Below are 144,179 nucleotides of genomic sequence, written 5' to 3' on the forward strand. Positions count from 1 at the left end.
AAATAACCTAATAGTTACAGAATACTGCAACGAAGAAGTTAACAAACATACCATACAAGGAACCTTCTTTCTACAACCGAAGAAACAATGCAGAACAGAAGTAGGAGACATTATCATTCCAACACCCACAAACACCTCAATGAACGACCTGCAAACGCCGTTCGTACCATTACCAGAATTACGACAGCCCATTAGAGAAGAAGAAAGACGACTAGACCTACAAAATGTGGACTTCAGCGACATCAAGGACGTCATCAACAGTGCCAAGTTCAGCGTGAGCGAAAGCAACACGGACGACTTCATTTACGTGGTGAAAAATATTAGTGTCTGGACCATTTTACTATATGTTGTCATTCTTTTAATCATTGTTTTTACTTTATATAAATTTAAACCTTATACAAAGTGTATAGGACGAAATTCTCTGAACCCAACTGTGTCGTCTTCAGATAATTTCTCTCTTGAGGAGGGAGGAGTTAAGGTGGAGCAACCAATACAATTAACCTTTGTCAGCGCTACCCCTAATTAGGTCTTGACGTCAATGCTTACTTGTCAATACTTTATTATAAATAGCTGTTAAGAATTAGATTTAAGTTAATATTGTATTAATTATTATCTTGGACGTTACTCTGTTCGATTAAAATAAATTATTTTTAATAATAAATCCAGTCACTCCATCTTAATTTGCGTCAGTACTTTCGCTCCGTCGCATCTTAGTCACACGGGGCGGTGAGCAGGGGCTGCGGCGGAGGGTCCAGCAAAGCTCAAGCATTCCAAATACTCGAACTTGGAACCAGTTTACGACTTTGTCCCGGTTGCGGTGGAAACTGGTGGACCCTGGTGTTCTGAGGCGAAAACCTTTATTAAAAATCTGGGGCGGTGGTTAAGAGAGCGAGGTTTGGGTCCCCGTTCTGGCTCATACCTGGTCCAGCAAATATCATTGGCAGTACAGCGCGGTAATGCGGCCAGTATTTTTGGAACTTTTGCGCCGGGTACGTGTCGTCTTGGGGATTAACGGGGAATCGTAGGTAGTTTTAGGTTTTTGGACAAAGCTTATTGCGGATTTTATGTTGTACCTACATTAATGACGAAGCCTGTGGCGGAAGTGAAAACACTTATGTAAATTGGACGAAGTTTGTTGCGGATTCTGTTTTGTATCTATGCTTTTGACGAAGCCTGCGCTGTGGATGACATTGACTTGTGACTTTTAATTTATGTCTGGTTTCAAATTCCTGTTTTAAAAATAAATGATAATTCAATATTTACAAAAATATGCTCATCAGGTCCACTAAAGGTAGTTTAACATGTTCTTATAATCCATAAGAATTTATTGGGACACTATTCTGCCCTAAGATTTGTAGATGGAAACAACCCTATTCTACAAAAAAGATTTTGTCACCGATAATCGCACACGATCTGCAATACATTGCTGCATTATTGAATTTGTTGCTCCTACTTAGCCAGCAATTGACTAAAATCGCATGCCATTTGCTCCAAGATCTGTAGAAGCCATAAGGTGTATTTACTAAAATAATATATGTATTTTGTTTTCACATGACCAGGGGGCCGATTGTTTAATTTTGATCGCTTAATTTCGTGTTTTCCCTGTAATAATATCTAGGGATTTATTGAAAACGAGTGGTAAATTCCACTGGATTTCCAATTTGTATAGGTCCTACTTCAAAAATATCGTTTCGCTGTTTGTGTTGCTCATGTTGGCTGATAATTGACTTGTGATGATTTTGAATGATAAATATTTGATAACGTTTATTTGAATTAGATTTGTAATGTTTTACAGTTAATATATTTTCCTAGCGTTAAATAGGTATCAAACAAAATCAATTGAACATTAATGTTATTAAATATTTATCATTTGTAAGTCAATTCTGCCAGCCAACATAAGGAAACAACTCAAAATTTGTATTTGATTTATTTGCCACACATGTGGATAAAATGCAACTTTCTCATCAGTTTTTGAACAATCAAGAGGGCCATGAGAGGGCCTTTCCAGTTTGGTGAAAATAATTATTTATTATTGTTTCGTTTGGTCCATTGCTTTAATTCATTTAGTAAACTGAAAAGTAATCTTAGAATCGGAGAGCCTACCGTCAACATCTAACAATCAAATAAACGTTCGTTCGTTATCTGCCTCTCTATCGCTCTTGCAAATTCGAGTGGCAGACAGACAGATATCTATTTTAATTTTTTCTATATGGCCTTCAGAACTTAAGACCAATGTGCACAATCTTACAATGCGCCTGATGGCCTCGTGCTTCATATATATTAAAGATTGCGGTCATATTATTTTCAGGCTCCTATATTAGCTAATAGTAATTTTGGAAAATATCAGAAAATTGCCTTAATTTTTTTTTTCTATATTTGAATGTCAAATGGTAAAACTAAGAAAATACTAAACATAGAACACATGAAAACTTTACCTACTTCATATTTCGAAATCTGCTGCACAAATCTACGTGAAATGAAATAGCCATGACAATGCGTTAGTTGTTTGACGTTTAGTTTAGGTAGTTTTGACAATTCACGATTGAATTAGCTGGCAGTGTTTTTGTATTATTACCTTTTCTAATAAATTGTTAATCAAAATCCAGCAAACATGGAAGAAATTGGTATTATATTACCTGAGAAGGTAAATGAGCTTAATTAAATTATACATTTTCTTTATTATTAAAATGATTTGTGCATTTATCCAAATGTTCGCCTTTGTAGGATGACATTACTACTGATGCCAAAGGACCGTTTGCAGGACCACAAACCTTCGAAGAAATAGAATCAGAAGATTTATACACTAAATATAAGGTAAATATTATATTCTTGATTTGAAATATGCATATCATTCTAGTTAGTAAATGTAGGTTAACTTTTACCTACTGCATAAGACGCTTAACATACAACCGTACCGTACAAAATACTACATGTATAAATGCATAATGTTAACCCATGTCCCCCTGGAACTGGCCTGTATACCAACATAGTGTTGTGCTTGGTTCTATTCTATGTATCACTATTTAAATGGTGACAAAAAAGATTGCAGTGTTACAATTATAATCAGTAGTATTACATGCTAAGAAACATCAAGGCAAGGAAGACAAGATCGTAAAAAGAATTATTTAGTTAACTGCCTGTTGTTACCTCGACTCAAATGTATTTTCTTTGTTTATGTCTCTGTTTCTGTATGTAAACTTTGTGAAATGTGTTATAAACTATATTTGTACTGAATTATTTTATTGCAGAAACTTCAGCGCATGTTGGAATTCCTGGAAGTGCAGGAAGACTATATTAAAGACGAACAAAGGAACCTCAAGAAGGAGTATCTCCACGCTCAGGAGGAGGTGAAGCGCATCCAGTCTGTCCCGCTGGTCATCGGGCAGTTCCTTGAGGCTGTGGATCAGAATACAGGCATAGGTATTTATTGTGTTGTTTGTGAGTTTTGTGGCAGTTACATTTTCTTTACATGGAAGGGTGTTTATAAAAGAATACTTAAATTGTTTTTGCCATAAAACATACTTCTTAACACTTTCTTAGCCTGCAAAGCTTGTTGAAGGTGTTATAGGAAATAACTATAACACCTTCAATAAGCTTATATGAGAACATTATATTTTGTCAGTTGCCAACAGGACATTGGTGGCATAAAGACAAAATAAAATTTGGCTTTGTATGTAAATGATACTGAAGAGTAATAGAGGAGACAAAATATCTCATAAACATTTGTTAGGGTTTTTTTTTTACATTTTGCCAGTGATTTTAACTTTAAAAATAATTTAATGCTTGAAAGCTCATTGAAGGAGTGAATGAATCCTAAAGGATATTTACATATAAATATTTATTTTACTTATCCGCTAACAGTGGGCAGCACAACGGGATCCAACTACTATGTCCGGATCCTGTCAACCATTGATCGGGAACTCCTGAAGCCTTCAGCATCTGTGGCCCTGCACAAGCACTCCAATGCTCTGGTTGATGTGTTGCCTCCAGAAGCTGACAGCTCCATCTCCATGTTGCAAGCAGGTATGTTTATTAATGTGACAATATCTTAAAATTGGTATCCACTTCTATTTTAGGTCAATTGAGAACATTTTTACTTATAAGAAAGACAAGTTGTTTATTGTAGATGTGCCTCCGCTGAGGCAGCGCGCGCGTTTTCCTCGCCTGAGCGCGCCGCCTCGGCCGAGGCACATCTACACTGGCCGGTTTGTGCGTGAGGAGATTGCCTCGCACGTATGCTCGCTCTGTGTGGACCCGCCTAATCAATAGATACTTAAGAGGAATTTCCTCTGAGGAAAGGGGATGGCCACATCTCCATACAAATGTAGTCCCCATTTTCCTCTCTGGATATACAGGATATATGCCCCTGATATAGCCCCCTCCAGACTATGCGCATGAATCGCGGCGCGACTTCGCGGAGAGAACATACCGCGACGTTGACGTAGACTTCACACTCGCACAACTTCACGGCGATTTCGCAGTTTGGTTCGCGGCAAGATGGCGCCGAAGCGTCAGCTGATCGGATTTAGTTTGCGGCAAGGCACTGATTCAAACTGGGAACTGTCAAATCGATTTTTGGTTGATCAAGTTCGCACCGAATATAACCAAGTAGCCGCCATAGAAGGTTATGACAGTTTAACAGATTAACCGACTCGTGAGCGAATCGTGGCGCGAGTGTGGAGTCTTGCAAGTTCGCGCTTCGCTTCTCCTTTGACGCGGGTCAAATACCGACAAAAAACGGGGACTAAGGCGCGAAGGCGTGAACAATCTGCGAAATCGACGCGAGGGCCATCCACACTCGCGTTCGCGGCTTCGCGCCTCGATTCGCACATGATGTATATTAACAATAGCTATACCCCAATAATAATCCCTACATTTGAGTCCTTTCGATTTTTTATTATTGTAAAAATTCGAATAAAGTCAAACAGGATAGCCGTGGTTGTTAGCTACAAATTGTGTCAAAATATTTTCAATAATTTTAATATTTTCCAGATGAAAAACCCGACGTCCAATACTCCGACATCGGTGGCATGGACACACAGAAGCAAGAAATCCGCGAGGCAGTAGAGCTGCCGCTGACCCACGTGGAGCTGTACCGGCAGATCGGCATCGAGCCCCCGCGAGGCGTGCTCATGTACGGCCCGCCCGGCTGCGGCAAGACCATGCTGGCCAAGGCCGTGGCGCACCACACTACTGGTGAGTAGTTTTCTTTTACACCGTATCAGCAGCAAACAACCGTATGTCCGGCCTAGTTGTAAGTGGCCAGCCCATTCCATATCATTTATTTTTCTTATACAATACAATCATTGTGTCAGAAATTACATTAAATACAATTTATAAATAACAATAATAATCCATGTGAATTAATACTAAATAACAATAAAATTATAAATACCTTAAATTACATGTAAAATAATTCAGCCTATGGACTCTTGCAATGCCAGTGACGTCACAAATGCTGTTGACAGGGTTTAGAGACAATTTCAGGCCCCTCACAGCCAACATAGAGCATCTTTGGGAGCTTTCGGAACATCACTCACAACAGAAACAAAATACATACGAAAAGCGTGTATTATAATTGAGTAATTGCAAGTATTGTTAATTTCCAGCTGCGTTCATCCGCGTGGTGGGGTCGGAGTTCGTGCAGAAGTACCTGGGCGAGGGCCCGCGCATGGTGCGCGACGTGTTCCGCCTCGCCAAGGAGAACAGCCCCGCCATCATCTTCATCGACGAGATCGACGCCATCGCCACCAAGAGGTAGCTAAATTATTACAACTAAGCAAAAGCGATACAAACAGACGAGCTTCGGTTCGAGATAGCACCCCAGGCATCATCATTATTGAAGCTCCCAGAGAAAAATCGATACGAGACTGCACCTGATATTCAGGAAATAGGCTAATTTTAGCTCCTTTCTTCAAATGTTGTAATTCTTTTAATTCTTCTGCTTTATATAACAAGGAATAAATAATAAATATTATGAATAATAAATTATCTTTACTGACACATGCAAATTGTTCCAGATTTGATGCACAAACTGGTGCCGACAGAGAAGTTCAGAGAATCCTCCTCGAACTTCTGAACCAAATGGATGGTTTTGATCAGACTACTAACGTCAAGGTACCTACTTAGGGACATTTATTTTAATGGATTGTACCCTTAAATAAATAATATTTTTGTCTATAAATAAATACAATATTTCAGGTTATAATGGCCACAAATCGTGCCGATACGCTGGATCCTGCTCTACTTAGGCCTGGCCGTTTGGACAGGAAAATTGAATTCCCACTTCCCGATAGGTAAGATATTCGAATATGTAGAATAGAATTATTTATTCAAAAACATAATCAAGACAAATTACATAATATAACAAAAACATAAAAAATATAAAGTGCCACGTAATGGCAGCATGTTGCTGGTGGCTTCCAGCGTGCAGCGCTGATATTCCAATGAGATTCCTTACAGTAACTAATATATCAATGGTTGTTGAATTGAAAATAATCTTTTTAGTTTATTGAAAGTAAACTTTTTAGTTTATTGAAAATAAACTTTTTAGTTTATTGGAAATAAACATTTCAGTTTATTTTCTTGATGATCCATTCCGATCTCTGGCTTGGTATAGCTGCTGATACACAAAACTTCTTTCGTGTCTTAACCGCTCCAAGTGATCTAAATTACATTTTGATTGTCATTGCTCACGTAATATCGGTCGGACCCGTGCGACTCGAGGGATTAAGATATAATCCTTCTTATAAAGTAGTCTCAGATGATCAGTAGGAGTATTAATCATGAGTTATCATGTTCCAGGCGTCAGAAGCGTCTAATCTTCTCGACGATCACAGCGAAGATGAACCTGTCGGAGGAGGTGGACCTGGAGGAGTTCGTGGCGCGGCCGGACCGCGTGTCGGGCGCCGACATCAACGCCATCTGCCAGGAGGCCGGCATGCACGCCGTGCGCGAGAACAGGTGCGTGTTCCCGACTCTACACTAGCACTTAGGTTATTTATTTATCGTAATGTAAATTTATTTTTTATTTGACGTTATTTCATTACAATTATTTTATAGCAAAGTCGTACATTTATTCAGTTGTAAGCTATGCACGCGAAGTCTACAGCTCAGTTTTTATTACTTTGCCTAGCGCTCGAAATGCTCAAAACTAACCACATTTTTTTTTGTTTTTTATTCAGGTATATCGTGCTGCCTAAAGACTTCGAAAAAGGATACAAGAACAACATCAAGAAGGATGAGAGTGAATACGAATTCTACAAATAGATTTAAATTGTATTCGTGTAATTGTCGTAAAATAATTAACTCCAAGTAAATATATGATTAGGTCACTAAACAAAGTTGTTTTTTTTTCCGAAATCAGATTTCATTTTTTATACGGGATTTTATCGCCGTCTTTAGTTTCCTTCGAACACTCATCTACTACTAATCGAGGCGATTCTAAAGAGCCAAACTCAATGAATGGGTGCATTTTTGCATTTCTTTATGATAAGGTAACAATAAAACATATTTTTCTCAAAATCTATATTTCATAACAATCTTATAACAATGTGATATCATAATTTTACAAAATATTTGGCATATACCTTACATAAATTTGAAATTGATACAAATAAATTATGACATTCTGATGAAAAACATCATGTCGCAAGAAGACAATGGAAATGATTTGTGATGAATATCTACATGTTATTGTATAAATACGAGCAAATATTGTAAATAACAAACGTACAGGTGCATTCAACGTGCTTTCAACAATCTAGGCTGTGTTAAGGCACTAAGTCTAGGTAAGGCTCTAGTCTATCTTAGTAACATCTAGCTGCCTACGTTTTCGACTTAAATATGTATCATTTAGTCACAACTCTAGCTTTCTAATTCACATACAAACTTTGTTAGTAGTGTTACTCACTAAACATTTAGGCCAAAATAGCGTGGTTTGTTTTTACATACAAAAAATACTCGACTTCGAGGTTAAAGAATTGGTAATCGCTTACTAGTTCGTATGACTGTTAGTTTTTTTTTTCACAAAATACCTAATTTCAATAATTAGTTATTTATGTGAATTAATTTTAATTTGTACTAGAGAAATAGTCATCAAAAATCTGGCAAGTAAGAATGAAATCTTTTGTAAAAATATTAGGCAGGCAAAACTTCGTTTAGTTAAGATAAAATATCATAATCAGGTTCATAAACATCACAGTTTTAAGGCCAAATCGATTTAAGTTATCCTTACTTCTATAAAAATACCTGTGGAGTGGAAAGTAAGGGTATTTGTGACTGTCTGTTTATTCTTATTGCTAATAAAACTGGAATCAACTTACATAGTCGCTAGATAAGTTTTGCAATTGACAAATAAAACTTTGAAAACGTCGGCGTGGGCTAAGGACGATTTACGCATAATTTATACAACATTTTCATTTCATACGAAGTTAGATTTTTTTAATAAATCAATTTAAAAATAAAGTAAATGTTTTCGGGTCAATCATTGTCTATGGAAACATAGTTTTAAAAAGTATATGTGATAGGCCACCTCTTTGTTTCATGTTTGTCTATTATTTTATACTTATCTAGTGACCTATATTTCGAATTAAAAAATATATAATTTTACTAAAATATGTAGATATCGAATACTCCTACAAGAAACAATAATCAGTTAGGGCATATGGTCACTTAAAGCCCTTCCATCTTTACCCGTGGTCGGACGTGGCCCGACTGAAGTTTGATTAAAACTTTTTATCTTAAATTTAGCTGCCACTGAATTTGATGGGCTAGGATACTGGTTCCATAAAAAAAAAATTGTTTTATACAAAGCCCTATAAACACAACATTTGAGATTTTGGGCTCAGCCTTAAGTCTAAATATCGGTTGATATGACCGTTTTGTAAATTTCATTTAATATCAAGTATAAAGTTGAATATAAAAATAAGAAAATAGAAATTTAAAATACTCGTTCCGGAATGTTGAAGATTAATCGACGTTTTTAACTTACGATTACGCATAATATCCACTAATATCGATTTATAATTTAGTAAGTTAAGTACAACAGCAGCCGTCATGCTACTCAATAATACTGATTCATTTTTGTCATCTTTTAAGATACTAATTTTACAAGACACGATTCGGTTAGAATAGAACCTAAATAAGTGTAAAATGCTTGTTTTAAGTCATTAAGGTATGAATATAATATTATAGTGCAAGAAAAAAGTATAACATTCCATATGGGCGTGAGTTATAAAAACGTAATAATATTACTTAACGCTTAAAGGCATACACTAACGCATAAATCTACAACAAACATGTATCCAACAATTGTATGGCATAAAAACACGATAAATATATTTTCAACGATATATCGATTACATGTTCAAGAGAGTAATTAAATAAAAGGAATGTTTTCCATATAGTACATGAATCGGCGATGGAATGATTTCACTGGAAGAAAAGACGCGGAAATTACGTATTTGAAAATTGTAAATACGTTGTCAAGATTAAATTGTTATTTTCAAGCTGCTCAAAGTGCTAAATTTAGGCTACAAGTGGATTTTAGAAAAGAAAGATACAAAGCGAAGTAGAAGAGAAAATATATATGTATCAAATTTTAATAGTACGTTTTTTTTTATGAAATACGTGAATCATGAATCCAAATCTAACTTGATTTCGGACAGTTAGAATCAAGAGTGTTTGAATAGCGAAACGATTATAATTAATTATATCGACTACCAATAGTTTAGTATCGAGTAGATTTCACACTGTTCATGTTTGCACCGTTCTTAACTGAAAATCCACTGTTATAGACAACACTTACCGGTTTTACGAACCACAATTAACGGATTGTTGTTCAACAACAACACAGCTAACAAATCACTTATCTTACAACACAATTTTAGGGTACGTAATTACGATTATACATGTTCTCGGGGCAACAGTCCCTTAGTTGATTGTGTCTATTTGCATTGGAAGTAAATATTTGCGTCTTTCCATTTCAAAAATCTACCTTATACATTTGTATCATAAGGCACCTATTGATGTGGAAAGTCACATTTTAGATTATAAATATATTATGGAAAGTAAACTTATATAGGATACCAACATTTCAGGTCTATACGTAATTCCCGCTTACGATAGCTAAAATTCGTAACGATTATTTTGTACAAAAAACTAAAATTACACTTTGCAAGTTGCTTCGTAACAACTTTGGTTTGTCATGATCGTTGTGGGAACGCTAAATGCAAGGAAGCTGCAAGCTCTACGTCACTTCGATAAAATAAATACGTCTTTTTCGTGTCGAACTGGTGGGCATCTGGTTAGTCGTTAGGAATATCTTAATTACCTGAAAAATAAAATAATAATCAGTTATGTCATACATTGTTTCCGCTTACTATCGATGAGACATTAACATTTAACAAGTTCCTTTGAAATCTAACCTTCATACCTCAAGAGAATCTTGCTAAATATTAATTATTTTCTGAATTGCGAAGCATAAGATATTTATGACACACGAGTTTCGAAAGTTGTGGTCACTGCAGTCATAACGTGTGGCGCCATTTTGAACGGCTGACTGAGTGATGCCATCTTGCCGAGCAAATTGGCTTGGTTGAGGCAAAGTTACACGAGCATGCGGCCACACGAGGCCGAGCGTTTGCCGCGCGAGGAAATTTCCTCGCGAGGCTGCTCGCTCTATGTGGCTCTATGGTATTAAATGTAAATAGACTTCCAAATTATAAGTTAGTGTCATTTTAGGTGCAGTAGAAAATTATGTAATTTTGTTATTGACACATTTACCTATTTTTATAAATCGATTCTTTTCGCGAACGCATAAATTTCATATTTTGTATGTTGTTAGAAATTAGTCTAATAAAGCTTAATACACTCTAAATTTTTGGCTCCATTACTGAAATTCATTCTCGTTTTCGTACCTATAACGTTTAGATTGGTTAGATAATCTGGCGATGAGCAGATTCACACAGACGAGCCACCTCGCGCGGAATTTGCTGCGCGAACTTTAGCTTTTTTTAACATGACGTGGCTTTAATGGGATATCGAAAACTGTGTTTCTTCGACTGATATGCTTGTGTCGTGTATACTCACACGTGGCGGTGGGCCTCGGCGGCGGCGGCATGAGCGGCACGAGCAGCGCGGGCGGGCCGGCGCGGCGCAGGAAGGGGTGCTGCAGCAGGCGCGCGGCCGGCTGGCGCTGCGCCGGGTCTATGCTTGTGTCGTGTATACTCACACGTGGCGGTGGGCCTCGGCGGCGGCGGCATGAGCGGCACGAGCAGCGCGGGCGGGCCGGCGCGGCGCAGGAAGGGGTGCTGCAGCAGGCGCGCGGCCGGCTGGCGCTGCGCCGGGTCTATGCTTGTGTCGTGTATACTCACACGTGGCGGTGGGCCTCGGCGGCGGCGGCATGAGCGGCACGAGCAGCGCGGGCGGGCCGGCGCGGCGCAGGAAGGGGTGCTGCAGCAGGCGCGCGGCCGGCTGGCGCTGCGCCGGGTCTATGCTTGTGTCGTGTATACTCACACGTGGCGGTGGGCCTCGGCGGCGGCGGCATGAGCGGCACGAGCAGCGCGGGCGGGCCGGCGCGGCGCAGGAAGGGGTGCTGCAGCAGGCGCGCGGCCGGCTGGCGCTGCGCCGGGTCTATGCTTGTGTCGTGTATACTCACACGTGGCGGTGGGCCTCGGCGGCGGCGGCATGAGCGGCACGAGCAGCGCGGGCGGGCCGGCGCGGCGCAGGAAGGGGTGCTGCAGCAGGCGCGCGGCCGGCTGGCGCTGCGCCGGGTCTATGCTTGTGTCGTGTATACTCACACGTGGCGGTGGGCCTCGGCGGCGGCGGCATGAGCGGCACGAGCAGCGCGGGCGGGCCGGCGCGGCGCAGGAAGGGGTGCTGCAGCAGGCGCGCGGCCGGCTGGCGCTGCGCCGGGTCTATGCTTGTGTCGTGTATACTCACACGTGGCGGTGGGCCTCGGCGGCGGCGGCATGAGCGGCACGAGCAGCGCGGGCGGGCCGGCGCGGCGCAGGAAGGGGTGCTGCAGCAGGCGCGCGGCCGGCTGGCGCTGCGCCGGGTCTATGCTTGTGTCGTGTATACTCACACGTGGCGGTGGGCCTCGGCGGCGGCGGCATGAGCGGCACGAGCAGCGCGGGCGGGCCGGCGCGGCGCAGGAAGGGGTGCTGCAGCAGGCGCGCGGCCGGCTGGCGCTGCGCCGGGTCTATGCTTGTGTCGTGTATACTCACACGTGGCGGTGGGCCTCGGCGGCGGCGGCATGAGCGGCACGAGCAGCGCGGGCGGGCCGGCGCGGCGCAGGAAGGGGTGCTGCAGCAGGCGCGCGGCCGGCTGGCGCTGCGCCGGGTCTATGCTTGTGTCGTGTATACTCACACGTGGCGGTGGGCCTCGGCGGCGGCGGCATGAGCGGCACGAGCAGCGCGGGCGGGCCGGCGCGGCGCAGGAAGGGGTGCTGCAGCAGGCGCGCGGCCGGCTGGCGCTGCGCCGGGTCTATGCTTGTGTCGTGTATACTCACACGTGGCGGTGGGCCTCGGCGGCGGCGGCATGAGCGGCACGAGCAGCGCGGGCGGGCCGGCGCGGCGCAGGAAGGGGTGCTGCAGCAGGCGCGCGGCCGGCTGGCGCTGCGCCGGGTCTATGCTTGTGTCGTGTATACTCACACGTGGCGGTGGGCCTCGGCGGCGGCGGCATGAGCGGCACGAGCAGCGCGGGCGGGCCGGCGCGGCGCAGGAAGGGGTGCTGCAGCAGGCGCGCGGCCGGCTGGCGCTGCGCCGGGTCTATGCTTGTGTCGTGTATACTCACACGTGGCGGTGGGCCTCGGCGGCGGCGGCATGAGCGGCACGAGCAGCGCGGGCGGGCCGGCGCGGCGCAGGAAGGGGTGCTGCAGCAGGCGCGCGGCCGGCTGGCGCTGCGCCGGGTCTATGCTTGTGTCGTGTATACTCACACGTGGCGGTGGGCCTCGGCGGCGGCGGCATGAGCGGCACGAGCAGCGCGGGCGGGCCGGCGCGGCGCAGGAAGGGGTGCTGCAGCAGGCGCGCGGCCGGCTGGCGCTGCGCCGGGTCTATGCTTGTGTCGTGTATACTCACACGTGGCGGTGGGCCTCGGCGGCGGCGGCATGAGCGGCACGAGCAGCGCGGGCGGGCCGGCGCGGCGCAGGAAGGGGTGCTGCAGCAGGCGCGCGGCCGGCTGGCGCTGCGCCGGGTCTATGCTTGTGTCGTGTATACTCACACGTGGCGGTGGGCCTCGGCGGCGGCGGCATGAGCGGCACGAGCAGCGCGGGCGGGCCGGCGCGGCGCAGGAAGGGGTGCTGCAGCAGGCGCGCGGCCGGCTGGCGCTGCGCCGGGTCTATGCTTGTGTCGTGTATACTCACACGTGGCGGTGGGCCTCGGCGGCGGCGGCATGAGCGGCACGAGCAGCGCGGGCGGGCCGGCGCGGCGCAGGAAGGGGTGCTGCAGCAGGCGCGCGGCCGGCTGGCGCTGCGCCGGGTCGCGCACGAGCGCGCTCTCGATGAAGGCCAGCAGGTCGGCGGGGCAGCGCGCCGCGCCGCGCGGCCGCGGAGGCGGCATGTCGCGGATGCGACGCATCGCCTGCAGGAGAAATATAAGTTTAAATCAAGATCAAGGGTGGATGATTGCACCAATCCCTCTGTCAACGTTAAAACGTTTCCTAAATTTTATTGTATGGAATGTTTTATAATTCACTACTGAGTGAGGTTGATCCGTCTATTAGGGCCGGTTGCACCGACCGGTTGGCGTACTGATCAGCGTCACTCAGCAAAGAACTATGAACCTTCCCATACAATCAAATTTAGCGAACGTTTTAACGGTGACATAAGGTATAAGGTTTTGTGCAACCGACCCTAGTGTGATTGATGCAGCTGGCACTAAGTCGCCTCGCGAAGCTAATTGCGCGAAGCAAATCAGCTATACAGGGTGATTCATGAGACGTGAGCAGGACTAAGCCTACAAAATCAGTAAATGTTAATGAACCGTTCATCATCATATTTAAGTAAAACAATCTCGCTTTATTTCTGTTATTTAACTTTTTGGGATGGACAAATTTGATAATCTACAATCATGGACACCCTACAACACTTAATTAAGAAAGATAAAACCTCTTTAACCGTTATGACAGCAGTTTGATTATGAAGAAAACAAAATGTCACACTTAAGTGAGATACGATTTTTCAAAAGTAACCAGACTCCGATGACATTCAATTTGTCACTTGTTATGGATAAAACAAAGAGGGTGACCATACATGGCGTAAATAAATTAAAACATTTTTTTGAACAGTAAAAAATAAAAGAACGTTATCTCACACATACTGGTACGAAACAGTTGCTTATATTATAACTTACTGAATGCTCAAGCTTGATCCTGCTCACGTCTCCTGAATCACCCTGTATGTATATATATATACCTCACTTTCGGTATGCTCGAAAACGACTCGTTCGCTTGCCGCAAGCAAGTGTTACCGTTACCGCGGACATATTTTATTCGGTGATCTTCAACCCTTTTATCTAAGAGTTGTAAATTCATACATTTGTTTTATCAAAAGCAAAGGAGGATGGGCTAATTGGCCCATTTTACCAATAAGGACAAGCGGTATGTCACCGGATAGATTATTCAAGGATATAAAACTTTTACTATGGAAGGTAGTTTTTTTTTATTATAGGACATTCTTACGCAGATTGACTTAATCCTACGGTAAGCTCAAGAGGGCTGTGTTGTGAGTACACAGACAACGATATATATAATATACAAATACTTAAATACAGAGAAAACACCCATAACTCAGGTACAAATCTGTGCTCATCACACAAATAAATGCCAATACCGGGATTCGCACCCAGGACCAAATCTTGGTACGGAAAAAGTTATCGCCGCAAAAAGTTGTGTGAGTAGAAACGTCTCAGATCATGAAGATTTTGTTAGTGTCGATGATTTTGTGTCACGATATTTTTAGTTTTTCTTATGTTTTTTGCGTAAATTTTTTTTTAACGAGATTTGTCAAGTCACACCTTACAAAAAATGGAGTATTTATCCTTATTGGTTCATGGGCCAGTGTCCATACAAATCTGCCCATCCTCCTTTACTTATATAGTTTGGTAAACCCAAGAAAAAACTATACTCATCTCTTTTTTGGGTGCTAATTCTCTCTATCTAGGTATGTTTGAAATGTATCCCTGGTCAAACTGTATGTCTCTGTTTTAGAAAATGTAACTAATATAATTGGAAAATACACTCAATTTTAAACAACTTATTTTTATTATAAAAATGTGAACGAATATCTAAATAGTTGAAATAATAACTCTGATAATGATCATTTGAATTGAAACTATTACAAACATCTCACTGTTATCAAAATAGTGTTCGTAAAATTTACAGTTCATGTACATTATTACAGATGCCAGGAAACGGCAATTCGTGGATGATACTCGACTTTATCAGACGAAGTGAAACTGACCCGGCAATGAGAGGAATTCCCGTGGAGGCATAATATACAGGGTTGAAAAAATTAAGGGCCCTGGAAGGAAAGTGCCTTAAAACAAGTTAGCACATCAACTTAAAGAAAACATTATTCCGTTTAAAGATTTATTTCTCAAAAGAATAACAATTATTCACTTACTAGCTGTGCCCGCGGCTCCGCCCGCGTGGAATTCGGTGTCTGTTATTAAGCGGCTATTTCGCCCCTAATTTCTCTCCCTCTCCCATGGAGGTGGAACTTGAAGTAAAGTTGACAGATGGATACGCTAGAGGACTATAGTCCAGATAAAATATTTTAAAATTAGGTACCACTTAAACTACACTCCAAAATCAAAAGTTTTTTTCGCGCTTATTCAAATTTTTGAGGTGATTTAAACGACATAAAGTAGTAGGTGTATATCGGACAATACAGTACCATTTTTGTATTTTTACGTGCTTGACTGTACCTATCCAAATCATGTCCATGACAAATATCATCCAAATCGGTCCATGAAAAGGTAAGAAATATACACATAGAAATCCATACTTCCTAACATACTTTCGGATTTAGGCGTAATGTTAGTTAGAAGTAAGATGAGAGGAAAGGAGAATAGATATCAAAATCTTGAGGCCGAGCATTTGCATTTTATTTACAGTTATGTTTATGTATGCACACCCAAATATATACATACAATTATATCTACAGATACATACAAATAAGTAGGTATGTAAAGTATAATTATTTACTTAACATTGACATTTTACAATATTTCTTTGTACACCACATTGTAAGTCTCCCTAGCGGGTATTAGCACGAATAGCTCCGTGCAGCTGGTAACGCGCAAACACGCCACGTAGAGCTGCCCGTGCGAGAAGCAACCCGTGCGCAAGTCCATGCCGGCGGCGCACAATGTCTGCCCCTGCGACTTGTTAAATGGTCATGGAAAAGCAGACGCTCAAGGATAACTGTAGGTGCTTGAAGCGGAACAGGAACTTGCTCAGGATGAGGGGCATGCGCGGGATGAACACGGCTTCTCCGGCGCCGCACCCCATCAGGATCTGCGCCTCGATGAGATTTCGCTGCAGTTGCACTACTTTTAGCCGGGTTCCGTTGCATAACGTGTGCTAGGAATCCTGAAGCACTCGATGAGTTTAGAAACTCCACCGGGTATGTTGTGACGTTGCCTTCATCCAAGACAGTGTTAGAGGAATTATATACTGCATGTTCACCTTCGATTTCCGCGCATTAACTGCCGCTGCCTATTCCTTTTTTTTGCGTGAGTATGGCTCTCTCACAAACCCAAGATTTCTCACGCTGCGTCACCTGTGTCAGGTCTGCGTTCCGAATGAGGTTTTCACGGACGGAAGGAACGATTCTGCATAACGTCTCTGGTAGTCGCGGCTACGTTTGAAATCACGATCGTCGCTAGTTTCGAGCGATCTCACAGATTGTGTCCGATGTCTTTGGGATCGCAACGGAGACTCGCGCTGGCATGCCGTTTCAGCCGAAAGTGAAGCGGCCTGCCTGGCTAGAGCGCCACTGAGTCTCTTACCGTGGTCTTCCTCAGACTCCTGAGACCGTGCCCCTTGTAGCCTTAATGCGTTGCGAGACTTTCGCGAAAGATTTCATTTTTTCGGGAAGGCATTTAAACGCGTATAAAATGCGAGTTCGAAATCGTTTGACATTTACTCCGCAAACGTCAGAGAAAACTGTTTTTGTTTTCAAAGTACCCACCTTCGTGGCCATCATTAGGTGCTTAAAGAAGGCTATACGTATGAATATGGATGCGATATAATTACGATTAGGTATAATTCATGACGGAGAAAATTAATATTTTTTAAAATAATTATGCAGTTATGCGCGTGTTGATTTTACCACTAATTCGTAAGTATTTAAGTAAACTCATTTTTAGTTTACTTGATTACTAAAAGTTTACTCAGTTCCTCAAAAGATGGCACTGTGCAATGTGTGACAATCAATTTACTGTTAAATACAATTAAATTTGTTGATATCCGTACCCCCTCTTCTAAATTTAGAGTTAATGTGGCAAAATCCTTTCTCGGAGGTTTAATTTCAGCTCCATCTGTTAGTTTAGCACTGTCAGTTTAAAAGTTTGCACCTCCTTCAAACCAAAAAAAAAAAACCAAGAAAAGTTTGCACCTTCTTCTTTCCTTTTTTGTAGCGCCATAAGACTCAGGTGCAAGTGCTCGAGTGTAGTGGCTACCCCCCCCTTGAATTTTTTTAGCCTATAACTTGGCCGCGGATTTTCTCGACAGATTAGTAAAGTTTGCATCAAAATCCGTTTAGCCGTTTTCACATGATGCGCGGTTAAATAAACAGACAAACAGAAAAACAGACAAACAGACAAAAATTCTAAAAACTGTTGTAACGTGTTCTGTTATCGATTCTAAGTATCCCCAGCCAACTTTTTTTCGAATATCTTCCATGTACAGACTTTCGACCCTCTTCAGCTTTATTATATGTATAGATGTATAGATAGATAGAAGATATGAGAAAAAACAACAATCTATTACAAATTAAATTAGTGAGCGATAAAAGTAAATACATAAATAATGGTGCCGCGCTAGTAAGTAGTAGAAAAACAATCTAATATAATAAAAGTGGTGTGTGTCAGGTAGAACAAAACATGCAAAAAAAGTTCAAGAAGTGTGGTTGCTATTGCTAGGAGCGTACCGCGCTGCGCGATGCAAGTCGCAGTCAGAATTATTATTTATCAAAAGAAACTAAACTGTATTCATTTTTTTTTATCGCTTGTCCCAGGAATCGAACCAACTAAACATTTAGTCAAGAAACATTACGTCTTACAATCGTTTGTTGAGAAAATATCCAAATCGAATATTTTTATTCAATACTGAATATTTAAGCAATTTTTTTACAATTTTAAGTCAAACAATTTACACCATCGAATTCAGCAAGCATTTTCCGATCCAGCCTTTTTTACTTTTTTATCACTTTTAAGAGGCGTTTTTCTGTTGTTTACTTCAAACAGTTCTCACCGACTCTAAACTTAGCGTTTTTGTTAAAAAACCACAAACAGCTACAAAAGTAAAAACGCCTTAAGCGTGAACTAAATGGTTTTGACGTTTCTTTTTTTTAAATTAAGTAATTGGTCCTATATAAATAACCTAATTTTATTTTTGAAGGAAAAAGTTGCGCCAGAAAAGACCGTTTACCGTCACCAATGACAGATGATGATAACAATGAAACACTGTAGTAGTGGTCGTTCAGGTGCTACAGCTATTGCCTACTTTCCAGCTTGGTTTTAGACCATCTATTGCCATATTTCCAAACAGTGGCGTGAATACACTATTTTCCCTAACCATAGTCCTTGTTCTTACCTGCAAGGGAGGCTCGTTGAAGAACGGTGGTTCCCCGTCAACCATCTCCACCATCATGATGCCGAGCGACCACACGTCCACCTCGGGCCCGTACGGCAACCGCGATATCACTTCGGGCGACATCCAATATGGCGTGCCGACTAGGGATTTACGTTTTGGAAGCTCCTGGAAATAATAATTGAGTTAATATCATCAAAAACATAGACTACTATATAGAATATCTCCGTAATAGCATATTTAGAGCTTTCGCTTTGATTCAGCGATTTATAAGACAGTTTTAGTAATAACAAAGACAAAATAATGCTAAGCTAAGACACGTAAATTAATGTATTGAAGTTGCAATATTGACCACTGGGATAGATGGCGCTAAAAAGTCCGCACATTATGAAGTAACTTGGTTGTGAGGCGCTAATGTTGCATCTACTTCACCGTTCAAAGTTGCGACCAAAATTATTTACAATACTTTACATGTCTCAGTCATTCATTATCCATGGATAGTAAACAACATTTACCCCCTTATTCATAAACATGTACTAAAGTTACGATGCCGCTAATCATCGTTTGTCCCTTTCCATCATACCAATACGTCGGAAAGGGACAAACGATTATTAGCGGCATCGTAACTTTAGTACACGTTTATGAATAAGGGGGTTAAAGTTTACCTGAGAAACTTGAGCACAAAAGCCAAAATCAGATAGTTTGACCCTGCCGTCCGCGGTGAGAAGTATCGAGTCCGACTTAATATCCCGGTGTATCACGCCTTGCCCGTGGAGGAACGCTAGAGCCTGAAAAATAGAAATTAATGTAAATATGTTAACGTACAAAAACGAAAAAATCTTAATCTTTCTTTTTGGGCTCCAACAAAGTCAGGTAATAAAAATCACATGTAATCCACCTGCGGACGCGATATCGCATACGTGTTGACCTTAGAGTTTTTGACATTATCATTAAAAGGCACTTGATAAAAATAATCCTTCCGCTAATCAGAATAGATTTTTTAAAATCTTCGTCGGAATCAGAGGGCTCATACCTTGAGACACTGTTTGGTGACGGTGGCGATTTGCTCCGGGTCCATTCTGGCTCTGGTGACCACGTCGGTGAGCGCCCCGCCGGCCATGTACTCCATCACCACCCATAGCTCGTCGCCGACCAAGTACGACGCGTGCATCTCCACGATGTGCGGGTGCGGGTAGTCGCGCATTATAACCTGACAACAATAACTTATAACTTAGTCAATCAAACTTATCAATGTAGATAGTGAGAAAGGTACTAGGGGTCAGGCAGCCGCCCCGCATAAAGTAGAACGATCAATCAAACAACTTAGTAGATGACGAAAAGACCTGATTGTCACAGATCCTGGTGTTTTTGAGCCCTTTCAACTCAGAATCACTAGCATTAATCCTCAACTAAAAAACTGTCCCAAAAATTTGTATGGATATTGTAGTTTTCACTACGTCACGCAAATACATATATGTGAATATTTTTCATACTAAAACGTGACGTAATGGAACAGACATTTTGAAACACCTTTATTAATGGTAGGATGAATAATAATGCAGTCGATTCTGAGCAGAATGAACCCAAGAATGTCCAGATTTGTAAACTTCAAAAATAATTTATCCAAGTAGGCTTAATAACAAGCACTTTTGACAATGAATCTGGTTTTTAATATTTATTTATTTAAAAAAACGACTCGCTTGTTTTAGCATGGAAAACAGTCGACCGGACAAATCCGGTCCTTTAGAAAACAGTCTCAGAAGATCCTGTCGCTTTATGTAGATTCTACGTCGAGACTCGTTAGCACGATGTAGGAATTGTAATGTACGATACAGCGACATCTAGCGGACGATTGCACCAACTCACCACTTCGTTAAACAGCAGCTCTCGCCGCTGCTGCTTGCGCAGGTTCATCATCTTGACGGCGACGCGGCGGCGCGTGCGGGAGTCGGTGGCGGCGCACACCACGCCGGTGGAGCCCTCGCCGATCTTGCTGAAGCCGGACAGCGTGGAGCGCGGGTCGCCCTCGCTGACTACAAGGCGGAGCGCTGCACGGAACTAAACAAACTTTTTTATTACGATATATTCCCCCCCCGATTTTCTGATGGAAACATTTAATCGGCAAAACCTTTCAAACGACTAAGTAAGATGTACCTCTTAGCAACTATAGCAAGTTTAAAAATGCTTGTAGAACATGAATTTGATTGTGCTATCGTTGGGGTGCTGAAGTGTCTCAAAGTCGATTTGATTCCTTGTCAAAGTTAGCAAACCTACGCCAGAGGTGGTGACCATGCGATTTTCATATAAAATTAAATAACTGTCTGTAACTTATCATTAACATTAACAAACAAAGAAGTATAAACCGAAATCATACACATTTACGATTACAAATTACAAACATTTGATTGTACGCATATTTTATAAACACGGCATTACACCTGCAACAAAGTAATATGACACAAGTGGCGATGTTGAAACGGACATATGCCACAACCTGCCCATTAGCGCAATGCGTTAAATTTAACTAGAAATTATCCAATTTCCTGTACTTAACCACTATTGAGTTTGAAGCACCTTGCAAACCTGTTTTAAATTAATGATACCACATTTTAAACTTAAATGATAATCGGCGAACCTTATATCTTTGCAATAACAACAAATTGTTATTTAACAGTGTAGTAATTCTTATTGATGTAATAGAGGATTTCATATTTTAATAGAAAATGTAACATAAGGGGAGTGTAGAGAGAGTTTTAATGAAAGTAAGACCATGAGTTTTAATTGTTAAGCACTGAGATTTCAAGCTAATTTAGTTGTACTATGAACGTTCTAAAGTAAAATTAAACCTAAATGGTTCAATTCCGCGATGGTACAGTCACTTGTAATAACATCTTACACTCTCTTATTACCCTCTCTATGAATAAAATTGTTTCACATAATTTTGCGCATCTGAGCAAGATATTATAAGTACCTGTTCATGAGTCAACCTCAGCTCGTGCTTGGAGGCTGCGAGCGGCAGGTGCGCCGCGCCCGGTGCGCCCGGCGCGTGCGCAGGTCGCGCGCCGTATGGTTCACCTGTTGGACAAAGCATGGTTGTAATGTATGTTTATATATGTGCAATATGTTAGCAATGCTTTGTAATTTTAATCACATATAAGTAGTAGTAGAAACGTAAGTAGTAGTAGTAGACAACAGGATGAACAAAGAGTGCACGTAACGGAGATGAAGATGTTACGCTGGTCGGGAGGAGTTACAAGGCTGGACAAAATAAAAAACACGCATATAAGAGGCACTTTTAAAGTCGCGGACATTCGGAACAAAATGCGCGAAAGCAGATTGCGATGGTTTGGCCATGTTCAACGCCGTTGCGATGACCATATTACAAAGAGTGTAACCACCGAAGGCACTTTTCAGGAGCTATCGGACCGGGTAAAATCACCAGATCCGGACCGGATCCGGTAAAATAAAAATAGGCCTTGGATACAGCACGCGCTGTGCATTTTAGATGAGGAAAAGCGACGGATGAGAGGTATGAAGTTGAACAGAACAAAAAACGAATGAACACGTTTAAATTTAGTGAGATAAAAATATATTTATTATGACGATATGACTGGGAACAGGAGAGAATTTCTTCTTCTATCATGTTGGTGGCACACAAATCCTGTAATAGAAATGCCATGGAAGGCATTTGTAATTTATGCTAAACAGAAGGTTAATTTATTATTAGGTTTATTGATAATCTTTAGTTTACTCCGATTATATATATATATGATAAAATATAGATTCTTTTCTATTCAAATTTAAGAGAGAATCTTTTGTCTTTACAATTTCATCCAATCTTATGCAATTTCTTTCATCTTCTGGTAGGTGCTTTTTTTTTATTCATCCCCCGATGGTTTTAATCCTACACTCCATTATTTTTGCATGAGATCGTCGCGTCGTATTTCGTTCCCTATAATTTGCCCTCTATCCCTAAAAATATTTTTTTTTAAATCATACAGTCTAATACTTTTTCGCACAAAAAAAATGAGAGCATGATAATATTGGAGCGCATTTAATATAATTTTGATTAAAAGTAAAATATCTTCTTTTGTTACTAGAATGGATGTCAACGTTACAACGAATCGGGCCGGATCCCGTGATAGGGATTTCAAACCGGATTGAAAATCGATTGATTTTCATTCGTTTGCAATCCTTATTCACAGACCTTGCAATGGATCAAATATTTTTAATGCATTGCCAACTATCAATCAATCAAATGCTCAAAATGCTGCAATGTAAAAATCACATGCAACATGTTGGAAGGTGAGTAGTCTGACCAAGATAAGTTGGCAGCGATTTTGATAACCCAGACGGTACAAGTGTCAAGTAAACGTCATAATTTTATAGAAGTTTGACATTTAAAATAACCCGTGCACCATCTGTGCTATCAAAATTGCTGCCAACTTATCTTGGTTTGGCTCTAGAGCCCTTTATTGGGTAAAAATTAAAATAATTATACTAGTTTGAATGTTACTAAGACAATGAGAAGATTTAATGTAATAAATTGACATTAATTATTAAATTGTTAAATAATAAAACTCGGCAGTTAATTACCACTTGAGATATCAAATAGGTGGGTCCACACAGAGCAAGCGAGCGAGCACGTATGAGCGGGGCAATGTTCTAGCGCACAAACCGGCCAGTGTAGACGTGCGTCGGCCGACGCGGCGCGTGCGTTTTTCTCGCCCGAGCGCATGGCCTCAGCCGAGGCCATGCCTACACTGGCCGGTTTGTGCGTGAGGAAATTGCCTCATGCGTATGCTCACTCTGTGTGAACCCAGCTATTAAGGTTAAATTTGGAGCAAACATAATCTCTCATTAATTGTCATTTTAGTTTCGACAGTTGATAAGATAAAGGTAAACAAATTCAGCCTACTTAATGAAATAATGATAAGTTTACCATGCCATGAAGCAGTGGAGTCTAACTTAAATTATACACCATAGGGGTGGTAGAACAGCTAGGTAACAAACCACCAACCACATATATATACCATATACCAGAGATACCAACTCTGTTGCATACCTGTTCTACCATTATGGTGAAAATATTGCCCTAGTTTTGGGTCCAATGTTTTAAAGGACATGTGTTGGATTGATCCACTGTAATACTCCTAAATGATTGATATAATAAATAATATTCCTTACCCATATTGACATTATTTCCATTGAGCCCTCGGTGCATGCTACTGTGTGACATCTGCTTCGGTGGGTGGTTGTGTTGATAAGGTACATTGGCATTCTGCACATTCTGGTAGGTCATAGTAGCGTGGTGGTTATCATTCAGCTCGGACACAGGCCTGACTGTGGCCTCATGGGTGTGCTGAGCCCACTCCGTAGGTGACTCAGCTATCGGCTTATTCAGAGTATAATTGCTGTGTTCTCTTCGTAAACTGGGGTACTGTGTTGGGGCTGGTGGTACAGGTGGGGACTCTTCAGGAACTGCTGGTGGAACATTAGGCTGGTTCCGGAAATCCCTTCTTATTCTAGGAGGACTACTACTTCTCAATGAATTTGATCTTGCAACATTTGATGTTTTGGGCAATATAACACCATTTTGCACAGGTTGTACTGGAAGGTTTGGTAGCACTTGTGATGGAGTGGAAATTAGAGAGGATACAGAGGCAGTTCTGTGGTCACCTCTTACTATGGTTTTTAAGTCTAGGATTTCCGTGGGGGTAATTTCTGAAGGATCTACCATTGGCAGTGGTCTGTTTGTTGATTTAAGTATCTGCAAAATATAAATTTTGATTAATTATGATCTGTATGGAATGTAATAAGTACATATTTAAAATATTAAGATATGTATACTGTTTTACCTGATTGTTTCCAACAAGAGATGCCCACTGTAGTGGTAGACCAACAAATTTGCCCTCTCGTCTATCAAAGCCAGTATGGACTCTGTGTTCAAAATTACTGGGTGGTGAAATAAGAGGCTTCTTCTTTTTCTTAGAAAACATACTGCTCATTTATATTGCTGCAATAAAGTTTGTTTATTTGACCAAACACGTCAATCGAAGACTCTAATCGAAGCTCTCCAAGCGTGTTTACTTTTCATTAGACTCGGTAATAACAGAAAGCACCGGAAATACTTTATGTAACGAGAAAAAGAAAGCTGGAAAATAGCGTAGCAATACTTTCTAGATCAGGTGCGTAAACAATCGATTACTATTCATGTACAACCAGATGAGCTATTGTACGGAAACAATGACCACAAGTGTATGTCAATACGAACCTCAGATATCCTAAATACTTGCACACTTTGTTGCTTGGTGAACACAAACTGAATACCAAATAGTCTACTCCATGGAAACCATGACATTCTTAGCGGCCATGTCGTTGCGTATCAAACAAATTGAATTAACGGGCTATAGACGGACTTTATTTATATTAACGTTTCACTGTGGAAATGCTTGATTTACATAAAAACATGACTCTTGTGATAACTATTAAAATTCACGTCGTTCTATCACCCAACCAAAACTGTCACGCAAAACCTCACAAAACGCAAAAAAGCGCATTCCGGGCTAGAGTTGTACTTACTCATCTTGAACCGGTTTTTCTGTCTATAGATTCTTGAACGCATTGTGGACACGATCGTGCCCAGAATTCTCCACTTTGTGGAAAAGTCTAATAAGGGTGATTGTTATGCTAAATTATGCCTTAATTTTATGAGGTTAAAGTGAGGTTTAGTTCAGTGTTTTACAATGGTATTACATTTAAGGATGACCATAGAGGTTCAATAATATAGAGATGAAATGGGGGGGGGGGGGGCAGAAACCGAACGAGATGCACTTATGGAACTTTAAGTAGTAGTAGCAGAGAAAGCGCTAACATAGTTTGTCTTTGTCAGTCTCATTTTTTTTTAATCCCCTCCGCAAAATTTAGTATGCTTTATAGTGGGCAACAAACAAACCGACCAAATTACGTAGTTTGTTTTGGTATGTTGTCGGGAATGTTATAACGTGGTTTTAATTTTGTCGCATTGCGTATGTTCCGTCCCTCACGGGCGCACGGGTACAGCGCATCTGCCATCTATGAGAGTCAAAGAGCATATAATCACTACGTTCTAATCAGGCTGACGCAACTAGGAACAAAATAAGTTTTGTATAGAACTTGTTTCGCAAATCTTTGCCAACGAAGAAAAATAAAACGTCAGTGCTATTTATTCTGTCAAGTTTACATCAAGTCAACTGTCAGCCTAATTGTTTTGTTTGTTATGAAGGCTTCAATGTTTTGTTCGGGTATTTCGTGCAATTTCTTTATTATTTAGTGAAAATATCGAAAATAGTGAACCGTGATCAGAGTAAAGAACAAGTTTGTTACAATGCCACCGAGAAAACGGTTTACTAAGTGTGAAATATGTGGCAAGCGAGCCACTCGACAAAATCACGAAAAAAGGGATTTTATGGCGAAATTTCCCTTGGATAAAGACCGGTACGTATTGCTTTAGATACTTTTGACCTTATTTTGGTGCAGCAGGCTTTAAACACATAGAAAATTTGATATTTTATATTATTTTTAGTTGTGAACTAGGGATGTACTAAAACTATCGATAATTGTATGTTTATTTGTATATCAGTGTAAGTAATTAAATAAAATATGTGAAGTTTCCTGAGAACTTGCATGCAATATGACACAAAATTAATTCGTCGAAGATTTTCAGTGGAAAATTATCTATCATCTATGCATTAATGGTCATTATTTAACATATTTTTTTTAATCTAGTCATTATTTAATATATTAATCTGAAATGTAAGTAAATTAATCTCTCTTTTTGTGATCAATAAAAAATATTATACGACATTATTACACAAATTGACTTAATCCCATAGGAAGCTCAATAAGACATGTGTTGTGGGTACTTAGACAACGATATATACATATAAATACATAGAAAACACACATGACACAAATATGCATGGTCATCACATAAATAAATGTCCGTACCAGGATTTGAACCTGGGACCATCGGCTTCATAGGCAGGGTTACTGCCCACTTGCCCAGTAGGCCAGACCGGTTCTCATGATTAACAGACATATAAATACATAAAAAGTTAGAGCATTTATAAACGGCTGTTGATAATTGGATGCCAAAAAACATGATTTATAGATGCATATTAGCGCTAAATAATCAGTTGATCATCTCATTAGCAAACACTTGGAATATAAACTGTACATAACCAAGGCTGTATGTTTTCAGATGCAGGCAGTGGGTTAAATTTGTTGGTAGCGAAGACCTGATACATCTTCCCATAGAAAAGTTACATTTATTGAAACATGTATCTGCAGATCATTTTGAAAATAGTGCTTTTAATAAAAAAAAATAAGAAAAAAAATAGTGAAGGATTTTATAATTACATTCTGAGTGTAACGAGGTATTCTAAAATAGAATCCTAGCGTAGTGAGGGATTCAAGTGTTAACGCCTATGGGTGGTATTCCACCTATGCAATTTCTTTGTCCAATGTGTATTGCGTCTCACATTTTGATTAATGACAGAGTGAGACGCAATGACATTGGACCAAGAAATTGGATAGGTGGAATACCACCCTAATGTGGAAATATTTTTGCTACCACGTGATAAATTTACATACTGCTTTTCACATCACCTATGAGGAAATTATTATGGTACAAATAAATAAATAAATTTAATTAATGGTAAATAAATTAAATAATTTAACCTAAGAAGTATGCAAAAAGAGGAAAAAAAGTGATCCCTCCTAGTAGGGAAAAAAAGTGCTACTTTGATCCTTCCTAGTGGTGAAGAACAAAAAGGTGTTCTAAAAAAAATCGAGTCCACATTAAGCTCGACCACGTATTAGTCCACTCATTTCAATTTCAATTTCATAGAACTATCCACTATATAACATACAACTTAAATGTGGACTCGATCCTAACTTGATTTCGAGTACAAAATTTGTAGACAAGAGTCTATATTTCAACCCTCCCCATTTTATCGATATCGATAAGAAACGCAAGCGTGTAGCGTACTACACTATTTAAATTGCTTATGTTGGTACTATGGTTCTTTGACAGTTCTTTGTTGTACATTTTGGTAATGATTTGCGAAACAAAGGGATTCCACTCGCTAGTATGGAAGTCCCGTCTCTTAAAACGTAGTGATTATATGCTCTTTGGTTCTAATGAGAGTGACAATGACAGATGAAGATACTATAAAAGCATGTTTGATTGGATTAAATTATAAATTATTTCCAATTGCAGTAGCAATATTAATATTCGAAAATGAAAGAAAAACGGAAGAAGGATAAGCACAAGAAGAAAAGTAAACATAAGGATAAACGTGAACGAAAGCGTCATAGCGTAAGTAGTCCGATACAATTACGAATAATAAACTTACTAAATCAAAAGAATAGTTATTTATACATTTAGTCTCTGATTTTATTACAGTCCACTAGTTCCAGCAGCTCTGGTGAGGATGAATGGGTGGAAAAACAGCCCGCACCTAACCAAAGTACTGGTGAACGAGAAGATTGGATGGCCATGACAGGTATGATGAAAACATACACTAAGGATGATATAAGGAAGCCAAAACAAGAAGAGAAAAAACACATTGATTCGTACAACCCAGCAACTAGCAGTAGAGAACTCAACCCCTATTGGAAAGATGGTGGTGGAGGCTTACCACAAACTCCTGAGAGTTTCCGGAAATCTAGACAATTTCTCAAACCTGAATCAACAGATCTATATTCTAGATCTTCTAGTTCAAAAGAATCCTACACTGATACAGATTACAAAAGAAAAAGTTGCAGTTACAGTAGCTCTTATAGTCACAAGTCTGGTGGTTGGAGAAAAGAATCCAAAAGAGATGAACATAGGGATTCAAAAGAGGAAAATAGGAGTAGCTCAAGAGATGAAAGTAGAAGAGATTCTGAAGATTACTACAGAAAGGGCTCGAGAGATGACTACAGAAGGGACTCAAGAGATGACAACAAAAGGGACTCAAGAGATGATTATAGAAAAGAGTCACGGGATGGACACAAAAAAGATTCAATGCATAGAAGAAATGACAACAGTTGTAATGAAAGGGAGAACAAAATAAGAGATTTTAGAGATCAATCCCCTGAAAATAAAGACAAAGAATCAAATCCTGTGGAACTGAAGCAAGATTCTAAACAGGATTCACTTTATTTAAGTGATGAAAAACTGAACAAGTTAGCTGCAAAAATTGTAAAAGCAGAAATTATAGGAAACACAATTTTAGTTACTGAACTTAAAGCTAAACTTGAAGCAGCAAGAGAATACAGGAAACAGAATCCAGATGCAGGCAAAGAGGAGGAGGAGGATGATAGAGTAATGCTGATGTCTACTAACAGTATGGGTAATAGTAGACCTTTGACCAAAGGGTCAAGTGGGGACCCTAGGAGTAAAGGGGGGAAGAGAAAGGCTGAAACACATGTTTCTGGAGAAAGGACTAAGTACTTTGGGAATGATGACAAGTATAATCTTAAGCAAATGGTGAGTGTCAAAATAGATATTCTCTTTTTTTCGAAGTCTACTATAGTATTTTAAAAATTAGATTTAGATTGCACTGACATTATTGAAAATGACAAGATATTTTGTATAAATACTGACCATACCTAACATTTTCTTATTTTTTGTTATTAAAAAAATATAATTATTAAAGCTTTATTTGTTCTACAGTCAGATTATTGTTATTATGTTTATTTTTTTAACTTTGATTTGGGGCTGACAGCAGATCCCATCTGCTGGGTGAAAGCCTCCTCACTTTTTCTCCACTCATCCCTGTCTTGGACTTTTTGGAGCCAGTCTTTTCCTGCGACGGAGGAGATGTCTTCTATCCACTTCTTTTTGGGCCTTCTTCGGAGCCTCCATCCTGCAGGTCCGGTCCATTTTGTTGCTACTAATGTCCATCTTTTGTCTTTATATCTGGATACATGACCTGCCCATTGCCATTTTAGATGAAGAGCTTGTTGAAGAGTGTCTGTAAGTTTGGTCTTTTGACATATTATTTAGCTTCTAATTTCCTGTATTTTATTTTTATTACTTCAGTTCCAAGAAGAGAAATATGGTGACAATTATAATGAAGATGCAGAGCTCGCTAAAATTGCATCCAAACACAAGAATCCAAATGATGATCTGGAAGATATATTCACCGACGAGATATCCAAAAACAGGAGTGAAGCTAGGGAGACTGAGAGAGAGAAACAGAGAGCTATTCAAATGCATAGCAAGATGGAGAGATCTCTGGAAGGATGTGAATATTGCCTGGATTCTAAGAACATGTTGAAACATCTTATGGTTAGCTGCGGGACTAAGGTGTACTTAGCATTGCCTGCAAAGAAGTCACTCGTGAAAGGGCAGTGCATTATAACTACAATACAGCATTCCACATGCGTTACTGCTGTTGATGAAGATGTTTGGGAGGAAATCATGGTGAGATTTAATTGTAAAATAACAACCTTTTATGGTTTTTGATAGGTATTGAGCTCAAGCTTAGTATTTGTGAGCATTTAAACTACTTATTATGAATTCAAGATAAAAAAACAAACATATTTGTTGCCAGTTGACCTGTGATATTCATATCTTTTATTGTTTTTCAGAATTACAGACAAGCTCTCACAAAATTCTTCAACTCCCAAGACAAAGATGTTGTGTTCTTCGAAACAGCAACAAGGCTACATAAATTCCCACATTTGGTCATAAATTGCATACCATTGCCAAGAGATGTAGGAGACATGGCATCAATCTACTTCAAGAAAGCACTTCTGGAATGTGAAGCAGAATGGTCCGTCAATAAGAAAGTTGTGGAATTAAAGGGGAAAAATATAAGGAAAGGTGTTCCTAAAGGGCTACCATATTTTTGGGTTGATTTCGCCATGGATCCTGGCTTTGCCCATGTTATAGAAGATCAGCAGCTGTTTCCAAGAAATTTTGCAGAGGTAATTGTTGTTTATGACTTCAAAGAACTGAAATTGTTGAGCAATATTGTGCAACTACAGAAAATGTATAAAATTGCTATAATACTTCTTTTTCTTTTACAGGAAATAATTGGGGGTATTCTAGACCTGGACCACTACTTATGGAAAAATCCTAAAAGGGAACCAAGTAATGAACAAAGGCAAAAAGTGCTAGAATTCTCAAGAGATTGGAAACCATTTGATATAGTTAGTAAGAATAAAGTGTGACAGAGTATTTGATTAATGCATGTTTATTCAAATCCCTAAGTATTATGAGAATTTCTTCAGTCTACATTTCATAATATTGGCATATCAGTCTTACTAAAAAAAATAGCAACAATGGAATGTTCATTGATGTTTTACCCTCATCAAAATCATTATCTACTAGGTGTTAAAAAAGTATCAAACAAATATTTATTTTATCAAGTAATTTATTCTGTTTGTCATGATTCTTCTTTCATCATTTCTTCTATGAGCCTCTGCCTCTCAGCTGCCTGCCTCATTTTAGTCATCACTAGTGATTCATAGTCCCTATCTGAAACCAGTGAGGGCCCTGGAGCTTCCCGCTTTGTTGTTAGTACAGGTTTGTCATTTAGCCACTTCAATGTGAGCGGGTTCTCAGGTAAACCTAAAATAAAAATTAAAATATTAGTACTCTCACCATATATCATGAGGCACCTTTACCTGTGGAAAGTCACAAATAAAACTTGGGTATATTTTTATAATTACTGGATTCTAGTGCATTTAAAGTAGTAAACATAAAAAATTACCTTTCTCAAATTCAATGGCCATGTCTGAAGCCTCTTTAGAAGCAAACTCCACTAAAGCACTTCCCTTTTTCTTAGGTGATACAATTAATGCTACAATATCGCCATACTTTTTCAAAAACTTTCTCAATGTTGCTTCATCATAGCCCCCATTGCTTTCATCTGTTTTATCTGCCTTCCATTTAATCTTGATTCTGTTTAAACTTGAGTCCCACACTGGTTCAGTGAGACGGCCGAGGCTTCTCTGTATTTCTTCCTTGACCCTCCTCTGTTCTTCTTGCAGAAGTCTACTACCTTCCTTCTGCAATCTTTGTATTTCAGCAGCCAGCTTTTGCTCATCTGTAAGATTGCTCATTCCGGACCCAGACATAGCTTCTCTTTCTCTCCTTTCAAGATCTTCTTTGAGCTTCTGCCTCTTACTGTCGAGTTCTTTATGCCGGAGTTTTGCAGCTTCTTTAGCGCGCAATACTTTGTCATAAGCGGATCGGGCGGCGGCATCGGTAAGGATCTCCAGAGCCCTTGAGAGCTCGTGAAAAGCTTCTGCTGCTTTTGGGTCATCTGGATTTTTGTCTGGATGGCACTGTAGTGCTTTCTTGCGGTATGCTTTCTTGATCTGAAATTTAATGCAGTGATCATCAGTAAGCAGTAAAAACAATGATTTCACATTTCTTAAACATAAACCATAACATCATCACATGACTTCTTACCTCGGATTCTGTGGCGCTGATAGTAAGATCAAGGATAGCATATAAATCGACATCCTCAATTTTAGTTTTTGCCATTTGAATGTTTTTAATTTAAATAAATACACTGCTAAATGGGAAGCGGACCTAAAATTTCAGGTTGGTAATTTGACGGAGTGACTGACAGTGACATTGACATTAGTAGTGATGTAGCCACGAAATCGTAATACTGATCAAATTTGATTTCTTCCTAATTTTAAAATTGTATAGTGGCCTTTTGTTCTATTTTATTGTTATCATAAAACCATAACTGACGGGCAGACCGAACCATGGCCTTCGTGCGGTCCGAGGCCTGTTCGATCGTGTGGTAATTGTTCTCCGTACATCCATTAAGGACGCAGCTATAGGTAAGAGCGCGAAAAAGATATGCTGACCGTCTCGAGACCGTGGGCCGATACACCCGTCTGCTAGAGCTATTACAGAAAAAACGATTTAAGCGCCAATTACATCCACACTTCCCGATAACAGGCCCGAAATCGGGACTGATAATCGTTTTCCATTTCACGGAATATCAGCATATTGTTATAATATTTTTCACATAGCTTGGGTTTGGTGACAGCTGTTATCTCAATACAATTTCTAACTATGGAAGGTAGAGTCAGTGCCTTTACCTTCCATATTAAATTTCTAACCTTGTTCTAACCTGACAAATACTCTGAAATTATGACGTTTACTTAACACTTGCACTATCAAAATCACTGCCAAATCATCTAAGTCTGACTCTATTGTACTGGGGCCTACCGCAAAAACCGAAATTCGCAAATTGCGGGGATCTTTCTCTTTTACTCTCACTAGGACCAAATTAGATAGACAAAAAAAAATGAACTTTGATTTTTGCGGTAGGCCCCCTGACATACCTAAGCTATTTAAGACCATTTTAAAAATATCTTGGCTTTTTTCATCTTCAAGTTATTTAGCTTATCTGTAACTGTCATTGTGACATACTTCTAACCTAAATATTATTTTCTGTGGCCTTAATACTTACGTGCTTGTGGTATTTGAAATAATTCCAAATAGACTTTACTAATAATTACAACTTATTACTTGCCTTTCATCCTTAATAAAAATCCAAAATGCTGCCACGCACTTTACGTAAGTATTATAAGAAAGGTTTTGTACAATTTGGTTGCTGGTATAGTTGAATTCGTCCATTCTATTGTAAATAATATCTTTTATTTAAAGGACAACCTGTAAAATATGGACTTGTATCATTAAGAAACAGTTCCACAGCAACCCAGGCGGCTGCAGCTCCACAAAATGTGCCTGAAGGTAGGTAAGATACACTGTTCTGCAAGTTGTATGAACCTACTTCCTAATATTTTAATGTAATAAAATGATGTATATAGATAGCATCATCCTGTTTTCATACTACTGAATCATTCCTATATTAACTATTGAACCCCATTATTTTTCTTGTAGAAGCTAACACACAAAGAAAAAATCCTCTGGATAGTCCTGACTTCTTCCAAGTGCACAATTTATTCACTGTGAAGGATTTGTTTGATGCCAGAGTGCACTATGGTCACAAAGAGGGCTCCCTCAATGATTACATGCGGCCATACTTGTATGGTTCGAGACTTGGCCACTTGATATTTGATCTGGATGTTACTGCAGAACATCTTCGTAAAGCTCTCAACTTCACAGCTCATGTTGCCTACAGAGGTGGTATAATCTGCTTCTTTAACAGAAATGCACTAAACGCACATCTTGTTGAAAAAACTGCAAAAGAATGTGGTGAATATGCTCATACTAGATTCTGGCGCGGAGGTATCTTCACAAATGCTAACCACCAGTTTGGTGCGGTCACAAGATTGCCAGATCTCTGCATATTCTTCAACACACAGAATAACATTTTAAATCAACACACAGCAGTAAGAGATAGTGCAAAGATGCTCATACCTACCATTGGCATTGTAGACACAAATTGCAATCCTAATCTAATCACTTACCCAGTACCAGGGAATGATGACACTCCAGCAGCCATTGAACTATATTGCAAACTATTCAAAGGTGCCATACAAAGAGGTAAGGAAGCAAGAATGAAATTCCTACAAGAAACCGAATAAAAACAAATGACTTTCAATAACATTTATTTTATTATTTAGAGTAATAAGGAAATAAATGATATGTAGTTACTTAGTTAAAACAATCTGTTAAACAAAATATACAGTATAACACAATGTACCTATACAAACTCTGATACAAAAAATGCAATAAACTTTTATAATAATAATCTTGACTTTGCTTGAAGCTCAAGAACCTAAACCAAGATGTCCTCTTAATTTGGAAATCACAGACTTATGGAAGGGTAAATCTTTTTTATATACTGCATTTTTGTAGCTCTAAATTTATATCTTATCAAAAGATCCAATCTATTCTCTAAGCTTAACTCTCATAAGGTTATGTAAATTTTAGTATCAGTTTAAATTGATATAATCATAATTCATCAGGTGTAAAAGAATATATTACCTATAGTTTATCACCTAAAGTTTACCATTTTAAAAGTCTGAACTTTTAAGATAGACAAGTGTCAATTTCATTATTACTGTATTCAGAACCCAAATATGTAGAATAAATCTTTATATGCTTTTTGTTTTCTAATAGTTATCACAAGTTATTTCACTCGCGAGTCCTTCCATTCTGGCCCGCAGGACGCAAGCCAGAGATTCGAAATCTTGCAAGGTCCTCACGGTCAAAAAGTTTGGAGACCCCTGGTCTATTCTAAACCTTTTGCAACAGTATTGCAGTAGTCATGAACATGAGTATTTCATGATCTTTTTGAGCGTTATCCCAGGAGGACCTTCCGCATCATATGAGGATGAGGATTGCTGTCTGTTTCCCTACTCTCCCAGCTTCCAGTGATGCATTTGGAGCTGCACAAGTACTGCAGAAGTGGGATTCGGTATTTACCGCAGAAGTCGACGAATTTGATGTGCTCCACACGGTTGTCGAAGAACACGCCTGAAATAATATGCAAGATAAGGTAAAAACTTTTTACTAGACAGCTTGTTAATAGACGGGCGTACCAGGCCGCGATCTTGGTTTAGTCCGCATATTTCTTTTTCGCTCACACTCATAGCTGCGTCCTTACCAGACGTACGGCGAACCACCTTCCACACGATCGGATCGCACCAAGGTCGCGGCCTGGTAGCCCCGTCTATTACTGCCTTAAAAAAGAACAGTTGTCGCGAAAACTCACTTAACGTCAACTTGACAACAACACAATATGGATTGTATCGTCCGAAAAAAAAAGTAAGTAATAAGTAAGTAAATCTTATATCTTTAAACGAGCAATTCTTGTATATATATATATATATATATTTCCGGGATCTCGGAAACGTCTCTAACGATTTTGCTGAAATTTGGTATATGGGGGTTTTTGGGGGTAAACAATCGATCTAGATTAGTCTTATGTTTGGGAAAACGCGTGTTTTCGAGTTTTCATGCGTTTTTCTTTCGACGCAGAATATGGTCGCTAATTTCGTGTTGCCGGCCACTGTCCGTCTGGTCCAGCGGGTTAAGACGCGGACGGCTAGAAACGAGTGTTACGGGTTCGAATCTCGCCCGGTGATTAACTTTTTATTTATTTATATATGTTCAAGTTCATATATAATTTTTAAATTTTTATTGTTTTAGACAAGTTTAATTTAGTAAAAAAATGTAGTTAAGATTATCACCTATACACCACCATATTACAATAAATAGTTATAAGTCGCCCAGGTACTATTATTTATTGCACCAACAATTATACATTTTACATACATGTAAAACTACAAATGTTTTTTTTAACGTCTTGCGTTTTTAGGGTTTCGTACTCATTATCGGTATTAGCAAAATAGAAGGTAGACTTATTATTAGGTACAATACAATTAGTATCAAATATATATTGACAGCCACAGTGGCCAAATATTATCGGAACACGTCCTTACTTCTATGAGTTATATGATAACAAACTGTGTGTTACGATATATTTGGCCACTTCAGTCGACACTACATATTTTGATGTTGACTGTACGGATATATCATGTTTTTCTTCATATCCTCATGGCTGAAGGACGTGACGACTGGACACTCTTCACCGGTCCTCCGCTTTATCTTGGGCCCAGTTCTAGCCTGTAAATGTGGTTTTAGTCTCTGACGTTTTTCTGTCCGCCCAACGCATGGCCATACGTCCATCCTTACGCTTCCTGGGCATGAGGTCAGTGATTATGAGCTCTTCCAGACTATCTGGCCCTGTCCTGCTCAGATGGTCGAAGAAACCAAGTACACGTTGGGCGCAAATAGTGGAGAGCCTCGTTTTAATGGTTAGTTCGTCGAGAATAGATGCATTTGTGTGGCGCATATCATGTTAGAAAGGGAATACATTGAAATCTAACTATATAATGCCTCGACTTTTTGATTGTAAAAAATACTCACCTTTGCACTTAGGATTAACGCAGCACTGCGCTGCGCTTAAATAGTTAATTAGGTCCCTCGGAACCTCTCCGGGCAAAGTTGGGATCTCATGTAGTTTGATGGTTCGGCCAGCGAGTTCTAGTAGCGAGGGGGGCTGCAATGTCATGTCTCGAACGAACCTCACCACGAGAGGGTTGTCTCGGAGACTGAGCTATAAAAAAAATTTAGGTAATTTGTAAATTGTGGTATTTCATAGAAATAATTAAATACACTTAAGGACAGAGAATGAAATCAACACATGTTTTTTATGATATAGGATGCAAGCGAGCAGACGAATCACCTGATGGAAAGCGATTACCGTCGCCCATAGACACCCACAACACCTGAGGGGTTGTAAGTGCGTTGCCGGCATTTAAGATGAGTGTACGTTCTTTTCTTGAAGGTATAAATAGTTATAATGATGGAAATGGTAATTATAAATAGCTGACTGTCACATTATAAAACGATTATAAAATCGCCGAAAAGTGAAGTGGTCTCTTTTAAGGTCAGCGCAGACGCATCCGGTGTGAACAGACCTATAGGCTTTCTGAATTTGATTTTATCTTGTGAATTCTAAGTAGGGAACTATTTCTGTGGTTGTTTATTATTTTTTACAATTAAAAGCGAATTTTTTATCGTTGGCCGATACCGCTTTTAGCTCGTGACAAGTTGTTATTATAAATTCGTTAAAAATATTATGCTTCACTGATAAACATCGCCTTCTCGTATAATTATACATTATAGGTAATATAATAAGTTTAGCGATCGAGCATACGTAGTCGCTAACGTAACCGTGAGTGTCTACTCGTGGTACGGCTACAGCGTACAGCACATAATTTAGAAATTTGATGTATGTTTTTAGCCTTTTACGATAAATGTGATAAATGTTTCTAACATTCTCGTCCAGCCAGTGACATCACACGTGCACGATAACGGGAGCAATATAACGCGCAATATATTGTGTTGCAGATAGTAAATTATTTACTAAGTAGTTCACACAATTTCTTTGCTAGTTTCCTTAAAATATTTCATTTTACGCAGTTACCGCTTGCGATTAATCGCGTGCAAGACAGTCACAACTCGAACTGCGCGTTTCTCTAGACTAGACAAACAGGGCAATGTATTAATCGTTTTACAATCCTCTTTTATTAATGAATGATTCTATTCGTGGTTGTAAAATATATTTAAAAAACCCAACAACAACGCTCTATGCCAACAAAATCCATTTTATGCCAAAAATGTCCTACATCATTTTGGAAAAGAGCTGATAGGTACTTTTCAAATGTTGGATCGATTTCTATGAAACATAGCTAAGCACCACCGCAGGAAAATTTCCTTTCTCGTGATAATTTTTTTAGTTATTAAGTTTAGGATTAAGTAACATATGTCCCTTATTGTATGCCCTAACAGGGTATCATGTACCTACTAACTCTAAAAAATAAGATCTTTATGTACTGATGAACATAATAAAGCAATAGATTAAATAAATAATGAATAAAAAAAACCGCGTCGAAATCGGCCCATCTGTAAGAGAGCTACGATGCCACAGACAGACGTTTCTTTGCGTCGTTGGGGGTTTAAAAAAAACGAATAGGTTTAATTAGCGGTACAAAATTGCCACAATTCAACGCTTAACATTAGGAATAATTTAATGATGACAGAATGATGTACTTGACCACTGGTGGTTCCTGAGAGCATCCGAAGATAAATAAATAGAACAACCATTGGCTTAAAGCATTTAACCAACTGGAGACGCCTTGTCTATAAATTTCTGTACATAACAGTCTGCCCATGCGGGGGAGGGGTGCGTCAAATCGTATAAATAGTCATGTCAGATTAATGTTCCCGCCGAGGTTTTCGACAGCTTACGCTCTTAAAGGCGACTCCGGTTGGTTAAACGCTCTAAGACCGTCGGTCCTTCACAATTTTTTTTCGAGCGTTCCCTTGTCACTGAAAGGTCTTTCAGAAATCTTTGGTCTTATCTTATAGTTTTCGGGGGCCCTTGCAGATACACTTCGACCCATAGGGATCTTTTGTGTAACTACCCCCTTAGGAAAGATCCCTCAACTACTCAAGAGCTTTTCCGACCATATGGTCGATGGTGATGGAGATGCCAGATGATTAAGCTCATGGGTAGCATTTTGAATTCCTTTGGTTCCAGATAGGCTGCTCCATAGTCCTTCATTCTTTGTCTGGCGAGGGCGTGACATTCACACGTCAGGTGTTTTACTGTATCTGCCTCTTCGCCACACATTCGACAATCGGTGTTCTCAGAGTGTCCCATCTTGGCCAAAACTGCTTTGACCCCGTAATGGTCAGTAAACACCCCTGTTATCATTTGGAGTTGTCTTTTGCTAAGTTGCCATAGTTTTTTGCTCCAACCGGAGTCTACTCCTTGCATAAAGAGCTTTGAGTGCTTTATACCTGTCAGTCTGACCCATTCTTTTTGATGTTTGGATCTTTGGTCTTAATCGCAGAATTGTTATCTATCTGAAATGGAAATAATAATATCATACTTATTTACCTCTGTTAGACATTTTAACTTGATGATTTGAGTAGGCAGTGTCTTAAGTTTGTTTCTGTGGATGAGCAGCGACCGTAGCTGGTTCAGGTTTGCTATGCTATTCGGGAGCTGCTCTATAAGGTTGTCGCTCAACACCAAGGCCTGCAGACCCGTCAGCCTTCCAACTGCATCAGGGACTTCGATGATTTGGTTTCCTCCTAGTGAGAGAATCTGTAAACTGCAAAGACATGGCCCATTAGATTTAGATAGTGTTCAGTGGAGATATTGCCACTTAAATCATTAGAGCTATTTAGGGAAAACTATAAGAAACAAGAAGAAGTACCTCAAGGTAGGTAGTCATTTTGTCAAGGAAAGTTTTTGTAGTGACGGTTAATGATTGCTTCTGGGTATCTAGTTATTCCCCATGTCATATACCATGGCGGGATTCTACTTAAGACGGTCATTAGGCGTAAACAACTAAACAATACGAGTAGTGATGACAACAAAAGATACCCGGCAAACTTTTCTTGCGGGGCGCGGCGTTGTCTTTTGTAACTGTCCAGGCTTGATCCTTTTGTGTTATTATTTGACAGTCATATCAACCTTTTAAAAATATTTTTAAACTAGTTGTTGTTGGACTTGTAGGGACTGTATCCTATCACATACTTACAATCGATCAAGGCTAGACGTTATTAAATAGGTAAATACCTAATTAAGTTTTTACTGTTATACGCAAAAAAAGGTAATTGTTTAAACTGTCTATACGACTTTTTCTTTTTATTATTGAAAGTTTTTAACCTTTAACATAAATATTTCGCTCGCTCGACCCGACATTACTTCACTGTAGGTAATACCACCATACGCTGACTTTGAAGAGCAGAGCTCGTAAATCAATTGTTAAACAAAAGATCAACATTATGGTTCTCTTTGTACAGTTTCAAGTGGAATCCCGCCATGGTAAATGAAATGGGGTATAGCTACATATATGTAAAGGTGCGAAGTGAAAATGCCGTGTTAGAACAGGTATGTAAGTTTCGTATCGGCACATTTATATTCTCGTCGTCGTTCGTAAATAATTATGGTCATTTAAAGGGAAAACATATTTCCTTATGTACAATTCACATTTATGAATACCTACTATTATATCCTTTAGAAGACTCGTCTGTCCCAGCCCAGATAACGTAATATCCTTAGGTGCTATCATCGTGTGACATGACTGTGCGTCTGGCGAGATAAGAACCCGCGAATAATTTTACTTATAGCCTGATCCAGTTTCGCAAGTCATTATGTTATGTTGTTCACACTATTGGTCTTTGGAGCTGATGTTTACGTATGTTTACCTACTTTAAGAACCGGGTTAAATCGATACATATTATTTATTAGGTACCTACGTACGTAATACGTAGTAGATATGGTGTTTATTGATTTATTGAGAGTACCTAATTATATGTTTTGACGTGTGATTTCATAGAATAATCGGAATCCACAAACATATTAGGTACTTATAGATACTTTAGCGTCATCCATTAATTAAGTCACACGTTTACTGGGAGGGACGGTGTCAAAATGTGACATGAGAAAAAAAGATAAATAAATATCTTTACAGGCCGCTTGTTGTCTACCTCTATCTTTAACGAGTTTCATTATTCAATAAAGCTATGGTAATAAGCACTCAAAGGTAATTTGTAGCCAGTGGCGGAGCGTGAATTTAGCCGTGGGCGAAGAATGCTTCTGTGGCCCTTTTCTTTCAATGTGACAAGGGGGAGGCAGGAGTCACAAACTTTGTGACTTCACTTTAACTACATCTGTAACCGAAAATGTATTTATATTTTTTTTATTCGCTGTATTTAAACAAAATTGTAACGTCATACCAGGGGGGAGGGGTTTGCAAAATATAACCAGGAGGGGGGAGGGGTTAGCAAAATATAACCAGGAGGGGGGAGGGGTAAACCTATAAATTCGTGTGACGTAATTAATAGAGGGCCCCTTTAGGAATCTCATTGGCAATGGCAAAGGAATCTTATTATACCATTGTGCATTGTTTTAGTTTTCACGCTTTTGGTTCATGTTTCTATCGTGATAGGTAGGTATTATCTTTCTATCAATACTTTCCACCTGACTTATCTGGGGATTGTGAGCAGATAAATAGGAGTTAGATAACGATTTGTGTTTAATTCATTGATATACCTAGACAGGTGACTTTACCAGCTCATGAGCTCAGGTTATATTATAGGGATTATGCATATTCATAGTTTATAAAACTTACAAATTTACATCTCTTATCGATTTAGAATCAACCTAAAATTACGCATACAACAGGGTGTGCGCACCCTGATGCCAATCGTTCACGCTCCTTAGCATAGTTATCTCTATCACTCTTCCAGATTAGTGCGACAGAGACAATTGCGTTTCGTTCGCTACGGAGCGCTAACGATTGCCATCTTGTCTACGCACCCAGGTTGCCTTGAAGAAATCGCTTTTTATCTTTACAGGCCGCTTGTTGTCTACCTCTATCTTTAACGAGTTTCATTATTCAATAAAGCTATGGTAATAAGCACTCAAAGGTAATTTGCAGCCAGTGGCGGAGCGTGAATTTAGCCGTGGGCGAAGAATGCTTCTGCGGCCCTTTTCTTCGAATTTGCATTACCAAGGCAATTAAAAGGCCCGTGAGGCCTCCTTAAGCGCGAGGCCGTGAGCGAGGGGCCGCTTTGCCCTCACCGATATAGCTAAAGTCAGACCAAGATAAGTTGGCAGCGGTTTTGATAGCCTAGACGGTGCAAGTGTCAACAAAACGTCATAATTACATAGAAGTTTGACCTTTTAATAACCCGTGCACCGTCTGAGCTATCAAAATCGCTGCCAACTTATCTTGGTTTGACTCTAGGCTACTGTTTGTAGCAGGGCGTAAAACTTATTAGTATTTTTGGTTAGGAAGACCGTCACAGGGAAGGACTCTCGTATTTATATACGTACGTCGCTTAGACACAGTCCGTAAGAGAGAGCTTCCCTCCTACTGCTCCATCGTCTTTCTAGAAGTGGAGTAGGGTGTACAAACGCTAAAGTTAGAAGCGACGAAAGAACAGGTCTTCACCACATTGACCTTATGTACACGAGTATATTCTTTTGTCTAGACGCTACAGGTTACGGGCGGTTCTCAAATGGTACCTGTATCTGGTCTGCGTGAAAGCCATAGCCATAGCGTATCTTCTCACCATAATATGACGCAAGAAGTTAATACAGAACGTAAAGTATAAACATGTTTGTTTAAATTAGCATGGACTACACGCTGTGCCAGTCACGTCGTTTTGTGAACCCGACTCATGGGTACGTATTAGAATAACATTCGCTGTAACAAAGAGCTTCACTTCTCGAAAATGTAAACATTGTCTACTGTGAAGGTAACCTATCTATTAAGTCAGTCTTAACCAATGGCTGCTACTTTGTCGCTTAGGAATTAGAAAAAATCTTATTTAAGCAATGGGTGTGCTGAGGTTCCTTTTTTTGGACGGAGTGGGAATGCTTTTACGCACAGTGTGTGGCCCTCTGGCCCTACCCCAGTGGCGAATTTTGCGTAGCCTCGGCCGTCATCGACCACGGGCCCCTTATTAATTACCAGCTGCTCTTTTGTCAGCACATTTACCTATACTTAGATTGCCGCCCTAGGCCCGGGCTTACTTGAGCCGAGCCTTAGGGCAAATCCGCCACCGCCCTACCCACAAAACTCACTCCGGCGTTTCTTCCTCTTTGCCGTTCGCGAGGGCGCCATGGGATCGAGAATATTCCAATATTTTCCTGTGGTTCTTAACTCTTCACTTGGCTAAACTTTTTAAGTATGTCAATTTACCCTACACACAACAACATCCTACTTATAAATGTGAAAGTAACTCTGTTTATTTGTCTGTCACCTCTTCTCGTTCAAACTGATGAACAGATTCAGATGATTTTTTGTAGAAGATAGTAGAAACCAAAACCAAAGTAGCCGACGTAGTCCTGACAGCCGCTAGGCTTTAATTGGACTGGGCCGGACATATCTGCCGTACGCCAAACGACTTTTAGTAGTAGTAGTAAACTTTTTATTGTACAAAAACACATAATAAAAGGAACTTATAATAAGGGAAAGCTAAGTACAAAGGCGAACTTATCCCTTCCAGGATCTCTTCCAGTTAAACTTTGAGCAGAGATGAGAGGGTCACGCAAACTACTAGTGGACACCAAACATGTGCGGCGTTACGGCAGACCTCGAAGGAGATGGCGGCACGATCTTGACGTCTTTCGGAAAGATTGGCCTAATACTGCCATAGACCGAGACGCGTGGAAGAAAGAGAGGGAGGCTTTTGCCCAGCAGTAGGACACAACAGGCTAACAAATATGATTAATAATAATATGTCCAATATGTTAATATGATGAACACGATCATCTGAAGTGTTAAATAAGACCTAACATTTCAGTTATCTATGTCGGGTGACACCCCTGACCTATGACACTTTACTGTAACAATTTCGCATGCCTTTCAAATTGGCAATAGTGTCATTAGATAATTGTAAACATCTTTAGCAATAAAATCTGTAGTAATAAAATCAATCATTTAACTACGCAGCCTTCCACGAGTATTTACAATGTAAATATGTAAACGATACAATGTCTCAATAAAACTTGTTGTATTGCGATGACTAAACTAACCTCGTTGCGAAAACACTTCTGCTAACCCGTTTTATTTTAACCCTTTGTTCAGCTGCAACAATATATTTTTTTAATAAAATTGTCACACGTCATATCAAGAGACCTAAACTTTTTTCATTATTTTTTAAACTATTCTAAACATTTGAACGGCCTACATATAAAAAAAATAGACAATTAACGCCTCTTCACCTCTTTTAAGTCCTGCTAAAATTCTGCTTAAGAACAAAATATACTACCCATATGATGTCATTAATAGAGATCTTTTTTTGCATACCAGTATGTTACATACATGGACCCTGGAAAGGGTGTAGCAATATCCGATTGTAATTTTATACCTACTTCACGCGTCGAATGATGATCCCGATGACAAACCAAGTCGCTTAATTATAAAAAAATATTGAATATGCATGTTTTTACCTACTTAAATGTTACATTTGTAAATAAATTAATGTGCGCTATAGCGCACTATGTGCGCTATTGGAAGTAGGTATACCTACTTCCAAAAAATGTCTGCAAATATTTCACGTGACAGCTGCAGGCTGCAGCTCATTGGAAACGCGAGGTTGTGTGGGGGTCCTTAGTTCTCTATTTGGCATAAATACAAACAAGCCTCTTATCTGTGTAATGATAAGCACTCTGCTTATAGTTTAGTATTGAATTTAGGAACAGTACCTATTATACCTACCGAAAATTCTGCAGTAAATTGGTTCTGTTTGTTGGTAAGTGTTAGGTAATTATACTTTTTAGGAGGTAAAAAAGTTTTTACCATATAAGATGAAGACTTACCTGTTGAGTTTCCATATATCCTTTGGTATATTGACTATATTATTTCCGCCCATATAGAGATAACGCAGTGATGTTAACTCCATTACTTGCTCTGGGAAAGAGCTGAGTTGGTTCCCGCTAAGATTGAGTTCCTTTAAGGTGTTTTTCGCGGAGAAGAAGCATTTTGGTAGCGATTCGTTGGTGAGTAAGTTGTGTTTGGCTATGAGGGATGTCAGCGGGCAGTATTTCAGCAGGTCAGGGAGAGTCTTGAGCCTGTTGTGACTGACGTCCAATATCTTCAAGTTGCAAAACCTGTTTATAGTGTCGGGCAATGCGCTGATTCTGTTGCTGTATAGGAGAACGATCTCGTAATTTTCTGCGCAGTCCTTCTCATCGACGATCCCTTTTAGTTCCAGTGCCAGACCGTTCGTGTCTAGCAACTGGTTGGACAGGTCCAGAGTCTTTTGTTCCCTACTGTCGCTATCACAGCTGTCGGATGTGTAGCACTCCATTTTGTAAGATGTTGACAATAAATTCGTTACGTTCTGCACTGAAGTGTTCAATCACATTATAATTATGAGCTACGGGTGTATCCGCGCGCCTTAGCTCGAGGCGCGCGCGCAACTGCCTGTGCCTCCGCGGCCGCCTCGCGCCCCTCGCGGTGCGCGGAGGACAGATCAAGCGATCAAGCCGCCTCGCTTTGATTACCTAATTGAAGTTGGTTGGTGGCCCTCTAGACGTGTGACTATGCGAAGAGCTGAATAGCGTTGTATCATGAAGGTCATGTGCATCGCCATTCGTATGGATATGCAATATTTTGTGTATTCTAACCTTGTTTGCGCATTAGGTACATTACATAGATGAATTAAATTGGGTGGGTGTTTTACTTACATACCAACTTTTTTTGTACGCTCACTCTTAATATTTTAACTCTATCTGCCAAGCTTATACACGGTTTTCTTACTTAACAAGTAACAGGTTTTATATTGGTACGAATACGAAACGCTGGTCAAACATTTATATTTAATTTTAAACCTAACGTAAAACCAAAAATTGCGCGTTTTGGCGTTTTTGACATTGACATAAGGTCGAAGGACAATTTTTGGATCACAGGGATCACATTAATTAGGCATAGTTTCCACGAGAAAATGATGTTAAAAATGTGACAATCATGCTAACTGGACTTTACATACGAACGTATTGTGATTGTGAACACTTGCCCTAAAATACCATAGACAATATATGTACTGCTTTATCACAGGAGTAAATTTAGCAGAATACTAATGTTAGATGGCGCTGCAAGCCTCTAGCTTTCATGTGACGTCATCTTCGTTCAATGATCGAACGTCCGAGCGAACGCCGAAACTAGCCGAACTAGTACAAGACTGAAGAAATCAAGAAACTAAAAATCTGTCGTTCACCTTAGTGATGTAAATTTTGAAAATTCAACAAAATGATAATGTAAAAGCTTAATAAGACAATCTTGTTTTGATTTTAATTGTATCTTAGTGATATTGTTTTGACTGTAACACCCATAACTCTGTATTTCGTCGGCAAAGTGAGAGAGTTCAGTGCGAGTGCAAGGGTGGTAACGAGAAATGTGAAGTATCTATGAAGTTCAGGATTCTAAAGCCTTTTATTTTATACCTATAATAATGAGCGGACGCCCTAGGACCACGTCATTCGCCGAGGGCAGCAAATCCGTTCGAAAGACATTCGATAATCAACCACCAAAACCACTAGGAGGGGTAAAAATCAGCAGTAAGTATCCTCTACCTAACCATTCTTTTGTCGGCCATCGTGATTTCCTACGCCTGTGACGTATCAGAATACTGACAATTTCAAATATGGCTGCAAACTGCCACAATTCATCCTAAAATTAAGGTTGTGTGTTACTGTAATTAGAAATAATCAATATCTGGAGCGTTTTGTGTCCGAAGCATATCAAAAATGGCCACAGCCTGTGGTTCGATTCTGCCACATATGCCTCGGCGTGACAGTTAGCACGTCAAAATAACTTAGTTAAAAAGTGCGTAGTATTTTATAACATCTCTGGAACAAGGGAAGATGTATTTCCGTCGCCGCCTCAATGTCTCAGGTGGCGGCTGTCGAGTCCATTTTGTGCAGTTGCTAAGCAATTTCTGGTTAATTACTAGTAATTTTACTATCTCTTTGAGGTTACTTCATGACGTAATTTAAATAGTAGTACAGTATCATTGATATACTTTGTAATAAAGTAGGAATACGACATTAACTAGGCGCATACTATATAGGTATTTGACAGCTGTAGCTCTGATGTATCTGCATAGGCTAGACATATATATCATGGGCTAACCCTACCTTTACATTACATTACATTTTCAAACCAGACCAGTAGGGCTAAGATGGTCAGCTCTTTATCATTTGTCACCATGCCTGTCACGTTCTAACAAGTATGTAAGTGAGAAAGTGACGGGCATAGTGACAAGTGATAAAAATGGAACCATGCTGCCACCGCTGATAGAAATATACATGTATGATTGTTTTCAAAGTGGGATTTCAGAATATTTAATATGTCATAATTTCTTGTAACCTCCACTAATTTACTTAAACAACTTGAGTTTCATGGATACAACCCTATTAGCGGTCTAACACAGGATAATTTTATCTCTTACAACATAATGATAATTATTTTGAATTTATTAAAAAAATGTTTGTTACATTTGTTACACAAGATTGAACTGAATGCATGATCATTTTGTCTTTCTGTGATACAACTCTTGAGTTCACAGATATAATTTTGTAGTATTATTGAGCTGGGGTTAGGTAAATTCCGATTCATTTTCTTCCTCCCAAACCTAATAATCCTTTCAAGGGCAGGCAGCCAGTGAAAGATTAATTAAGTGAACTGAATTTGAAATTTAACTTCTCATTAGAACAACTGAAAAATATGTAATCCTAATGAAGTCTGCATTCTACCTGAACTGATAATATTAATTATATATCATTTTGCTTTTCATTTATAAGCAATTATATAATCTTAGACATAATAAGAATGCATTAAGACTGTTACTGCTATATTTTTGTTTTTACATCCTTTGAGCAAGCTAAGCTATGTGTATGCCAAGTAAAATACCAATATGGATAACACAAAGTTATTTCCATTTTTATTTCCAAATCTACCTTCTATCGAACCTATAATCAACCCTTTTTTTTATGAGAGCCCAGGCCGCTATATGAATTTGCTTAAAGGTGACATTCGGTTGGTAAGGTTATGTATCTATACCAGGATCACCTTTCAGGCTACATAAAGAAGCCTGCATCCGCAGGTTGAGTATGGCTGATTTATCAGTTTTGTTAGCCAGAACTTATTTGATTTACATTTTCATTGAGATCAGTGGCAATCAGTTGTTATAGATGCTTGACCACTAAGCACTGAAGTTAATATAGGGAATGCTCTCAGGACTGAATTTGTATGGCCCAAACTGGAAATTCCATTGTTTCCTATACAAAATCAATCCAGAAAATGTCCTGGATTGATTTTGTATTGAAAACGAGTCATGGAAGCACACCCAAAATAAAGGTATTAAATATTGTTGAAACGGAATGAAACTATGAATCAAGATGAGGAAAATGCACTGAGTATGTGTAAATATCTATTTTAGATAATGTGATTTGCAATCCTATTTTTAATTAATTAAGCAGAAAATGTTGATATGAAATCTGGGTGGATCAAACAAGCACTAATCACTAGTGGCTCTGTGAGCTGTACTCCTCACATACCTCACAACCATAGCTTAAACCTAATCAAACATGTACCTCGCCTTTTTGAAAAAAAAGGCTTAAAAAAATTATTAATCATCAAGTCTGCTCACATAATTTTACGAGGAACGGTTGAGAATTGTGAGGAGAACATGTGATGTAAGCATTTTTGCCCAAGTTGAAATGGAGACCTTCGCTAACACTCCATCAATAAAGATTATTCAACTTAGACATTACAGCAGGAAATTAAAAAAAAGAATCCTCGACATTATTAATGTTGAGGTCTCAATTCTGATAAGAAGAGCATGAAGAATCATTTTTAAAATAATTTTATAATTGTGGTGACTAAAAATATATGCAAACAAACTCAGATCTTCAAATTCTCATGTACTTGAAAATAAATTCTGTACCTCCCTCAGAAAGCCTATTGGCACATTGGCAGTAGCAATAATAAGTATGGATTTGGAGTGTATATGGGACCATTGGGATGAAATAGGGTAGGCAATAAGATAAGGTGTGTAATGGGGTATAAAATAAAATAAAATGTCATTGAAATTATCAAGATCTAAGATTCTTTACTACATTACGCTCATGCACTCTTTTAAGCGTGGGCTCATCATCCTAAATATGACAAATAAATAATATTAATAAGCTACATCCATAATTTCAATATTTATTAATAACCACAATTTTATTAATAACATTTAATTCAATTTCAAATTAATATATTGAGTGTTTCAAATAAACCTTAAAAAACGACAAGCCCATTAACAGATAACGGAAACAAAAACCATAGCCAGGAGTAGCAAAACTCTCCCTCTTTGGTGATATGATTGCGGCTCTACTCTTGCAACTCGCACTTAGCTCTATAAGACCACTGAAAACATAATTTGCGGCTCTTTAATAATTCTAATATTGGCGATTTCTACTCCAACTGGCTTTTTTCTCAAAAGTTAGCCGACCCCTGCCATAAACCACACTTAAAAAGGTGGAACTTATTCCATGCATCCTCTACACTTAGCAATTAGCAATTTTGCTTATTTTAATTCATGTGTTTATTGTAATAATGTAATTATCGGAGATATAATATCATCTGAATAATTATCTATGTTACGATCGACGTGCAAAATAGAACAAAGAGAAGGATTTACGAAAAATATTTTGTATGTATAGAAACAACTGAATTTATTATTTCTAAAAGTATACTTCTGAGAGAGCATTGCTCTTAGAAAGAAAATCAGGAGACTTAAATCTCAATCATACTAAAATTTCGTGAGATTTGACTGAAACCACTTTTCCCTATGTTTGCTGGACCCCGCAGCAAACATAGGGAAAAGTAGTTTTTAGGGTCACAAACTACATGATGTAGTTAAAAACTCAATAGTCCATTAACACAATTTGATCTGCTGAAGCTTTTAAGAATGATTGGGTTACATAACATTAATATAAAGATTCATTCCATCGCGCCCACGGCACCAAACCTTCACACACGCTACTAATCAGAGTTGATTGTGCGTGGCTTTACGAATACAAGTGGTGGTGATTTATTAGTAAAAATTCCTATTGGTGGGCTAGAAAGCAGGCTAATTACCGTGTATTTACCAACCAATAAAGTTAACAAAAATAATTAAGTAGGATAAATTTATATCTATTCTGCACGAAAATTTTATATAAATAGTATGACTCAATATGACTACCCATTTTGGCGCAAAAAGTTACTAGGCGGGTCCACACAGACCGAGCATACGCGCGAGGCAAAACGGTCAGTGTAGACGTGCCTCGGCGGAAGCGGCGAGGCACGTCTACAGTGGCCGTTTTGTGCGCTATGCTGGCTGTGTGGCCTATTGAACTTCGGACCTTCCGAGTAACTTGCCGTTTTTACAAGATTTTATTTAACTTGCCCTGTTAGTATGTAGTTAGTTAGGGTCAGTTGCACCAAACCGTCTGTTACCGTTAAAACGTTCGCTAAATCTTATTGTATGGGAAGTTTCATAGATCTCTGCTGCGTGACGTTGATCACGATCAATCTGTTAATTGTGGTTGGCGCAACTGGCTCTTAGTGCTGGTTTAGTTAGTGTGAGTCAAATCTTGGAAGCTAAATTTTACCCAATTCCCGATTGAGCTGAAAATTTGCATACATATGTAAGACGGGTGTCAATGCAATAGGTATGAGGTACCATCGAGCTGATCTAATGATGGAGATAGGAGGTGGCCATAGGAACTCTGTGATGAAATAGCGCGACCTACTTGTGTTTGGGGTTTTTATAATTGTCTCGATGAGTATTAGTTGCCTTGCCTGTGGTGATGATCTTTTTTTCTTTCCGGCCGATTTCGACCATGGCGACCACTTCGACTCCTAGTTAGCTCGGAGCTCATGCGCCCGAAGATGGCTGACATAGCCGATCTTTGAGGTGAACCCCCGCGCACATTGAGGGCACGTGAGGACACCAGCTAGGTAGTGGTAGTGAATGGACGCAGGCTGGCGCGTTTTCAGCTCGTCGCGTTTAGCGTCGAGGTCAGCTTTACGTTGCTCCTCGAAATCGCGCACATTGCCCTGCACCAGCCTGCGCCACTCAGGACGATGTGCTGCCAAACCTTCCCACCACCACCACCGAGAGGCGTCAATGTTGCATCTTTTCATGTGTCGTTTCTGAACATCTTTGTATCGGAGGAGTTGTCCGCCAACTTTCCGCTTACCCTCCTCTAGTTCAGAATAAAAGAAAAGTACAATCAGCGACAAAAGCTTCAAAAATTATTTTTTCGCGAAAATCTTATTTGTCGTTATTCCAACGTCTTGTAGGAGACTGCGATCGATTGCGTTCTCCCGAAGAATAACATCCCCTAATAAACAAAGAAAAAGTTTCCTGACTAGCCTATACATAGACCCCAAAGAAATATTTTATGGCCGCCTTTGGTTATTTTGTAGTAGCGTGTTCGAAAAAAACTAGGTTTGTCGATGACAGGCTGCGTAAAAAGTGCCTAAGAAAAACACTATTCACTAAAGTATCTTTTATTTTATCAATTTATTTACCTACTTACACAGATAAACCACAAAAACCGGCCAAGTGCGAGTCGGACTCACGCACCATGGGTTCCGTACAAACCTGTAGGTATATAAGTAAAAGTTCACCCATCACGACAATCGAGTCGTATCAATTATTAAAAATATTTTTATTATGTGATGTAACTAAAAATATACGGTTTTCGCGATTTTTCCTTTATCTGTGCTAGAAGACGTTGCTTCGTACCAAATTTCAAGATTCTGAGTTCACGGGAAGTACCCTGTAGGTTTTGATTCCCTTGCCAGTGTCGAAAATTTGCGGCATAAACGGCTGCATCTTTTGATTGCGTTGGCTTAGAAGTTTGATTTTTTCCAAGGGACAGTAGACCTGAGTATTTGATATAAATTTCAGCTTGATACCTCCACGCGCTCTGAGAAAAAGGGTCTTGACAGACAGACAGACGGACGGACGGTCAACAAAGTGATCCTATAAGGGTTCCGTTTTTTCCTCTCGAGGTACGGAACCCTAAAAGCCAAACCAAAAAACTACTTACTGGAGCTAATAATATCAGGTCAACTTTTCGGCTTGCACTGGTGGAAATAATTTCACCTAATTAATGTTAGCTCGACTACAGCTAAACCTTGTTGGATCTTTTGTAGATATTTTTGAGCTCTTGACCCGTTCAGATATTCCGCTGAAGGCAGATGGCTGCCGCTGCTAACTCTTGCTTCAATTTCACGCATTTCATTTAGACTGACGTAAAAGCGCATGTGCCAATATTTTTTCAATCTTCCTAAACAGACAATGGTGATTGACGTCAAAGACATCTAGAGACAGATAGACGCGATTATGTCACGTTACATTTTAATAATAATGTATTAACCTATTATTATTATTAGCTGATACCTATATCATCTAAGCATCTCCATTAGGTAGATAAATGTGTTTTTTTAGTGGTACAAGTCTTTACTGTTATACCGTATTACCTAACCACTTAGTGACAAATACATACGTGGGGTTCAAAACGATATCATAAGGTAAATACTAAAGTGGTTTTTGAAAGAGAATATATATTTGTAATGCTATAAATCCGGAAGGCGCGCGATAAACACCTTGTTTACCATCTCCATCGAAGGTAATAAGAAAATTACCAGATTTATGTGAAAATTGATATGTTTACGTGAATCTCCCACAGGCCACCAGTCAATTTGCTTGTAGGTACCTACACATCTAATGCGTAGATACCTACCTATGTAACGGTATTTCATTGTTTTGTTTGTATTAATATAAATATCCAAATTATTCGGTCTTGGTACTATACATGCTTTGCCATGCTGTTAGTGATTTTATAACGCTCCAATTTCTAAAAGATCGTAAATGATACAGGAAACAAAGACATATTTTTTTTATTTTAAACATTCGTGCCTAATATTTGGATGAAGATTATCGAAATATAGCGCTGTTGACGTAGTTTTGGCGTTTAAATATGAAATCACTGCAGCTGCAGATGATAACGATATAATTTAAATCGGAACTTCAAACATGAGACGTCAACACACGCCACGTCTTGCAAGGGTTCCCCTTTTTGAGCTAGTTTTTTAAATTTGCATGACCTAGTTCTGAAATTGTGTCAGGAGTCTCGCTGACTGTCTACCAATGCACGCTGTAGCATTGCGGACGGGCGCGCGTAAAAAATTCATCGGGCGTACGTTTCACGGTTAAACACCTCGACGGACGCGCGATTGCATTTTTAATGCCTCGGCAACGCAGCTAGTGTGGCCAGATCAAAATGTTCGAAATCATTATTCATTAGAAATGATCGTGAAAAATATACTTTCGTAAATTGACGTCGATAAAGTTTGTATCTTTCAGATTTAAATAAGTATTTACTTATTTTTAATTGGTGATTATTACACATTTAGTGCCTGTTTCACGATATCCAAGTAAAGTATTGGATAGCTAATTAACAAATAAATAAACCGCCAGATAAAACTACCATAAGTTATAAAGGTGTTTATCTACCAGTTAAGCTAATTTGAAGATTGTGAAAAGCCAACGATGATTTTATTTGCCAGATAAGTGGCAGGTAGCTTATTTAATACTTTACTTTTGACATTTTGTAACAGACCCTTAATGTACAAGGCACAAAACTGGCAAAGATCAGAACTTACAAGGATATCAAATTATGCTTATACTTTTGAACGCCATATAATCAGTATTTAGGTATATCCTAATCTCGAAAATACAGACTTTTTGTGTTATAAAAGTTGCTTGTGTCAAAAAAGAAACTCCCAAAATTCTAGATTCCTGTATTTATATGTGATCTGTAGGTTTACCGATTTTATATAGATCTGGCAACGCTGAACGCAACCTTGGCATGCAGTTAAGATTGTTACACTTTTGCAAGCGTTCGACTATGTTAATTTTAATGAAGGTTTATTAATGAAAAGTTTTACGAATTCGAACGGTTCGAATGGAGCATTCATTAATACCTACTCGTTTGTATAATGAACGACTTAATGAGTTTACTTAAGTAATGAAGTTTGCCAGAGTGGCTTGTTAAAGTAGTGGTTAAATGAGATAATTCACTGGCCGGGAAAAATCATAACTGAATATATACCATATTTAGCCACTTCACATTTTCTTCCAATATTCCCAGCTTCCTTCAAGACGTTAACAGTAAATTAGGAAGTTCCTAATCCATTTATTCAGCATCTTTAATATCTTGGGTGGGATTTTGAAGCTTGCAGAATATTTATCTTGTAAATTAATCATAATAGCAATCTTCATAGTCACTAAAGCATTTCATAAAATAGTTGAAAGAGGCAATTAGGAAAAAGTAAATTTTATAGCCTCGTAACGTGTTATAAATTTAATTATTTTAATTAGTTAGACTTCCGCGCTATGCAAAATGCTATTTGCAGTCAAGAATGTGGATTTTGGTGGGGGTTTTAAGTAACTTACTTGTAGTTACCCGTGGTTGAATGAGCGCTGTTCAGTTGTTTCGCGGAGTAGGTACGTGTGGGTGCTATCGCGCCGTTATCAGTGGCGTTGACGATCTCGCTATCTCGCGGCCGGCGTGACCGCGCCATCCGCCATTCGCGGAAGAATCGCGCTAACGCACTCTCGGTTTTCGAGTCTCCTTTCGCTAAGCACCGGTCACAGTCGAGCGACGTGGTAGCAGGCGGTGCATGTTGCAAAATTGCCGATTGGTTCATTAACCCACTTCCTCAGTTATTCGCCGCCTGTATCCGGTGCTCGTTTTGAAAACAATCCGTCGCGTCAGTGCTCTCGGTCTGCCATAATGTGATGCTGTGCTGTGTGTACCGTAAAATTATACTGTGATGTGGAAAAGTGAATTTGGAAAAGTATCAGAGCTAATGCTCTTAGTGTTGCGCGTTCTTTGCATTTTGTTTCGATACAATGTTGCGACGCCGTGGCATATATACTGTCAATGCTGATCCCGACGATCGGCCTAAGTCCTCTTTACCGCTACTAGTCAAAAGATATGGTACGTTTATTCTTTGCCTGTGATTAAATTGTTTAACCTAACATAGTTATTTTCACAACGTAACAGCTTCCATCTTTGAATCAGCTGAGTGGTTACGTAGCCCATGTGGCATGTGATGCAAACTTTTTATGTTCAATAGACTCACATGTTATATATATGGCAGCAGTTAGCCTCTGTTAATTACGCATGTTGACTGTTTTTACATTGACTGCGCTCTATTCCAATTGATATATTTATAAGCACAGACTGGTAAACAGCCGACAAACTATTGGTAAATACAAATTAGGGATGGATGTAAAATTTAGCCATAATTAGCAAGTATTTTGTAATTTTAACTTCTAACAGGGTAACAACAAGACAAATGACACTTCCTTATCAGTTAGTGATAAATTGATAGCATTCGTTTGAATAACATACAATAAATACGTCAGTTCATGTAATAAAAGTCATAATTGTTGTTACTGAAGTATCTACTTACTTACATATTTCCACTGCAGAATTTAATAGCGGCAATAAGAAACTATGTTACTATCTTTGACAGGTATTGATAAGATATAGAACACAACGAGTCTAGTCAAATAGTACAGTTGATCTAAGGAAAGCTAAGAGAATCTTTCTTGAAATATCGATTGGAAGTCCGCGAGTTCATTAAAAATGCACTCCTCCTTGACAGAGTGGAGCACGTCGACATCATTTAAAACCGCTTTATTTACATCGCCCGAGTTTATCATCGAAAAGGCGATGCTTGACCTACTTTCTGTTTTTTTTTATATCGGAATGCTAATGTCGCAGTTTGTGACGGATGTCGATGTCTTGTTGTTGTTATCTGTTTCTTCATCTTTACGTCGAAATCGATACACCAAAACTGATACAAATGGAATGATCTCAATGGATGACATATCTATCATTGTATGAGTAATGTCTTAATACAGAAATTTGATAAACACCTTCATTTATACATATACATATACTGTCATTCATATTTTTAATTAATCAAAGGCATTGGATATGGCTAGTACGGACTTTGACCAGCTGCTTGTTTTATGATTGAGCTGAATGCATGCATACCTAGTAAAATTCCTGTTAAGGCAATGTTATGGTACCGAAAAGACCGAAAGTGGTCATACTATATTTATAACACACACAGTTCTCGTTCGAATAAAGTATCTAAAAAGAATTGTCCAAAATTTTGGCTAAACCAAAACTATGTCAGAGGCGATACACGTTATACTTACAGTTTACTTGCAGAATTTACACATTTGTTTTTTCCGAAACAAAAAAGGCCAAATTGTTTTCTGAGTATTCGTTCCAGGGTGCCTAGCCAACGTGCCAAACGTTTACGCTGCGTAGCTAACGCAAGTGTCTTTGTAGCACTAATATGTAACAGTGATAGAGAGAGATAACTACGCCACCCTACGGAGCGTAAACGATTGGCACGTTAGCTAGGTACTCTGATATATAATTAAATTTTCATTGCATTAATTCCATGAATAAATTTTTCTTCACCCAAAATAACTGGTTTCACCTACTAATTTTGTAGGGTTATATTTAATTCATCAACAACTGTCCACGTACCCTAGGCTCGCGTAGCTACACTGGAGACATTGGTCTGTTTAAAACGTATACCGGTCAGTAGAAGTACCGTCAAGGGCAACGTTGTATCGAATTTTGAGGTCATCTTATACCGACCGACACAAATCACGCGTCAATAGATGAGACTGAATTGTCACGCTTTTGCTGTCGTTGCGTGGTCACCTCTCGGGAGTAAACACGCTACTTACGTCACACGGTCTCCTTTGGAAATTCGCCCAGAATTTTCACACAAATATACCAGTACGTTAATCATATTCGTGTGTTATAATTAAAAAAGGCATTGCCTCCGGTACGGAAAGCCAGTGGCCTTTAAATAAATTTTAAATACGTTTTAACTGGAATTAGCTTTGTTTTAACAGTTAATTAATGTGATTACTGTTTAACTAAAAGAAATTATAGTTTATTCGTCTGGCCAAGGATTATCCAACGAGGTAACATGAAAAGGATAATAAAATCTGTCGACTACCTTTCTTCATTGTTATGAAAAGTTTCAGAGACTTGACCCGAAAAAAGATACCTAATCGTTTCGTTATCATGCTTTTCAAGATCTTAACTATCAAGATAACTTCATTATACGAGGGTCATGCCAAAAGAAATTAGATACTCAAAAGTTACCGACTTTATTCTTTATTACAGCTATCTATTTTTTCGAAGTAGTCACCGTGAACACGTATACACTTTTCCATCCGTCTAAACCACTTAGAAAATACCGATGACCACTCTTCTTTAGATACCTCAGAAATTTCATAATTATACGCAGCCAGGGCATCTTCTTTGTTCTCAAATCGCCTTCCTTTTAATTTTTCTTTAATTTTGGGAAATAAGTAAAAATCGCAAGGGGCTAGGTCGGGGGAATATGGCGGGTGGGGCAAGATAGTCACGTTTTTTGAGCTGAAATAGTCAAGTGTTCTAGCAGAAGTGTGAGGGGCAGCGTTGTCATGGTGCCAGAGCAGGTGCTGAGTTCCCGATTTCGGCCGCTTGTCACACCAAGCTGACAGTACTCTGGGGGCACAAACTGTCACATACCATTCAGAGTTGACTGTCCTTTGATCTTCTAGCACTATCGTAGCAATATGTCCCGTCTTGCAGAAAAATGAGGCAATCATTTGTTTTTGTGTACTTCGGGTTCGGCGACATTTTGTTGGCGTCGGCTCATCTTCAAAACACCATACTGTGGACTGCCGCTTTGTTTCGGGGTCGTAGTTATATAGCCATGTTTCGTCACCTGTAAGTATATCATATACATTTTTTTTCTCGCCAGCGTCGAATTTATCTATCATAAATTTGCACCAATCTACGCGGCGGTCTTTTTGCAAATCGGTGAGTTTGTGCGGCACCCATCTTGAACAACGCTTATGAAGGGCCAGATGATAATGAATTATAGTTTGCAATGCTGCTGATCCAATACCCAGCTCACGCTCGAGCTCTGCATATGTAATTCGTCGGTTCGCACGAACATTTTTTTCCACAGCCTGTACGTTTTCTTGAGTGACTGCGGTTGGCGGCCGTCCGGTCTTCGCCTCATCTTCAAAGGTCTCTCGTCCCCTTTTAAATTCAGCAAACCAATTAAAAACAGTTGCACGTGAACAAGCAGACTCGCCAAAAGTTGAAACTAAAAGTTCAAAACACTCTTGAGGTTTTAAACCTTTTTTAAAATCATAATAAATCATAACACGAAAATCACGTCGAGTGAGCTCCATTGTTGCGAAAATTTCCCTCCAAAATTACCCAGAAAAAAAATAATTAAAAAAGGAATCCTAACATTTTCCGAGTGTTCCATATTTGAATTTATTAGCAAATAACCTACCTTTACAATGGTGTATAACTGGCCAGTATCGATCAAATGACCATAGAGTATCTAACTTCTTTTGGCATGACCCTCGTATTGCCTATTTGTTTTCCGGTAAGCAACACATCCTGCTGTATTGACAATTAGGTTAGATTAGCTCCCTATTTAATACGGCTTCCACGAACCAATTAACTCGTTGAATGCCTCCTCCGTTGATTGTCTAGATAAACGTTATCATGCGGGAATATTATATTAATTGGAAAGGGAACCAAACTATACCTATGTACATACAAGGTTCCATTTCAAAATTACCTTATGTTTATGTAGACATTTTTTCTAAATAATAAACCTTTATTTATAAATGTGCAAGGTTTAACGCGGGTGGTATTATAACATAAAAAATATACCAACAGGTACATAATATACCTAATAAGGGTTTTTATACAAGGGCCAGGGTTTCAAAACGAAACGAAGTTGAGTTGAGTTAACGACACGCCCGAGAATTTTAAGACCTAATTTTTTATGTACGGTCACGTCTGAAAATATCGATACGAAAAAGTGCCAAAAACATGTATACACGACTTTATTGCCCATATATTAAGGTAGTGTATACATATTTTTGGCATATTTTTTGTATCGATATTTTCAGACGTGACTGTACAGGTCGTTTCACGAAAGCTGGCACGAATGGAATGAACGAAACTTTCATTGTATGAGTGACACATGTATTGGTATACAGTCAGAGCCGCCATTTTAGTGGTCAATGTCGTACACACAGTCACACAGACATTTTCATTCAATAATTGGTGCCAGCTCTTGTGAATTGACCTGCACCGTTGAACACAATATTTTGCTAAAACAGCAGCATGCCTAAAATTATAAATAAAATCTAAGTAAATACATATTGGTTTTTGTAGATTTTTGCCTAAGAGTCAGAATAAAAAAATACACAGTTGCATAATATTAATTTTGTATAAATATTCCTAACACAACTGCTGTTAGGATCCGAAAGACAGGGCTTGCGCTTCTTATGAAGTTGATTTCGATATCACTGGCAGTCATTTAATCGATAAACAAAAGCGCTGGAGTAGAAAAAGAACAAACCACTGTACAGACTTGTTTCGTTACAAGACAGTTAAAACAATTATAACTTGTGTAGTGTCCGTTTATAAACATCGTTGGAATACTTTCAAAAGGGAAATAGTTTTAGCGTCCTTTTAAACTGCTGATTCATTAGGGCATGTCAGCGGGCTGTATTTTGTGAGCCGAAAAATGTACGCTAATACCGACAGGCGAACTTAATATTAAACAAAACTATGGGGGGTTAGGTACACATTGCTCTAATGTATGCATAAGCAGCCACACTGCCCCAATGCACAAAAGTATCTAAACATGTACCCTGAAACCTTAACAATTTAGCAGGTTCTGGTTTCAAACGCCTCAACTTTCCGCGTGTGGGCCGACTGACAGTGAAAAGAGCTAATGCGAAGCATTTTCCGTGTATTCCCATTGCTTACTGAATCGATTGCTAAGATCTACCATTCTAACTGTGACCTCGAGATTAATATGCGTAATCGAACAACCCATTCATCCTGGTTCGCCGACCGCCCGCCTATGCAAGCGATTGTAATCGGACCCGAGGTGCGATGCGTCATAGCAAGCTGCCGCGACCGGTTCGTCCTATTATCTGCAGTTAGTCTCTCGTCACAGCAGGTTATGGTGGAATTTGTAACCTATAGCGGTAAAGGTTGGAAGTTTTAGTTGCGGTAGAATTCCATGAGTTAGCACGTTAATAATAATAATCACGCGATGAGTATATTGTCTTTTTAAGATTTTCCTCTTCATATTTAGCATTAAATTATGCGTTGATATCAATAATCAAAAGAATACATAAGCAATTAATTATCATATATATTTTCTATTTTTCTTTCAGGATACTATACTTTATAACTTTGGTCTTCTTAATGCTTCTTCATTGGACATTTTCTCTGTCCAACTCCAGAGTTAAGCTAACGAAGTTCATATTTTCCTCTCTACACTTGCCTCTAATACGTCAATGCGGTATCGGTGAACCTTATTTATTTGCAATAAGATCTAGTAATTGTCTATTACCCATGTGGACGAAGGACATTGCATGTCAAGTCTGACACTATAAAGAAGTAAGTTGGTAGGCAGCCTACATCGCCCGGTCCACATGGGCTATGACCGGACTCAATGGAGAGTACGAAGGAAACCTATTTGGTCGCCATCCTCAGCAATCACTTATTAATTAATCTTTCGATCCACGTTGAACTCCGTTGTTTCTTATCATCCGCTTAACTCTCAGTTGTTTCTTATCGTCCGCTTAACTCTCATGTATTACGGCAAATCACTCCCGACTGTTTGCCGCGGGACTAAACGCGGTGTCGTCTTTCAAGAACAATGGTGTTGCCAAGGATTAGCGAGAAAATGCATTGTGCCTATTGTTACTATGTAAACCTACTACATTACATACTCATTTTACTCTTGCAGTATGTACATGATACGCTATTCGCACTGGGAGCGTTGTTTGAACGCCTTTAGATCGAATTAGATGTTTTGTTGAATTTAGCAGTCTACGTATAAGTAGTAAGACTCCTTACGGTTGTCCTCCCACGCGTGATATGACAAACATTGGCGAAATGTTAGTTACGAAACATTTATAGCATCACTCTTCATTTTGCCTGAAATCGCCCCATTACTTGCTTTAGTGTATTCTTATCGTATTGACTTTTAGAATTTTTAGATTCTTCAAAATGTTATCAGTAATATTTGCAGAGCATTTTAAAAGTATAATATTACACTTACCTTAAAATCTAGTTTCATTCAAGTGGCATTTCAACCGGCGACTCCAAACTGCTATCGGTGCCAACGCGCTTGTTCACTAAGCTATCTGGGTGCTACGACCTGTTCGGGACAATATTTTTTTTTATCGCTTTATTCTTCGCGTTGCTCACATATCACAATGGTGTAAACAACCAATCTTCGATCCACTTCTTCGATTCTTGCGTGTTAATTTATGTTTACCGATGCGTTCTCTCCAATGTTGCCTTATTAATCTTTCGCGTGTTTAGGAACCCAACCAACTCCGCCGAAACTTTAATCCAATTGTCCACCATATGACAGACATAATTCTATTAAGACATTATTAGCCATGGCCGCTTGATTACCTCAGGTCAATTCATAAGAGTTCTTTATCGATAAAACAATACACAAAAAATCTACTACGCAATTGGAAAAGTAATAAAAATTACAGTGTTAACGTTAACACGTACTTTTTGCTATAAAAATACAAAACCGCAAATTGCAATATCTAGTTTATTGTGGTCGACTTGTGTACAAATTCTTTTATCGTTTAGTGGTGACGTCACGTTTCATTATCACTAGTTTTATAAAAAGCTTTACACGCTCTAGCCGACGTGATAGGATAGTTGAACTGTTAGACCTGCATTAGTGGGCAAGCAAAAAAAAACTCTTAATAATAATTGACTTGTTTGATATGTTTCGTAAAAACAAGCGAGCAAAATTTTGATCAATGCTCCGGCTTTTAATTGACTTGTAATTTAAAATAGTAATGTAAATTAAATGACAATACATATCATGGTCTCATTGAGCTCGGTACGTCATCAATACAAACCTATCGAGAGATTTTGAATCGTATCCGTGAGCTTAGACCAGCGGTCTCCAAGCTAGGGCCTGCGGGCCGGTTATCCGGTCCGTGAGTCTATTAGGGCGCGGAAAAAATTTTCTGCAATAAAAGTTTGTCTGAGACTTCCGAGAGTCGACATAAATGTGGCCATCATCCATCATAGGTCCTACTGCTGGGTCACTGACCTGTAATACGGTCGGTTACTGCTGCTGTGGCACTGTGCAAAGTTTAAGTTAAGTAGGAACCTAATTTAAACCTAGCTTGCAATTTTTAACTATGCTTTATGTACGAATGGGACCACACTGGAAGCTTCGTTGGACTTGTGAATTGGTTAACAATATAATACATCATTTAAGATGTAATATTCTGAGCCGTCTCTTTGGGGGCGTCTATTGCGTGAGTAGTTTTTGGAATTTTTTGACCCTAGATCGTGTTAGATTACATGCTTTTTGGCATTCTTGATCGTAATAGATTAAATACATTCAAATATTTTAAAATAGAATGGTGAAAATCTGTTTTTGAGGGTATTTTTATCTCGTACCTTACTTAGAGACTAAGACTAATACAGCAATGCTCGTAAATCGATATCATTACGATAACAATTGCAATAAATTATTGACATTAACTTATAGATTACGTCAAACTTAATATCTTGCGTCACCCATTTTATATTATGAAATGCAAACTTTTGTCTGTTTACATCTTTAAATGAAGGTAAACGAAATAAAGGTTCATCGAACAAATTTAAAAAAATGACATTAATAATCTTGAGACAGATACGGTGATTTTTTTATAGTTCGTTTTTTTAGCTTTAGATGAAAGGTAGATAAACAATCTTGACATGTCTTTTTATTGAAAAACGCTTTATAAAAATCAGTCCTATAAAATTAGTAACTCTTACCTTCTTTCTTAATCTAAAAAAAACGGACTATAGGGAAGGGAAGATACAATGTACCGCGGACAGCCCTTAGTAACATATATGTACTATATTGTATTGTTACGAGTGTTATAATCGTAATTGACTATTTATATATTTTTTCTGTTTTCTCGCATTAGTAAACTGGTCTACCAATAGTAAATCAGTACACGCAAAGTCACATGCAATGTGTGAAAATATATTGTAACTTGTTAAATGTACACAGAGTTTGCATGCTAATACGAGTGTGCGATCCTATTGCCACTGATAGTCTGATATTGGCAAATTGCATTATACCTCTTAGTACGTACATACGTCAAATATACACCGTGTTTTTTTGATTTCCGTTAATTTCAAGGGTGCATCCCTGAGCTTAAATTAAGTAACTTTCTCAAAGACACCGGTATTCCAATTAACTCCATTTCGGAGATAATCAATATTTAATTTTTATCTTATAAGGCCTTTACGACCGTGTACACTTGCCTTAGTATTAGTATGAGATAATACATTTGCTACTAAACGTCAATATTATCTCGGACGATTGATGTTCGAAATGACATTGATATGTCACAGTTTTCAATTGTTTGGTTGAGTTAAATGTAATGCTGTTACAACAACGCTATATGCAACATTTAATTACTTTTTATAAAAAAGAATATTGAAATTAAAAAAAAAAGTTTTATTTATTTATTAACTATGCCATTTAGTTTCCCTTAACGTTCTTACCGATACCCCGAAGTTAACGGAATTCAATAACAACACGGTGTATTGTTGAAGTTCTTAAGCTTAATCCAGTTTATCTAATATGTACTTACCTATACTTAACTTACATAATAGTTAGTCACGTTTGTTATTCATAGCATTGCAATCTTGTCTTAATTGTATCTTTGTTAGACATTATAGGGCATATAATTAACTAAAGTGTCCGATCGTGTTTTGTTTCTTTCAGGAAAAAATTGCTGTGCACCATGACACATGTTTTCATGAAAGTTATTGTACAGAGAGGTGTGGAGTCGCGTTGTTTGAATTAGCACTACAAACATACTCTTAGCGTGTAAATGTAATGTATCTTGGTGTTCATTGAATCACATACCGTGTCGCCACAAACGATCCAGTGTAAGCGTGATCTGCGATTACGAATAATAGTTATGAGTTTCAAAGTCAAGTTATACTAGGACTGTGCTCACAACCGAGACATGCCAGTAGTAAATTAGGTAGTCGGTCTTAGAGGCGGGGCGTCGCGAACGCGGCGCCTCGATCGGCCGGCAGTCTAGCACGTCGCGCGCTCGCGTGCGATCCTTTCAAGCTGGAGCGATCAGGCCCAGTATGCGTGGACAGCCTGGCGGTCTCCGACGGGCCCGGTGCACCGCTCCGCCCCGTCGGCGAGGTGGCCGCTCGCTCCGAACCCTCCCTACTGCGGCTACTTGACAATGACAAAACCCAAATCAGCCGCGCTTGTGATCGTCTGTCGTCTTTCTGTAAGAAACTCCGACGTACCATCAGTGAGTGTCTGACATCTTCATAACGCCAGTGTCATGTATATCTCGTATAATATCACCGGTATTTCACTGTTGTATCATACATGTATCTCCATTTCAATGTTCTAATGCTGCTTTTGTGTTTTGCTGCGGCGCGCAGGCGACGTGGAAACTCCTAAAAAGGCCGAGCTGGGTACGGAAAAGAAGGGCGCTGCGTCGCGTAAGTGCTAGATGTGCCGCACTTCATTAGTCCAATCAACTTAGGATTTGACCCCGGTAATTGTTCTCCTGTTCGTGGAATCTTTGATTGGGTCGGGACATTGCAACCATTGGACGATGCTTCTACTCTAGAAATAACCGCTATTTTTCTAGAACAGATGCATTTAACTCTTAATTGCAATTCTTCCGACTGACACATGTAATACATGCAATCTTAAATTTAAAATCCAACGCATGTCCTTGGATCTCAACTGTACGGTTTAAGGAATATGTATTGGAATAAATAAATAAGTCAACAAATTACCCTAACGCGAAAATCGAAATTTCGTCATCTGCCTCTATCGCTCGATATGTAAGAGTGATAACTGATAGTAAATGATGTGATGCATATAACGAAATTTCAATTTTAGATTTTCGCGGAAGCCCTCTGGTCTATATTTTCTTTTTATTAGACGGATCTGGAGAATTATTGCCCAGTATAGATACTCCTAGTTGATTGGTAGCTTTAGTTTAGCTCGGTTGTAGTGTCGCCATTTCCTCACAAGTCTCACAACCTTCACCATCTTGTCTGTTCGTGCACCGGCAATGTGGCAATCCTTCACTCGGACTCAGGAATCTAATGCAGTAGCCATCAGATAGGAGCAGTCAAGGTGCTCAAAAGTATCTGACCATGCACTTTAATTTCTTAATAATAGGTGTTTTTTTTGAGATATTTGTGAACACCTTAGTCGTTTAGATAAATCTGATGACGACTGTATGTCAAGTCTTGTAGCTAAAGATGCCACTTTGTTGGTCGTCAAAGCAAAAATGGTGTCTTGGCGCTAACGACATAGATTCTAAATTTTCCAAAGAGTCTTGAGTGCTAATAGGATCATCGCAATATGCTGGATCACTCAATTTCATCTATTTTTTTTTGTTAATGTGTGCTGTTTGTTCTGGAGTTTCTGATCAATTGATGTGGTAGTATATTAGATAAGTCATTTCTAATTTTATAAATGCATCTATGTACTTAGCAAATTGGATTCAATAAGGCAATCGTGTAAGTAGTTCTACTTCATTAGCAAATGCATTTTGCATAGTAGGTATATACTGGCGTGGTCGACATGGAGCCACATTTTATAGGCAAATGAGATAATAATTAATACATACCGGCTTGTCAACTTGCTGTCACTGAGAGGATGGATGTACAATATGTATATGGTATAGGTAATCTAATGATAACTATGGATTTCATTGTACCTATACCCACCCCTAAATTAGACCAGAATGGGAAAGTTAGCAATATTTTTATTAAGCATTAGAAGTTTTTTATTTTATTTTGAAGTTGTCCTCTATGTTATTTTGTTATCTGTTCACTTTGTAACTGTGGATATATGAAAATACCATGTAGGTCTATACTAATTTATAGGTACAACTTCTTTGGTCTTACAAGGCCTTTTCGTTCTCGGTTTGGTACACAAAGATAAGTTCCAGTGTTCCTCAAATTGAACTTTCTGTTTTGTAATTTTTTTAGATACAACAGCCCTTAATTAGTTTCTAAGAATAGGAACATGTATTAAAGTATTATATTTAAACGGTAAGTTTGTGTTTCAAGTTTCTTGTCTTTTCAATTACCACTTTATTTCAACTAAGTTAAACATAAAAGTAGGTACACAGTCAAGCATTAGATTACACACGATTGTAACCAAAGAAATAAGAGCTTAGAAACTAACGCTGCATTTTGTTTGATAAACAGTATAAACACACACCCTCCTCATTTAGTAAGTATTTTGCACATTTCATAGTGAGTCAAACTTCTTAAAACACGACTGATTTCATAATATTATAACAATAGAATTAGAATAGAGCATGTGACGCGCAGTATTGCTCGGCCAAAGCAATACACTACACACCTCCCTTTCAATTGTTGGGTATAAAACAAAGCCTTTTTGTTGATTCTGCCAAACAAGTCCTCTGATTACTCTAGTTGAAAACCGACCGTTCATATGAAAATGCGATGTAATTATGTCAACATATTGAAGGACCGTAGTCTTGAATAGTCAATCAGTGTAATTGTACCGGGGGTTAGAGTGCGAAGTTATTTCTGTTCTCGGAAAAAAGGTACTTCGTCTGTAACGTACCTACTTACTGGAATAAAGGTGCAATTAGGAATCATCCCTGTTGCTACAGACTAAGATATATTTTGCTTGAGCCTGTGTCTTAGTTATTGAGCTCTGTCAGTTAGAGGGTGTCACTTGAAATAGCGTATACGCCTGGCTTATGGGTGCTCCAAACTTTCCAACCAAAGAGTTATAGATAGTGTTACTATCCACTGATAATAATACAATTATTTGTAGCAACACAATAAATAGCCAACCGTAGAAAGCCGAAAGTAAACGATTTAACCGTAATACAAGAACAGAATGAGTCGTAAACATTTGCTGTCAAAACGCTGGATTAGTTTGACAGTGGAACTTAGTACGTTATTGCCTTAAGCATTTGTCAAAACGTAAATGCCGTTAAACTTTATTCTCTTTTATCGTCACTTGCCAAAGGCAAGGTGGTTTTTGGGGCAGCCAACCATTTTTTTTTACAAATGATTACTGTTTTACTGTTCTAAAATCTCTCTAACTCCAATTCTCTAGCTGCTAGCTAAATGGGGTCAATACGAAAATTTCAATTTTCGTTTTTCTTTATTTAAAATTTAACGGATGGCCCAACCCAATCTGCAGAAAGTGTTTTTTTTTACCATCCTACTTGTCAATTTGATATTTGTTTGAACATGAGGGTATTTTTTTTCTGATGTGGTTGTAAAACTCACCTTACTCTATATTATATAGGAAAACAGAAACTAGTCTTTATGTAAGTATACAGGATTGTAGGTATACCACACTTGACATTTCTCTAGCTTCCTGCTGGCCGCTACGGCTACTTCGAAGTGCAATGTACCGAAACTTCGTCTTCACTTTCCAACTATTACTAACACGTGATTTTGATACACGCTAACCATGTGCAGTTGGATTACATTCATTATTTTAATTTTATCAGCTAAACCGTAACAATAGCTTATAGTGTACTGTAACTTAGGTACTTTTACTTATACTGTTCAAAATTAACAAATGAATATGTATAATATTGAATTAAAATAGAAACTTTTTTACTATTCACCTTGCCAATTTCATTATAAACATTTTCAATTGCTTGAATACGATTCAAATACAAATAAATTTACGGACAATTTGAGATAACCGTTATTAAAGATATTAACGAGTGTACATAAATATAAACTCGAATGAATAATATGATAAACAAGGGAGTATAGTGTCGCTTGGTCTTGCGTCAATAAAGGTTGCTAAGGGTGTGGTGTGCCTTGTGGTGTTTTAGGGCGCGTATGACTGATTCCCGCTCATACAAAAAAATGTCTGGCGACATTTTAACAAGCTTTTATTTAACTTGCCAGCAAGTTCTCAATACCGACAAACAAGTATATTAATGTAAACCAAGATCGAAGGCGGAGTAAAACAACGCAGATTAGCCAACTAGAAAGAATCGTCTCGATTGGTATCGAGTAGTAGATAATAATAGATGATTGTTTGAGAAAGACTGTCTGCAATAAAACCTGTTTTCGAACATGACATTACTCTTATCGGGTATCTCATTTATGGCGATAAAGACGTAGACATGACCAACATGCGGGCTCCTAAAACATGCAACAATGAACTATTTTTCTAGTGTTTTTCGTACTAAGTTTACCTGTAAAGTCAATGTCGAAGACTCCATCCTTCAATCGATTAGTCTGCAAGGTAACTTTGGAGTTTATTGGTCGATCGTAATTTATTTAGAGGTGTTACCCTGGGCGCACCCCGCTCCTGAGTTAACTTCTACGCTGTACTGTACATATAACATTTTATGGCGCTTTTACGTACTTACCTACTCGCAAAGTCAGGTAAACTTCGTAACTTTAGTATTGGCAGAATTCTACTAGTTTTCTGAATGCGAATTGCCTGCGTAGGAATACTTGATTACAACGTATGTTGTAAATGTAAATCTTGCTGATCTGTTATTTAAATGCTTACATTTTAGAAAATACGAGGATATAACGGTATTAGCAAATAATTACTGTCATTCTTATCAATCAATCAATATTTACGAGACATTGGAACGAAAAATCCATGACATGATATGATTGATTCACTCCTTTGTGAAAGTAATACAAAACAATTTTCTAATAGGTCTGTCATTTTTATTCATAAACCTTGTTCATCTCGTATGAAACAAACAGTTCTTCTCTAGTCTCACTCTTCAGAATACATTTCCGATAATACTACTTGAATATAATTTAGTTAGAAATAGTTAGATTGATATACGGCTAGGCTACGGTGACTGCTTACCATCAGGCGCGCCATATGCTTGTTTGCCACCGACGTAAAAAAAAAAGGTATAATGTATGATCAATTGATCACCCGGACAGTCAGTATTATTAGGTACGATAAAAAATACACGTTATCTGCTCTGCGGTCAATTATCTCACATCTACTAGTTCCACTACCTAACAAAACAACTGAAGATGCACGATCGATCAAAATCAATCTTTTGATTATTGTCCAATATGAAATGGGTAACTAAACCTATTGCAATTTTACAATTCATGTTTACGATCAGAACAGCGGATGCAGTTCTCAACAGGCGTAATATGGTTACGCTTAACAGGTGATAAACGATAAATAACGCATGCTACATAATTACATGGAGCATTCTGCAAACAGTTACGGAGGTGATTTACGTTTTATCTTGTATACCTATACTTAATCTGCACCTCGAGTCCACCTGTGTTTGATTCAGTCTGTGACAGTTTCCCGCCTTTCTTTCGGTGGGATGGATTTCCTCGGGGAGTGTTTGTCTATTCTCAGGGCTCAAGGGGTGAAAAGGCAAGTTCGGCCAACAACTACTTACATCATGTATTCAAATCTAAATATGTTTCATATTCTTACTATAGGTAATACTTGTCACGCGCAAACCGCAAGCATCATTAAATAAGAGTTAATTACCGTGCTAGTCGTGACGATGCAGTATTTAAGACGTTTTATAAATATGTATAATCAAAATTTAGATTCTAAATATTCTACTAATCTATTTAAAGCAAAATATTGTTGGGAAAAAAATCCTGTAACTGCTACGTATATATAGATTTTCCAGAAGAGGATTTTCTCGGGTAAATGGAAATGAATAGTCCTCTCGGGACTGGAGAAAAAACGAATTCCATTTAAACAAAGTTACTGGAAATATTGTCGCTAGTAAAGACAACCTCCGGGCACCTAACCACTAAAATAACCAGCGGTGGCCACATGGTTCCATTTTTATCACTTATCACTATGCCCGTCACTTTCGCGCTTACATACTTGTTAGAACGTGACAGGCATGGTGACAAATGATAAAGAGCCGACCATCTCAGCCCTACAGATGTATTATCTATAATGTCAATAATTATTTAGTAGATTAGTTGTCTTTGTGTTAAAACTAACCCAAACTTTCCGATTTTTCCGTTTAATTTGTCTGGATTCAAAGAGCCCATTTCGAGAATTTCATGATTTGTTTTCATTCCAACAATAAATCGGGAGAGTCGACGTAAAATTGGGCTCATGTTACAAATCCCCTAACAGGAGATAAAGATTATAACCAAACGGCCTTACCTAAACTAAACTAGTTCGAAGTCCGTGGTTGTCGTAGGTCCGCAGTAAAGTTATGCTGCAGGTTTTCAGGAAATGAAAGATTGTTCGTAACTGACAATATTCATGTCACTTTAAAATAACGGTATCATAGTCATGTCTAAATCATGTTGTTTTGTATTCCTTTCTAAAATCGTTATATTCTTTAGTTGTTCATAACTTATTTGAATTAATCTTATTTCTCAAACATGCTCGGAAATGGTCGCATATTGTTCGTAAATTGAAATTTGAAAACGCAAAGTGCCTAAATTTATTCTTTTCAAGGAAATAAACGATTATATAATAATGTTATGAAAACTTATTTTTTCCGCTGCGTTAACTATTTAAATTCTGCATTTGCTAAAAATTCGCAAGACCAAGGAAAAGTCGCATTCAGCCAACTGAAACAATTCGTTCAACCCAACCAGACAAATATAAATGTCAAATTATCGCAAACTCTAGTCGCTTAGCAGCGCCGAAAGGCGCTTCGCGGTGCGCGCGCATTGACGCATGCGCGTGAGTATATTTAGTGTCTATGGAAATATAAATAAAAACATATTCAAAAAAAGGAGAAAAATTAATTCGTTGTGCAAAAAGTTATCATTTCGTTATTTTATAAATACTATTGAAATGAGTTCAAGCGACGAAAATGACAGAGATAGCACACCGCCTCATTTGGAAGCATATGCAAACTTAGAAATGAACAACTTGCTTACTGCTAAGGTGCTAAGTCAAGCTGTTCATACTGTGGAAGGAAAGCAAAAATGCAAGCACCTTTTCTAAAAGTGTGTTTTTAGTGTAATTCAGTAAGCAACCGAAAACCAAGAAGCCATCTACGATATGGGGCATATTCTATGCTCAAATGTACAATCCTGATTAAGCATGACATTAATATCAAATCACAAATAGTTTGAGAAAAACACCATGTATATACCTCAATGGAAACAGGCATTTTCCGGCTCGACAAACATCGGCCTGGCATCTAGGTACCTCCTCAGAAAATGCCTTTCTTTCCATCCCTCGGCAACAACTATTTTTGGGCTACTTGCCTTGCCACGTCTCGTAATGATTATGATTGTAATGATTATGCAATATATGCTCGTCTGTTACACGTGCCGAGTTAAATATTCAAAAAATGGTCAGAGACATTACCATAACAAGGGGGCTTATTTTGTATAAAAGTCAACAGTTTTTGTATTACAAATTGGAAGGAATGAACAATACTAAGTTTTGTGCATACTTATGAGCGGTCATTCATTTTTGATCATCTGTCTTTGAATTCTTATTATGTTTCAAGTTCTGTGTTACGTCCGTCTTTGGATATTAATTTTAATACCTTCATTATGTCGCTTGACGGCGCAAAAGTATTTATTATCTTGTATTAAGCACATTACTATTCATTTCATTTAGTTTACTCTTTTTTAACGAATAGCACGATTGATTATATCCGCCTCAGGCAGGTTAGGCTAGGTGATATTTTTAAACGTCTGCAAATAATCTAAGGGCGTAGCCAGCCATTGAACTAGTGGGGCACAAGTTGATATCGCCGGAGGCCTTGCAGAGGCAATATATGCCTACTGTATGTGTAAAATTTGAGCTCCACTGCCCTCCCGGCTTGTACCTACCTACGCCCCTGTAGTAATCACTGCAAAAAGCTAACTCAACTTGCAAATTGATTTCCTGGACTGGATGTTTAGAAAATATCAATATCATAACGAAACAATCTTCAAACGCTTGTTCGCTTGCCATTTAATTTCAGTCCAATTTTAGGTCAGGATACGGTAAGGATATATCAAAATTTACCGCTTTCGCACAGGTGCACAAGGAAATACCTGAATTTTTTCCACTTCCCACAAGTTTCCTGTTTATAAAATAACTGAGAACAAAGATATTGTTTTGATTTGGAGGCCAAGTATATATGAATACAAGAATGTAACGCATTTGCAAACAATATAGGCAATTAGTAATGTAATATGCTAGCGAGTTGCGGAATTGTCAACGCGATCAGATTCGTAGCTAGATCCCGTGGTACGAGTAGGTAGAAGAACTGCGTGTGCAAAGCATCTTTACGTAACTACGATGCGTCGATTACACTCCGAGTTGAAGGCTTTCAGACCACACGACTGGCGGACCAGAATATAACCTGGCTTCCGGTTGTTATTATGAATGTCGAAGTTACGCCATAATACCTACTAAACAAAATGTTTTGTAAATAAACTGGATGGTCGCTGCACTAGTGGTGGTCTGTATTCGTCACGTGCCTTCTAACTTCTAATGAAATATTGCTTGCTATTCATCACTCCTTCGCATAGTCTTTGAAACTGTTCATACTTTCTAGCGCATTTCACCAAAACAGCTTTAATTACTAGTTTCAAGGGAGCTTACATTATTTTATGACGTTTCTAATGTTTCTATTGATGCGGTTCACGTGGTTGTACTTTAAATCACACCGTGAATTTTACCGCGTAAGTGCCATACCTACAGAGACAGTTTCGTAATACGAACAATTTATCGAATTGATGCACCAAGATAAGGCCTGTTTGTATATTTGTTTGACATGTTTTTTAACGGACCACGAAAAATGACATTTACTCTAGATGGTTACCTTTTCTAAATACATTTATATTTTACATATTTTTTTATAAAAATCTAAAATCGGGGTTATAGATAACCACGTGTAAAAATGATGTATAATACATGGATGCGAGCCATGCCTATAAATTATTCTGGTATAATGGAATCAGTCGGTGAGTTGTTTAAGTATAAAAAGAAACATTTAGGTATAATGGAATGTACTAATTGTTAACGATTAAAGTTACATGTATCGACAGTCGTTTAGTTTCGTAAATATTAATTTAAATTAACATGTAAAAATGATCCTTATATGTGAAGATGTAAAAGAACTAACACATATCTAACTTTAAATACAAGCAACGGTTGACTTTCCGCCCTTCCCTACGAAAACTTTGCTTTCTTGAGTTATTGCTCCTCTAAAATATTTTTTCTACGAATATTGACGAGGTGTAGGACGTGTTAGTGTAGGTACGACGTAACGACGCTTATATTACGGAACTGTAAACAATTTGGTTAATCAATCATAGCAAAACGAATCAGCATTATCACATTATTATTTTTCAAAGAAACACAATTTATAAGTTAAAGGAAATATTTGGGTTTAAGTTTTTGTAGGGAAAAAACACCGACTCAATTTCTCTCTTACAAAGGTGGTTTATAAGTTGTCAAGCCCCAGGCACGCATTACAGTGAAATGGATTCATTTGCGTCACACACTCAATTGCATTAGAGAGGCCATTCAATCCTTGCGTAAGCAATTCCGTTGTAAATACAAGATTAAAACCAACTAAGTCTATTCTCAAATGCGATTTTGACGTTTCGAGATCGTTACCCCTAGTGTAAATATTTTCGACAGCGAAACGTGACGTACACGTTTGCGTTAAGTGTCATTTTGTATGAGATTTTTGACTTTCCAAAACGTCCCGCTTGGCGCGCTGTTCAAAAACCCATACAAAATGAGACTTAACGCAAACGCGTACGTCACGTTTCGCTATCGACTAAATTTACACTAGGGGTATGGACCGAAAAACGTACTGAATGTATAAGATTTACATGTACAGTCAACGTCAAATACTTTGTAACAAACAAAGTAGCCAAATAGTTCGGTACACCATATATTTAGTATGGTGTACCGAACTATTTGGCCACTTTGACTGCTACAAAGTATTTGACGCTGACTGTACCTATTACCCAGCTAAAAGTGTGTGGGCGCAATGCGCTGATAATCACATTTTCAATTATTTATAAGGGCCTTTCTAGTAAACCAACCCTTCTTAGTCCCTTATTTATTCGTAAATTCGTAGGTATTCGTAATCGTTCGTTTTGTCTCTGTTCGAAATTTCGTGAAATACAATTTAAAACGACGCTTAATTAGCGTGCTTTTTTTCAGCTGCATATATGTCGTAGTATTTCTTGTTTGATTTGAAACTTACATAATACGATTTGTAATTTTCCAATAACGGTCAAATGCCATTGGAACTAATCCATTATAGGTTTGACGCAAGCACTAAATAACTATGAACATGTATATAATCAATCTAATTCGACTTGTATTCATAAAAAGGTGATCGGGTCGTGTGGTGACCTAGATTTGCGTACCACAAATGGCTATTTACCATATAAGATGACCGACACTTGCTATTTATATAAGTGGTTGTAGAGTACTAGCCGCGAGTAGCGCCGTCCAATTGCATCCCACACTATAAGATACCATCCCATATTTATCCCTAGATTCGAATGAATTTTATACGCACATGCCTACAATTAAATATCTTGATAATTGTCTCTGGCCATGATAATAAATCGTTCATTTATGGGTTGACAAAGTAATTATGGTGGCGCGAATTGTCATTGTCAGGAGATAGGTAATTATTAAGTTTGTGGAATTGAAGATAGGAGCAAGGTCATAAACGTGTCCACGTAGCAGATGTAGTACCTATGTACCCTACTTATATATGAGCATTTAAATGATGCGTGATGAGAGCTTTACTGGTGTTCTTAAATTAAACGCCCGCTAATGATTGCTAGTCTTTAGCTGTCTTTCAGTTCAGAAAGTAAGAAAATGTTTTATAATGTGTCCTAGTGGGACGTAATAAATGGCATACTAAACGGCTCTATATCTTTTCCAGGCAAGGACGGCTCAAAGGTGACGACTGTGGTGGCGACGCCGGGGCAAGGCCCCGACCGGCCGCAGGAAGTGAGCTATGCTGACATGAAGCTCATCGGTAACGGCAGCTTCGGCGTCGTCTACCAGGCCAAACTATGTGACACCGGCGAGCTCATTGCCATAAAAAAAGTGCTCCAGGACAAAAGGTTTAAGGTAATGAACATTCACGTGTTACGTGGCTTGACTTGTGCTCGTTCTGGCATTTCGATGGAATGTATGATAAATGATGGAATTAGGCAGGTTATATTTAGACATACCGAATGGTGGGTAAGGTGTTCGACTTTTGACACCTGATAATAAATGAAAATGACGCACGGTAGTTGCCAGGAACCAGAAAACACAGTCCACAGATAGCAGTGGTTTTTAGAAAAGGCGTGTCTTCATCAGTAGACACAATTTATATCAATTAAAGCACCAAACAAAGTGCACTACACGAATTGATACATTGCATCAGTAATGTTTCTTGGGTCAACATTAATAACTATAGCTACTAGTAAACAAACATTACTTTAGCAGTTATAAGCCCATTCTTTCATATCATGACCCACAAATAAAATACTTTCATTGGTTTCACGGGGCAAAATAACAGCAATAAAAAAGTTGCTCGACCCACATATTGCCACGTCTGTCTCGACCTGTGGCGTGGCTAATTGCACTGGCCGGGCTATTGCCGGCGCCTGTTCGTGAAATTGTTTAGTTACGCGACGTAACGTATTTAAGCCTTCGGTATTCGGTAAAAACCTATCGATCAAATGTTGGTATTTTCGGGGCCATATATCATCGAGAATTTAACTAAATGAAATCTTGTAACCTTTTAATATTATATTATCCCTAGTTGAAGTTCTGAAACGGAGGAATTACTTAATGGCACGATCATATAAGGTTCGTTCTCTAGAATTTGTTTACGAAAACACTGCCAATCGCCCGATCATAACTCGTCCTAATCAACTTTCAGACATATGGAAACGATATAACAATACAAAATGGTATGATCGGGTGGAACAAAACATATTTTTATTACGCAGTAAAATGTATAGATAGGGGACCGGAAACCTAATTTTGTTTCGAGATATAATATATTTTCCATCGTGCCGTATCGTATAAATAACTAATTTTACTTATACGGAATCTCTAGTATCGACCAGAGCATCGTCTAAATCAGTTTTTCCGCCAACTGGCCTGGGTGTAATTCAAGCACATAAGCCAAACTAAAAAAAATCCTGCAAAACATTTTTTGTTCCGTTAAAATGAAATATAAATGTATCATTGTTGTGATCAGTTAACTGGTCGCCTTGAGCCGTTTTTATACCTGCCGTAGTCGCCTTGTGTATTTTTTTCTATTGTGATAGGCATTATTATTTAAACTACTTCTTTATAGCATAAGTTGAACACTATTGAATAGATTCAATAGTTAATGTACATAATATATATTGTGTAGATAAAATGGTATTTTAATCGTTACAGAATCGAGAACTTCAAATTATGCGACGGCTGGAGCACTGTAATATTGTTAAATTGAAATACTTCTTTTACTCTAGTGGAGAAAAGGTGAGTGATAATTTTTGTAGATAATACTTATAGTTAAAATATTTACTATGTGATTATTTATTACGAATGATATTAACATTATGTGTATAATAAGTCAGAGATATAAGAGTTATAGTAAAAACTGCAATCTTCTTCTTTAACTCTTTTATTTCTGCTAATATTGTGACTATTTAGGGGTTCCGTATCTAGAAAATGAATATCTATTGTAGCTTAGCATTTTACAAGACTCGTTTAGCGATAAGTTCAGAAACAACAGTAACAAATGTAACTTTCATCAACTCGTAACCGCTTTAATGTCTCTAAATCAAGAAAAAGTTATGTTAAACCTAATAGTTTGTATGCAGTCATAGATATTTATAAAGCAAACAAGTATGTAGAGTAATTTCAATAATATCACAATTGAATCAGTCAGTGAACATATTTTCCCGACAGCCACGCAACCGCGTCCAGGCTAAACTCTATGTATGTATTCTGTATGCTGTAATATAGGCAACTAGCATGATCGAAGATATGCACGGATATGATGTTCGCCTTTTTATCGCTGCGGTTAAAACGTCCGTCACCTTCCGAATGAAACGACGAACGTTTACTCACAGTGATAACTGATTTAAACGCGACTTTATAGGCCCGACGACGATCGATGGTACGGAACCCTCGGTGCGCGTGCCACTAGATCTACTGTACTTTAAAATGACCGGTTTTTAAGCTTGTGTTATTTGTGTGTTTTATTTGGGGGAAGGCGGCAGTGCCCGCAGCAGTCAGTACGTTGTTAAGCGCAATGCAGTCTATTGAAGTCACAGTATGTCTCTAAACCAATCAGATTGTTGCGCTAGTGTGCTAACGCACAATTAGCTCCAGACTCTTGGCAATGGTTATCGAGAAATAAACAAGTATTCTAATTAATACTAATCTCTACACCGTGATCTGGGGAGGTACTGCGCGGATTTAACTACCTATCGTTGAGAAATTAGTAGTTATTTTTAGTCATTTACAATGCACAAGTTACCTCTTAACAGTTTTGTTGTATACGACGTTAAGTGCATGCTGTAATATCACTTGGAAAATATAAGTTTATCGTACAAATAGTTAATAATTGTCATCAATACTTTAAACATTATCAAAATGTGTAAAGCTTTAATATGTTAAAATTTATTTTAATTATGCCCCTATGTATTGTCAAATCGAAATACTTTACCAACATTTGCAAGGTACCTCTCAATCACGGTGTATACCCGATTTCTAGTATACAATAGTAAAAGATTACTCGGTAACCAAGCACGCCAGTCGAGTTTTACGCAGACAAGATCCCGTCATAAACCATTTTCAAACAGCTTTACATTTGGAACGGATGAAGCCACGGATCTACATCATATCATGACCGACAATGCATTTGGACTATAATATCAATCATTTTTCCCGTGCTTGCTTGTTTTTTTGTTTCCTGTGACTGCTTTGAAAGTCATCGCCATTTCAAATACTGAATACCTACACAGTAGCTCAAAGTAAACTATCATTATATATCTCGGAAAAAGCTAGAGCCAAAAACCTTTGGAAGAAATCCAAATCTTTGTCCTCTCAAGGATGCGTTTCTCACATTTCCTAAATATGTATATACTTCGTCAAATGAATCATGTAAGACAAAGAAATCCACCTAGAATGCTATTCACTAATCATACGGTCACGCGACTAACAATAAGGGTTGTTTTATTCTCTTTTTGTGATTTTGTATGAGTTTTCACGCGCCTAACATTACTTCTCTATTCGTGAGTTGGTAATAATGTATTTAAAAGGACTTTGGCTAACTAAAACTGAACTCCCTATACTCTGACTTGAGATTGGATTCGATTCATTTTTAATCCGAAATCTTATAGTCATAAAAAATACACGATTGGTTTTATCTTTTTACTAATTTTACAATCTACATACCTTACATGTATTTTTTTTACTTTTAGTTACCTACGGTCTTCGAGGTTGATATGTTATTTTTAACACGCAATGTCACCGTAACAAGTAGTAGGTTTTATTTTTGTAATCGAGTTTGTAAATCAGAGTATAGATTACGCTGTTACACCGTACGTCATATATTGACCAATGGAGTTATCGCGTTGCCGGTTCAACTTTTGTTAGCTAGACTCAAACAATAATTGTTGGTAAAATAAATTAGTCGAGGCCTACAATCTCAAAATAGATCTTCAACGTATGTACATAGAATGATAAAGCCTAGAAAGTGGATACCAGCATCCGGTGTGAAGCCAATATTACTAAGTCTATTTTGACATACCACTCAATTAAGGTAAGAACGAAAGATACGGAGATAGCCGTATTCGGTCTCAACTTTTTAACAGGTCGTCTTTTTTATAAATGTTTCTAGGCTTTAATATTCGTAGGTACATGGTACATTAGTTATTTAAGAGTTTGAAAGGCACCTTTTAACATTGTTTTTGCGTTTGCAGAAGGACGAAGTGTACCTGAACCTGGTGCTGGAGTATATCCCCGAAACTGTGTATAAAGTGGCACGTCATTACTCCAAAGATGAACAAACCATACCCATTAGTTTTATAAAGGTAAGGCCTTAAAATATTACCAAAATTTGATGGGAAAGAAGTCCGAATCCCATACGAAGAGGCTATCGTATAAGATAGAATAGACGTATATCACTAAAGCGTCGTAATGCGCGTTGTTTACTTTAAAACGCCCATAGGATAGAACTCGATATTGCTCTGTGTATGAATTTACTTCCAATTTACGATGAAATATGAATCGTTGGTCAATTACGAAACCTGTTAAATAGGTAATTTATTTATGGACTGCAGACCCTGCAGTGGTATTTTTAGTTAGATCGATACGTTTACTGGACTGCGCGACACCAATAATGGGCCGATATTTTTCTCTTTTGTCGCTATACTATGTATAATAAAAGATATTTGTTGTTTTAAAATGTATATTCATGTTAGTTAGTCTAAAACTCTTGAACTTCGTAAGACTTGTGTGCAAATTAGGTCGAGAGTCTAGGTGTGTTCTTACTTGACTTGTTGAATTGATGATACAATATTAAATAAATATATTGTAGTCTATTAGGTGGCATCGCAAATAGATATCTTTATAATGAAATGCTCGTTAGTGCTTAAAATTTAGTCGAGTTTACTAAATGTTAAATATAATAGAACTGTATTAAAAACAGTGTTGCTTATTCGAAAATTATCTTTTTTTTCCTTTTTTAACCCTTTATTAAGGTTGTGGTCTTGATTTCAATATAAATTATATTCATAATCATTTGATTTTAGGGGCTCATAAGGAGTAGAGATACCAGTCTAGAATAACTTAATTATTTTTTAACAGCATTTGATCGGCAATTCTTGACGTCATATGAGAGATGGATTCATCAAAAATGTCCACTTCACAGTGTACTTCAGCGTACAAAAAAGTGTTAGGTTTACCGCAAAACACGGAAATAATCTCGTAGTAAAAAGTCGTTAGAATCATCATGAAGGTCCAATGGATTATGAACTCTATATCTATGAACAATAGATTAGAAGTAGATCTAGAATCCGTAGACCGCCAATCTCCCGTTTTGGTAGAGAAAGTTTTAAGTCTAATTATAAGTCAAATAATAGATAAAAGCCCCTGGAAACGGTAATTTAGAGTGAAGGTCAAATTATAAAACACCGCTTCCATATTTTCCAGCTGTACATGTACCAGTTGTTCAGAAGTCTGGCGTACATCCACTCGCTCGGCATCTGCCACCGGGACATCAAGCCACAAAACTTACTGCTGGACCCCAAGACGGGCGTCCTCAAACTGTGCGACTTCGGCTCGGCGAAGCACCTCGTGCGCGGCGAGCCTAACGTCTCGTATATCTGCTCGCGTTACTACCGCGCGCCGGAACTTATTTTCGGCGCTATAGATTATACCACTAAAATTGGTGAGTATTTTACATTTGGTATCTTTATGCAGACTTTCAGCTTTGTTATGCCATAAGAAACTTGACTCAAAACTGGCGCTCTCAACTCTATACTATGTCAAAAATTCAAAACTCTTTGATCTCCAAGAACCTTTCATAGTGAGTTCTCGTGCCTATAGGACCAAAATAACCTACATGCTTTCATGTAAGGTTTGATAGATAGTACCAATGGTGGTGGTACGTGACATTTCAATACATTGCCCCAATAAAAAAAACGTTAAAACTGTACTTGAAACTATTAAACTCTTAGAAAACCTATTATGTTTAAAAAAATATAATACGTACTTATATGTACAGTCCGTTGAATGTGCTACTGTTAATGCACAATACAGGAACAAAGAGCGATTCATTATCGCAGCTCAAGTGTTGCGGTCGTAGATGTGCGCTGGGATACAGGGGTGTCAGTGTCATATATTATGGCTTGGGCAATATAAGCCTAGTAAACAAAATTGTTGGAAAGTTACGTCAATCGTTTGTTAAGGGTGTTTTATTTAGCCAAGAGTACTTATTACTGTGATCGCTAAAGGTTGTATTATAATGTTGTGCAAAACATAAGTAAAGAAGTCGTTAAAAGTAGACTCCTCAGGTAGAATATATTATAACAAAGGTCGTCGTAACTCAATGACATTGCTCTTTAAGAAAATAAAAAAGTGTATGTAATGGGTATAGTGTTTATTAATGAGCGATTTGTTTGCGCCGCATTCCAGACGTGTGGAGCGCGGGCTGCGTGGTGGCGGAGCTGCTGCTCGGCCAGCCCATCTTCCCGGGGGACTCCGGCGTAGACCAACTCGTGGAAATCATCAAGGTATTGACGGTGTATTCCTTATTATTTCACTTGAGCAGCTGTTGGAACTCTTAACTCGCAAGAAACGTTCGTGTAGATACAGATCGGTACCCCTAGTGTAAATTTAATGGATATCATAACGTGACGAACGCGTTTGCGTCAAGTCTCATTTTGTATAGGATTTTGAGTTTCCGAAACATCCCGCTTGGCGCGCTCTTTCTAAATCCAATACAAAATGAGATTAAACGCAAACGCGTACGTCACGTTTCGAAATCGAGTTTATTTACACTAGGAGTACTGATTGGATAAAAAAAAGCAGATATTTATCGATTGTCACTGATACTTCATATTGCCGGAGAGTATTTTTTCCGTAACACTCGCCCGCGAAGAAAATCATCGCTATTGCTACAGGCTTATAAACTTTGAAAAAATCTACCAAGTATTTTGCGCCACATGATAGAAAGATATAAACGCTAGTATGTATATAGAAAGAGTACCTTCCTAACCCTCTTTTTCATAACATGAAGCAAATCCATCAGATCATAATAAAGTGTTAGCTAATAATTTCCTACTTTCTACTGCCCTATTATTTTTATTGTACAATAATATTCTTTTTCCAGGTCTTAGGCACTCCCACGCGGGAACAGATCAGAGAAATGAACCCGAACTACACAGAATTCAAATTCCCTCAGATCAAGAGTCATCCATGGGCGAAGGTGAGTTTTCTTACCAATATTGTTTTAATATCATAGTTTCAAACTACATTATAGCACATCGAGACTATAAAGTTTAAATATATGTTTTATGTGTAGATTAGTTAGACTCATTAATTTATAATGGATTGACGTAAGTAGATGCACGATCTTGATACAATGTTCAAGCGTTTTGTTGGCTATTTGGTAAGAAGGCGAGCACTCTAGGGAACAGTTTTTAACTGAACGATCATTACGTGTTTTATCCTGTTTATATGAAATATTTATTAATCGTATAAAATGTGTATAGTCGATGAAAAAAAATTGTGCCTCCGAGTTTGACAGCTAAAAAGAAGCCAGTGCACGTCGCCATATGTTTTGTGATCACTGAATCGTCGAATCTCAACTTCTGGCAACCAAAAGTGCCGCGTAATGTACGGAGTACATTAAGCTGTCAAATTCGAAACACGTCTTTGTCTTAGACTTTATACAACTAATAAAAAAATAAGCCACAGTTTCATTGAAATCGCATGCAAATTTAGTGTATAGGGCAGAAAAACATATATGATAACCCTGAAAAGGTAGCTGTATTTTGAAAGTATCAGATGGTACAATTCTTGTTTTTTTTTTTCAAATAGTCTACAAAACGTATGGACACCATATTATAGTCACAGTATATTATATTTATGTATATGATATTGCGCCGTCATTGCAGTATATGTTGGAGCGAATGACCATGCCCAAGAATCTCACTGACCACCAGCGCCTTCGAGTAAGACACTGCTCGTTGCTAAGTGCCATCATTCGATACATTACTAAAGCGCCTTGGCAATGATTCGTCATCCTTTTAAAGGCCTTTGCACACCGGCTGCGTGTGCGTTGTAATATACATATCCTAATGAGAGGTACACCGTGTGTGTGCACGGTTCCAACATTTTAGCGCACACACGCGCACGTGCACGCTTACGCATACGCATACGCAACCAGTGTTCTCTGGCCTTAAAACTTTGAGAAAACCGTGCTCAAATGTATTTTTTATACGGCAATTGCTGTATGACTATATCCATTAGTTATAATAATAATGTAGACAGAGATTGTTTTTAATTCGTTTACCATCGACACGAGCCGAAACTGAAGTCTGAAAAACAAAGGAATTTGATTTGACCTCATTTCTAATATCAGTCCAGATGACGTTTTATACAAAATTAAATGTAAATTGCAAACAGTGTGATCAAATGCCGCAATATCGGTCGTAACATGCGGTTCCTGAACACATCATAGAGAGCTTATAATGTGTATGTAGATAAAGTAGTGTATGTAACTCTACATAATTAGGCATTATAACACTCGTGTGATGTTTTTATGAGATTCACTTTCAGCTCGTTTCATAGCTTACGAGTACACTCGTATTTTAATGTATTTCATTATGTAGCAGATCACGTCGGGGACAGTGCATTACCGCGTAATTAACAAATGCTGTAAGGTCCAATTACCTTTTACATTGTTTGAATTTTGAACTCTTTCGACTGATAGTTGCGCGGTATTGCAGTACCTATCCCCGACGATAAACTACTATTATGGTTTCGCCACTATTGATTTGCCACCTAGATGGTTGACGTTTTAAAAACAGACGTTTATTACAATTAGCAAGTTGTAATTCATATTCAGCCTTTTAAATAACAGTTAATATTTATGATTATTATGTGAACGTGGACATTGCCAATTTGCTCAATTAATACACATTTGAAACGACCATTTTATCGTAGAAGTAAAATAAAATCATTGTATTGAAGTTTCTTTACCTACTTAATCATCATTGTATGTAAATGAAGGCATTTAGTGTCAGTTGCTACATGGCCTTTGGCATGAATTGGAGACCTACAGTCGTTCTAATGTTTTGAAACTGTCAAATGGAATGGGGATGGCAATGCTGATTCATTGAATGTACCTATTGATTGAATCCCACTTGGATATATCGCCGGCCGAACGTAAGATTAGGCTGGTCGTAATGTTCCTGTGTAATGTTTTGACGTTAGTCACATTAAACCAATAGATAGGTAGGATAGGTTCGTTAGATTGCTTCAGATGCGCTAAGGGCAAACTCTCCAGATATAGGAAGTCGACACAGGGGACTAGACAAAGATTTTAACGTTTTACGATATGCCTAAGAATTTCACCATCTGCCTGATCTTACGATCCGTTGCTACATGTGTGACTGCGGCTGGCAACATGTTCCACTTTGTCGCTTGCTATAAAGACGCCTTGACAGGTTATTCGTATAAATGTACAAGCAAATCTCCTCCTTATGGCAGGAGACAAAGTGGGACTTTTGCCGGCCGCGATCATATATTATAGAAGGTTATGTAATTCATAATTTTTTATTGCATTAAAGAGAGTACAAAAGGCCATCACAATCTCTCGAGATCCAGCACGCAATATATATCTTATTGTACTTATATAACTTAAAACTACAAACTAAATTAATTTTGCTTTGACTTTGAAAATATAGGTATTGCGCCCTAGTCGCCCTACCTGTAATTACGGCTGTCCTATCTTAAATTCAACTCTGGCTACGGCCCCGCTTGTAACTTGGCCCTGTGTGTAGTAGGTCCTATATACCTATATCATTATTTTTTTAACGTTGACTGTACATTAGTGCAATAGAGATCGGTTATAGCGTATCACGCTATAAGGGACCGCGCATTGTTGACGCTTTTTTAACTGTAGGTCTAATAGTAGTGTAAATAGCCCAGCAGTTGCCATCCCTATGAAATGTTTGTTGGTGTTCAGTGTGCCGTTACGCTGAGTGTAATATTGTAAACTATTGGTTTTCTTCCTTTTTATAACCATACGTCGCTAGAATGGGAGGAAATCGCGGGTATTTCATTGAGTACAAGGAGCTAAAAATCTTGTTATTACTACTTGTTATCTTATACTAGGTGATTTAAGTGACATGAATAAATACTACTGTAGGCCTAATATGGACGGCTCTTTATCATTTGTCACCATGCCTGTCACGTTCTAACAAGTATGCAAGTGCGAAAGTGATAGGCATAGTGACAGGTGATAAAAATGCGAGCTAGATACCGCTGCTGATTGGCTGTAAATAAAAGCCATGCTATTTACTTATATATTAGGTATGATCATAAACTTTCATACCACTAAATCACCTAATATAAAATAGCAAGTATTAGTAACTAGATGTTTTTTGCACATCGTTCTCAATGATATGCCTGCAATTCGCTTTCATTTTGCGACGTATGATTATGAATTAATTCATGAAATTGCAACATTTGCTCCTATCATGTCTAAAATGGTTTCGCAAGGTCAATTCATAAATTCAAATTAGCTAACCGAGAATTAACGTTAACATAATCGTCTTCCAACCGTTTCTCATTCTGTAACTACTAACATCGTTTTAAAGAGTGGTTTTATTAAACAAGATTTGAACCGTGATTAAAATATATTAAAAAGTCATTATAACATGATTTTAATATTAAGAACCTTGATGTTCATTTGCTAGTCATTATCTTTGTTAGTATTCATATATCGGTAATGTGCAAAGTGCGTGGTGAGGGCACTGAAAGCGATGACAACACACCAAAATAAGCTTTAGATCCTATTTGTAATTTGTGGTGTAAATATTATTTAGACAACCGTTTGCCCAGACAACCGGTAGCGTATATTATTTACATATTTACTTAATGGACACTCTGATTATTAAGTAGGTTAATGTTGTAATGGTCTCATCTAAGGGAATTAAATACGAGAATGTTTTTGTGTGTCTCGTTATTAAATTAAGTTATTGCGAAATGTACAGTTGAGTGAAATATGAAAATCGAGAAACGTCATTTTATTCTGCGATTTTAGTACTATTGTATAGATTTTTATTATTTTATCTATATATTTGTAGGGAGTATTAGATAATCGCTCTCATTGTGCCCGAGTTTTATGTATATGAACTTTGTTATCATAAGTCCGGCATTGGTCTTCTATTGCTTTGAGTGCATTGTACATTCTATAAATACAGAATGATATAGATGAGCTGATGAGCTCTTAGTTTTAGGTTTTCTTGCAATGTTCTATTTAGATTGCTTTAAATGCACCGGGGGTAATTGACTGAACGATAGCTTTGTACAACCTATATTATATTATCAGAGATGTTTCTAGTCATGTCGGTGTCGCTCGCAAACGATATGTTAATATCGTGCGCAAATAGTCGGGAGGGTAAAAAATACTTAACTTGAAGACATCGTATAAATGTTTTGAGTGAAAACGTTCAACTTTAACACTTGCAGCGTTTTCGCCTGCCAATAGGGTCGAGCGTGTGCATTCGGAGCATATGTAGGCATAAATACAGTCGTACGGAGCTGTCGTTTTGAGGGTAATTAGTGAAGAGAACGGGCGCGACTAAGCAGTGGGAGGTGTCTGCAGGTGTTCCGAGCGTGCACGCCGCCGGACGCCATCTCGCTGGTGTCGCGGCTGCTGGAGTACACGCCGGGCGCGCGGCTGTCGCCGCTGCAGGCCTGCGCGCACAGCTTCTTCGACGAGCTGCGCGAGCCCGCCGCGCGCCTGCCCAACGGCCGCGCGCTGCCGCCGCTCTTCAACTTCACGGAGTACGAGCTCAGCATCCAGCCCAGCCTCAACGACTTCCTCAAGCCGCGCGACCCGCCCGCCGGCGGCGCGCCCTCCGCCAGCCACCAGCCCGACCTGGACCAGGAGTCGCACCCGCCGGGTGAGTCGCCACTGCGATACATTCCTACACTAACCCGACACTGTTCAACTTCACGGAGTACGAGCTCGGCATCCAGCCCAGCCTCAACGACTTCCTCAAGCCGCGCGACCCGCCCGCCGGCGGCGCGCCCTCCGCCAGCCACCAGCCCGACCTGGACCAGGAGTCGCACCCGCCGGGTGAGTCGCCACTGCGATACATTCCTACACTAACCCGTCACTGTTCAACTTCACGGAGTACGAGCTCGGCATCCAGCCCAGCCTCAACGACTTCCTCAAGCCGCGCGACCCGCCCGCCGGCGGCGCGCCCTCCGCCAGCCACCAGCCCGACCTGGACCAGGAGTCGCACCCGCCGGGTGAGTCGCCACTGCGATACATTCCTACACTAACCCGTCACTGTTCAACTTCACGGAGTACGAGCTCGGCATCCAGCCCAGCCTCAACGACTTCCTCAAGCCGCGCGACCCGCCCGCCGGCGGCGCGCCCTCCGCCAGCCACCAGCCCGACCTGGACCAGGAGTCGCACCCGCCGGGTGAGTCGCCACTGCGATACATTCCTACACTAACCCGTCACTGTTCAACTTCACGGAGTACGAGCTCGGCATCCAGCCCAGCCTCAACGACTTCCTCAAGCCGCGCGACCCGCCCGCCGGCGGCGCGCCCTCCGCCAGCCACCAGCCCGACCTGGACCAGGAGTCGCACCCGCCGGGTGAGTCGCCACTGCGATACATTCCTACACTAACCCGTCACTGTTCAACTTCACGGAGTACGAGCTCGGCATCCAGCCCAGCCCCAACGACTTCCTCAAGCCGCGCGACCCGCCCGCCGGCGGCGCGCCCTCCGCCAGCCACCAGCCCGACCTGGACCAGGAGTCGCACCCGCCGGGTGAGTCGCCACTGCGATACATTCCTACACTAACCCGTCACTGTTCAACTTCACGGAGTACGAGCTCGGCATCCAGCCCAGCCTCAACGACTTCCTCAAGCCGCGCGACCCGCCCGCCGGCGGCGCGCCCTCCGCCAGCCACCAGCCCGACCTGGACCAGGAGCCGCACCCGCCGGGTGAGTCGCCACTGCGATACACTCCTACACTAACCCGACACTGTTCAACTTCACGTGGAGTACGAGCTCAGCATCCAGCCCAGCCTAAACGACTTGTCTAAACACGGTACTCGCCTGAAAAGCTCTCTATTATAATATATCACGATTGTATAGAATACTATAATGAAGTACTTTTTCTACTCTTCAACAAAATAGTACATTACGATACAAGTGCGAAAAATAGGAAATTCGAAACGAGTGGCGATAAATTAAAACACGACCGAAGGGAGTGTTTTAAATCGACACGAGTTGCGAATTACCTATTCGCACATGTATCGTACAACGTTTTACAGTACATATGGCCCTTTAAATGTTCGACACAGTAACGTAATATGCTACTTCTCGCACTAGTGCTATAAAGTAGCCCCATATGTACTGTAAAATATACTTTAAACTAGTAGAGTCATATAGATAAACAAACCAAAAGCTGAGGTACGTGAGCAGCCGCGATACTCACCGCGGCCGGCTGTTCAACACCTTGTAACTCATGAGGCCCTGGTACTGGCTCCTTGCTAAATCCAATGTTTGGATAGTTTTATTCTCGATTTTGGCCATAGGAGCCTGGAGACTAACAAGTAACGTAGTCTATGGATGGTGCTATTTAAGGGTGTCACATGCCCGTTTCTGCCTTGTGAAGGAATTGTTTCTACTCCGGATAGCGCCGTTCGGCCGGAGAAATTCACCACTACAACAAAAGCGTCCGGAAACAGGGCGGTGGATTTTTCTGGGAGCACCGTTTTATCAGTATCATTGACGATGTGTTTGTCTATAAGTGATTGATTGTTGTTGCAGGCGAGAGCGCGGCCGCGAGCGGGCCGAGCGGCGGCTCGCCGGGCGCCTCGTAGGCGGCGGCGGCGGGGGCGGCGCCGCTCGACGCGGTGCCGTCGGCCGGAGCCGAGCGAACCTCTCCGATACGGAATTTAGATTGAGAGTCATTCGTATGCTAACTAGAGATAGTCCTTTTTATTGGCCGTCGGGGATAAATTTTATGCATAATAGGTGTTTTCGGCGAGTTATCGTGTGATACTGTAGTGTGGTTGTCGATAAAGCTTGAGCTGTCGTAGTCGGTGAGAAGGGTAAATCCGCTGTAGATTCTAAACCGTCGCGATGTGATTACTTTGTACTTTTGTAAGCTCAAATTGTCTCTTTGTGTACATACCTTAAATGTTGAGTTGGAAAGTAATATTTACCGGATAAACGACAGATGATCATCTGGAGCCGTGTTTTGTTCGTTTCTTGTACTACCGTCACGGGATCGGGGCCGCCGCCGGTCCGACAGCGACACTATTACGAGCGTAACCTTGCTTGGCCGTGTAATCAGTAGGGCAGACATATTCTGTAGTGCATTAGTGTATTTATTGTTGGAACGTATCACTAACTCATAAAACTTACGAAGCGTATGCCTAGTGTTATTTCAACGATGAAACTTAGCAGATGGTACATTTTTCGCATTCATAGGGAGCATACTTGTAAATTTTTATAACTAGCATAAACTGATCTCTCGAGATAATTTATAATGTTTAATGATAACTCGGAATATTGTAGTTGTATAAACAATTCAGAGAATATAATTTTTTTTAGATTTACTACATTATAGATTTTTTCGGGCAACTTCTATATGTAATAACCTTTTTTTATTGCGGTGTACCTTATTAAGTCTTATCCAAAGCTGGATAAATGTAATCTATTTAATAGCACTGTCGATGTCCTAATGTAACGACATAGTTTTTTCGATAATATTGTATTCTATATTCAATAAATGATATTTCTATTATATAAAAAAATTGTCATTGAAAACACTATGGTTATTAGTAGTCATTTATGAAACGGTGTATAAATAAAGCTATTTTCATTGTCATAGTTTTTAAGTACGTATGCGAACTAATTTCGTTTTGCACTTCAATTGGGCATAAAAAAAATTTAGGTAAAGGTAGTAAACCTTTAACGTAGACTATCGGAATCTTTATTCGTGGAATACGTAGTCTCAGCGCGCGGCCATCGGCTTAGTCGCGAATGCGCGCCGACTTACGAATAGAGGCATTTGGAACTTATGCAATGTAGGTTAAAATTATAGCGTTCTTCATCGGAATACTTTCCCTTCTCTTCTAAGATATTGCTTCGTGAGAAAGGTTGTCTCATTAATTTTCCATTTTCTTTAAATATGGATATGTCATTAACGATATAATTGTTGTATTTGTGTATTCGGGTGATGTGATAGGTAGCTCGGACACCTAAACAGCCTACGTAATGTTATAACCTATCCGTTAGTAGCACGGTCACGACTCACGTCCTAGTAATGATTACAGTTGATCGAAAGTTTTAAAGCTTAACAAGTGTATATTCGTCGCAATCTCGACGTTATAAATAGTCAAAAAATTGTGAAAGTAACGTATCGTTACATATACTTCGCGATGATTTTATCTTTTACATGTAATGAAATGTATTTGCTAGATTTGTTTTTCTTTTTAGCATGCACTGCCTCGTACTTCCAAAATCCTTGTTTTACCTTTGAACCCTGAAACGCGATGACTTTTAATTAGCTGTAAAATTATTGTATCTTAAGGGATGTATCATCGCCATTCGGTGAGCGCGCGGCGCATCGATTTGAAATCACACCTAGTGGAGCTTAGTTGTCGTCAATAAGGCTATTGATTTGCTGACACCTTTATATGTCTTGTAAATATATTATAATTATCTTTGTGGTATGACTCTGAGTGCCGTTTATCGGTTATCGGGTGGGCGTAGGCCGACCGGGCCTGCTGCCGGGCGTCTGCCGCCTAGTACCGGGTGTCTGCCGCCCAGTACCGGGTGTCTGCCGCCCAGTACCGGGTGTCTGCCGCTCAGTACCGGGCGTCTGCCGCCCAGTACCGGGCGTCTGCCGCCCAGTACCGGGCGTCTGCCGCTCAGTACCGGGCGTCTGCCGCCCAGTACCGGGCCCCCGCAGCCTGCGACTGCCGGCACCGCTGCGGACTCGGGGAAGTAGTTTAGATACGCATATTTTTATTAAGTCTATCTAATATGGATTTTGTAATCGACGTTGCTTCTAAAGACCCTCTGTGTAAAAAGATTAAGACATACTAGTGACCTGAATGTATGAAAATGATGTTTATTGAACTTTATCCCACTGAATTCTCACTCTCACGTTTTGCGTGCACATTTACTACCTTTATGAGAATTTCCGTATATACACATAGTTCGAAATGGGGTTATGACTTATAAATTATTTAAAGTAAAAGGACTTTTTATTATTACTATTACTGTAATATTAAATTTAATAGTGAGTGAAATTTGTATTTTGTTTTAAATTTGTTTAACTGAAATTGAATACATCATAACACCCATATCGTTGTTAGTTATGAATGAAAATAACATAATTATAAAAGTAAATATTAAATGAATAGTATATATGTTTTTTTTATTTTAGCAATAATCATCCCTTAGGTATACCTCTTTCCTTAACATTAAAATATAATTAAAAATTTTGATAACGAAGTGTTACTGATTGTCAAAACAATTGCCGGTTACCAAATCGTTTGACGCGGAAAGATATGCAAATATAAACGTATCATGAGTGAGCTACGAGGCAATGAAAACGAGCACTACTGGGTAAGTTGGGACGATGCACCTCATGACCCCCATTTTACGATAAGGGCCACCAGGAACCACACTAGTTAGTTAGTTCCTAGAATTAATAACTACTACGGGGATAGAACCCTTAGGAAAAGAATTCCATACATACCTATTAGTTTGCCTGAAGCCATAACGATAATAAGACTAAATTTAAATCAATGTTAAAAAAAAATCACACGTAATTAATGACCTACTAGAAGTTATTTTAGTTACATTTTACATTATCTAGAGACTGACAACCCCACAGTCAAACTTATTGTTGAGTATTGTGGGCCTACGACGAATTTTTAAGTAATTTGAATAAATAAATAAAAATATAACGTACCTTTTGCGCGCGTTTCCCGTCTACGTTTGAAAACCATAGACAAACCTAAGGGAGCATTTTCGTGTGGTTTCTGCCAAGTTTCTGCATACATCCATCTCATTCTGGAAGGGTTAAGCGCTTCACACACCTTACTCAATTCAGTAAATAACGACAAAGAAGCAGCTATACTTTAGGTGTATCCCTGTCGTCAGTTACCTAAGGTGTGTGAAGGCCTGAAACAATATTTATAAAAAAAGGTAGTGTATACACGGAACAAATGCGATTTCTGACAGGTTGTACATGTGTCCGATAGTGTAGAGGGTATTTAATACGCGCTTTGTTTGTTTATGATACAAGCAATCCGTCAAAATGATGTGAAATGAAATGACTTTAAATCTTGTTAAAAAAAAAAAAACAAAATGTCATTGTCAAATGGTACAAATGCTATTTAAAATATCAACAATACAGAAATGTTGATAAATATCTTTTATTTAGTTTAGTATTTAATAGCAGATATATTGCATGCTAATTTACTTGTATTCATATTGCCCCTTAGTCGTAATATACTTTGACATGTTATGAAACAACCCTATCGATGCAATAGTTTTGGAGGCGTACCGTGTCAGCAATTATTAATTTCGTGAAAATTCTTCATACAAACATGCACGAGGCGTATGAAGTGTCCCACCTTCTTAATCTTACGGTCCAAATAGAAGCTATTGCAGCATATGGTAAGAAAATCTTGATGTATTAATTGTATTGATTCACCCTAATACTCAAATGCTTACTGAATATTTTTTACACTTCTGCGGCGGCATCATGGTTCCACTTTTATCACTTGTCACTATGTCCGTCACTTTCGCGCTTAAATACTTGTTAGAACGTGACAAGCATGGTGACAAATGATAAAGAGCCAACCATCTTAGCCCAGCAGAGAGTACAAAATATGATATGAAATATTTTATGATGCCAACAATAAATTTTATATATTCAATAATAGTTCGTATACAGTCTACACTTGTGATAAAATAGTAATCTTGTGAGCAATCCTGTTATATCATAAATTAGATGGTTAACACAAAGTTGTCCTGTAATGGCAATTTACTCTTTTTATCCATTTTGGAACATTTCATAGATCCGACGACTGACTGGCCTAGGGAGTAGTGATCTAGTGACCCTGCTTATGAAGTTTATTTGTGTGTTGAGCATAGATATTTGCTCCTGAGTCATGAGAGTTTTCTCTGAATTTAAGTATTTGCATATTATGTATATCACAACACAAGCCTTCTTGAGTTTACCGTGGGACTTAGTGAATCTGTGTAAGAATGTCATAAAATATTTATTTATTTATTTTATTTCTAGATGGCCACCTAATACTGGGGACCCGGCAGGGCCACCTGATGATGTATTCATTGTCAACCACTAATGGGAATCAGAAATATGAGCTCCAACTCTTACAGTACTGTAAGAATTTTAGCAAAAAACCTATTCAGCAGATTGAAGTCATCCCAGGTGAGAAGAAGAGGATTTCTTATGTATTAGAGATTATGTTACATAGCAATTTTGTTCATTTTAATCTCTTAAGTCTCTGCATTCTTGTACAAGTAAGTTTTAAACTCTTATAGAAATAGAAGAAAGTTCCAAATTTAAATGTTCATAAATTCATATAAATTATTATGAATGTAATTTGTAATGCAATCATATGTTGTGTAATAAATAAATCTGAATCTGAATTGGCCTGGGTCTTATGAGGTTATAACATAGTCGACAGTGGTGGATCCTGGATTTTGGTTTGGTAGGGGCTTGAACCTTTAGCCTACCCTAATTTTATTTGTCAAAGAACTGATGCTTTTGGGGGGTTTGATACTTTTATATGATAGCTACCCCTCCAAAATCCTCCACTTATGGTAGAAAACTATTTTCAAAGAAAAATGAGTGGATTTCATATGTCCAACATTCGAAAGTAGTACATAGCTATCTTTTGTATTCTATTTTTTGTGAGAGAAAATAAGTTTATTGCTAGTTCCTTTGTTGTTGGTGGTCAAACAGTAGTCTAAACAATAATTTTATTTTTATAATTTTCTTGTGCTTTCAGGAGATAACCTTCTATTGTGTCTCACTGATAACATACTAACGACACATGATATTAAAGGTGTGAATTTCCCACTTCTGAAAACATTTTCACAAACAAAAGGGGCATCCCTATTTGCTATTGACAATAAGGTAAAGTTGCAAGAAAATCATAACAACTGTTTAGCTTCTAATACATTGAATCTACAAATTAATTTTACAATGTTTAACTGAGCGTTTTAATTTGCAGTGTCAGTGATTTTAGCTATATAAGGGTTTTTGTATCATTCTTCAGTAACTTCCAGGAAACATAATTTGAAAGGAATAAAACCTGCCCGAGTCATATTTTTTGTATTGTTTTTCACTAACTTCAAGGAAACATAGTTTGAAAAATACCTGCCTGAGTCATATTTTTCTCCTATCAGGTTCAAACGAGCTTGTCATTCTGAGTGTCATAAAAAAGTGTAGTCTACAATTTTATAGATTGTGTCATTCACAAAGACGCAAGGCTTGACTCGTATTGTCATGTTATATTTGACAAATCTGCGCGTCATCATGAAAGACACGACAAGTAATATTACCCACCTAAGTTGTAATTTATTTCTGTGAATGTACAAGTGGCATAATAATAATATGTCAGACCTATAGCAATTTAGCAAGACATGGTGATGATGCTTTTTTATTGTGCTTTATCTTTAATACTATTAATATGCTTACAAGTAAAACTATTAAACTTCCAAACATTTTTTTTATTATTTACAGTCTCAAACCTCCATGACCGGTGAATCAAATTCCGTGGTCCGTCTTTGCGTCGCCGTGCGAAGGAAGCTGCAATTGTTTTACGGGAAGAATAGAGAATTCAAACAGCATTTGTTTGACTTCAATATTCCTGACGTGCCAAAGGTTTTGGCGTGGGGCCAACAATATTTATGTGTTGGTTTCAAATCAGAATATACATTGTATGATGTAAGTATTTATTTAGTATATAATCTATATAGCAGTACAATTAATTAGAATTGAACAAATACTTCTGCATCATACTTTAGGGAGCTGCACCTCATGGTTACCTCTATTTTATGATAGAGAAATTATTTTTTTACGAGTACATTACCTTTCATAGCTCGGATAAATCCAACAGTCAAATTTTGGTATTAAAAAAGGTAATAGTGTAGATATTTCCTATGAAGGTATTGGTTATCTGAGTTTGAAGTTAAGCAACTCCAATTAAGGTCAATGTGGAGAAGACCGTCTATCAGGTAATACCGTCAACATACTCTTTCGTTCTTTCTAACTCTGGCGTATGTACACATACTCCATTTACAGAAGGTCGGTAGTGCAGAAGGAGTGAAGCTCTTCCTTTATAGCTGTGTCTGAGCGACGTACGTATACAAATTCGAGAATTATTGCCCTATGAAGGTCTTTCCAACTAAAAATTGTATATTGTAAATCAATAGATTATCCTATTTGCCAATACAAACGAATAGTTATTTGTATAGCCAATAATGTTCAATTTGACAATGATATTGTCTGCATTAGCAATCTAGTGCATCAAATTTCTGTAAGAAAATACCTACTGTATGTTATGAATGTTTTTTTTTTAGTTGTATGAGAATTTAAATTGTATTTTTTTATTTAATGCATGTTAGTTATAAGGTGTAATGTTTTGAAAAGGTGTGTCCCACCGAGTTTCTTGCCGGTCCAATACTGAGATACACTCCTAGAATTTAGGAGGGATTTAAATCTTCAGAGGTGTAGGGGTAGAGCCGGCGTAGCTTTATATGACGTTCGTAAGCCCATTGTAATATGCCTACTAGAAAAATAAACTATCTGTATCTTTATCATTTACTTTCAGCTCTCATCAGGGAACCCCAAAGAACTGTTCCCGACCAGCAGCTCTAGGTCCCTAGAGCCCACCATAGCAAAGTACTCAGAAACTTGCTTCCTGTTGGGTCGTGACCTTACCTCAGTTTTAGTTGAAGAAGCTAAGGAGATAGAAATAAGGAACACTGTTAAGTGGCAGTCAGCGCCTATTGCTCTTGGTAAGAACTGAGGAATTTATTGTACTTACCTTTAAAGTTTTTATATACATTTATGGTGTTATTGACTACTTTAATTAGCATTAACAGTGCATGTGCAGAGCAGTGACTGTCGCCTGCGGTATTTCCGGATTGATACGACCATCATACTCTGATTTTAAAGGCCGGCAACGCACTTGCAACCCCTCTGGGTGGGTGTGAGACAAGATGCAGTGGCGTCGCGTGCCTTGGCGGGGCCCCGTATAAAAATTTGTTTGGGGGCCCTTAGGAAGGGTAAAGATTTTTCACAAAAACGCACGTTGGGGGCCCCCGTGGCCCGGGGGCCCCGTATAATTGATACGGCAGATACGGCGGTAGCTACACCCCTGACAAGATGCCAATCGTAGTGATTGAAACTGTCTCTGTTGCACTAATATAGAAGGGTGATAGAGAGATTAATTTAATACATTATCTACGCTACGCTGCGGAGCGTGAACTATTGGCATTTTGTCTACGCACGCTGATGTTGCAGGTGTCCATGAGCGACGGTTATAGATTACCATCGGGCGATTCGTTTGCTCATTTGCCGCCTTTATCATTTTAAAAAAGAAGCAATAAACCTGTTTACAACACAGTTTTCAGAAGCTCCCTATGTTTGAACTGAATTTTTGCATACTGACGTAACTCCGGTGAATCCCGTATTATGGCAGTATAGAGAACAATACATCCCCGCCAAGTTTAGGCCCGTTACAACTCTTCATGAGTACTACAAACAAAGTACAGTGGAAAATATAAGCTCATTGTATTTTGCAGTCAACTATTTCCAATAATCGGACAAGTGCGAGTAGGACTCGCCCATCAAGGGTTCCGTAATTTTTAGTATTTGTTGATATAGCGGCAACAAAAATCACGGTTCATGAAATACAGCCTGGTGACAGACGGACAGCATTGCCCGTTTTACTATTTGGGTACGGAACCCTAAAATTGATTACTTCACAGAAACTTATGTATGGTCACCATCAGATATATCGGAGCGGCCAAGGTACTCAAAAATATCTGAACATGCCCTTTACTGTCTTGATAATAGATGCTTTGCTCAGATGTATGTGATGACGACTGTACAGTCTTAAATATATGTGTATAGAAATTTTTGACCCTTTATCTCAATATTTATTAGCGGTAAGAGCATCTGCGACTTGCAAGTTTAAACCCCGGCTCAGAACTTATCTACGAAATATCATTTGATATTTACCAGTCGCTTTTCGATGAAGGAAAACATCGTGAGGAAATCTGACTAATCCCAATAATACCTAGTTTACACTCTGGGTTGAAAGGTCAGATGGCGGTCGCTTTCGTATTAACTAGTGCCTACACCAATTCTTGGGATTAGTTGCAAGCGGACCCTAGGCTCCCGTGGCAAAATGCCGGGACAACGCGAGGAAGATGACATTCATTTCTGAGATCGGAGTATACGCGAAGACTATATATTATATTATTTATTTGACGCCGTGACGATCTCTTGATATGTCGTACAAGTGATATTTACACGTTTTGTTTGTAGTGTGGGACGAACCGTACCTTCTCGGGCTGATGCAGGACGACAACGTGGTGGTGCAGACGGTGGAGCCCGCCCTGTTCGTGCAAACACTGCCTGAACTTAACAAAGCGAGACTGATGTACAGGTGAATATAAATTACTTCTTTAATATGCAAACGAACTAAAAAACGCCTCAATTATCTATAATCCCTTCTCTTTATGTGTCATTTTGACATATCGTCGAGGATAGCAATACCGCGTAACAAACAAATGCAGTAAAGTCCAAATTCCTTGTGCGTTTTTTGAATTTCGAACTCTTCTTCGAATTTGTTAAAGCCGTAAAAATTGATCACGTGCCATATTGTGCCATACGATATGGCTTGATAAGTTTTATGAATATGGGGTACCTAAGTCCATATATCTTCCTAATAAAATATAAAAATTCTAGGGGGGAAGGGGGGAAGTATCTTTTTTCTAAAATTCTTTTTACTGTCATTAAGTATTTAAAAGCACGTTTACTTGCAGAACATAGGATTATTTTAACATCCGTCCCAAATAATTAAAAATAAATTTATGCTACTGTATGAGTTTTCACTATACTTGCCGTAAAACCAAGTGGCGAGTCCGGTCATAATGCCATCTCTTTCACATTTGGTTGGTCTTAACAAGGGTAAAGGAGATAGTATTATGATCTCAGTCGCCCGTTAGTTTTGCGGCAAGTATAGTAAGGTGCCAGAGATGAAAAAAAAACCAATTATCGTTTAATATTAAATTAACTGTCGTCATATTCGTATTTGGCATGCTAAACTTCTAACAATTTTCAAGCGCACACTTATGATAGAACAAATATCAGATGACTTTTCCGGCTTGGGATGTTTGAGTGAGAAAAAATCATCTAATATTCATCATACACAGATCATTAGTGTCTTTCTGGCATAACTTTTAAAAAAATAAACAAATGCTTTAACCTCGTAAGGCTACCTATAGTATAAGTATCGCAGGAAAGTTGAGGTGATTGATTACACACAGCTAATCGCAAAAACAGTATTCAAATTAATGAATGAGTGAATGTGACTTAAAAAAAATGCAGACAATGATCCCTAGAATGTTAGTAACAATTTTGACTTAACAACTAAGTTAGAAGGAGAAACACGGCAAATTGGCCCGCTGTTGGTGGCGGCCTCATCCTATTTGGCCCTGCCGATGGCCACTTGACCCAGTATTTAGTTAATGGGCAGTCAAGATTCCCCGACAATACTCTGAGGACTTAAGCGTACGATGTTAAGCTATTTTTAGCTTAACATCGTACGCTTACGTACATCGTAAGCAAAGAACCTTGAAGAAACTTTTTGGTTTATCTTGCTATTGGCGGTTCAACTTTATCGATATGAAAATCTCGCAGTCATTACATGATTTTGCTTTTGTGTGCGTGACTTCAATACTCGTGCCCATACCTATACATTAAGTTCCATGAAATTAAACCATTTTCAATATTAATAGAGTTGCGTTTGTTTTGATTCGTTCAATTTGAAACCTAACCCAAATTAACTCTATTTCCTACACTATAGGTTAAAATTTCACTGGCTAGTTTTAGGTTTGTTTCTTGCGCTTCTGGGCGTTAGGAAGTTATCTTGTTTTCACAATGCTACTAAGAATCCTCGTATGCTGTTCCAGATGTAACCGAGGCCTGGTGTTTGCTGCCTCGGTAGGGCAAGTGTGGTGTCTAAGCTCCGTGGACATCAATAAACAAATACAGCAGCTCCTCAAAGACAAACAGTTCCAAATTGCCATCACCTTGACGGTGAGTAGATGTACTAGCTTAACAAAGTAAGGACGCTAAGCACGAAGAATGTCGTACATTGACCAGCCTATGCATATCTGTATCGCACGCGCATAATTATATTGCTGTCCCGCTCGCTCAGTGAAATTGACCTCCGGCATCAACGGCAGGACAGCAAGATAATTGTGCGCGTGGAAAAGAGGTAGGGACAGGCGGGTGATTGTTCGAAATTCTTCGTACTTAGCGTCCCTACTTTAGCTACTTATTGACTATATCTTAATGTGCATCATTTTTGTGTCTTCGGAAGGGAAATGCACCTGTCAAAATTCGTCAAAACGCTTTTTCACCAAGTGAAGCGAGTTCTTTAGAAGCACCTCCCACTTTAAGTTCTTTTCGAGGGGTCAAAATTGGTATTATTGTAGAAAAACAAACAGGAAATTCAATTTTTATAGTAGCTACTTAAACCAAACCGCAACTGTGCAGCTTAAAATAAACATTCATGCATTACAATAAGGTTTAGTATTGCCTACTAAACAATCGTTACGGTCCAAAGGTGCAAAAGCAAGGTTTGTTGCAAAATGCAGTCATAACTGAAATAATAATATACACATCCCATTAAATAGTTTAACATTTATCCTTGTGTTTTATTATTCTTTAAATATCTTTCCTGGTGTGATACACCACCATGCTAGTGGTATATTTTATTTATTTTATCCTTTTAGCTATCGCAGTTTCTTTTCACATGTCGGTGGTACATGTTCGTTTACAGACATTTGAATAATTTTATCAGCTTTTGTATTGTGAATGTATTTAAACATACAGTTCTTGTTAAGGCTTAAACTTTCGTGGAATCGAGTCGTTTAAGATTTTTATTCGAAGTTGTTTATTCCTGAAAGTCCATTCCATTTCCTATCAGGTTTTTAAATATTGTAATTATTATTTGATGAATTTAGTCCTATTAAACCTTGTTACCGCAGTGTTTAGTTATAATTTCTTGATATCACTGCGACAAATTAGTAAGAAAAATGATGCAAAAATTAAAAACTGCTCGTGCTATCCGGAACAGAAAGGGGACACTTGAATTGTTGATTCGTGTAAGTGTTATAGCATTCGTTTGTAGTTTCAACCGTCGTTTTACAAAATAGGTAGCGCTAATGTGGAGAACACCGCCATATAAAATATTTGCTTAGGAAGACTGTCATAGGACAAGAACTGTCGCATTCGAAAACCTACCTTTCGCTCAGACACAAAGGAAGAGTTTTGTTCCTTTCTGTTCTACTGACCTTCTGTAAGTGGAGTATGTGTACAAAGGCAAGAGGTAGAAGCGACGAAAGAACTTGTAAACGGTCATAACGAGAAGCAAAAGAAGACTTGTTTCCACATTTCCTATTTTGTAGGAACTATACCTATTTAATAGAACCGTATAAGAAGCCAAGAATCTGTACTATATTTTGGTAAAGTGGATGTGCTACAACGGAAAAAACCTCCTAAGGGGGGATTTTTAGGAACTAGCGGAAAAATGAAATGTTTTGGTCTAAAGTACCTGTGTACCAAAAATCGTCGATGTAGATATGTATGCGGCAAAGTAGCATTTTTTCCGTTGTAGCACATCCACTAGTAGTGAATAATGTTTATATCTCACCGCAATTTTAAATCAATCAATATGTTTATTTCAGGCAAAAATACCCATACACATTAAATTTAAACTTAAAATACATTACAGACAAATTAATTATTTTATCTGGTTATTACGCACTGAAAATGCCAACATTAAAACTTCCGTACAAAGAAAAACTAGCACACCCCAGCCAATATTTAATAAAAACTTTATTTCTTACAGAGTTTGAACGACTGCCCAGAGGAAGATAAACGTCAAAAGATACACTCCATTCAAATGCTCTACGCCCTAGAGCTATTCGACAACAAGAAATATGCTCAGGCTATGAACGAATTCGGTAAACTGAACACCGATCCCGCCGACGTCATAAAATTATTCCCAGAATTAGACAACAAACCGGGCTCTAGCGGGAAAAATGGGAAACTAAAAGGGGAAGATTTAGAAAATGCATTGAACGCTTTAGTAAAGTACTTGTTGGAGTTGAGGTCGAGGAAGAGTAGCGCGAGCGAAGCGAGTGGTTCCCAGAACGAGGCGGGACAGAGGAATGTGCAGCAGCAGTTGGAACTGATTGATATTACGCTTTTGAAGTGTTATTTGCAGGTTAGTATTAAAGTAGCAGTGTTTGCTGAACTGTGTGATTGCTTTAACTTTACCTTTTTTGAAATTCATATTCAAAAGTACTACACATAAAACTACATGACACGTTTATAATTGTGAATCAGTTGGTACAACAAATTAAAACACTTTTACCACTAACAAATTGTAGTAAATGTTTCCATCATGTCATGTCTCTAGACTACCGTTAATCAGAGCGCTAACTTAGACTTTTTACGCTGTAAGTAGGGAAAAAGCTATTTGTTAGCATGAGATAATGGTATTCATCTCTTATTCTGTGGTATAGCTGTGTCCCTACTTACGTAAGTAAAACTTACAAGTGTATCTTAAGCCCGTGACAGACAGAGCGATATTATATATTAATATACTGAGACTGTAAGATACGACAGATATCTTACAGTATAGCTAAGCATCAAACACGCCAATAATTACCAAAATATGTATTCCATTAAAAACATTTTAATGTAAAATGTTGCCAAAACGAAACTGTAAAAAGTTATCAGATCTCTCGTAGAGCCAAGTTTCTAACTCTACAAACCCTAACTTCACAAACTCTACACCTTAGTCAAAATATGTAACTTGGCCGTTTCGCTGATATCTTTTTTCTTTTCCTCTTGACAACATTTTACATGAAAATGTTTATGATGGGATATATATTTTGGTATCATTGGCATGTTTGGTGCTTAGCTATACTATATAAGATATCTCTAAGAACCAAAGTTATGAGGGTTCAAAACACGACGAAGCGCTTCGAGAAAAGGTAGGTAGTGCCCTTGCGATTCGCTTTGCTCGTCTTGGCGAGTACCTACATTGTGAGAGAGACGAAATATACCAAAATATATCGTAATATATCGACTTATACACGGTGCTCACGAGGAACCCGAAAGATTTTAACCACGTACTTCTGAGGCCAAAAGAAGGAAAAAATGTTATATGAGTTTCAGTCAATTTCGCAAAAAAAAAAAATTTTTTTTTTTCAAATTTTAAAAACATACAAAGTTACATAAAAAGTTTATGTTATGGTAAAACTGGCACTGAAAATATTTTTTGACGATTTTTTTTGTAAAAACTAATTCTTGCAAAGGTTACTTGTCACTTTTTGACATCTATCAATAAGGATATTTAGACTACGCCCCATAATGGCATCATCGCGATCAAAAAGGTGTTTTGCACTAAGTTACGATAAGAAGATGTTTTTTTTACATTGGTATTAACTCTGAAACTAGGCTAAATCCAAAAAAGTTTATATGACATTTTAGTCTCTAAATGTGATCAGTAATACACTGTCAAAATCTTTCGGTTTCCTCATGTAGCACCGTGTATATCGCAAGGTATCTTAAGATTATTGGGAGGTCCTTGGAGATCTACTAAAATGATGAGAAGGAACTTTTTGAATATCATAACATTCTTTTATTGTTTATTTGACACAGTTCCATAATATTTACATGACTTCCATTAGACAGTTGGACGAAGAGTGAATGCTCAGATTTTGATTTCATAGATATTCAAAATCTAACATTCCATATTTAAAATTAAAAGTCAAGCTCGCGTCGATTGCCAGTCAAACCTCTTTACACTAACACTTGCTATAAGATACGAAAATATATCTGTATTATAGCCTCATGTGTGGACTCTGTCAAATGGTACGTAAAATATATCGTAAGATGCCTTGCTATAAAATATCTTTTGTTATATTATCGCTCCGTCTATGACGGGCATTAGGCGTTTCACTGCCTCTTTCATAAAACTATATCTTTTAGCTCTTAAGCGTTAGCATAACAAATTAACTAATCCCACTGTTTTGACCAGATCAACGACGCCCTAATCGCGCCACTCCTGCGCCTGAACAACTGCCGACTAGACGAAGCCGAAAAGATCCTCTCAGCGCACGGGAAATACACGGATCTCGTGATCCTGTACCAAACTAAGGGCCAGCATCTGAAGGCTTTGCAGTTATTGAAGGAGCAGGCCAAGCAGCCGGACTCCAATTTAAAGGGCTACAATATGACCAAGAAGTGCTTGCAGCAACTAGGTACCTATTACTTTTTCTTGTCCTGTATTATGTTTAAACGTAACAACCTTAAACTCAGTGTGATAATAAAATAATAAAAACACTCAAATGAGAGTCAGTAAAAAAAAAAACATAATATAAATGATTTTACGGAACCCTCGAAGTGCACGTCTGAATAGAGAATATTACGCAAAACTGTGTAGAGGGCTCCACTAGCACATACTGAGGGCCTACCGCGACACACAAACATCGAAAATTCATTATCCGTTCCGGAGGAAGTTCCGTCATCAAGGATCAATGTCATAGAGAAACCTTCTCAAAAACCTGTTTAAGTTTAATAGGATGTATAAGTTACTCTATGGTTTACAATATGTGCTAGTGCTGCACTCTGGCTGCAGAACATCGCAGCACCTCCTCCTATTGCATTTGGCCGGCATTTTGTAGTTGTCTACAAAATGAGGACAAAGCAAAGCTTAATGCAGATGGCGCTGCAATCGTAAAAAAATATATATGTGTCATTAGATATGCCTTATAAACATAAACCATAGACTTTATTTGGGTTTCTGACAGTTGGGCACCATTTATAATCCGCACGGATTATAAATGGTTTCCGGTTTTTTCTTTTTTTTTACTTTTAATTTAATTTAGTTTTTAGCTTTATTGATTTGGAATTTACGTGAAAAAATGTGTGTGTAATCTGTGTGTATAAAAAATAGAATTTGTTATGTTAATTTTTGCAGGTGCCGAACACATAAACCTCATCTTCGAGTTCTCCGACTGGATTATTCGGGACCACCCCGAAGAAGGCTTAAAAATATTCATCGAAGACAAAATCGAAGTTGAAAACCTGCCTCGACCGAAAGTTCTAGATTTCTTACTACGGGAACACAAATCCCTTGTTGTTCCTTATTTAGAACATGTGATACATACGTGGAACGATACGAATAATCTATTCCACGATGCTTTGATTAATATGTATAGAGAAAAAATTACGGATAAGAAGGCTAATATTACTGAAGAGGAGCTGCAGCATACAAAGTCTAAATTGTTGGCTTTCCTCGAGAAATCTTCACATTATACGCCGGAGAGAGTAATATTGCATTTCCCATCTGACAGTTTGTTTGAAGAGAGAGCAATCATTTTGGAGAAGTTGGGCAGGCATGAACAGGCCCTTGCTATTTATGTACAGATTTTAGGTAAGTCTGATTTCTCGTTGGATTTTCATTTAATAAATAAAAACGAAACATACATCACTCTTTGCTTAACACGTTTACTTATGACTTTCATTATAGCATTTTATTTTACCTTATTCGCGTGTCTTTTTTGTTTTTATGTGCCATAGAAAGGTTCAACGAGAAGATTTGGGCAAAATATAAATAACCAAAAAATATTTGGATTGAAGATTAACACCAGTCATTCAATTTAAAACAGTTAACACAAGTCGATGTGGGATGTAATTCCAATTATTTCAGGTGACGTCGATCGAGCCATACAGTACTGCGAGAAAACCTGCGACAGCTCCAACGAAAAGAGTCGCGACATATACATCATGCTACTTCGAATACTAATGAACCCTCAACAGAGCAGCGCGCTCACAGGCCCTCTGGCCAACATACCCAGACACCCAAAAACGTCAGAACCGGACCTTGAGACAGCTCTTAGTATATTGGAGAAGCACGCGGACAAGATATCTCCTATCAAGGTTAGTTGGTACTATTAAATTGCAACAGCTCTTTTGAAAAGAGTCGCGACAACATCATGATACTTCGAATCCTGATGGATCCTCAACAGAGCAGTGCTCTTCCAGGCCCACTAGCCCTACCCACGCACCTGAAAACTTCGGAGCCGGACCTCGAGACAGCTCTTAGAATATTGCTTATTGTTGAAGAAGCACACTGAGAAGATATCCCTTATCAAGTTGGTACTGTTATATTGCGACAGCTCTTTTGAAAAGAGTCGCGACAATATCATGCTACTTCGAATACTAATGGACCCTCAACAGAGCAGCGCACTCACCGGCCCTCTCGCCAACAAAAGCAGGCACCCGAAAACTTCGAAGCCGAACATCGAGACAGCTCTTAGTATATTGGAAGCACGCGGACAAGTTATCTCCTATCAAGGTTAGTTGGTACTGTTATATTGCGATAAATCGTTCGAAAAGAGTCTCGACATAAGCATAATACTAATGAACCTTAGAAAACTCTCTGGCCAACATACCCGGACACCCGAAAATATCGGAACCGTACCTAGAGACGTCTTTAAGTATATTGAAGAATCACGCGGACAAGATATCTCCTATTAAGGTTAGTTGCCGTTGGAACTATTATTGTTATTGCGATAGCTCTTACGAAAAATTGGTACGCATACCATCGTCCAGTGGTTGGCTGATAAACCTTGTTGGAAAGATATAAGTTCCACTAATGGCCAGTTACGAGAAGTATTAATGTTAGTACATCCTATTCGTAAAAAATCAGCAGCGAAGCAATGTCCTAACAATAACCAGAGATAGGCCTTAATACATTACGCGAATAAGATATCTCCAATTAAGTATGTTTGTCGTTGGTTACAACGAGTTATTTGACTCTTGATAGCTGCCAAAAAGTATGACAATCTGTGCCCGAAAATATTCACGTATTAGCTCCGTTAAATAAATAAATAAATAATAATAATAAATATTATAGGACATTATGACACAAATTGACTAAGTCCCACGGTAAGCTCAATAAGGCTTGTGTTGTGGGTACTTAGACAACGATATATATAATATATAAATATTTATAAATACTTAAATACATAGAAAACACCCATGACTCAGGAACAAATATCCATGCTCATCACACGAATAAATGCCCTTACCAGGATTTGAACCCGGGACCATCGGCTTCGTAGGCAGGGTCACTACCCACTAGGCCAGACCGGTCGTCGAAAAGCTCCGTTGAGTGCTATCATTGCCGTTAATTTCCCCACCACAAAATTCCCACATAGCCTACCGCTTGTTATACGTGTTCTAAATGTAAATTTTGTACTCAGGCGTTGTCCGTGCTTCCCGACTCGGTGCCGCTGGCCAGGTTGAAGTACTTCCTAGAGAGCGCTCTGGACAACCAGCTGACTCTCAAGCGCAGGACGCAAGTACTCAAGGGATTGCTCTATGCGGAACATTTACAGGTATTCATTACATTGTTTTTTTTTTTTGTATTGATTCAATACCTTTGAATGATGCCTATACTCAGTCGCTTTAAGTGAACAGTTTGCGTTGGGTCATACATATTCACTTATATAAGAAAATATTCATAACCTCATGTTACGAGTCTTACTGCTCAGCTCAGCTGTCAAGCTTAAAGGACTCTGTCAGATATTGAGATATGATGTCGAGATAAGATAACATCGTATTAAAGTTTAGATCGAAAATATATATATCGCAGTTACTATATTCTTCACACGCGTAGGTGTGCAAGTTAGTTTTATCTTATTTATAACTAAAAAAAATACTGTTCATTTTTTTCCAGGTCCAAGAGTTAAAACAGTACCACGAGTCAAAAAGCGTGGTAATCAACGACTACAACGTGTGCCCCGTGTGTAAGAAGCGCTTCGGCAACCAGAGCGCCTTCGTGCGCTACCCTAACGGTGACATCGTACATTATTCATGTAGGCTAGATAAGTGAATCCATCGAACTACGGTATATGTTACAGCAGCCGATGTCTTCTGCGCGGTTAAAGGCAGGGATCTCCATTAATGGCTAAAATGTGTGCTCCGTTTGCAAGAAGTGCTTCCGCAACCAAACTGCCTTCGTGCGCTACCCCGGTGACATCGTGCATTATTCATGTAGACTAGACAAGTGAATCTTGGAAGTAGTGTATACGCCATAGTCATTAGATGATGTAAACTGCTGGATATGGGTCCCCCTGCAAAATCTTTATTAACGACTGCAATATGTGCTCTGTGTCGTGTGTAAAAATCGCTCCCGCAACCAGACCACCTTCGTGCGCTACCCTAATGGTGACATCGTGCACTATTCTTGTAGGCTAGACTAGTGATTTCATATACGGTATATTTCATTAACATCAGCCGAACGTCTACTGCTGGTGATAGGTCCCCAAAAGTATCTGCTCAACCAACGATCGCGCGCTGCCCTCGTCCAACGGTAAAAGGAGTTTTTTTTCTCGTACTAAGTGTGCGCTTCGTAATGTAATCCTGGTGCTATAGGGAGCATGCGTAAACTGTAAAGAGCAGAGCCAACCTTGGGTTCATTTCTCGAACGGTATTTGACTAATATTATTAGTCCACAAACTATCACATCGTATGGGTTGCCATGACAACACACTAATTTCGTTAGACTAATATCGTTTGAGAAATGGGCCCCCCTTGTCCCGTAGCGAGGCAGTTATCGAAAATTTAATTTTCGGACATCCACGGTAGGTCCTCCGCTTAGGAGCCCCGTTTATTAGAGCGAACTGTCAATGTCAACTTGACATTGTCAAGTACAATACCCGCCTTCCACTGCGAGTCAAACGGATTCCGTACGGGCTTTTCGCAATGGCTAACTGCATAGAAGTGCTTCTACTGAACAAGAGTGAGCTGAGAGGACTAAACTAGTTCTAAAGAGGGGATTCCATTCTTAGGGAGGGAAATAAGAGTCACAACACGCCGCGAGCGACCGGATTGAGTCAGTTAAATGTCTCACGGTGTTTTACGCTGGTTATGAACGGACTCCGCTCACATTTCCCACCTCGCTCGCTCCGCAAAGTTTGTTTCAGTGAAAGGCAAACACACTCTTTCTCAGTGGAAGTGCATAAGTATTTTACTCCGGTCCGCTCAGTTCGTTACCTCTGTTTCCGTTCATAAAGGCAGGATTCCACCAGTTTGCGGCACTGTGCGGCACAAGTTTTTTGTACTGAATATGCTTGTGCCGCACAGTACTCGGAATCCCGCCATTACGTACTCTTTTTTGGTGGGAAGAAGGTAGCAGACCTTCCAACACGCACAGTCATTATTGTACATTGCTCAAGTAGACTAGATAGTAAATTCAATAAACGTCAAGCATGGATAGTGCATTTGGCTCTTTTACTAATTTTATATGCTGCCAATTGTTCGGTATGGTTATCGCGTCGTAAAAATGTTAAATATATTAATTTCTTCCTGGGCAAATCACACCACGACACTTGCCTAATTTTGTTAATAAAACTGCTTTTTATCGCGAATAAATTTTGTATTGTGGAATTTTTAGCTAATATCCCTCAAAACTTTTGTTACCACACTCATATAATTATTACATACGTACATATCCACATACCGATGTGCGTAGAAAATAAACCCGTGAAGGGAAATCAAATAATTACACTACTATTCTGGGCTCTGTAGGCAACTTTAATGTCGAAGCCTTTAAGCCTTGTTTTTTATGTAAACTTATGAATGGGTATTATAAGGAACATTCAAAGGAAGATATCGTTATGAAAAAAAAAACCTATTTTTCGATAAAACACATTTCCTTATAATTTCCTTGTAATGCCCTGTTTTTGCATTCTTTTGTATAGACTGCTTTAGTAGAATTATACCTATCCTTTGCATGAGGTAGTTACGAGAATGTATTTAGTGCCTCTATAATTTTTATGGCGAGTTTTTGGAAATACTGCTTTGCATTAATTATCTACCGTTGTTTATAGGTATATTCCGTTGGTCTACCGTCTAACACGTTCACTGTCAGCGACCCGCTAGGCGGGTTCTCTGTTCGCAGGCGCTTTTGGCTACATACTGGAAAACCTATGTTATCAGCTACGCTCGTAGCGCGTAAGCTACCCTCTAGAAAATCACCGCGCCATTTTTGCCAACCACCAATAAGTTGTAGATCCTATCCTCCTAAGGGCGAAGACGAAAAAAAGTCCAAAATTTGCCAGTGAAATATAAACCTATAATGTAGGAAATAGAGTTCATTTTCTTTTGTTTTAAAATTGAACGAAACAAAACAAAAGCAGCTCTCTTTCAATTCAACATGGTTTAAATTTCGTCGAACTTAGTAAGTAAGTTGGGACCCGTGAGCCTTAGGAGGTTAAAGCAGTATTTGTAGGATTTCGTCTTGTAGTCATGTAGAAATTAATTGCTTAAGTTTAAATTATTTAGTGAAAAAACTTGGCTGTATATTTATGAATTTTTATTTGTTAATTATGTATTATAATGTTAATATTTATACCTGTATAAATGATATATTATAGACTAGTAAAATTTAATCGGAATTATTTTGTTTTAATCACCCGCTACTAAAAAACATCTATTAATAAAAATACTCATTATAAACCCCCCTGGGTGCCAACATGCCAATCGTTTACGCTCCGCAGCGTAGCGTAGTCATATGTCTTCATCACTCTTCCAAATTAGTGCGATAGGGATAGTTGAGTTTCGTTCGCTACGGAGTATAAACGATCGGCACGTTGGCTAGGCACCCTGCATTCAATCTTAATATTGCTACGGGTCGTTTAAATCAGTAAAATTATTAAAAGTCCTATCAAGCCAAATACCAAACTGAGCCTAGTGGCGAACCACTTGTTTTGCTGATTTTACTCATGACTCCAATACCACATGGCGGACCGAAGACCAGGCAATGTCATTGGGGACAAGAGCACGCACTTTTTAATGTCCCAGAAATGCACTGAAATTCAGATTTTCGCAATGATAAAACATAAAACTTACAGAGAATTTATTGTATTTTGATAATTTTAGCAGCTTTACGTTTAATATCGACGATTTTTTTAAATGTAGGTTTAAAGAAGAAATTACCGTATACTTGGTTGCGTACTCATGCCGTGCCCCGCCGTGCGTAATCAGTAATTGTTCGCATCAAGAAAATTTGAATGGTATTGTCAATAAAATCCGGGTACCTAATCAGTATAATGAATAATTATTGAATTTTTGTTTCCTTACCTTACCTGACCTTATGCATTTTGTATTCAATAAACAAGATTAAACTTATTCATTTTATAGTGCGGTAGGGGAAGTACTGGGGTGGCGTGCTTACTTTTAACGTCGTTCTCTTGCCCCAATTTACAAAAAATATAGGTACGATCGGTGTAACTTATTATTCAATTCCATATACCGATATATTTACTTTTATTGAAATACAGCAATAACTACGTAGCTAATATAAACCTAGACTAACTGACTCCGGTCCATCCGCGTAATTTATACACACTTTTCCCTAACAACTATAACGGAGAAATGGTTAACGGTTTTTTTAATACGTGTGTCAAACTTTGCGTTCGCGCGTCACGTGGTTCCGAAATGTCGACGCAAAGGACACCTAATCCTGCTAATACACACTTCGCTCGCCTTCGGAGAACGGCACACCGCGATCTCTTACCCATAGCGTGCTCTTACCCCGAAAGACTCGGTATTAAAGCTCTATGTCGCGCGATAAAATAATATCAGTACGGCTACCACCAGTTTGACACTGACATATATTCGTTTAAACTTACTTTGCATGCATCTCGCTCGTACTCGCTTATTGTCAGTGCAAGCGAGAAGTATGGAAAGTAAGTTACGCAGACGTTAGCGAATATGTGAGTTTTATACTGCTAAGGCAGTCGTGGTAAGGCTACTGGTGTTATATTTAAGTATGTAACAGTTATTGGACCTAGGAGGGTAATGTGGTTTGCGAGGTCCGATTATAAGTGCGTCGTGCTCGTGCACTTTGTTTTCGATCCGCGTTAGCGCTCGTGAATACGGACAAATACGATTACGAGTTCAATTGATTATGTCACCATCGATAGGAATTTACGTTAAATTTCCATTCGAATTTCGATTTACTAAGAGTTTTAAGTAACATCGCCAAACATGCACACAAAATGATACAAAACAAAGAAAGGAAACAAAACAAAATTAATTAAATTAAATTAACAAAATAAATTTGAATAATTAATTACACAAAATATAGAGAACTTAAAGCCTAAATTGCATATTGACAGTAAACATGGCATGGGTACGCGTATGTTTTACAGATTTAAGGCGCCATACGTTTCGTTGGTGTTTCTAGATTTTTAAAACTTAATACTTAATAATTTAGTTACCGCATTTATAAATGTCAAAAATACGCCTACAGTATTTCGCACAAAACAATTCGTCTTTAATGCTTGATCTATATTCTATGACGTTGATGAGAATAATGAAATGGTTCCTAAATATAACGGCGTTCTATTTGCTTGAGTGAATGTTGAATAGCCGCCCACTTATCTAAGAAAACATTAGTTAACACATGGGCCGGTTTACGCCAAGTTACGTATGGGCCTAGATTGAGGTCAACAATCTATTAAAAGCCACAACTTCTAATGCGCATTGACACCTGGCATGAACATGAACCATTTATAATTTAAATAATCAAACTCTTTGTTTTTCACGATAAATTTGGCTCGCTCGAAAAATGTGAATCTAAATTCGTCGCTACCTACCCGCCCAAATTAGTGGTTCCCATAATAGCGTGCAACGTCTGTCTGTCTTTCCCGAAATATGAAAACAGACAATTCTCGCCCGAATTTGGTATTCATAGATAATTACAACATAATTAATACGAGCAGTGAACGAGAAAGAACTGTATAAATATTGGTCCTATGTTTAATTCATAGCCATAGGTACTTAAATGTAGCGGCATTAAAATATGGTGATACCATAGGTTAGTGACCTCGTGTTTAGTTCGGTAGGTAACGTAACGCTATCAGTTCATATCAAGGTTAGGTACATACATTGTAGCGTATGTTATTAAATTATGAACATCGCTCCTTGATTTTTCTATCTACCTCCGATTTGAGTCACAAATATAGTTACCAAGTTGCTCTAGCATCTATAAATTACATTTGTATAAAAAAAGCTCAAATATGGAATGACATTTTGAAGTAAATTCCATAGGTATCAGCTTGTTACATTTCCATGGGAAATACCCATGCTTTTTGTTACTATTGAGAGTGATACTCACGTCGTCACGAGCGAGTGCTTCCGTAAGTGAAGCCGAACTTTACCGTATGTAATTATCGGTTAGGTATTAATTGGTGTAGCGCGGGCGTCATGACGTGCGCGGTGACGCGGCCGCTCGAACCAGAGCCGTCTCTCGCGCCGCTCCGCCGTCCGCCTCTGTGGCCCAATGGATAAGGCATCGGCCTCCTAAGCCGAGGATTGTGGGTTCGAGTCCCACCAGAGGTAAAAACATGATTTTTTGTAGAATTTGTTTAGAGGAATTTGTATTGCTTTGGAGCTCTAGTTGGCACGGAACGAGATAATATGGGATAAAGGGGTTGTTCTTATTAGATCTTCTAATAAGATTTTAATTTTTATTAGCTCAATGGATGCGGCATAAGCCTCCTTGGGTGTCATTTTAATGTTTAATATTTAGTTGATTGAATTTTATTTATTTACTACACATAAATAAATGTTACGTACGTTCCATCTTATTGAATAAATAGATATTCCATTAATCTTATTGGATTTTCTTTTAGAAGTTAAAGTACAAATAATATCGTTTACCTAATTATTATTTTCAATCAAAGCTAAAAAAAATGAAGTTATTATAAACAGAATAAAAAGTGTTTCAGTAGTTATACTTCGTTTTTAGCATTATAAAAAAAGTAAACAATCTTGATACATGTGTATTTTTATTGGAAAACACTTTTTAGTTAGTCACAGCAAAAATGTAACAATTATATAGCATATATGTACTTTGTTAATTTACATTGTTTTGGTTTCATAAGCAATACTTAGGTACTATTTTTTTTAAAGAGTTTTTCAATAAAAAGACATGTTAAGATTGTTCTCATTTTTCTAATGCTCAAAACGAGGTATACTTAGAAGATAACCAAGTAAAATAATCAATTGTAATTGTATTCGTGTATATTAGTAACTTTTTATGTACAGTCAGCGTCAAATACTTTGTAGCAACCTAAGTAGCCAAATAGTTCGGTACACCCTATATTTAGTATGGTGTACCGAACTATTTGGCCACTTTGACTGCTACAAAGTATTTGACGCTGACTGTACCTATACCTATATTAATTAAATTATGCTTTATTTTCGTACCTAAGAATTAACCGCATAGGTTTTAGTATTTATTTGTTTCTTAACATTTATGAGTATCTACCTACCTCGCCTCGGGTATCGCTTTTATACAATGTTTAGGCTGTTTTTCTAACAAAGCTACTTTTTCATATAAATCGACCAAGTTAAGCTGCAAAACTATACCTACAATACAAACGTGTGAAACGTGGTACCTATTGAAAACCTAGCTCTTCCAAGAGCGGCCTTATCGCGCGCATCGGACGAGCTACGCGAACCAGTAGGTATACCTAGGTCTTATATGAAGTACCTAATTCTGAATAACGTCTTTACTGAAAAACTACTTGGAAAAAATATACTACTTGGAATATATTTCATACTTGCTATTCCAAGTTGTATTCATACCTACACTGGTAAATGCAAGTTTTTTTTGCGATTACTTAACGAGTTTTATCTGTTTTATCCAAAGTTAGTGACGATAAGTGATCGGTACAAACCTCAGGGTTAGATCAAATTATACAAGTGGGTACCTTATATTATGAATATTATGATACTGGATCTTCCGTTCAGTCTGCGCTTAGCTACACGGCTATCATTTCCGTCACACTGCGAGACTGCTATAACATTTATCGTAAGATCCCAACACCTGTCATTCCTGGATTTCATAACATCACGCCGTGGCCACACATCTGAACCGATAAAGCTATCTGTGCAATATTGGCTGCTCGTCGCGTCGTTTATAAAACGTATCGGGGAAAGCTGCTAGATATGATAACGATACAATATTATTGATAAGGGCACAGGCATCGATCAGTCGATCCGATCCCCTGCAGTCCCGTCTAGGCGCGCGGCAGACTTGCCACCATTTTAACCATTTCGTACATTAAAAAAAAACATAGTTAAAGTTAAGAAGTAAAAGTGTAAGTTTGGAGTGCGGTGCGTAATGAGAATGATGGGTGAGGACATGGGCTACGGGGAATACTACAATTATGACAGCAACTGGGCGCCGCCGGAGTACTATGACCCTAACTACCAGATGCGGCAGCCGCAGGAGGAGGACTATCGGTACAACTCCTATGCGTAAGTAAAGCATACTGTAATATTTCTACCGCTTTATGCTTTAAAAGTTGAATGTCCAATTCATCCTCTATGTTTTCTATGTATTTAATGAAAGCTAATGCCATTGGTTTCAATATTATTAACCAATTAAAACAAAGTTTTTTTTATTCCAGTCATGGGATGTATGGCGTCATTCATTTTCAAACTAACAAATATCAATGAAAAATTAAACTTAAGCAGCTCTTTAGCTCTTGTTTATGGTAAAATGTTGTCAGTGCTTAAAAACTGATGGTAAATACTTGTTTTATAAGATTTATCTATACCATCCCATTACTGGTGCCTGTTCCATTATATAGGGGTGTTTACTATACGCCTCGTAGACATTTTTGTCATAAAACCAACTGTTGAAGCATTATGTAAGTTTTTGGCAAAAAATTCATTTTTGGTACAAGCTTTTATCGCTGACTGTATGTTTCTTTCCACAGGCAACGAATACTCATCGTGCCAATTCTAAAAACCCCAAACACAATTAGGTTGCGATGTTTTATCACAGAGTTCCTATGTCCACCTCTTGTCTACATCATCAGATCAGCTCGATAGTACCATGATATTGCATTGTCACCCGACTTACATATGTATGCAAATTTTCAGCTCAATCGGAAACCGGGAAGTGGATCAAATTTAACTTGCAAGATTTGATGACAGACCGACAAACAGACGACGGGACAGGTGAAACTAAATAAAAGCTTGTAAAAAAACCGATTTTGGCCCCTTCAATTAAAGATGGCGCATGACGCTCTGACCCCTAGAGGTCGAAAACTTACAGTTTTCATGACTAGCCTATACTTAAGCCATAACAAATTAAAGCATTTTAACCTCGGCCTTTTGTAGGGCAAAAATACCTGTATGCTGAATTATTAGAGATGTATAAAAGTCTCTCAATGTCGAATTATTTAGAGGTCTCTAATAAAAATATGTCTGAACTAAAAAAAAAGTAAGTACCTAGTTAATTCAATTAACAACGTCGACGACGAAGTCTAATAGATATCTAGTAGGATGTTATGTACCGCATTAAAAAGAAATGTAGGAAGCCTACTTTTCTTTTTAATATAAAGAAAAAGGATAAAAAAAATGTTTTTTGAAAGAGAGCAATACCTTAAACTTTTTTAATGGTGTTTCTACATAGGTACTTTGAATCTAACAACATAAATTATTAATCAACTTATGGAAATGATTCATACTTACTCGTGATAATCTATAGAAATATATATATATATATATATATATATAGTGGTAGACAGTAAACTTCCCATTTGTTACTTACAAAAAAGTTACTTAATGCTAAATTTTATTGATGTTCTCTTCGTGCAGTGCCCATAAAGTAGGGTTATTTACAAAATAGAAGTAGCAAAGTTAGGGTTTTATGCACGCAAACTTAACATTGTTGCCTCCGCCGCCAAGTGCACCCGCGCTGCACGGCTTTATAACAAACTTCTATTTCAATGATCCTCTATCTTCTTTTATTGAAATGCTTGCCGTCTACATATGAATGTCGACTACATATTTTTCGAAACTTTACCATTAGTAGGTACAAATAAATACCTACTGAATGGAAACGTGAAGATGAATCACCTGGCTAGATATTTTAACAAGTAAAGATTTACGTATAAAACTGGTTGTTAGTAATTATTACTAATGATACCGCAGATATGTAAACTACGGGTACTTAAGTAGGTACCTACATTTTTATAACGCCAAGCATTTAGATTAGCGTAATAGCGCTACTGTGCATTTTACGGCGTTGTGTAAATGTCATCGAAAAGATTTCTGTTGCTACGTCTGTATTAGGTACTTCATATAGATAGGTACACATCATTATTATTCCGACAAACAGACAGTTGATTGATTCTAGTTAAAACATTGACCTATTAGAAGAGTCTGTTGAGGTCAAGTGGAATACTAAATCCGCGCTAAAAGATGGCGGCTTTGGGACAAACAAATTGCTTTTCCGCTTAAATTGCAGCCTATTAAAACAAGCAATTTAACGTTTCTGATTATAAAAAAAAATTAAAGAAATACTTGATAGTGTGTTCGTCATGGTGTCGCGTGTGAACAGGTATTCGGCAGCGGCGGTTGCGTGTCCGCACTCGTGGCGGTGAAGCGTTGCAGTGAGCACCATCGAGCTCGTAATCCACCAGCTGTGCCCTCTCCCAGGCGCCCTATCCCTTAATTGGTTCTGAAACCCTCTTCGCGAGCTAGCGTGCCACCACCCATTTAGACCCGTGCGCCTAACCAGATTTCCATAACGAAATTTCCAACGAGATCGCAAAGTCACAAAATTAAAGCGAATCCATGACTCCACTGGCAATAAATTCGTCTAAAGTACCGTAGGTGTCGGGCCGATGACGTGCGTACGATTGTTGTTTGTTTTTCGTATCTAATCTGGGTCAGGAAGACGAAAGGACAACGTGCAGTTCCGACTGCTAAGCTATTCGAACGCCTATTCGAAGCACGAAACCATTAGGTTTCTTGATACAAAGTTGTTTTTAAATTAGGCGTATTATGCATAGTTTAGCTGCGGTACGCTACAGGTACTGTGGTACAGGTAATGGCTTCAAGTTAGTTTGGTCATAGGGTAGTTTTTCTGGCGATTGGCGGCGCGTGGTACGAATGGCGCGGCGGTATATATTCAACTTTCACACAAATTACTTTCCTATCGTGCCCGCTATCAGCCCCCATTATTTTATCATTAGCCATTGCAAATACGAAATGATCATCTTTTTAAATTCGGCGCATAATGACACGTTTGCTCGATATAAATTAAACGGCAATAAAAGCCCTTGTTTGATTTGAAACCAGCAATATTATGTGCTGTTTTATGTCATAAAATTGATATCCACTCCTTAGATGGCGTAGAGTACGTGTTATAATGTACAGTCAACCAATTTGAATCCTAGGCCACTATAGAACCTTGTCGCTTTAACTACTCTATACATGACATGCATCACTCAATAAGCACTGTCGTAGAAGTCATTATGACATAGTTCTATAGTGGCCTAGGAATCAAATTGGTTGACCGTACCTATTACTTATATTACTGCTGTAGTAAATTAGATTTTTATTGAGAACTAAAAGTAAGACACTCAAAAAACATTTATCTCCCACTTCGACACTCGGGTTTATAAATTTGCATGACACTAAACCAAATCGCACCTATTACTGATAACATTATTAAAATAATATTCTATATTATTTATTTTATGCTTATATTAAAGAGGCTTGGCCCTTATATCTGATTATCCCTCACTCCGGGTTTCAGCTGGCTCATTTGGTTGAACATTGTGTGCCTGTTGGTAGGGGTTCGGAGTTCTTATCCCGGGTGGACAGGTGTGCTATGGTAATCCATTAACAAGTTTGATTATAAAATATCGTAATTAGGAATTATGATTAATGTTAACGGTACCTCAGTATTACTAGTTAGTGCCTGCCCCATAACTAAATAATATTTTCTACCACCGACTGTCGTAAGTAAAATTTTTATTATTTTTAAGAATATTAAATATTGCCCTGATTTTCGACAGGATTAACTCTTTACAAACATTTTATGAAATGCTAGGTAGAGTCTTAATCCTGTCGAAAATCGGGGCAATATTTAATATTCTTAAAAATAATAAAAAAATTAATTATTAATTATTTATTCTAAGTATTAATACTAATACTTAACTCTTTAAAAACATTTTATGAAATGCTAGGTCGAAAATCGGGGCAATAATTAATATTCTTAATAATAAAAAAAATATTACTTACGACAGTCGGTGGTAGAAAATATTATTTAGTATATATACATATATTACAACTTTATTTATTATAACAACTTAACATGTTACCTAGTACATATCAATATCACTTATAAGACAAGAGTAACAAATATTTTCTTGAGAGTGACAACAGATACAATTTATTTAAAAACACAACATAATACATATAAAACTTAAAATCTAAATCTAAAAATAAATAAAACTAATCTTAAAATAAATAATTAAAAACTATCCCCCCTGCGGCATGGTGCCGTAGATGCTGGCAGCATTTCCTCGTTGCATCGCAATACTTATTCTCTGTGCGAGGAAGCTGCCAGCTCTACGATCACCGGTAGCGTCTGCTATTTTTTTGGATAATTCCTTGAATAGTGTAGATGCATTCGGACCCCACGGGCCAAGGGTCTCGACGCCAAAAGGTACGAAATCGTATTCGGGGCCGAGACCCCTATATTTGATCTTTTTTAATTTTTCGGCCGCCTCTGCCGCCGCGCCGGCTTTTGTAGTTGTGCCGTGGAGATGAGACGGGGCTAGGGTGTCTACACATGTGGCGTCCCACACCAGCACCCGTCCCATCTTCCACGGAATTAGTGACATTCCGTCCGGTCTCTTACCATCGTCTCTTACAATACCAGCTGGCTCAAGAAGAGCTGGCACGTTCACGCTGGCAAGAGACCGGCGAAGAATATCGTTAAGCGCGGCGTGTCTAGAGAAGCGGCCGGCGCTCCTTTGGCAGGAGAGCCCGTGGTGTCCGAGGGCGTCGACATCAGTGCCGCAGGGGCACCTATGTGGAGCACAGACCCGACGCCGAGTCGCAGGCAGGTTGCAATTATCACAATAAACAATTAAAAGTAACATCGTTAATTTATTAAAAAACAACAACTATTTAACTTACAACTTATTTTTGTACAGCCTTTTTGTGGAATTAATTCCTATGAATTCAGGCAATTACCGAATTGATTTAAGTTCGATTCGATCTTTTGAATTTATACTTACTTATACACTAGTTAAGATCCATCGTAAAGTGCGCAAAATCAGAATGATCGGATAGCGGGAGTACCAACAATGCCACCATATGCCTAGTGAGGCGCAGCGGAGGGCGCGCGCACCTGCCCGGTGCCTGCCATCCCTCAAATCTGGCCCTCAGCTTACCTCACAGTATATGCGCAGATCAAATTAAACGCGTTTAATTTTGATACTTTTTTAAATTGGTGTAGGTAATTTAAAATAACTGAATAAATGAATAATCTGTCTTTGCGGACCTTAGCATTCTAACATACAATATTAAGTCTGATAATTTTTAGGTAATAATAAATAACCTATAACATAACGTAGACTTACCTTATCTAGTACGTAGATATAAATATAAAATTAAAAAGTTGTAACTCCGCTTGTTTGAGTTACATACAATCCTTTTTCTTAAAATCACTGTATCGCTCACCATTTACAATTGATTTATCAGAAACAACTCCGAAATCTCAGTTCGGTAAACAATAAAGTAAGACAACGGCTCAAGTTTGCACGTGCAACATCGAGATTAAAACAAAGCGAACACATAAAAGGGATTAAGAAAAACAATAGTTTTATGGCACTTAGGGCCTAGGCGCCTCAAAGCGGGTGCAGCTGTGCAATTCATTAAGTACCTGGATTTTGTCGTTATCTTTTGAATCCGCGGAATCCTTGACACCTGCTAAAAAAGATTAGAACACCTGGGCATCTCGATGTGTTCTTTTTTGAATATGAGTCGAGATTCCCGGCGTTGTCACGTACGTACACAAATGAGAAAAATTATCAAGCTTAAAATTTTAGCCGGCAGGTCCATAGTATTGCTATAGTGTTTAAAATAGGCGAATATTACCTTGCACTTATTTTGTCTGCGTGTACACATTTGTGTCCGCTATATTCATTTCTAACTTTAGCTTAATTTATTGAATGTTGAAAAAAATACTTATATAATATTGCACCTATTTATTTATATATAAACATAAATCAAACAACGATGACTAACGGTTTATTATATTTTATGACTCATCGGGTGAAATCATCTAAAGTAACTCCTGTCGCCGGCAACCTGTAGATAGTATGTAAAAGGTAGCACAAAATGTGATCATACGTAGAGTATATGTTTGTAAGTGTAGAGTAGATATTTTTGTATGTACCTATTTTTTATTTTATTAAAGTTCCAATTAGTTTTAAAAAAGATTCGCAGAGTTCCATGTTTACTTACTGCTAAAGTCATGAATGGCTTAATTACAGCAAGGGTTCGGACTTATTAAACTAATTTATATAACAAAGCAAATATATGTTTACAAAATATAGTCGTAATTATTTACGTACCTCGTATATGAATAAGTTTGAGACGACGACAAAGTCATCAGAGTAACGAAAATCGAATAAATAATTATCGAACTGCTTCCTTTAATTAATATAACTTTTGACCAATGCCCATAAGTCAAAAAAATAAATGTAAATGATTTCTAGGTTTTTGATAAAAGAGTATATTTAATAGATGCATACCTTAAAAGGTATGGTAGGCATGCCATGTATTTTACGGACTCATTCTGTTTCTTTTATAGTGGTTCTCATTTAATTACGGCAAGATTTGTATTAAATTTAGGTATTAGGTTCTCAGGTTTTAGGCCTCTTTCACTGGCTCAAAAATAGGTATTTTTTTTGTCCCCAAATACCTAACAATCTGAAAGACTTCGTTCAGAGCTCATGAAATCACTACTGGGAACTAAAAATCGAAGGAAAAAATGTTTGTTAGTGTGAATTATTTTTTTGAGACTATACTTGATCGATCAAGTTGTAAGAAAAGTATTTTCAGGCTGATTTTATGTTAGTTAAGGATTTTAAATAGTCTTTCCGGTAGTTATACATTATGAATTTGGCACCTTTTCTTCGAAAATAAGGAAAAATACTACCTTTTAAAATATCCTCCCCACTGCAATACATGCATAGTAATTAAATATTGGTTATTTACCATAGAATTCGAAATATTTCTCAATATTTTGGTGTATAATTTAATATTTCATCTATTGCAGTTTTCTTCTACTTCCGATACTTTCCCGCCAGTAAATGTAACATTTTTGGGAATTGTGCCGGCACCCCCTAAATGCCAACGTATTAAACGACTATAATCAACTATAATGAAAAACACAGAAGGCCATTTTAAATAAACTAATCAATTTATATTTTGATAACTTATAGTGTGGTTGTTAAATAATCATTATAATATTTCATTAATTGAACTATTTGAGTTTACATTCGTCTCAAAACTTATGATCATATTAAGTAGAGTAATGATATATTGTAGCAATTCGTAATCGTTATAAATACATACATAGATACAATAATTATAGAATCTGCATTGTGAGTATTAAAATGTCAAAAATAAAGTATTCTTCCGTATCTGTTTCATGGGTTTATTATGCGTATACTGTAGATAAAAGCGATGAGCACGCAACGATGGCTGCGATAGATATTTTAAAAACTCATTCACAATAAGTCAATTAAAGCCGTGGGCGCACGCCACTTACGATCGTTCCCAATATAAATGATTGCCCTTTGTTTAGCCCCTTTACTAAGTGCGCTTTATGGGTTTAAACTTCGTTGCTCATCAGTTTTGATATTACATTCTCTATCTATTTGGCTTTCTATCATTTTCATAATTTTATAATACATATTATAATTATTTCTTACTACGTAACGTATACTACATATTAAGGCGCTCTTATAGTCGGATTTTAGGTTTTTGAGGGGGTGAAGCAGACGAAGTGGCAGAGCAAGCAGGCGGGCGCCCCGCCCGCAGAATGCCTACGTCCTTATTCTGACGCCATCCGTATTCTGGTTTGTTAGTTCTGGGATCTTTTCCGGAAATTTATATCGATTATGATTTTTACTCAATGAAATTAAAAATTAGATAATTATATACAATACTAAAGTATACCGCGGCAAACTGATAACCTAGTAAAATGATACCAAATAATTTTCTGACGAAAAAATATTACTTACTAATTCAGACAAAAGTTACAACCGTCTGTTTTAAATCATATATAGATACCTATTCAAAACTTAGTTGACCTTAAAAATGCAATAGAAGTCAATTTCGTGAAAGTATTGAAAAAAGGAAGAATACTAGCAAAGCTAAGTAATTTGTGGGAGTGAACGTGGAAAGGTAGATTTTTTTGCAGGTATTGAGATAACACAAAACAAAAGCATAATGTATGCATAAGCATATATTATGTAGCTCCAAAAAGTAGATAAAACTTGCTATCTTCACAACAAAGAACCATGACTCTAACTGTAACGACTATGTATTTCTTTATTATTTTTTGAATTGACGACGATTATAAACTTTCAATGCAAAAGTCGAGAAAATTGCTATTATTACATATTATTTAAAGTTTTAAAAAACGCACTTCTACTTCGAAGTTATATAGTACTGGGTATAATTGACTGACTTTAATTAATGTCTAATACAGAAGCAGTCTATTGTCTGTCTACTCTGTCTCTAATCAAATATTACAAGTATATTTGACCCACTGAGGTTGAGGAGGTCAGGTGAAGTTGAAAATCTGCAAACATATGTAAGTAGGGTGACAATGAAATATTATGGTACCATCGAACTGATCTGATGATTGCGAGAGGAGGTGGCCATAGAAACTCTGTGTAAAAACATCGCAACCTAATTGCGGTTGAGGTTGTTAGAATTGTCTCGATGAGTGTTATTTTCCTGTAGAACGAAGTATAATTAAGACCTGTTCCGGAATGTTTTTTACAAGAACACATTAATATACAAAACTTTCCGATTAACAAAATTATTTTATCTATAAATATGTTATTTATCCCTTCAAATGGCGGCCCACCACTCACGGGTCGATGCGAAAGCCAGTAAGCTGTCGGCCACCTGTCACTGTTGCTAGGTTTAATTAGTTAGGTGCGTGTGGCGAAATGCATAAACATTACAATTCTCATTTCCTCAAAGGTTAACTGGAAGAGATCCCATACAGGGATAAGTTCGCCTTTGTTGTATTTAATTTACTCTGTAACCGTTTTTTTCGTGTTTTTATTTCTATGTACAATAAAATATATACATACATACATACAATAATTTAAGTGTTCTATTCGAACACCGTATTTGATGCTTATTCTAACGATATATGCTTCAATATATACTGTTATACATAGATAAGCTTTAATAGTTGAATTTGTAATATTCTCTAAATCCGCGCTGAACACCCAACGGGGCCCCGCCACTTTTCTACTTTTCACGTTATTCGCTGCCGCCACTTGAAGGGATATTTTATAGGCCTTGACTAGTGATTCATTTCAAAATAAACCATTTTAATACATACATATTACACATACACACCCTAATACAAAAATGAAGAAAATATCTTTTGTGAAATTTTCAATCGATTTTCCACTAATATTTTGTATTGGCAGGAAAAATAGTAAAAGCATATCACAAAGACATAACTTCTAACAATATATGCTTCAATATATACTGTTATACATAGATAAGCTTAAATAGTTAAATTTGTAATATTCTCTAAATCCGCGCTGAACACCCAACGGGGCCCCGCCACTTTAAAGATAAAAGCATATCACAAAGACATAACAAGGTCCAAGGTTTCAAAGAAGAAGGTAAAATCATTGCTGAGACCTGAAATTGGCGGCAGAATGTCATCGAAATTTATACTAGAAAAAAGAAATAAAATGTCACCATTATTCATACAAATTAGAAATAGCATGCTATAAAAGTACTTATTCATATAATTTTACCAAACTTGTACAAAGGGTTTTATGTGTAGCACTAACAAAAATGGAATTTAGTGATATTCTTGAATTTACAGAATAATTAACCAGTGAAATAAAAATATTGGCGAAAGGTACAAATATATCCGAACTGCGAAAATTTTGTATGGGACTTAAAGGGTAAATATCGCTCCTGCTCACCTTACAAAATCAAATAATTGATAAATGTTGCGAATAAAGTCTTATATGTATACCATGATACATTAAAATATGAAAGTTAATAAACCAGAAATCCAAATTCAGCAGAAGTTCTTGTATAAACGTACTTACTTAGTAGTTACTTAACGGAACAGGCTATATAACACAAAACTATTACGCATCCACAAAAACGCATGTAACTCGCAAACAAAAAGTCGTGATATGGTATCTTTCACTAAGCACTCCCACATATTTGAATACAGTATATCTCCTGCATCCTGTATGTGTTAAAATTGAAGCTGTTCCAATATAATGACTGATATAAATTAAACAAGCGAATTGATTTATTTGTTTACGTTTAAAAATAGGTATTCAATTTGCTTATTACTGCATAGCCATTTAAAATATTTTATCATTTCTCATGCTCCGAAAGTGGGTCTTTGTTGTTTTCAAAAGAGTGCAGAGAGACTCTAGAGCACTGTACGTTCTTAGTACGTTTGTTTCTTTTTTTACGATAAGCATTTCAAATTTTGATTTTAAATGGATTTGATGTATCATTTCCATTCTGATAATTAACTGCCCATTCCATAAATAATTATGTTTTACCTAAATCTTACGAAATACTACTGAAGTTTATATTTAGCCGTGTTTTTTTTACTTTTACTTTCCTCGTATTAAAAATGAAAAGTAGAGTGTTTAACTCGGTTGCAAGGCACCATTTCAACCTTTGGTTAATCGTGGCTGAATGCCGGATGATGCGTGTGTAAAACTTGTCAAAAAACATAATATGACGGACGGATGTCTGAAATGTCACCGTATTTAGGAATTAAGTAGCTTAAACTTTAGTTTTTCTTCGTAAGTGTGATAAAAACATTGTGTGTATAACATATTTGTGTATTTATAGTGTGATTATCCATTTTATGTAACGTCCGCTAAACTAGCACAGGTCCGACGCTGACAGTGGTCACGGGCGTACTGGCGTACTGACGGTATTGCCGCGCAGGGTAACGTTTAGTAGACAAAACGTTGAATTCATAATTATGAATGAAAAATTTAACGCACCGATAAAATGACAAGCAAAATCATAGAGTTACTTAAAAGCTATCGAATGAAGTAAATTTCATATTGATATTCGTCATAGTACTTCTAAAATATCGGAATAGACACAATTCTAAGCATATTTTCAAAGCGATAATCTATCGAGAAAAAGATGAGCCCTCGTGTTTCTGACAAGCATACGGCTAGTTCAAGGACTGAAGTTATACATACTAGAAAATAATAGATGAAATCTTTGTACAAGCTTGTAAATATCGATTTAAAAATAGCGCATTTTACTATACACCGCGCCTTAAAGTATAAGTTACTCGGACTCCTCAAATGAGTCGTAGCAAAATGCCGGGACAACGCTAGGAGGATGACATAGTAAAAAACTTATATACACAGTAAAATCTTATTATTTCATTTCACGTATTCAAATATTTTATTTTATATTGTACGTTAGTCGGCCATATCTACGTGTTAAAGTTTATTTCATAATTAATATAATTTTGTTGCAATTTAGCTCTGTTTTTATATTCCAGACACTAAACTTATAGTCGAACAAAAACATCACGAAGCAACATCACAGATTACAGGTCGAATGAAAACATCAGGAAGTAGTGTTTTTACTAAAATGAAACTGACAGTTTATGTAATAATATAATATTATACGGCCCGATTCGAAGAATGAGATACGTTAAGTTCTGGTTTAGATAAGTTTTCATTTAGATAATTGACAGAAGCAGCTCGATTCGGGCAACCAATAGCCCTTTGACGTTAGAAATATCGTAGATAGATCTTATTGGGATAACAGTGGAATCGAAATAAATGTAAATTTTGACATGTCGTTATTAGTTATCGATCTTTTCAAGATCTTAAACGTGTCTTAATCATTTTTCGAATCGGGCCGATGGTATATCCTTACCTACACACATTGACTAAGCCTTACACTAAGCTCAAAAAGGATTGTGATATAGACAACAACCATGAGTAAGCAACAAATATCTGTGCTCATCACACAAATAAATGCCCTTACCGGGATGCGAACTTCATAGGCAGGGTCACTACACTCACCACCTTAGCTACCACCACTAGCTAGGCCATCAGACCATTCGTAAATATAATATCATTGCAAACATATTTTATGTACCAATAGAAAAGTACAATATTTGATAATAATTTTTTTAACGTCATTGTAGAATACAGAAGGTTCTATAAAATTCTATAGATATTCTATAGAAACCTAGCCTAGGTAAGGCGGTTTTCTGCAAGTTAACGTAGGTAATGTGCATTACCGGTAGGTAGGGCTTTTTCACTGATTTGAACTACTGGTTTCATTTGACTAGGTAACCTACCAAGTTAGTATCGATATCATAATGCTTAATATTATAAATCAACAATAGAAATTAGTAAGCAAGTATTTTCTGATGTGAACTTGCCTGGGGGCCTAGCCAAGATGGTAATAGTACACCAACAAACGCCGAACGATAACAAAAACTGTATCGGGCCGAGATGACAGTTGCTACGAAAACTCACGTGACTAATTTCCAGGATACACTATTTAATTTTCGATTGGCGTTTTCTATCAACGATTGTCACTTGACTAGGCCCCCTGGATAGCGTAAGATAGTCAATAACGAACTATTCAGGCCTGGGTGCCTAGCCAACTTTCCAATCGTTTACGCTCCGTAACGTAGCGTAATCTCTCTCTATAACTCGTCCGTGAATCCGTGATAGTGCGACAGAAACAGTTGCGTTTCGTTCGCTACGGAGCGTAAACGATTGTCACGTTGGCTAGCCACCCAGTTCTACTAATAGGTAGGTATGTTTCATATGTGTTTGCCATCGGGTTGTGGTAAAATTTTTATACCTTGGTACTCAAAAAAGAAAAAATTCGTGGAGTGGAATAAACCTACTCAAAATTCTTAATTGCCTACCAATTCCATAAGTTGTGAGTTCAAGAGACCCTAAAACAATGCAAACACGTGCAAGTCATAAAATTTAAATAGTGATACTTCTCCCATTCCTACCTGCTGCGCCCGCCATCGGCGCTCCTCCATTGTCTTTCGCTAAGTACTTGCACATGTGCGAGATTCTAAATGTTTCAATACAATTTCTCAAGTTGAAACACAAATGTAAAGTGTCCATTACTACGAAATGGGATTTTTGACAGATGTTTCCAAAACTAATGAGGGGCTTTCAAATTTTATTGTGTTGAACAAAATATTTTAACTTGTTTAAATACGTTAGGTAACGTAACTAAATTATTTTGGACATGAGTCAAAAAATGCTTATCTATCATCATATTGGCATTTTGGTGTCTATTATTCAGGTATACACGTCTGCCATTAAGGCACAGGATTGAGGGCCTACTTCAAAGACGGGCATGAAATTCTAAGTGAGACTTACACATTATTCGCAAGTACTAGTACCTGATACTTTTCTAGTATCATTTGATAAATTTCTGAATAAAATTTTGAACAATGGGAAGCATTATGATGATATTACAATTATTGGTTATAATGTTTGCAAGATATACTAAAAAACTGGACCTATTAGTAATACAAATGTATAGCTATAGTATAGGTAGTAAATATTCGTCTGTAGGATATAAACGCGTACATTTTGTATAAGTAGATACTACAATAGCATCCAAATCATTAACAACGAAATTGTAATGTTACGCAAAAAACTCCCAAAACATGGGCTTACACGGGCTTAATAAAAACACTCTAAATGAAAATCGTTATTCGGGCATTTGGAGCGGCGTCCATAACGAACCGGCCTCAACAATGGGCTTAACGCGCGCACTCATTACAAAAAGCGACATAACATAACGCTGCGTCGAAAGCTCTTTTCACAAAGTATACTCCAGGTTTTTTTTGTTGGGAAGGCTTTAGTCAATCGCCGCGATTGGTCGGGACTCGCCCCGCCCAGTCGGGCGCGAGCGCGGATTGGCGGGGGTCAGTAGAGCACCCTCGACGCTGAGTAGGCTGTCGAGGCACGAGGGCGGCGCGGGGTGTTCTTCACCCCGAGGGCCACTCGAGGGTTGTTCAGTGTGAGCGCGGCGTCGAAGGGCGCAGCACGTGTCACGCGAGTGTTTTGTGAAGGCTTCACCATTATCCCGAAGGCAAGCTCTCCCGGTCGGGAGATGAAGTGCGAGGAAGGCGAGCGGTCGCCGCCGTTGCTGCCGCCGGCGTCGCTGCTGGCGTGGAGCCCCATTCTGCTGCCGCCGTGGGCGCCGGCCTTCCTGCCGGCGCTCTACCCGGCGGCCTTCCGATCTGCGTTCCCAGGGTGAGCCTCACCTCATCTTTGTGCCAGAAGTTTTCCCAAGTGTTTATTGTGATCGACCCTTTGTTTTATTTGAGCACTTATTTATGACGCTGTGCATTCTTTTGGAAAACAGACGGACGGAGAGCAAAACATGTACAGTCAGCTTATTTAAAAGTGGCAAAAGCTAAAGCGTACAAGCAGCGAGCCCTTATAAGCGCTAAGTTTATTCGTACTTTCATTACTGTCTAAAATGCAAGCAGTTAAATATACCTACTTACCTAAACTTTTCCGCATGGAATTCAAGTTATTATCGCATAACATAAACTTAGCTGTACAAATGGCTAATTCAAATAGGCATACCTATTTTCCGGCAACAAACTAGTTGATTACCTAAGACGTAAAAAATCTGAAAATACTTCGGCATATATTATTTCTAACATGTGTAGCTCTCAAAGCGTGCGACAGTTTGCACCTCGGCTGAACTTGTTTACAACCTGCTAAATGCTCCCGAGGGCCCATTCATCAGGTCACGTACGATTCACATCAGAAGTTCCCGTGGTTAAGTCTATTGGAGTGACACATACCGCCTTTTATAGTTACGTGAGACAAGTAAATTAGTATGCTTAGTTATAAAATAGGTGTAAAATATTTAAATTAAATATGAACAAAACTCAAAGTCTATCCTAGCTGCATAACGAAACCTGTGCACAAACCAAACAGTAGTATAAAATATAGGCAAAAACCCAACCATGAATTTTGTATGCGAATCCGGCGGATAAATATTAGGATTAGTAGCGCGGTGAAGCTTCTGAATCTATGGTTGTCATTTTAATGAATTTTGTAAGTACATATTTGAAGGTATTAAAATTATTGGTTAGTTAAAATATGCATACCTACCCTATTGTATGTAGCATATTTTGATACTGACTTATAATTGTAAGTGACGCACAATTTTCTTAGAAATCCCTATTGTATGACTATTTATTCAAATAACCAGCCGTAAAGAAGTGGTAAATCCATCTTTCTCTGAGTCGGCACGGTGCTTGTAATAACCATGGACTTGTTTCATTCTTAAGGTCACGTTCTTTCGAGAGGCTTATAAAAACGTCTCGATTGTCGGAATGTCGTACTCATGTTTTCTTTCAATCTACACCCTCACTAAGAATGTAAAGCTTGAGTAGGACATCGTTTTCGAGTCCATTCATTCATAAGTAGACTGTTGAGAGGACAAGCGTGTAAAGTGGCTTTTACGGGTTGCTGTTTGATTTGCAAGACGGGTCTGAGTGAACTACGAGCACGGTAACATTGCGCGTTTAAATCTTTTAAAGGGAATTTAGACTGCGTTTAAAAGCTCTATGCATTATTTTTAGATATTTTTGTCCTGTTCATCAAAAATTCCCTTCATAAAATAAAGTTGAAATCAGGAAAGCGTTAAGTATCATTCAGTACCTACCTACATCAAGAAGAGACAAAATGTTTGTAGAAAATTTGTCGCATATTTTATTTATATATTGCATTCTTGTGGCTACTTCAGGAAAAGATTCTCATTTAATTACATAGATAATAAGGAAGTACACTAGATTATTTTGAACTTGACAAATTAAGTAGCTGCTGTATCTAATTAGGATAAAATAAATAAATAGAAATTGCATCCCTTACTTGAGTTTTGACACTCACAATAGCCACCAAACCTAAACATAATTTTTCTTTGTCTTCAGCCTCCTGGACAGCATGAAGATGCCCGGCCAGCGGCCTGGGTTCCAGATTTCGGATATTCTTGGACTGAACGAGGGCAAGTTGGAGCCCCCTCAGGGCGCTTGTCCAGTAGAGCTGCCCCCGTATCCGTCGCATCACTACCCCCCGGAGCTGTTGCGGCACCACCAGCCATGGCTGTCGTTGGATCACCATGATAACACTGGTAAGTGTTAGTTCATTTAACTTAAATAATTATAATATACCTTTTTACAATGTTAGCAGGTGTTAGGCGATGTTTGCGCGGTTTGTGTTGTTGAAAATCAAAAAAATACTTACTTATTTATTATGTGCATCCCTTCCCTATATTTAGTATCTAAAATTTATTAATTTAGTAATATTCACAAAAAATGTGCATTACAAAACTTATTTTGTATCCATTATGTGATACATACACTGAAAAAAATAGATAGCCGAACTGGTTTTGTAACTTTACTAAATAACTAAACTACGGTTATAAGAAAATAAACTTTGCATAAATTTACAAACTTATTTTGTAGTGTATACCCAGTATCTGAACACTGATAGCCAAACACGGTTTTGTAACATATAACACATAGTTCGCAAGTCCCAATTTTTGTGTAAACAGTAACCAAAATTTTGTTACAGTTATGCAAACATTTCTTTCAGTGTAAATTACAATAGATATAGATCTACGCAAAAAATCAGAACTCTAAATGTGACTGAATGTGAGTTTCAGAAAATTTCGTAATATAAATATTACAGTAGTTGCTACTTCCTATTTGGATTTGAACATATATGTACATTGTGTACTTAGAAACGAAAAAATGACAATAAATAGTAATCAGCAGTTTTATCAAACAATATTGTTATACAAACATATCTTAGCATGGTATACTTGGACCCAATTTTCGTGTATTAATTTCGGATAAAAGTGTAACATGATTATTTCAAATATTTACTTAAGCATAAAGTACTATGCATATTGGATCAAATATATCTTCAAATTTGACATTCATGAGTACATAATCGAATTATCGACAATGTGTGTATGGCCCACTCGAAAATAGTATTCGGTAGTGTGTTTCGAGAGGCAGAGATTATTTTTTGAAATGCTCCTCCAGTGGAGTGCCTTCACACTAATCTGCTGTTGTCATTAATTATTTTTATCGCTATCAGACACTTTTGGCGTCCGATTGCCTGTTTATTTGAACTGGACTTCCCTTGTCAGATCGTGTCGGTTAAAAATATTTCAAAATCTATTTAGTGGTTTTTACAAAACGGTTACATTCCGTATATTTTATTTGTTTTGATAAATTTTCAACTGCTTTCTATAGAGCCGTCAGCGTTAGAGGCGTTAATTTTCCAGAGATAGTTCTTTCTCAAATTGCATCCACAAATAATAGCCTAATTTACTCTCATATTGATGTTATAAACTTCAACTTTTCAACTTCAAAATAATTTATTCAAGAAGGCTTAATAATAAGCACTTTTGACAAGTCATACAAATATAAGTACAATTAAAGTAGTATTATTAAAGTAGTAGTAGTATTAAAGTTTTGGTATAAATGATAATTATATCTGTAATGTATATCATAAAATATATTGGTGTTGTAGTCTTCTTCTTCTTCCTCGCGTTGTCCCGGCATTTTGCCACGGCTCATGGGAACCTGGGGTCCGCTTGACAACTAATCCCAAGATTTGGCGTAGGCACTAGTTTTTACGAAAGCGACTGCCATCTGACCTTCCAACCCAGAGGGTAAACTAGGCCTTGTTGGGATTAGTCCGGTTTCCTCGCGATGTTTTCCTTCACCGAAAAGCAATATTGGTGTTGTAGTAACCTAATAAATTAAGTCTTGTCTGAGCAATCATAAATAATATTAGTCATAAGTGGAAACTGTTTTGGCTGTAAATTGTCTAAATTAATTATTTTATTGTACTATTTTGCCTGTTTGTTTCCGAAGTTTAAATAAAATAAAAATGATTTAGCTTCATGAACACTTTCCCATTGTTTTCGCACATACTCATAAAATTAAACTCAAATAAAAATACCGTGTCACTAAATGCGAATCACGCCAAGGGTTGCATGTTCACGCCCCACAGGCTAGGGGTCGGGGTGAATTTGTCACCAATAGCCATAGACGGCAGCTGGCGATCAATTACAAATGTTTGCGGCTGTTAGGGACGCTATTTGTTCTTTATTCAATGACAGTTATAGATTTTATTGTGCCGTCATTGTCTGTTGTTCGAGCGGGAATGTCCCGTCGGCTGCGACGTTTCGAGATTTGTTTGTAGTAGGTAAGGTCTAGATGATAGTGAAATTGCTAAGTTTAAAAGTACGCCTACCTACTTTTATTTCTTATAGATGGTTGTTTTTAATTTCATAACCAAGTACCTATTGATTAGGTAGTGGTCCCGCCAGTTATGTCCTTATGACATAGGCACAATATACCTATCTACTTAAATTTGCCAGTTAATACTGTTATCTAGATATACCTAAGCAATTTTAGGCGTATCCTTTTTGAACACAATTTATTTAGATTTTTTTCAGTTAAATTATTTTTTAGATTGAACATTGCGGTTAGAGATTAAATATTGCAAAGTATTGAGATGTCTTTTTAAGTTACGGGGAAGATTAGATAACATTTTTTTATCTAAACATCATTTCTACTCGACAGGTGTACAGGGCATGAAATTATGTAGGTACCTACTCACGCGGGAGACGCATACAGTGGTTGAAATGATATGAATACTTGTAATTAATGCAACTAAGGCGCGATTATTCAAGCACCAGATAAAAATACTTAGGTATCTGTCAGTACAGTTTGCACATAATTATCTTTAGTCTCTTGTTTTCCTTTTATCATATGAAAGAATATGGTAGAGCCATTAAAATAAGTACGTAAAAACGATTTTTTTTTAGAAAATCTCAGTCCATAATCACCGTACTTAATCAGTGAGCTGACCTCTGAACGAAGACATAGACGCATGCATTACCATTATTCAATTCCAAGATGTCCTCATGAGGATACAAAGTACCATCTGCCCGGGGTGGGAGTGGCTCCCCCTCGGCCCGCGCCACGCCCAGCGCGTGTGAACCGTTTACTGAGGGCGACAACTACAATGTTGCTCCATTTTCCCCTCTTACATCTCGTTTGTAATTTGTATGCGAACTTAGTTGGAGTTAAATGGAGCGTAACCCTGAGGATTAAGTAGAGATTTGTATGTCAACTGTAGTGGTGTTATAATTCCGTTTTGTTATTATGAATATATTTATAAACTCTAGCTAGGAGCAAATATGGCGCGAGGACTTTTAAATAAGTTAATACGTGGGAAACTTTAATATTATTATTAATTACAAGTTTTGTAGATAGAGCTATAAAATTTGTGCCTATAACGATTTAAAATTGTAATTTTGATTATGAAATAAATTAAATTGAATTGAACGAAACCTTATTTAATAGATATTCCTCACATTTTAACTTATACCAAATTATAAGTATTATCCACTACTTTGCATTGTGCCATTTGGTCAAGTGCAGTGAACGTGTTTAAATGTAACATTTTCGATTTATTAAGTTAGAATAATTTTTCTCTTGATAATTTTTAACCAAGACTTTTCTTTGTCTACAGGCGTTCTCGGCCAACAAGCCAGCCCTGACAGCACGTCCCGCGCCTCCGAGCTCTCGTATGTGGGCCCGTCGGCCTCCTCGCCGCCCGTGCCGGACCCACGCGACGACGACGATGACCACGACGTCGAGCCCGACGACGACGACCACGAGCACGACTCCATTAACAACAACACCGACCCCAGCATGGTGCACAAAAAACGCAAGCGACGGGTACTCTTCTCTAAAGCGCAGACCTATGAACTAGAAAGGCGATTCCGCCAGCAGCGATACTTATCAGCACCCGAGCGCGAGCATCTCGCTAGCCTGATCCGCCTGACCCCTACGCAGGTTAAAATCTGGTTCCAGAATCACAGGTACAAGACGAAACGCGCAGTCCAAGAAAAAGGAGCACACGAGCTTAATGTTGGAGGCTTGAGCTCACCGCGGCGAGTCGCCGTTCCGGTACTAGTGAAGGATGGAAGGCCTTGCTTGAGCAAACCGGAGCTGCCACCTCTGGGCATGGGGCTGCCCCCGTACCAGCCGCTGCACCACCAGCCGCCCGTGTCCGCGCACGGCCCGCAGCCCGCGCCCTGCTGGTGGTAACCCACCAACCCCTCCACAGTGTTTACTAGTCCTAACGTCGTTGTTTGCAACACGCAAACTCAGTCGACGAAGTTTCTAACAAAATTAGGAGTTTGGAACTTGTTAAATTAACAATTAAACTCGAATAGTATCTAAATTAAATTAAAGTAAGACCTACTATTTAATAATCGGCATATAAGGTATCTGGAGTTCCTACTTATTTATATTTAGATATTCTGAAGTCTTCAGTAGGTAATCTAAAATTCTGTATCAAGTAAATTATTATTGGCAGACGTCGAATAGCTGTTTGGAGTAGGCCTTAACTAAGTGATTGAGAACATTCCATCTTTAGAAGTGTGTATATTTATGTATAAAGCCTTTGACAAGTATTAGATTAATATTATGAGAAATGACCAGATTTTATCAGAATGCAATATTTAGTTTTAAGGTTCAGTATTATTATAGTCCTGTATAGTGAGTAATTATTTATATTTCAAATAAACAACTGTTATTTTACGTAACTACATACATTTTTATGTAGTTTAGGAGTTGTAAGTTGTACATATATTGTATATAACAGAAAATGTATCCAGTTACGCAAATAAATACCAACAGATCCGTATCAGTCAGTCTGCATCACTGCTGTCCTATCTTATCTCGCCAGCCACATTACATAGCGAGCTAAACCTGTGTCCATATTTGTCCCATACATCGTGCGGTGTCACGCACTGCTCCATTCTTAGTTCTGTGTGAATTTAAAATAAGCTAATGGAAATGTGTTACATGAACATGATAAATAAATTATTATCAAAAAATAAATAAATGATTGAAAAATATAAGTACCTTTTCTTTTTCTTGCAATAAAGAGCCATAGGTACCTACTAATTGTGGCAAGTCTATAACAAAATAATTGAATAAGAACAAGCGATACCTAATATACTACTTATATTTTATCAAAAGTAGACATACGACCCGATTCGAAGAATGAGATACGATAACGATAAGTTCTAGTTTAAAAGGAGAAAAAAAGTTACAAGTATTATTTTTTTGATAAAATAACATTCCAATGAGAGGAATGAGCGTAAAACAGCTTATTTATTCTAATGAGCATAAAACAATTGTGGCATGGTAGCAGGAAGCGAGTGAAGATTATCAGAAAACGCTGTACAAAAACTTACGAGGTATGATGGAAATGGAATATACTTATTCGGCGAAAAACTCACTATAACTATAAATTGTAATTTATGATCATATTTTTATTATTCTACCAGTAGTTTTGATATAACTTTTTTGATATGCGTGAAATTCGGTACAAAGAAATACCAGATCATGACAATCTTTATAGCAGGGGTGGCCAACTTGATTAGACCCAAGATCTCCTGTTTACTAACGAAACCCTGTGCGATCTACCAATACATACTTCTTGAAACCTTAAATGAAACTGGTCTACGTATTTATATTTTTTGACTTGCCACGGACTAACAGTCGCGATCGACCGGTCGATCGCGATCGACCTGTTGGCCACCCCTGCTTTATAGGATCTTCAACTTTCTGGAAGAGAAGACATAACGTTTGTTTTTTACGTATTTATTATATTTATATACCAATCCCACCATTCAAGCGTTAGTTAAACCACATCCATGAGGATACAGCATCATTATCCCGTTGGACAAGATCTTGTATTAGTAGTAGTCTGCGTTTCCTGAGACCTTTTCCTAGTCTAGGCTGTTAGCGGCTTAAATAGTTTTTAAATTACACAATCGGTGGGAATTCAATACTTTGGACACCGCTCCACTTTAGTAGGTACTTACATACCGCTGACCATCCCATCTAGGATTACTTTTATCGAACAGTTACTGATGTCAGCAACTCAGTACTAGTATTGTTTACCGGTTAAACATTTACCTGGGCTTATCTAATCGAGCTGCCGATAGCTTGCGACCCGATTACTGTGCCTATACGTGATAACTTCTCTCCTCACCTGTTCTATTTAACACCAAGACTTATCTATTGGCGCGCAGGTTACCTAGAACTATGAGTATGAAATGATTCATTCTCGGCTGAAAGCAAAATATTATTTTCACCTCAGCAGCTCGAACAAGGCTAATTTGCTGCTTAAAAACAGTGAGCAAAATGGTAACGGTAAATGGTAAAATGGTAATGGTATTTTGCTCACTGAGTGAGCCAAAATGACATTCAAGTGACCTTTATATTCGAATGTCATTTCTACTTGCGGGGCCTAAATACAAGTTCGAAATATTTGGATTCTATTCTCTGTCCCTTTCACGTCATTAGCAAAAATAAAGAGACAACAAAGTTCAAACTTAATTGAACGGTATATTGACGGTTTATAATACCTACCTATAGAAACCGAAATAAGTCAGACCGTTCCAAATCACACTACGAGGATACTCGAGGATATTCGTAATAATTAGTTAATGAAAAAAAAGTTCAATATTTGATAAAAACACCATATATTAAGTATTTTATTGTACAATCAAAACAATGAATTAAAAAAAATACAAAGATTATTACGCAAAATATAAAATTCTACTTTTAACAATCTCTACTTATAGTTGAAAAATAGCAGTATCCGCTATTCGTATCGTATCTTACAAAGTTTTTTTTTACAAAAAAAAGATGTCGATTGAACCGTCAATTTCTTGATGTTCGTTATTTCTGTATTATTTTTTTGTAATTAAGCTTAATTGTTAGAATACCTTAAGAAAACATGAGCGAAATAGTGATGAAGAAGGATTACAAATTTTCAGGTTGATTTTTATCTTCCAAATATGTTCTCACTGCTGACGTAAAAAGTTTTGTGTCCAACACGAGATCCCTTACTACGCTCATGATTCTAAATTAGATTCACGAGCGTAGCGAGTATTACAGAATCTTTCGCTTGCACGGTACTCCAAAATTAGCACTTGAAAAAATATCAAACTTTGCTCTCTTGTTGTACAAATAACTATTTCTGTAGGCTAAGCGAGACTAGGCATAAATTGCAATTTAAAAAAGTCACATTTAGTTTTTGTTTGTAGTGAATGTGAATTTAATCAATTAGTACCAGCATCTACAGATACAACTAATATAATTTTAGGTATAAAATAAATATATACTTGAATCAAGAAAAAAATACCGATTTTCCGGCCTAGTTATTTATAGTTGTACTATTAGCAAAAGAAATAAGTTCCGACGTATTCGTGCATTTTAATTTAAGTAATCAAAACCCTTATCACATGACATATTTTCTAGTTAGGCAAGGTACCAGTATAAAGAATCGTTCTAAGAAGCTAATCAAAAATAATTACAAGTTGTTTCAGATTATTCATCATATTATAATTCACACAAGCCTTCTGTAAGTTTTATCAAACGTTCACTGTTTATATGTGAAGAAATAAGTTACTGTTTAGTGCGCAAACATACCTTTTGATCGTTAGTTTTAGGCAAAAATGCCCACACTGGTATTTAAACATGGGTACATATATTCATATTAATCAATACAGACAAGATGCTGCTCCACAGTGACGCCAAGAACAACATGAAAAAAGTCTCCGTTTAAAAAACACACCAAAAGTTCTTTAAAATTGCATGCATAATAAACAGAATGACTGTAGTACAGAGGGTAGGGGAGGGTAGAGGGTCTATAGTATGGGGTTCTTCAAAAAAGGAGTGTATAGGTTTTTAAAGGGTTGGCAACTCGCATGTAACACCTCTGGAGTTGCAGACATCCATAGGCTGCGGTGACAGCTTACCATCAGGCGGGCCGTGTGCTTGTTTGCCACCGTCATGATATAAAAAAAAAACAACTATTACGAGTAGTAAAGTAATAGAAAGACACCAAATATTGAAAAGATCACTTCTAAAAATGCTTTACAATACCTACTGTTCACACATGCACTTTTAATAGAAAAATAAAATGTTTACACACATACGTATTTATATAAATACAAAAACTTCTAGTTTCGCCAGCATTTGTTTGCCAATGGAACAGTAAGCTGTGTGACGGCATCGGCACCGGCAAATGTCTCACAAAGAGCTAATCTAACGCCTCCGCCCGAAACGCCCGCGACAATGCGATGTCGTCGTTATTAAATAAATAATAACACCAGCACAAAGGGCTCGAGTCGCCGGTAGTCACAATGGGCAAACAAACTGAAATAATTTCGATAAATTCTCCAAACGCCTTCGATTGTGCGGTGTAAAGGGCCCAATCGGTCCAATAGAGAGAATCGAGGGTTAAGCCGATTAGCGTATACAAATACAGCCTTTCGGGTGCTGACGTTGACGGTGACACACGTGGGATGTTTGTTTGTTCCTTCACTCCTCGTCTATGTGTAATACATGGCTATTCAAGTGAATACTACTTAAGGGGTATAATTGAAATTTCTCACACTGAGCGCTGGCAAGCATTTCGATAAACCATTATATATATGAGCTCTTTGAAAACGCATATCTTCCACGGCTATCGAGATCATAGTTTCAGTAGTAGTTTTCGAGTAGTATTCGACTTCCTAACATTTCTTTGGAAAATAATGGAATTCGCACAAAGTTTTGGAATGTGACAAAGTTTTCGATTAACAAATAATATGATCCAGTGATTTGAAATATATTGCGGCTTTTGGTCCATCGCTTGCGATTTTTCTTTCTGTCAATAAAAATATATTGAGTCCAAATCTGGAAAACCGAAAGCATGCTCGTATACTTATCTATATATTAAAAATATCGGCTATTTACTGTTGGCTTGAAAATTAAATTGAATACCTGGGTTACATGAGCCGCATAATTTTAAAATGAATGCACAAGCTTTCACTCAGATGTTGCAAAGACCTAGTCCAAAATTATAACGATTAAATTGCACAATAATTCACTACAAGCATTTGTGTTGTTTCAAACTGTCAATAGTCATAAGTCATCACTCATCAATATAAGATTCTGCTTATCTCTATCGGGCCAGTAATGGTGCGCATGTCTCTATTAATAAGTGGTTATGACGTAGCCCTTTATAGCCGCAACCTGGACATAAAGTATCATTAGCAAAACCTATAGATACAAGCAGAAGCATCAAATAAACTTCAACCTTTTGCGAATGCCATAAAGTTTACATTGCTTTAGACGATGTTATTGGAAAGGAAGTTGATAGTTTGTTCGAAGTCAGAGTTCTGATTGTGGGGTGTATTGATTTTTGTAGCAGTAGTCGCTCGACTTCTAACCGTGTGCATTTGTCATTAGTGTAGGTTTTAGGTTGGGGCTTGGATCAGTAGCGAACATATGAAACACAATATTGTTGATGTAAGCGCAATATCTGTATGATGGACGGCCGCGTATCGTGCCGGGGCCGGTCAGCGCGCCCAGTCGACTCGAAACGCGATAACAGCGGAAGAATGGCACTTTTGCCACCTGAAATGCTTATCGGTTATTAAGGTGAAAAGTCTCAACATAAATAATATTCGGTGTACCAAGATATACTTCGTCCCGAATACGTTGTAAAAACTGACATTTTAGATATTCGTCATCATATAGGGCCTTAATGGTTTAAAAATTATGACATTCAATGAGTTTTTTGTATTTACTACTTAGGCTGATAATCGTTTTCTTAAATAATAGTTAATTTCGGTTGGTATCTAACCGTTAAGAACTTAAGTAATACCTTCTTAATAGATAGGTATCAGTGAAATCACAATTCACAAAGAGCATTACCACTTTAACTTAATAAGATTCTGAATGATGCAGAAAAACACTTATCAATTAAAAGCTAGGTTGCGGAGTGAGTCATTTACAACTACGCATTCCCAACAATTCGCTTGGCTAAATGTTCAAAAGACCACACATCCGCCAAGTAATCCTATAAGTAAATCAAAGTCATCAAATAATTTACTAGGATCTGAAGAACATCGTTAGAGCTCAGCCGACACGCGTCAGCCATTCTGTGGCTCCGTGCCCTCTGCGATTTATACAGTGCTAATAAACACGTTGTGCTAAACCATATCGATATAAACTAGATTATGGCTCTTAAATGTTTTGCAAAAAGATCTATTATCCCTTAATTCAAGCGCATCGTTTTCATGGTTTCTGTGCACCAAACGAATATTAATAACAGTTCCCGCGATCTAACGTTTTCATTTGCGTCGTCGGCTGTCGTCGCGTCGTTTAGGACTTTAAGGATTAGTCTACGTTTGAATAAAATTTCCTCCCCTCATAGAGCCTAAATTATAAATAGTCTAAGAAATTCATCTAATGATGATTTTTTTAGTAATCCATATACCTAATTCAGCGGCGGTAGCATGGAAGGATTTTTATCGGCCATCACTATGCCTGTCACTTTCGCACTTCCATATATGTTAGAACGTGATGTTACATATTATGACAGGCATGGTGACAGGCGATAAAAATGTGACCATGATACAACTGCAAGTTTGTAACAAATATAACATAGACGTAAAAGGTTGAAAACTGTATTTTACTAGCGTTTAACCAATTTACTCGCTTAAAGGAACATCAACCTGAAGACCTAAAGATGCGAATAGGAACACATTGTTACAATAAATTCATTCTAGTGCGATAAAAGTTTAAAGCGGCTATATGCAATATAGTTGGAAGTATTTCAGCATTTTCAATCTCCTGAAACATTTTATTCCCTATCAGAACGCTAGCTGTACTTATTACTTAAGTTTCCCTATGCATCGTGGATTCTCGCGCTAACCGTTCGCGATCGTTTAGTTTGTATTAGTATCGCTTGCCATTTTTCACGTGCCAGCGACAACGCACAGACATAAAGGTTTACGACAGGCCGTCATATTTATGGCGCGGGTATTGTGATATATTTTTTGTTGTGCGCATTAGGTTTTATCTTGCTTTCCGCTAAATCAAGTAGCTACTGGCCGGTGCCAGGAAATGCCCTCGCGTATATCATCGCGCGGATGCGACCGTTTTGGGGTTAGGTCGCGACTCCGTTGGGCCGACCTTCCTTTCTTTTGTTTGGTGATATGGCAATTCCGATTTTGCTAAACACAATTATCATTTGAGCTTAGACAACGTCCTGACAATTTGGTAAAGCTAAATTTAAACTGACATATTGTGATACTCGGTCGCCAGAAGAATTTTTAATTCAAATATCTATAAAACATATTGTAACATTGTAAGTACCTATTTGTGGCGCCACATTTATTTTATGTAAGGACTTCATTAACATAGTGTCCAAATGCTCCGATTTTCTTCTACAGTATAAAAGCGTGAGGCTCAATCTTAAGAGCGTTATTTCTATGCTAATAAATTAGGATTGCACTTTTTATAATTAAACAGTTTTCGTCCAAGACCGAACATCCAAACAATGTACCTAAATAAATCTACGAGACAAGCAACTAAGGCCAAAGTTAGTAAAACACCCCTGACAATCTCCCGCGGTGACGACGGTTATCCTAGCCCCTGTCCAAATTAACACACACACACCACAGCACTGCGAAAAGTCCTAGAAAAAAGAAACGATTTCAGCAGAGTGAAAACAGCTTACTAACAATGTCGACCATCTGTGGCAATCCGGATGGCCAAGTGTGTTAGTTTGAACAGTCAGTTCGATTAAGACGTCTCGCGCCCTTTTTTTCGTAAAAAAGGGAAAATGAATAGTCCGGGGCGGAAATATTACCTAGTAACGGCATTTCCGCACGATAAATCGCCGTCCAATCTGAGGAAACTGTACAGGTCTTTTGTATTAATGCTACACTTTACTTTATTAAACTTTTTATCGGCTGCATTGTTGTTATTATATTTATTGGAGACGACCCTATATTGAGATATTTTGGAAAGAGTTTGACATTTTATTAATGTTTGCTTTTTTGCAAGTGGATCCCGTTTGTCTATTTAGAATAAATGCACCTGACTATCTACTATTTATTGATGGCTATTTTTTTCTGCAAACAATGGATAAGTATTTTATGTATTGGTTTTTACGGGAAGCAAATAACTTATACTCAAATCCAACAAAATTTTATGTTTTCGGTATTCAGTCTTAGTAACTCTCAATCCACTGTAGTTTAAAGGGTGAGCTGTACGTAACTAGTGTTCGTATAATTTGAATCGGAAAGACTCCACGGGTACCTGTCACCGTTATCTGCAGGGGGAGCTAAATCAGTTAATCGATACACGCGCCCGCTGCCCGCTCGATTTAAACTTACGTGGCGTGGTCACTTTGTAACTAACATGATTGAAATGGTTTTGCATGGTCAGGGCAGGTGATATGTATATGTAAAGTTACTTAGTGACTTGTCACAATTACCTGCCAGAGTAAGTCCTACTCGTAGGTATCTAAGAAATTATTGTATACTTGTAACGAATCTTTAGCAGCCGTACCATGTCTAAACTCACGATTAATGTGAAAACTGACAATCAATGTTCGGTTTAAGTAAGCGCTTTCGGGAGCTAATTCACTGCAAGGCTACAATTTGTAGCGCTCCGAGGTAGGATACCATGAGTTTCAATGTGGAGAAATTGCATCGGCATCGCAGAGACGAAACAACAATATCAAATGATTACCACTGAATTAATTTAATCTATCAAGACCAGTGAACGGATATAACATAAAATTTTAATTTTTATTTAAATTCCTTTGAGAACATTACCGTTCAAATTATCGGTACAATTAGCACACAAACACAATGACGCCGACATTTAAATAAGAAGATACGTTTACAGAGCCTATAATCAAAACTGGTAAACGAAATAATAGTCATCTCTATTACACTAATGTACACAAGCTAAGTGTCGATGAAATGCTTATAATGTCAATAACTATTAACTACCAATCAGCGACATTAATTCGTTATTAACCTTCTTACTGTACGTACTGGCAGCTGAGAGTTCGCGGTTCATATTTTGATTAGAATATGACCTAGACAGGGATAGGCCATATTCCATAGCCATAATAGTTTGAAGAACCAGTTAAATAATCCACGTATAATAATTTTATGAAGATTAAAAGATAACTAGTTAAAATGTTGTTATGAAATGACAGACTAAGCCAACGAAAGTAAATATTCATTGTTGTGTTAACATATTCCGCTATAATAAGTATGTTATTATCAATCTGTATGGCAATGCATAGTCACATTCAGGTACATCTAGCAAAATTTACATGGGTATAGTATACGAATCGGGTCAAAAATATTTGAACAGGGGGAGTGACAGTAAAGGCTCATCCCCACTTTCAGTTCCAACGGAAATATTTTTGCGCTATGTAAATGCAAGACGGATGAAAGATTTCTGGGCAACTGCAACTGAAAATGCACAACGGAAGAAAGATTCGACAAGTCTTAGCCATACAGGGATATACGAGTATATGTAGTAGTGACTTTAAAGGTCATACTGAGCTGAGAAAAAATTGCCTGTTTCATACATTCCGGCTGATTCTGATGCCGCTGATTTCTATGGGACAGCCAATTTTTTTTCGCGCTTTCGGCATTGATCCTATAATAAAAGTTGTTCAGTAATGACCTACAAAGTCACTACGCAGAGTATGGTTGGTGGTTAAAATTTACTGAAGTTATCTGATTATTACTCGTGAAAAGTGTTTGCACTGTCCTTGGAATGACCAGAATAACTTCTTCTTACAAGTGGTGCAGACTTCACGACACATTAGGAGATGTTTAATAATAAAATAAAACGTTGTTTTTATAAGCCGATTACTGACTGT

At 38.2% G+C, this 144,179-nt stretch overlaps 10 protein-coding genes and 1 non-coding gene across 24 annotated transcripts; 7 read left to right on the forward strand and 4 right to left on the reverse strand.

The window, feature by feature from the left end:
- The first annotated feature begins 2,488 nt into the window (after positions 1 to 2,488).
- Positions 2,489 to 7,377, forward strand: LOC133525680 (26S proteasome regulatory subunit 6B). Its single transcript, XM_061862015.1, has 10 exons — positions 2,489 to 2,644; positions 2,725 to 2,814; positions 3,249 to 3,420; positions 3,862 to 4,023; positions 4,993 to 5,196; positions 5,610 to 5,757; positions 6,021 to 6,117; positions 6,202 to 6,296; positions 6,805 to 6,963; positions 7,185 to 7,377. The coding sequence occupies exons 1-10, from the start codon at positions 2,612 to 2,614 to the stop codon at positions 7,267 to 7,269; spliced, it is 1,245 nt and encodes a 414-aa protein (XP_061717999.1). The 5' UTR covers positions 2,489 to 2,611; the 3' UTR covers positions 7,270 to 7,377.
- A 135-nt stretch (positions 7,378 to 7,512) lies between these two features.
- Positions 7,513 to 25,364, reverse strand: LOC133525679 (serine/threonine-protein kinase PAK mbt-like). 2 transcript variants are annotated; one of them, XM_061862014.1, is made up of 10 exons: positions 25,091 to 25,364; positions 24,675 to 24,832; positions 24,004 to 24,586; positions 21,788 to 21,891; positions 20,683 to 20,874; positions 19,850 to 20,026; positions 19,482 to 19,604; positions 18,820 to 18,984; positions 12,938 to 13,580; positions 7,513 to 10,333 (listed from the first exon to the last, which is right to left on the reverse strand). In XM_061862014.1, the coding sequence occupies exons 2-9, from the start codon at positions 24,822 to 24,824 to the stop codon at positions 13,218 to 13,220; spliced, it is 1,857 nt and encodes a 618-aa protein (XP_061717998.1). In that variant the 5' UTR covers positions 24,825 to 24,832; positions 25,091 to 25,364; the 3' UTR covers positions 7,513 to 10,333; positions 12,938 to 13,217. The 2 variants fall into 2 exon arrangements, with proteins under 2 accessions (XP_061717998.1, XP_061717997.1); XM_061862013.1 differs by having other exon boundaries at positions 11,092 to 13,580.
- LOC133525857 (basic proline-rich protein-like) lies at positions 10,326 to 13,110 on the reverse strand. Its single transcript, XM_061862263.1, has 7 exons — positions 12,938 to 13,110; positions 12,512 to 12,901; positions 12,086 to 12,475; positions 11,660 to 12,049; positions 11,378 to 11,623; positions 11,092 to 11,339; positions 10,326 to 10,333 (listed from the first exon to the last, which is right to left on the reverse strand). Exons 1-7 carry the CDS (start codon positions 13,108 to 13,110, stop codon positions 10,326 to 10,328), a joined length of 1,845 nt encoding a protein of 614 aa, XP_061718247.1.
- A 2,635-nt stretch (positions 25,365 to 27,999) lies between the features above and the next one.
- LOC133525681 (CWF19-like protein 2 homolog) lies at positions 28,000 to 31,030 on the forward strand. The gene is made up of 5 exons (XM_061862016.1): positions 28,000 to 28,177; positions 28,265 to 29,332; positions 29,888 to 30,271; positions 30,439 to 30,777; positions 30,880 to 31,030. The coding sequence occupies exons 1-5, from the start codon at positions 28,100 to 28,102 to the stop codon at positions 31,021 to 31,023; spliced, it is 2,013 nt and encodes a 670-aa protein (XP_061718000.1). The 5' UTR covers positions 28,000 to 28,099; the 3' UTR covers positions 31,024 to 31,030.
- Positions 31,031 to 31,042: 12 nt separating this feature from the next.
- On the reverse strand, positions 31,043 to 32,468 carry LOC133525685 (dnaJ homolog subfamily C member 17). Its single transcript, XM_061862031.1, has 3 exons — positions 32,270 to 32,468; positions 31,566 to 32,175; positions 31,043 to 31,423 (listed from the first exon to the last, which is right to left on the reverse strand). The coding sequence occupies exons 1-3, from the start codon at positions 32,342 to 32,344 to the stop codon at positions 31,239 to 31,241; spliced, it is 870 nt and encodes a 289-aa protein (XP_061718015.1). The 5' UTR covers positions 32,345 to 32,468; the 3' UTR covers positions 31,043 to 31,238.
- A 769-nt stretch (positions 32,469 to 33,237) lies between these two features.
- LOC133525687 (small ribosomal subunit protein uS2m) lies at positions 33,238 to 34,440 on the forward strand. The gene is made up of 3 exons (XM_061862032.1): positions 33,238 to 33,397; positions 33,488 to 33,574; positions 33,725 to 34,440. Exons 1-3 carry the CDS (start codon positions 33,379 to 33,381, stop codon positions 34,369 to 34,371), a joined length of 753 nt encoding a protein of 250 aa, XP_061718016.1. The 5' UTR covers positions 33,238 to 33,378; the 3' UTR covers positions 34,372 to 34,440.
- On the reverse strand, positions 34,383 to 45,740 carry LOC133525684 (leucine-rich repeat-containing protein 58). Its single transcript, XM_061862030.1, has 4 exons — positions 44,709 to 45,740; positions 39,264 to 39,480; positions 36,722 to 36,911; positions 34,383 to 35,266 (listed from the first exon to the last, which is right to left on the reverse strand). Exons 1-4 carry the CDS (start codon positions 45,197 to 45,199, stop codon positions 35,091 to 35,093), a joined length of 1,074 nt encoding a protein of 357 aa, XP_061718014.1. The 5' UTR covers positions 45,200 to 45,740; the 3' UTR covers positions 34,383 to 35,090.
- Positions 45,741 to 46,037: 297 nt separating this feature from the next.
- LOC133525683 (glycogen synthase kinase-3 beta) lies at positions 46,038 to 91,247 on the forward strand. Of its 12 annotated transcripts, none has more exons than XM_061862017.1 (12): positions 46,038 to 46,448; positions 64,545 to 64,604; positions 74,990 to 75,180; positions 76,492 to 76,575; positions 77,315 to 77,374; positions 79,029 to 79,139; positions 80,260 to 80,497; positions 81,244 to 81,341; positions 81,941 to 82,036; positions 82,728 to 82,784; positions 86,447 to 87,803; positions 88,635 to 91,247. In XM_061862017.1, the coding sequence occupies exons 1-11, from the start codon at positions 46,343 to 46,345 to the stop codon at positions 86,954 to 86,956; spliced, it is 1,611 nt and encodes a 536-aa protein (XP_061718001.1). In that variant the 5' UTR covers positions 46,038 to 46,342; the 3' UTR covers positions 86,957 to 87,803; positions 88,635 to 91,247. The 12 variants fall into 12 exon arrangements, with proteins under 12 accessions (XP_061718001.1, XP_061718002.1, XP_061718003.1 ...); XM_061862018.1 differs by having other exon boundaries at positions 86,447 to 87,627; XM_061862019.1 differs by lacking the exon at positions 82,728 to 82,784 and having other exon boundaries at positions 46,039 to 46,448.
- A 944-nt stretch (positions 91,248 to 92,191) lies between these two features.
- On the forward strand, positions 92,192 to 109,649 carry LOC133525688 (vam6/Vps39-like protein). Its single transcript, XM_061862033.1, has 13 exons — positions 92,192 to 92,507; positions 93,139 to 93,288; positions 93,872 to 93,999; positions 94,609 to 94,812; positions 95,699 to 95,885; positions 97,423 to 97,543; positions 99,072 to 99,198; positions 101,018 to 101,395; positions 103,220 to 103,442; positions 104,162 to 104,617; positions 104,894 to 105,123; positions 106,452 to 106,586; positions 106,928 to 109,649. The coding sequence occupies exons 1-13, from the start codon at positions 92,438 to 92,440 to the stop codon at positions 107,081 to 107,083; spliced, it is 2,565 nt and encodes an 854-aa protein (XP_061718017.1). The 5' UTR covers positions 92,192 to 92,437; the 3' UTR covers positions 107,084 to 109,649.
- Positions 109,650 to 112,526: 2,877 nt separating this feature from the next.
- Positions 112,527 to 112,599, forward strand: Trnar-ccu (transfer RNA arginine (anticodon CCU)). The gene has a single exon. It is a non-coding gene; the product is annotated as a tRNA-Arg (tRNA).
- A 1,654-nt stretch (positions 112,600 to 114,253) lies between these two features.
- LOC133525689 (homeobox protein vnd-like) lies at positions 114,254 to 135,333 on the forward strand. Of its 2 annotated transcripts, none has more exons than XM_061862036.1 (3): positions 114,254 to 114,525; positions 130,307 to 130,506; positions 133,935 to 135,333. In XM_061862036.1, the coding sequence occupies exons 1-3, from the start codon at positions 114,389 to 114,391 to the stop codon at positions 134,513 to 134,515; spliced, it is 918 nt and encodes a 305-aa protein (XP_061718020.1). In that variant the 5' UTR covers positions 114,254 to 114,388; the 3' UTR covers positions 134,516 to 135,333. The 2 variants fall into 2 exon arrangements, with proteins under 2 accessions (XP_061718020.1, XP_061718018.1); XM_061862034.1 differs by lacking the exon at positions 114,254 to 114,525 and adding an exon at positions 126,594 to 128,609.
- The last annotated feature ends 8,846 nt before the right edge of the window (positions 135,334 to 144,179 follow it).

The sequence above is a fragment of the Cydia pomonella genome, chromosome 15 (genome assembly GCF_033807575.1).
Source record: "Cydia pomonella isolate Wapato2018A chromosome 15, ilCydPomo1, whole genome shotgun sequence".
NCBI lineage: Eukaryota > Metazoa > Arthropoda > Insecta > Lepidoptera > Tortricidae > Cydia > Cydia pomonella.

Bases quoted from the DNA above. Each gene is read 5' to 3' on its own strand.
- LOC133525680 (XM_061862015.1), top strand. From the start codon at position 2,612: ATGGAAGAAATTGGTATTATATTACCTGAGAAG. The intron at 4,024-4,992 runs GTATGTTTATTA...AATATTTTCCAG, and splicing joins CATCTCCATGTTGCAAGCAG to ATGAAAAACCCGACGTCCAA. The intron at 5,758-6,020 runs GTAGCTAAATTA...AAATTGTTCCAG, and splicing joins GACGCCATCGCCACCAAGAG to ATTTGATGCACAAACTGGTG.
- LOC133525857 (XM_061862263.1), bottom strand. From the start codon at position 13,110: ATGCCGCCGCCGCCGAGGCCCACCGCCACGTGTGAGTATACACGACAC. The intron at 12,476-12,511 runs GTGAGTATACAC...GACCCGGCGCAG, and splicing joins GCCGAGGCCCACCGCCACGT to CGCCAGCCGGCCGCGCGCCT. The intron at 11,340-11,377 runs GTGTGAGTATAC...GACCCGGCGCAG, and splicing joins CCGCCGAGGCCCACCGCCAC to CGCCAGCCGGCCGCGCGCCT.
- LOC133525679 (XM_061862014.1), bottom strand. From the start codon at position 24,824: ATGAGCAGTATGTTTTCTAAGAAAAAGAAGAAGCCTCTTATTTCACCA. The intron at 24,587-24,674 runs GTAAAACAGTAT...TATATTTTGCAG, and splicing joins CTCTTGTTGGAAACAATCAG to ATACTTAAATCAACAAACAG. The intron at 18,985-19,481 runs GTAAACTTTAAC...TATTATTTCCAG, and splicing joins TTTGTGCTCAAGTTTCTCAG to GAGCTTCCAAAACGTAAATC.
- LOC133525681 (XM_061862016.1), top strand. From the start codon at position 28,100: ATGAAAGAAAAACGGAAGAAGGATAAGCACAAGAAGAAAAGTAAACAT. The intron at 29,333-29,887 runs GTGAGTGTCAAA...TTATTACTTCAG, and splicing joins AGTATAATCTTAAGCAAATG to TTCCAAGAAGAGAAATATGG. The intron at 30,778-30,879 runs GTAATTGTTGTT...TTTCTTTTACAG, and splicing joins TTCCAAGAAATTTTGCAGAG to GAAATAATTGGGGGTATTCT.
- LOC133525685 (XM_061862031.1), bottom strand. From the start codon at position 32,344: ATGGCAAAAACTAAAATTGAGGATGTCGATTTATATGCTATCCTTGAT. The intron at 32,176-32,269 runs GTAAGAAGTCAT...ATTAAATTTCAG, and splicing joins TCAGCGCCACAGAATCCGAG to ATCAAGAAAGCATACCGCAA. The intron at 31,424-31,565 runs GTAATTTTTTAT...TTTTTATTTTAG, and splicing joins GGCCATTGAATTTGAGAAAG to GTTTACCTGAGAACCCGCTC.
- LOC133525687 (XM_061862032.1), top strand. The intron at 33,575-33,724 runs GTAGGTAAGATA...TTTTTCTTGTAG, and splicing joins TCCACAAAATGTGCCTGAAG to AAGCTAACACACAAAGAAAA.
- LOC133525684 (XM_061862030.1), bottom strand. From the start codon at position 45,199: ATGGAGTGCTACACATCCGACAGCTGTGATAGCGACAGTAGGGAACAA. The intron at 39,481-44,708 runs GTAAGTCTTCAT...ATGTCTTTGCAG, and splicing joins GATATATGGAAACTCAACAG to TTTACAGATTCTCTCACTAG. The intron at 35,267-36,721 runs GTGAGTATTTTT...ATATTATTTCAG, and splicing joins CGTTAATCCTAAGTGCAAAG to GCGTGTTCTTCGACAACCGT.
- LOC133525683 (XM_061862017.1), top strand. From the start codon at position 46,343: ATGAGCGGACGCCCTAGGACCACGTCATTCGCCGAGGGCAGCAAATCC. The intron at 75,181-76,491 runs GTAATGAACATT...TAATCGTTACAG, and splicing joins TCCAGGACAAAAGGTTTAAG to AATCGAGAACTTCAAATTAT. The intron at 80,498-81,243 runs GTGAGTATTTTA...GCCGCATTCCAG, and splicing joins AGATTATACCACTAAAATTG to ACGTGTGGAGCGCGGGCTGC.
- LOC133525688 (XM_061862033.1), top strand. From the start codon at position 92,438: ATGCACGAGGCGTATGAAGTGTCCCACCTTCTTAATCTTACGGTCCAA. The intron at 94,000-94,608 runs GTAAAGTTGCAA...TATTATTTACAG, and splicing joins TATTTGCTATTGACAATAAG to TCTCAAACCTCCATGACCGG. The intron at 103,443-104,161 runs GTACCTATTACT...TAATTTTTGCAG, and splicing joins GAAGTGCTTGCAGCAACTAG to GTGCCGAACACATAAACCTC.
- LOC133525689 (XM_061862034.1), top strand. From the start codon at position 128,467: ATGAAGTGCGAGGAAGGCGAGCGGTCGCCGCCGTTGCTGCCGCCGGCG. The intron at 128,610-130,306 runs GTGAGCCTCACC...CTTTGTCTTCAG, and splicing joins TTCCGATCTGCGTTCCCAGG to CCTCCTGGACAGCATGAAGA. The intron at 130,507-133,934 runs GTAAGTGTTAGT...CTTTGTCTACAG, and splicing joins GGATCACCATGATAACACTG to GCGTTCTCGGCCAACAAGCC.